At 43.1% G+C, this 144,179-nt stretch overlaps 3 protein-coding genes across 4 annotated transcripts in view; 1 reads left to right on the top strand and 2 right to left on the bottom strand.

Moving 5' to 3' along the window:
• Nucleotides 1–818, bottom strand: part of efhb (EF-hand domain family, member B) — a 4,630-nt gene extending 3,812 nt beyond the window's left edge. The window contains exons 1-3 of the mRNA XM_041942272.1: nt 753–818; nt 469–528; nt 112–255 (exon numbers count right to left, since the gene is read on the bottom strand). Of these exons, the coding sequence (XP_041798206.1) occupies nt 112–255; nt 469–528; nt 753–818 (270 nt within the window). The remainder of the gene's footprint in view (nt 1–111; nt 256–468; nt 529–752) is intronic.
• Nucleotides 819–1,358: 540 nt separating this feature from the next.
• rab5ab (RAB5A, member RAS oncogene family, b) lies at nt 1,359–10,198 on the top strand. The gene is made up of 6 exons (XM_041942833.1): nt 1,359–1,532; nt 3,997–4,223; nt 5,483–5,634; nt 6,537–6,659; nt 6,926–7,019; nt 8,308–10,198. The coding sequence occupies exons 2-6, from the start codon at nt 4,058–4,060 to the stop codon at nt 8,421–8,423; spliced, it is 651 nt and encodes a 216-aa protein (XP_041798767.1). The 5' UTR covers nt 1,359–1,532; nt 3,997–4,057; the 3' UTR covers nt 8,424–10,198.
• Nucleotides 10,199–29,707: 19,509 nt separating this feature from the next.
• Nucleotides 29,708–106,236, bottom strand: znf385d (zinc finger protein 385D). Of its 2 annotated transcripts, none has more exons than XM_041942958.1 (8): nt 106,014–106,236; nt 97,629–97,771; nt 71,192–71,299; nt 53,144–53,312; nt 38,375–38,713; nt 36,909–37,090; nt 33,605–33,641; nt 29,708–30,969 (listed from the first exon to the last, which is right to left on the bottom strand). In XM_041942958.1, exons 1-8 carry the CDS (start codon nt 106,033–106,035, stop codon nt 30,641–30,643), a joined length of 1,329 nt encoding a protein of 442 aa, XP_041798892.1. In that variant the 5' UTR covers nt 106,036–106,236; the 3' UTR covers nt 29,708–30,640. The 2 variants fall into 2 exon arrangements, with proteins under 2 accessions (XP_041798892.1, XP_041798893.1); XM_041942959.1 differs by having other exon boundaries at nt 29,709–30,969; nt 33,540–33,641.
• Nucleotides 106,237–144,179: the final 37,943 nt, after the last annotated feature.

Raw genomic sequence — 144,179 nt, 5'->3', positions numbered from 1 at the left:
CATAAACATCATCACCAGGCAGGGTAATAAATTATTTATTGTTAAAACTCTGGGGTAATAAAAACCTCCTTAAACTCCTTATTGCCTATTTAACCCACAAGTTGTACTCACATTGTGGGAAGATTTGGTGCTGATGCCATGAACAAGAGTGCTGGCAACATCTTGATCATTTGCCTTCCCTTGGTGCACTCTGATAGCTCCTGGCTCTGGTTGGATGCTGCTGCGGAATTTCCTTACCACCGGTGGGGTGGGGGGCTGAAAAGTAAAAATGCTGATAATGGCATATCGCAGAGGGAGAAAACATGCACCTTTTCAAAGGTGCCTCAAATTATATTCACTCTTTCAGTTGTGCCAAAGCACCCAGAGATGGACTGATATAGGAATGTTCTCCATAGATACAGATGCAACACTAAGCACCTAACTTCATCCCACTGTCAAAATGCTCACACATATAAAAACTGAACTTACCCTTGCCACTTCTTGTAAGCAGGTCTTGGCCTTGTCTCCCACAGGTATTAGTTTCCCAGCCTAATGTTAAAAAAATACATTACCCAGATTACAGTATTCTACGGCGACCCCTAGACCCTTAGGAGAGTACGAATTAATAAAATACTGTCCTAAGGGTGCAAGGGGGGTCCGTAGTACCCACCAAAGACAAAAGTTTATTTAGCTAAAAGGCTCCACAGCTTTAGACTCAGTACAGCAGGAGTAAGCTAACGCAACGTTAGCTAGCTATATTAAAGTTGAATTACCGCCGGTACGTTGGGACTTGTTCCATCAGTACATGTCGGTTGGTAAGAAGTATGTCCGTCGGTCATATTCATCTTCAATCCACGTGTAGCAGCTACAAAGGCAGCTCAGGTTTCTTGCTCTGTATGTTTTGTCTCTAGCGTTCGTCTTCTCTACGTGTGGAAACTTTTTAACAACTTTCTAGCTAGCTGCACGTTAGTCTTCCGTCAGATGCTGCTCGTGCACCTGTTTGAGTTTCGTTGCCTAGCAACACATCACTTCAATTCAGAATACTGTTTATGTACAGGCTAAAATACTCTCCAGGGGAATGTAAAATTATGCTAGCTAATGGTCACGCAAATGTGACATTTGTATGGCTGAGTTATGTGAACTGATAACGGTGATCATAAAGTTGTCAAATAATCGTTTTGTTTTCTTAATATCCAACTATAGTTGTTCAAACGAATTCCCTCTTTTCCGTCCAGTATCCTCGCTTGATGTTCTTTAATTGCTGCTTTGTACTTCTTTGGAAAGGCATGTATCAGTAAATTAGGAATAAATCCTAACATATGATTGGTCCGAAGCACCAATACGTAGGCGGATTGTCAATTCCAGTCATACGATCTGTCATCATCGTTCGTACAATGCGAAAAGGGAAGTTGAAAGAAGTGGGAGAGGGACATCGCGGAGCCTTATGAAATCTAGCGTTATAGTTGCTGGCTGGGGACGCGACACACTGTGAAGTGCCACAAATATTGTCCTGGAGACACCATTCACTATAACTAGCTTCCTCTTTCTGCTGGGTGAGTAGCTAATATTAGCGATAGCTCGCTAGCTAATGGCTATCCGGAGGGCTCCTCCCGATGCGGCCACAGCTAAACAACGTTCGCTTACTGTGTTAGCCGTCCCAGTGTCTATTATGTGGCTAGCTAACGCTAGCTAGCCGACACTGGAAGGGCCAAGCTAGTTTACATAGTACGATAACGTCGTTCGGCAGGTGAATCCAGATCAGTCGTCCCGTTTAGACCATTAACACATTAACATAAACCCACGTATGATATAACAAACATCTGTGACTCTGTTTACTCCACTGATTGATAAGGCAGTTCACTAAATTAACGTCATGCAGCTAAGGTTAGCTAGCTGTCACTAGCTGTACACACCCAAAACTGCATCATCTGTGTCTTGGTACTCTCATACGTTAGTTATATAGCGGTAAATGTCAGATCTAGTGTGTATACGCTTGGTGTATAAGATGCTATCCAAATTGAAAGTAACGTTACACAGGCTATATATGCTTTCTTACTGGTAGAGATCGGATTTGGGCTAAACATTTTGAACTTGCCTATGTAAGTTAGCTATGTTGCTAATGCTAGCAGTCGTTACTCTGCTAATTCGAGGCAGTCAACAACAACATAAGAGGTTATTTGTGGTTAACTGTGTGTCGTAACGCGATTTCGACGAAGCTGACAGCAATTATTTTTGGACTGATGCTCTGTGTTTATTTGCTCGGTGGCAATGAGAAATGGCTAAGTTGCAGAGAGAATCTGTTGTTGTGTACAGAGTGTGGTTGGTGTTGTTGTTCACCTTAAAATCTCCAGACTGGCAGACAGGAAACTGGAAGTTAGCTTCACCCAAAAACATTTTCCCACTTATGTGCCCAGACCCGTGTCATGCTAATCCCCGTTTCGACAGTCTGTCTCACATAACTTGAGGCTACAGGCAGGAGTTGCCAGAGGTTTGTCGTTGCATATTTTCATAGCTATACCAGTTGATCAACTTTTTGTTATGTGTTGAAATTTGCCGTTAAATTGGCTCAGGAGAGAAACTTTGGCAAGAGAAGCAGGAGTTCAGGTGCTCTTTAAGTGACATTAGTTGTTGGGGTTTTCTGTCTGACAGAAAACTGATTGTAATTACAGTATCTGCCAAACCCTTGCACGTTTTTGCCATACCTGTTACAGTCAGCTACAGTTTCCTCAGCTAGTTATGGCAAGCAACCAACTATTGTTTGGAAAGGAAAGAGATTGTGGCTGGTGAAGTGAAACTTAACTCGGTATGTAGTGAACTACGGTAAATTTCCCTCCATGGTCATTTATCATCTGTGACACTTTGGCCTCCAGGTTTGGACTGTTTGTATGAAAAAAAAAAATGTTAGAACAACTGCATAAAGCAATAACACTGAAATTCCTGAATATCCCCTTTTAATAAATAAGGCGTAGCATTTTAGTTTCTAACAGCTGACTTGGCTTTTTAATCAATGGTTTCTGAAAGCATGTAGTCCAAAAGTACAAATACGCATTTTATGTCAGAAAGTATTACAAGAAGTATGGTGTAATGTATTTTAGTTCTAAATCACACCATGAAGAGTCGTAACAGCATACATATATAACAACTAACTAATTAATTAGTCAGGTATGCAGCCTTATTAAATTTAATTTGGAAACTTTTTAGAGTTGCTCATAAACATGATTTGGGAAAAGTACTGTAGGTCATTAATGAGCTGCACATATAGACAAGACATTTCTACTTAACCTATTAAATGTACAAACTTAAGTGACTGTATTTCTCCATCGAGTCCTGTGCATATTCTTTCTCAAAAAACCCAACTGTTAATAGGGTTTGCTTGTACAGTCTTTATGATCTGTGTATGGCCACAGTGTTTTAGTCTCACCCTTAATTCCCACCAGACGCGTAACCTCCATGCTCTGTCCACAACGCGTATGATGGAGCTGATTTCTGCCATTCTAGTCAATGAGTGCAATTCCACTGGGCGCATAGCATCTGCGTTTCAGAAGCGTCCCAGAAACGTATTTACGCTCTGCAGAGAATACATGCCAAGTTTATTTTTGATAGACGATGCATTAACCTTCACAGAGCAGATAGAGCCAGAAGGGAAGTCAGACACAGGAACGGTGTACAGAATCCAGTAAATTTTCAGAATAAAACAACCTCTGCAGACTCCGAAAAGAAGCCGTTTAACTACGAAGCCTTCATGGCCATGGTAGAAGCGCAAAATTGAAGGGAAAATGACCAAATGAACATGATCTGAGCAAGTCAATGAAGTTGGGCAGGCAAAACACTTGTGGTCTACTTGTCATAATCCTGGTTCATAGTTGCAGACAACAAAAAGTCAAATTATACACTTGGGTTTCTGATAAATGCTAACCTGTAAATGCCAGTTTTAACCAAAGTGATACCCCAACATTGATGTTTGACACATTTAGATTTTTTTATGTGACACTGCTTTCTTTTCTCTCTCCTGCTCAGGTATTCTCAACATTTTTTCACAGTAAATCAGCGGCCAGAGGAAGAGACCGGGCAGTGTGACATGGCAAGTAGAGGCGGAGCTACACGACCCAATGGGCCAAATGCAGGCAACAAGATCTGCCAATTCAAGCTCGTGCTTTTAGGAGAGTCAGCCGTGGGAAAGTCGAGTCTCGTACTTCGTTTCGTCAAGGGACAGTTTCATGAATTCCAAGAGAGCACAATCGGAGGTATGTGTCCTCACAAGACCATGTCCTGGCTTTGTTTCTCTGAACAGGCCTGCACAACTGTATGCAAGGATTGATATTACAGAAGTACTTTTACCTGCCTTCTTGTTACAGAGAAACTTGTAATGGATCACACATTGGAATAAGCACTGAAAATCTACATCAGTAAAAAGATTACAAAATGTGACAATAAAATCACTCTTTGTGGTGTCAGAGTGTAGGAAATATTACTAAGAGCAGAGGAAATGGGTATAAAATGAGTTTATCACGATAGAAAGATTTTAGTGGCACACAATATTGAGAAGACGGCGAAATGATGAGATGAGTTTGTGGTTTATGACTGAAGATGGAGAATTGTGAGTGTGAAAATGGCTGAAGGGAACACAAAACTGTAGATATAATCAGGGGATCTCTTGAACATCTGCCGTTAGTTCCTGGTATGTCCAGCAGCTTCCCTTGAGGTTAAATAACTCAAACATATTAACTTAATTACAAAATATTACACTTACTGCCCTTTGGCAAAGCGTAATACTGACTGGATATCATATAGTTATATCAGACTCTATCCATTTCATTGCTTTGCTATTTTAAGACTCCCCTTAGATCAAACAAAGACATTGGTGGACTTGTGAAATCCTAGACAGCGCTGATCATAGATCACAGACAGCTTGATCACTTAAAGTAAATATTCTCAGACTGGACGAGTCGACACAAACAAAGCTCTCTGTCCAGTATGAATAGTGAATCAATGTGTGTTAATATGCATAATAAAGTGAAAATCATGAAGAGAGCCTGACTAAATCCATGACTGGAGAGATGCAGTCAGTAGACAGTGACGGCCTAAAGGTTTGTGACCTGTAGGTCACCGGTACGATGTCCAGGGTGACAAAAATGAAGTTGTACTGTGCAGTTTCCAGGTGTGAACGTGTGTACCTGTCTGAATATGAACAGGGCGCTCCTAAAACTGAGAGCGTTGCTGTAAGTAAAGCATCCCAGAGTAAATACAGGTTCAAATGTGCTTGTGTGAATCCCACCGTACTTTAACGCCTCTGCAACCATCCAGATTTTGGATGTTCAGTATAAAATGTGTTTGACATTACTGGGGCCCAATTTTCCAAATGTGGACTAAGTCAACCAGATAATCCTCCTCTGTGCGTCTCCAGCATTGGTCTGAAGTTGTTACTTTCACAGCAGCACATTTTGCGTAGCTCAGTGGCTACAGGCCCAGTCATCACTGGTCCCTCTGCTTTGTGCCCCTGCAGCTGCCTTTCTGACTCAGACAGTATGTTTGGACGACACAACAGTCAAGTTTGAAATCTGGGACACAGCTGGTCAGGAGCGCTACCACAGTCTGGCTCCCATGTACTACAGAGGTGCCCAGGCAGCCATTGTGGTGTATGATATAACAAATGAGGTGAGTCAGGTGCCAGGTTTTCTATCATGTGGTTGCAGTCCCCAACACTGATTTCACTCACCATAGCTGGAACGACATGGTTGTCAGCGATGAGGAGAAACGGTGTCTGTGCAAATTAAGAGTTGAGTCTTAACTCAGCAGGAGTGTTTTGTTGACCGTACACGGGTCACCTGACTCCAAATAGGTAACATTACGACGACACTGGAAAAATATGTAATTATACAGTATGTGCTGAGAGACTTTTAATTACAAAGAGAACATATTCAGCATGGACTCGTTAACTTCCACAAAGTAAATATATAATAATTATATATATATATATATATAATATATATTAATATAGTAATTATATATTAATATTAAACAGCGAGCGTCCACTTTTCACAGTCTTAACATTGAAAATGTCGTGCCATTAAGACGATAGCAGATGTAGTTACATTCTGTTTGTAAATTGTGCCTCAAAGATGGACTGCGGATGCTTGTTTGTGTGAAAAGTCAGTCACAAAAATAGGATGAGGAAATAGAGTTTAATGTCAACATTGCTATCGGCTATGAATGCTCCTCAGTGTTAAAGCCAGCAGCAGTTTCGTTCCATCTTAAGCTATGAAGTCTTCTGACGCTTCACTCATCTTGCTAAAAGAATAGAAGAAGTGTCCTTTCTCTCCAGAGCTCAAAACACTGACATTTAGCCCACATAAGAATAAAATACACACAGACATTTTCGTTTGTTTCGTGTTCTTCAGAGTCTCTATTCTGGGCCTTGATCAAAAGAAGCGCAGAAGCCTTGCCAGACATCCTGGGAAGACTCCTGTTGTCCTCATATTTCCATCACATGGATCTTATTGTTATTTTCACTAACTGAGTCACCCCCCCACCCCACCCCGTCCTGTTTTGTTTGCCAGGAGTCATTTGTACGGGCGAAGAACTGGGTTAAAGAGCTTCAGAGACAAGCCAGTCCAAATATTGTAATAGCTCTGGCTGGGAACAAGGCTGATCTCGCAAACAAGAGAGCACTGGACTTCCAGGTTTGTCTTCTTTAATTCCTTACTAATTAACTGGAGGATGGTGTGTTGCTGTTGAAGGTCACATAAAATTCACAGACTGATTAGACGGAACAGCACAGCCTCTGATTGGTCCTGATCCTGTCTAGTACTTTGGATACACCTGCTTTGCTTCCTCCACATTTAGCTTTGTCTTTTTTGTTTCTTTCTTTGTTTTTTGCTAAAGCAACCTGTGAGGTACTTGAAGTCATTTTAACTAATGATTTCCGTTGTTGGTTTCACTTTCATAGGATGCACAATCATACGCAGATGACAACAGCTTGCTTTTTATGGAAACATCAGCAAAGACTTCTATGAACGTGAATGAGATCTTCATGGCCATTGGTAAGTTTCTCTTTTGTCTTTAATTACCAGATCTTATCTATGTGAAATAGTTAACAATTATCATGAGAAACAAATTGAAGTGGAACTATTTATCACCTGCCCTGCTGTTAGAGCTCTGATGCACCAGGTGGACAGTCACGGATATGTTCTGTCTTACCTATAGCAGCAAAGGTTGAAGTGCCTCTGAGCAACAATAAAGACTCTGCTTGCATTAGTGGTTTCCAGTTTTAATTGATTGCACGGGTTCACAGGTTAATGGAAGCTATGTGAACATACAACATTTACTATTAAGGTGGTATATTGTTTACCAGTTAGTCCATCATGTGTTGAAATTAAATGTTGGAGCCAATGCTTCCCACTTTTCTTTGCTAACCTCCTGCTGGTTGTTTTGAACATAGTGGTGCATTTGATCAGACCTCGTCTGAATGCAGTTTGGGTCTCTGTGTAGTGAGACACTGTGGATTTTGTTGAACGCAGCCACTGAACTGGGGTGCAGCATCTGAAAACTTGAGCTCCGTTTGCATTTGAGCAACATTGTTTTCTACCATAAAATAGTCGCAGAGATTTCTTTGAAAACAAGGCCCGTCAGCTCAGAATGTAAAATGTTGTGCCAGTAGAGAGTTTGTCCACTAGAGAGCGCTAACAAACTTGCTCAGTACACATCATGGGCACAGTTTCATCAATTCAAACCCCTGCACACCCACACTGCACCCACACAGGTGTTTTCATTTATGTTGGCTGATTTCTTATCAAGCGCCGACCGTGCTTAAAAACACTTGTGTGGGTGTGCATGTCGTGTGTTATTCCTCTCTTTTATGATTTTGTTTGTTGTGATAAACTGTGCTAGTATCTTTACAAAATATCTTTAATGAGCAGCTGAATATGACTCCTTCATAAATTCAGAATATGCATTCAAACCCAGACCCTCCTGCCCGACCCCGTTTGAACTGCTAGTTTATCTTAATGAGGCTTCTGCAGGCACAGCAGAGGCAGTGGAGAGTGACAGTCTCAACATGTTTTGGTAAATTACAACTCCAAGCTGTCCACACTGATAACAGGTGAGCCGGCGGCATGGTGTCCCAGAGCACGTCATAGATTTGTCACAGTTTCACAAAGATTTCTTCTTCTGTTGTAGTGAACACTGCAGGTCCAGGGTCAATTAAAAGTGTAATGAAGTGACTGCACATGTGTGACGCTGCTGTTTAGAATGAATTTTGCCGTCGTCATCGGTGATTATCTGATTATTGATGGTGATGTCATCGCTGGTCTTGTTTCTGTGTCATTGCAGCAAAGAAGTTGCCCAAAAATGAGCCTCAGGCGGCCGGAGCCAGCAGCGGGCGGAACCGGGGAGTGGACCTGACAGAGACGGCTCAGCCCACCAGCCGTCCCTGCTGCAGTAACTAACCCAGCTCTTCCTGCTCACCCCCCCAAAACACACACACACATACACACATCCCCTGCCCCCCCTGCCCTCCTCTCAGCTGAACAACATCTGGACATCGGGCTCCTTGGCTTCCTGACCGTCAACCTCACTCCCCTGGAATAGCTAAAAGACTCTGTATAGCTGCATTTCTAATACCTTTTGGGTTTTTTTTGTTGATGTTTTTTTTTTTTAACTTTTTTTAAGAAGTGTATATCAGTATAATGGATGCATGTATCACTACAACGCCTAAAACAACACATTTGTATCTCTTCTTCAGTTGTAAGACTAACCCCGTGTCAGAAAGACGAGCGAGCGAGAAGCCTGTGAACGTGTGATTGTCTCGTGTGTGAAGTGTGATTTGCTGATGAGAAGGCGTAGCCTCATTTGTCGCTTCACAGGGGCCGGCCGGATGTCGCCTGATACTCTTTGTGTGCGGCTAAAATTATGCTCGCAAACCAAATTGTTCCCATCTTAAGACGCCTGGCTTCTCAGACCGTCAGCGTACGGAGAAGGTGCCAGGAAAGGACTGTTGCGTAAAACCAAGAATCCCTCCCTCCACACATCTGTTACACAAGAAGACATCTTCATCCAAGGCTCGAAATGGAAAGTGCGGAAAATAAATTTAGTACTGTCCAGTTTTTGGAAAAGTTGGAAATTGCACACAAGAAAGTCCTTTTTGAGAGTTAAGAAGACAAACTGCATCGGCTTCCCATTACGTGCGACCATCTGTAGAGCGATATGGGCTTGTCACGTTGCCACACATCATATTGAACAGCGAGTCTTGGAAGAGTGGGAACATCAGGAACCGACACCTTCAGGCCCGCATGAGGCCGGTATGACAGGATTTTTAAATTTAGCCTTGCTGTTTATTTGCATTGATGTTTGAAGTCCATCGCAGACGTCCCATGTTAAATTGCGACCCTGATTTGGCTTCACGTGGAAAAGAAAACCCGCAGGAAACTTGAAGACTGTTGAACATCATGCTTTGTGAGATGTCTTGCGAAGACTTGAACATAGTCCTATGTTAAACTCTTGTCTTTGTTGATCTGCTCTGTTTCTGTTCAGGCCAGTAGTCGACCTGCATCAATTTGGAGGATCTCAATCAAAAGGGGGGATTGTTTTTAGAATAGATTTCTGAGAGCACACACAGAAAATTGGACTACTACCCATTATCACAAGTCTGTGGAAAAAATATACTCTAATGTTGTTATAGGGTGCAATGTTGCAATGTTGTCTTCTTCCTCCTTTAGTACAGCTTGCAGAGCTCATGAGCTCACCAGGAAATTATTTAGAGATTCCGAACAATTGTACAGTTCAATATAGCTCTGCTTTTTATTTTATTTTATTTTAATTTTATTTTCATCCTCGGCCTTGTCACAAACAGGTCAAATGTTAAGCAGTGGTGGTCTTTTTAGGTATATGTAGTGTTATTAACAAACTCCCTCTCTGGTGTCTTGTTACTTTTCTCAGAAATGGTCCATGGTCATGTTTGAAAGGAACTTTTATTGCATTGCACAGTGTTGGTCATGTTTTAATTAATGACTGCCCTTCGATTTTATATGACAGACTGTCTTGGACTTGCTAACCTACGGCTACAAGCAGGTAGCATAATTAAGCTTACTGGTGGTCTCTCTTACAGCTCAATGAATTTTAATGATAAAACAGCATTACTAGTGATGGGCTGATCAGTTTTGAGTGTCTGAATACAACTTAATAAATTCAATAAAGAGGTCTCTTGTATGCCTCCTTGCTCTGAATGTCAGTGGCATCACATGTAAGAAGTTTTGAAATTATATGATACAAGATTCTGCTTGTATTGAAACCACATTTCATGTTAGTCATTGAATGAACGAGTCGTATGAGCACACCTGAGATTTTTTTTTCTTTGATTCCAATCTGAGCTTTTTTTCTAACGTTTCTAACTCGAGCTGCAACGATTGGCAGATTGAAATAAGATTAATGAGCAATTTCATCTCAAGACTAAGCGTTTCCACCTCTGTGAGCTTGTATTGAGGCACAGTGCAAGCTTTTAGCTAAATGCTAAGCAACAGGCGAATGTACAGCAGGTTTTTTTTACCATGTCCACATCACATTTTAAGTTTTAAGATTAGTTTTGCAGGTATTTCCGCATAAAAAAAAGTCGAATTTTGACCTGATGATGGTGCTGAAAGAAAAGTTATGTCAATGTGAACGTGTGCAGCAAATTTTGTTGCGACAGTTCACTCAGAACCACCATGTTGACCTCATGGTGGCGCTCATGGAAAAGCTGGTTTGACCAACATCAGTGAGCTTCATCTCCAAATGCAATCATTTTATGCATTTTTTTTTTGTTTTATATCATTGAAAATTTAATATGTATGCATTTTGGACTCTTGATCGGCCAAAACAAGCTACTTGAAGAAGTGAAACTAACTCCAACAACTTATTGTTGAACTTCTGTAAAGATGCAGCTGAGGCCAAGATTTCCTGACTTTCAATCTTTAAATGGCTTTAGCTCCAAGAACACTGGATCCTACAGTACCCATAATGCAACTTGAGAGCTTCATTTCATTACTCCTGGCCTGGGAAGCATCCACATCTTTCAGCCTCTATACCCCCAGTTTGTAGCGCAGACCTGTTAAAAATGTGTCTCCGAGCCCAGATAACCCTGCTGACGTCAGCTGTTGCCAGGCATTATACTATACTATATATTATCTTAAGTTTAGTAGCTCTCCCAACAATGATTGAACTGATCATAAAATGTAAAATCAATGTGTCTGTCAATTAATCGATCATGAAAGTAACGGTTAGTTGCAGCCCTCCTCCTAACCACATCTTCACTCTCTTGGTTGATCTGTGTTGTCAGCTCCAGGTCCCGCGTTTCTCGTATATTTCCACCGTCTGCCTCCTCTCTCAGCTCTTGGCTGCGTTCCATCCCGACACTTCACACACTCCCCATCCTCAAAGACCAGATGAGTCATCTGAACTCTCCACCAGCCCGATCGCATGTTTGGCCAAGAGTCAAATCTCTGTGCAGAAATGATCTCCCGCTCCTGTCAATTACAGCCCTTCCAACCTCATTAACAGGAGGTTCATCCAGCACCACCTACACACCACTGCAGGCGAAAGATAGAAAGAGGAGTCGTGAGAGCATGCGGCTCGGGGATCAATAGCCGATTATACTCACCGTCTTTAAAGTGGCCAAGACCTCTGAGCGGTGATGACAGCGCTGTGTATTAAAGTGTCGGTTCACCAAAATTACAAAACATTTTCTGACCTCTTGCAGCTCCACACTTAGAAAAGTGATTCACATTGAGGTCTGTGTGAATTATCCTGAGCGACAGTCTGACAGCTTTCTGAAAAGAGATGCTTGTCTTGTTCATTTTTTTAAAAATCTAAAACTCTATTCCCGTGAGCACCACAAAGGGAACTTCATCCACCTCAATTGAATTAGCGTGGCGACGTAAATCTGACCTGGAAAAAACAAACCCGAAACTTCTGGAGTTTTTCGTCATATCGCATCTTCATCAGCAGACAGAAAGCGCTCAGAAAAACTGAAACACAGTTCTCCATCTGCTGATGTGATACGATCAAAATCCACAGAGCAGCGACTAAATGGACCTTGTGTATTCTCAACTGCTGCTTCCATGGGAACGAAGGAACTTTGAACCTCAACACCAGAACGATCTGGATGGATAAGCACCACGAGAGAAGCAATGAGTGAGAAAATATTCATCCTGTGTCTGTAATTTGGGTGAACTGACCCTTGACGGTTGATGGAGCCTCCATTTTGGAAATGATTCCAATATTTCTTAAACTTTGTGCGTTACTATTGGAGCTCATTCTGAAAATCTGAGTGCAGCAGTGGCGTGCACGGGGGCCCAGTTTTCGAAAAAACGTGCGCTAAAGTGCCCTCCTGGACTCCAAAACGCGTGCTAAAGTGCCCTCTTGGGAGCCAAAACATGCGCTAAAGTCCCCCCTGGGAGCCAAAACACGCTCCAAAGTGCCCTCTTGGACTCCAAAACTTGTGCTAAAGTGCCCTCTTGGGAGCCAAAACACGTGCTAAAGTGCCCTCTTGGACTCCAAAACGCGCTCTAAAGTGCCCCCTGGGAGCCAAAACGCGTGCTAAAGTGCCCCCTGGGAGCCAAAACGCGTGCTAAAGTGCCCTCTTGGACTCCAAAACGTGCTCTAAAGTGCCCCCTGGGAGCCAAAACGCGTGCTAAAGTGCCCCCTGGGAGCCAAAACGCGTGCTAAAGTGCCCTCTTGGACTCCAAAACGTGCTCTAAAGTGCCCCCTGGGAGCCAAAACGCGTGCTAAAGTGCCCTCTTCAGTGGCGGGGATGCGCTATATGTGCCCTTTTTTTCCTTTTCGCCCTTGCCCTTCAAAAAGTCTGTGCACGCCACTGTGCAGCTGATTGTCTGGAAAGACGACTTTGACACCAGATGCATTTCTGTTTTAATTCTCCAAACTATTTTACAAATCTATAGGATGATAAGTTCAGATATTTATGCGGTTATGTGGAACTCTGCTTTCCCACAGTGTGCCCTCTCTTCATGTTGAGCACCACCACTAACCGCAGAGATGCACCAGACAACTGTTTCCACAAGTCAGATGGCATTTTGCTTTCATCACGTTGAAGCGTGACGCTGCCAGAGAGGCTAAAAACAAATGCTGGACCGTATGAGTCACCGTGTCGCATGCTGCTTTACTGGGAGGACTGCCCATCGACTTTGTCCAGAAAGTTAAATCACAACCCTCTGATGAAAAGTTCAAAGATAAAGTGAAGGCCGACCACAGTTTGCGATTACAATCTTTCCACTGGCAGATTCTAATCCCGGATCTTTCCCTCCGTCGACAAAGGCAGACCACGTTACCGTGCAAGCGCTCAAACAGATCCTGGACATGTAATTCTGCCCAGTGAGAGAATGTGGTTCATCCTGGGGGAGGCAGAAGCAAAGGCTTCTCTCGCTGTGGCGGATTTATCGTGGAGAAGCTGTTGGGTGTCCTCTTCGTCTCAAAGTGACACATCGGTTTGCTGGATGCCATCGTGGCTGAAAAGAAGCTTGGTATCCGAGACAGATCACATGACTACCTCAGCTCCGCTTTGTAGCATCTTTCAGCTCGTTGTTTCGGTTGCACAGCGCCGATCTTTCCTGTTTTGGTTTCACAGAGAAGGTCTCCACCCATCCAGCACCAAACAGCAGACAGACAAATTAGCATCTAGTGAACAAATTGTAGCCAGACGTTTCCTGGCTGGTGGAGATCAAAACAGAGCTAAAAGACGGTGAACGCTGGACACGAATGTTCCTGTTTGCTAACAAGTTCATTTTATAAACAAAAGAGGCGGTGGAAAGTAACTAAGTCCATTCACTCAAACACTGTACTTAAGTACAACTTTGTACTTCGAGTATTTCCATTTCATGCTACTTTATACTTCTACTAGACTACATTTTGGAAGCCAATATTGTACTTTTTACTCTGCTACATTTATCTGGCAACATTAGTTACTAGTTCAGATTATTAATACAAAATATTAATCAGTTAATAAATGGTGATGTAATATTATGCATTAAGCTACCTGCAGTATATAAATAGCTGAAGTAAACCTCATCTCCAGCTGCAGCATTTGTGCTGCATCACTAAGTTTCACTAATTCTGCAAAAATGAGTACTTTTACTTGTGGTACTTTAAGTAAATTTTGATCAAATACACAGATTTTTACTTCAGTGATATTTTGAATGCAGGGCTTTTACTTGTAACAGAGTACTTTTACACTGGTATTACTACTTTAACTTAAGCAAAAGATCTGACTACTTCTTACAACACTTTGTTAAGTCTTTACAGCTTGTTTCTGTTGCCTGGAAGTGGCCAAAATCACATTTCTGCACCTCTATACTGAGAGCATTTTCTGCCACGCAGCAAAGTGAGATTGTCTGTCACTGTTGTCCAGGACTGAGCTGCAGAGTCACAACAATCAAAAACAGACCACATCTGAAGGCTAATCCGTTCATTGCTGTTCCCAGCGGTTGCACTCAAACCACGAGAAGCTGTCGTACAGACAGACGAGACGTTCAAACGGCGTCCACTTTCAGACACGCTCACAGTGGTGCACTTGGTTTGATGGAAGTAATTGTGTGTAAAATGAAAAAAGCGCTTGAGAGAGAAGTCCCTGATAACTTTCTCGCCTCCACACACACCCACTTGCTGCTCGAACTGGACTTGCTTGTTTCGGAAAGTTACAAAAATGGTTGAATTTGTCAAACTCAGATGTCGGAAAGGTGCGGGGGAGGTGGTTTCAGATGCTTTTCAACCATGCAACAAGTTTTTTCATCTAAGGTGTGCTACTGTAACACCTCAGACGGGCCTTTCTGAAAGAACCTCATTGTTAGCTGACTTGAAGCTGACAGGAAAGATGGGTTTTGAATGGATAGATATATGATCCACCTCTCAGACTTTGCACCATAATTCTAGATGTAAAGCAATAATAGTGAAGTCCATCAAAGTCTTTCAAACTGAATTCAGCTGTTTGTCGACCTTTCCACAGTTTCCCTGGCAACAAAATCACTTTTTGAACTGTGCAGGATGTGACTGTCTGCAGCCTGCCAAAGAAGAGCACGGAGTGGGAACAAAGTGTGTAGTGGGTGTCTTCGCATTTTGGTCAAAAGCCTGCAAACAAGGTGTACTAAAGTTTTCACATGTGAAGTGTGAAAACTGCTCCGAAGTTTTGACATTAAAGGATTTCATCGCTCAACCTGGACTCTCTCGGTGGTCAAAGTAGTGCTCAGAGCTGTCTGTCATGTCTAGAACTGATGCTGTTTCTCTTCCAAATCCGGGCCTTCACTCTCCCTGGCAGAGCTCTTGAGGTGGAAGTGGAAGATGCTCGTTCCGTTCAAAAATGTGGATTCTGCTTTTTGAAAAATGGGACCCTGGAGATAATCCTCACTTTGTGCATGCGCGTTCCCTTCAGCAGTATATTAAAGGCTGTCATCAGTGTGTTTTTAAAATGCCAGACACTGATTATCTGCAGGACGACCTTTTCTCAAGACGGGTGCATTTAACACTTTTACTGATTAATCACCACTGCTATAAAAACTTGCTCCTACCTCAGATCTCAGACCAGATCTCTGCTTATTGTCACTGCTTCAGCTCCAGTTCGCAAATGTCACAAATAGCAGAAGAAGCCACTTTCTGGATCATCAGTCATGAACACTGTGAAACTGTGTGTGTGGTCAAAGGAAAAGTCTCATAATCAAGTTAGTATTTGCTTACACGATGTCCACCTACTGTAAATTCGGTGTCAGCTGTGATAAGGATTCCCGAATTAAGTATTTTTAATGTATTTTAAAGGTTTCTTGAATCTAAAATGTCCAATGATTCAGCATGAATCCATGGCAGTTTGTTTGGTGTTTTTTTTTTAATTCATGTGGTCTTCAGAGGCTCTAATAGACATTTTTCAGAACACATTTTCAAATGTTTCAGAGCATTGTGCACGATGGCTCAGGATCACACTGTCATGACTTACTGAGGCATTTGAACAGAACAGAGCCATCGTTAACGTCAGTAACACCTGTGCCTGAGGACAGATCAATATGTCTGAAAAGCCTTGTTTGTATTACACGCCTGGATCAATCAATTTATACACACAGGGAGATATTCTGCATTTCTGTTGTCAAGTGAGTAATTCACAAGGCTTGTGTGGTGTTCTCGCTGCATGTTCTGACTGGATTAATGAGGCCTGGTGCCAAAATATCACCACATGTGACAAGACTCCACCCATGAGGCCGTTCAATCAGGTCAGACACACACTCCCAAAATATAATAAAAAGATTTTTGCAATTGCTCTTTGAGTCACGTCTGCTTCACACCTCGTAACCTGCTTTATAGAGAACCTTGGGTTCAATGCTTTTAACTGCATTTCACCCTGGTTGCCATGTGGGGGCAGCAGTGCACTTTATCTGTATGAGATTCCCATTAGTCCTCCAATCTCTGGAGGAAAAAAGGCCTGTTTTCCAAAATGACCCAGAAAATGGTATCATTCATCCTCTTACAAAACTGATGCATTTGCACTTAAAATGTTGGCCTGTTGGATTGATATCCGCTTTTCACAGCTCATCAGTTTCACCACCAACTTCATAAAATGTCAAATCTTGAGTGAATTGCAAGAAGGGTAATGCAGCAGAGAGTTAACAGATGAATTATACATTTTTCACAGCGTAGTTCTTGCTTACAGTTGCTATACTGTCGTTTACAATCGAAATAGAATGAATTCAGTCATAGATAAATCAAAGAAAGAGCATGTTTATATTGGGGAAATGTGCAAATTAGTCACATGTTTAAGTCTTTGAATGCATTTCCTGCACTGATAAAGCAACACTAGCATGCATTGACAGGGAAACAGGAAAATATGGAGAGCAAGTCCACTTCGTGCCATGCCTGAGGGAAATCAGTCATCAAATGAATCGTTGCTCATGTCCTCACAGGCAATCGAATGATGTGTTTTCAGATAGTTCTGCAACAACTTTGGTTCTAAGTGATCATTGCGTCGGTGTGTTTACATCAGATATCACTTATTCCAGACACAATGCAGCCGGTGCAGGCAGGAATATAAAATGCATGACATCCTGTGCACGAGAGGACTGTTTCTTTTATATTTCCAAGTCTAGCAGTGTAGGAATATAAAAGCTTTCATGAGGTGACAAGCCTGAGTCTATATTTTCATATAATAAGAGCAAAACAGATATGTGAAATGAAAATTAATAGTAATTTAAGACACCATCTTTTCCGCCTTTACCTGCCGACTAACAGAAATCCCAGCAGACAGGTAACATCAAAGGTCTGTGTGCCTGTCTGTGTTTGATATGTCAAGGAAAAACACAAGGTTAGACCTCCTGAAAGTCACGGCTGGTGCCCGCTGTGATCTCCATAGCCGGCGGCATGCGTCACCTGTCCTGGCTGTCACCGGTAACCCTGGGATGTCGCCACGGTGACAGCCTCATTACAGTGATAACTCTGCCGGCTGAAAATATTTCCGTTATGTTCCTCGTGATGTTATGATGTGCAGTGTTCCGGTGATGACTGCAAACTTCACACGCTGTGAGATATTTCATCCACGTGCGACCTGCGGGCTCAAGAAAGGGGCAGAGGAAACGGTTACCACAGCGACAAACCTCAGCAGCCTGGGCTCATAAGCTCCTGTGGTTTATCACTATGTGACTGATGCTTATCTAATCCACCCAGAACCCCAGCCTCTCACACACCTTGAGAACAAACAGGTCGTATGGTGTTATATGTCCATACAAAAATAAAGCTTTGATGTTGCTCTTTAAAAAGACAGCCAGTGCTGCATTCAAAGCCCTACTTAAGTAAAAGTATATATGTATCAGCAGAAAAGTGTACTTGAAGTATAAAAAGTAAAAGCAGCATCTGATGATTCTGGATTAACATTACTGCTGGAGAACTCTATAAGATGATCGTACATTTGTAGTATCACTGTCCTGTGAGAACCACGTATCTCTAAAAAGTCAACTTTTCATCAAGAAAAACAGCTGTTTTCAGCTTCGTGCTGATGCATTTTCAACCCGATCCAAGAGGCTTTTTAGACCTTTTAAAACTAAGAACTTTTTCAGCCATAAAGGAACACTTCATCCTTCAGTTTCTCAAAAAAATTTAGTCAGAATCACCAGATTTGGAGATACATGGTTTTCACTGGACAGGAAGACTATGAAACATTGTAATCTGTAAAGTAACTAGTAACTAAAAAGTAAAGAATACAATATTTGCCACTGGAGTAGAAGTATAAAGTCCCATCGAATGGAAATAATCAAGTGTAAGTACCTCAGATTTGTAAGTATTGTACTCGAGTAAATGTACTTAGATGTACCACTGCCTATAGGCCTGGAAAGATATCACTCATATATACATTATTCTTTGGCTAAAAATGTAGCTACAGATGAATAAATGCACACAGTCAACACCTACGTTTTCCTGTCTGATGGTCAAGTGTCTGAAAAAGCTTTAGATGATCTTTGAAAGAAACAAAACCACAAGCTGGACTGTTTTGTTGTTTTTGATGATCTAATATCCGCTTGAGGTTAACGTGGCACAATATGTTCTGTTCTTATTGTGTGCTTTATTTTTGGAGGATGCACAAATATAAAATGTAAAAACTCACAAGCACAAAGGAGGAAGCAGCCATGAATCGTGTTACCTGCGCCACCTACAGGTTCACCGGTGTAAAACTGAGCTGATGCGACTGAACAGCTCCCCCTTTTGGAGAACCTTGCAGACTGCTAAATGTCACTGAGTGCATGTTTTTCATCAGGTTTTGTCCACCTGTGAATGCAAACACCAACCGTGAGTATGAAAAACTAGCCAGACTTCATTCTACTATGTGGTTTAATCTATTCCATGAGATGTTCCAGCTTCAGCAGCTTCTCCACACTGCTCACAACACGAGCCCTCTGGATATACCTGCAAGACTGTGCATCTTCACAGACAATGTGATGAACTCTTGTGGATGGCAAATACTGACTATTTTATTTCATTTCAGTACATTTTATTTCATACTGTTTCGGTCAAATTTGGAAAAGTAGCCACTGACGGTTTAGCTTTGGGTTTTTAGCAAACTGTCCTCAAACAGGAGTGACTCGAGTATTTGTTAGTGGCTGTTTTTAGCTCTGAAGTAATTCACACTTGGTGCTTCAGTGAGTATTTCTGGCAGCAGGCCTGTGAATGTGGGAGTCAAAATACAGTAAACTGCAGTCACCATGTTCAAATAACAGTGTAACGGTGTGGCTCACTGATGTGTGTTAATAGCTTCTGGACAACAGTGGAGCTCTATGATACATCATAGATACAGTCTGATGCATCAGGCTTTGACACACAGACATTTCTTGTTAGTGGGATCATTTAATTGTTGGATTTTCAACGTAAGATCGATTAATTTAGCACATATACCTTATGTAGCACATGCCATTTAACAGACGCCTTTATCCAAAGCACCACAAGTATGATAAATGAACATACACTGTGAGCGTCGGTGGCCCTCGAGGGAATAAAAGCCTGAACTCTGAGAGCTTTAGTGCAGCTCTCTACCAACTGAACTCACTAAAATAAGCTCAATAAGCCTGAGCAGAAGATAAAATCACTCTCTAAGCTCGGCTTTTTTTCACTCTGCTGGGCTCCAGGAAGGTTATATTAAGAGATTGTGATCTTCCAGCTGCAACCACCTTGCATAGCACCAGTGGATCTTTCATCCAGTATCGCGAGCTCTTTTACACATACTTAAATGTGTTAATGTCGTCTGCTGGGATGCTTATTTGGTTCCTTGAGGTGAAATGGAGCAATGTAAGTATTTATCCCGTCATACGGGCTGATATATGAGCCAATCATTGTCACGGAAGCTCTCCTTTTTACTGGTTCCCTGTCCTTGAAATTTATAACACCTCTCAGATGTGTTCATACATGAGTGCTCATGGCTGAGCGGTCGGACACACTCACCGTGTGCTTATAGCTCGGGCTTATTCGTCAGGGTCAAAGTGTTCGTCTCACTCCACTGACATCTGTTTGAGCCAATAATTAATGGCTGGATAATTGATGTGCCCGTCATATGGGCAAAGAGATTACCGAGAGGTTAGGTCAGTCTGTAACGCATACTGATGAGAGGTCACCGAACAACCTCTGCAGGACTGGATGCTGTACGTGGACTGAGCCATCCATGAGGTGATTTCTGTTACCTTTAATACAGTAAACACTCTCTTTAGTTGTTCTCATCAAAGCACTGAAGGTTTTCAAGGACTGAAAGCTATGAACAAACGCAGATTTAATGAATTTTTAATCGTTCACACAGCTAATGTAATAGCCTCGGTTGGGGTGTGTTTGTTTGGTGTCTGCGAAGAACATTTTAAATAATATTATTTTCTCAAATCAATGATTGCCGCCCAGAAATGACAGGTCATTCCCTAAATTTGCTACAACATTTGTGTTTTCAATACTCATTTGGTTTGTACGCCTTGGAATTACTCGGTTAATTCCTCAGTGAATGGTGTCAAATAGTCATTCCATTTATTTGTTTACTTCTCGTCATATTTAATGGTTTCAGTTTGACCTTTGACTGAGATTTTCAATGTATTTCAGGCTTTCATGGCTAAAAACAATGTTTCTGCATCCCTTTACATTCTTTGCTGCCACCTTCATAAAGAAGAGAGCAAAATGAGTCAGAATTTACTCATGAAATCTATTTTATAATTTATTGTATGTTACACATTTCATACAATGTAGGCTCAAGGAAAACAATGGTTTATTATGTGGCTGCAAGTAATGATTATTTAACGCTTAATCTGCCAATTATCTTCAATATTAGGTGATTAATCTATGAAATAGGTGGCAGGGTTGGTCTGTCAATCAGTCCACCACTTTTGGTCCAGACTGAAAAGTCTCAACAACTCTTTGATGGATCATATTGACCCTTGATGCAGATATTCATGGTGTCCAGAGGATGAACCCTTCTGACTCTGGCGATCCCTTAACTTTGTGAGCATGTTCATATGTTGATATTAGCATGAACTAAAAGCGCCACAGCCTCACAGAGCCACTAGCATGGCTGCAGACTCTCTGTCTCGTTGCTTAAAGGACCTGAATAAAGGATTATTATACAGAGAAAGTACAAATCTGGATGTAAAGACATGTTATGAACTATGTGCCTGATATTCATAACTGCAAACTGCATACATATATTATTAAAAATCAGTAACAAATAGTGACAGGAGATAAAGTAGATTATAACACTTTAAACACAAAATACCACAATTGAGTAATATAAAAATAATAGTACCATTTGTTAAGCTACCTAAAACTGTCAGGCCGGGACTCAGAAGAGGACTCAGACGCAGAGATCAGTACACACAGAAGTTTATTGAACAATCAGGAACCAATTCGCGAAGTGTTAAACAAACCAGCTATGAAATTAATCTAGGCAAAATGCTATATCTATAATAATATCTAAACTAAGAACAATAACAAAGAACAGAAAACACTCACTAAGAGGAATAACTAAGGAACTCTACGACTATGAATACTAGAAACAAAAAACGCTCCCGAAGGAGGAAAACTCAAACAGCTATGACTAAACAAGACTAGGTAAGGAAAACAATGAACTCAAAATCTACTCCGAAATAATGAAGGAACAGGTAACAAAAAGACAAAACTATCACAACAGAAAATCACTCTAAAAAGAGGAAAACAAATTGGCTAAGAAGAATACTGCAAAAACTGAGTTATCAAAATTACAAACAAAAAACATTCACGAAGAGGAAACAAGAGCTTACGACAATAACTGTGGCTGTGGTACGGGCAAGGGAGAAGACAGGCTCGGGTGAATTGCTGACGGACAAAGACACACTGGCACAAGACAAGGGAGACGCAGACTATTTAACACGTGGGGGGTAATCAGGAACAGGTGGAGACAATAGCTAATCAGGGCGGACACACGGGACACATGAGGAAGGGCAAGTGCTTTGAAACGAGAGGAGAGTTAGGCCTTCAAAATAAAACAGGAAATAACAAGACAAAAAACCCATGACAAGACAAACCTCACAAACCTGTGACAAAAACTCCCAGTATCACTGCCATAAAATTAGCTGTTTTATTGGAACCACAGTGTCCACATTGCTTCTTTGACCTCTGCAAAACACTTGCAAACACAACCGTAACAACCAGCTCCTGCAGATGACTGTTCACTGAGAGCCGGCCTGTTCTGGGGCCTTCTCGCAGTATCTGCAGCTGAGAAGGTCTGACTCACTCACAGTCCCCAGCAGGAGTTCTACAGCTGGTTCGGGATTCGCACCAGCAATTCATTCATCAAACAGCAGCTCAGAGACAAAGCTCTCCACGCAGGTTTGGCTCGGTGTTAAACTAGAGGAAAAAATAGGAAATACACAAAACGTAAGATAAAAGAATAAATAATAATAGCTGAAACAAACCAAATAGACCCAACCAACTGAACAAAGCTCTACAAGTTCAGAGAAAAATCTTTCAAAACACCCGAGAAACCAAACAAAACCAGAAAAGGCATCCTAATGTTCATCACCACAAGACCACGAGAATAATTTCAGCCAAAAAGATTGAATATTAAACTCAGAATGAATATGTTGCTCTGTGGATGAACAAACAGATGACTGCTTCCTAACATGTTCACCAGAACTAACAAATAGCTAAATAATATGTGAGGGTCGCGATGTAGCGGGCTTGTTGTGGAGTTTCGCTGCCCCCTGGTGGTAGAAAAGAAGTTAATGCAACATTCAGCATGTTTTTAAATTGCACCGTTGTCACTGCTAGCTGTTAATCCACAGGTATGGATTCGAGTTATGTGAAGGGTCAAGACACTGAAAAGCTGTTTCCCCCTGTTTCCAGTCTTTATGCTAAGCTAAGCTAACCAGCTGCTGGCTGTTGTCTTAGATTTAACACACAGACATGAGAGTGATATTGGTCCTCTCATGTAACTGTGCAACATAACGTGAATAACGTGTAACATAACGTGTTTATACCAAAATCTCAAACTAGGTTTATACTATTGTCTTGTTTTGGGACTTGGTTCTGGACCTCAGTGTTGTGCACATTCATTGAACGTCCTCATGTTGTGGTGAACTGAATGTATCCGTTAGCAACAAATGAACGTGAACATGACCGTAATAGGCATACCGGATGGCAAAGGTATGGCCCACCCTACTCTGCCTCTGACTGGCCTATCCTGACGTTCTTACCCTAACCAATCTCACTCCTCATGCCAAACCTAACAAACCCAACGCACGAAGGCAACCAATCAGAGACGGAGTGAGCCGGCTCTTGTGAAGTGGAAACTTGCACAACAACGAGGACCGGGGATTACTTGTGATTTGCAAAACGCCGTCTTCGCCCCACCTCCGGTTCACGTCCACTGCGGGATAGCTAGTGGACCACAAACACCATCCGAATCCCAATGAGATGAAGAGCTAAATTGCGAGACGATGTTCTGTGTCAGATGCTCTCTATATTCATGAGCGCTGTGATAACACAGCTGTCAGACAAGTCCTTGAAATATTTTGGATTGCACTCACGCTGTTCATGTGCCGGCATTCTTCGTGGACTCCCAGAGTTTTCAAGAGCTAAATGCAAGCCGGTATCTCAGAACGAGACACTTCACGAGCTACTGTTATTAAACTCACTCACACTGAGGTGGAAATCAGTCTGTTTTTCACTTTCTTTTCAAAAAACAAAAAGTTTGGGTACGTGGAGACACGGAGCATCGATTTGGTTTGGATTAAAGTCCACTTTCGGAGAGCAAGCATTCATGACTCACAATCATATTATTTGATTTACACCTAAATGATCAGAAGTGACTCACCAAACGCAGGGAACCTGCAAGGAACTCTGTTTTTTTTCCCCATATTTCTGCAAAATGTCTTTTTTTGATCTTTGCTCTTCATCCTGAAGCCACATGAGCTCAGTGGCTGATTATGTTGACGGTGCACTGTGGGACTGGATGTTCTCAGAGATGATTTGTTGTGGGGCACCTCACATTGTCATTTCCTGGTCCTGAGACCACCTAAGACACCTCTTAACTTTGTTTCCTCTGTTCTCGGTAAACACAACCGCAGTGCAAGGCGCCATTTGCCTTGTAAATTGTTTACTGTATATTGTTGAGATGTTTCGTCTACAATTTTCAGTCCTGCAAACACATGTTAACGGTTGTGTTTTTGTGGCTTTTGAGGCTTAAAAAGATGCAGTTTGGAAAACCCCTGGAGCGAATGATACCTGATCCCTGTCAAACAAATTTAGATTTTACTGCTGAATAAGCTGAACACAAAGCATCTATAAAAAAAGCTATTCACACTATAACAACGTCACTCTGCACCACTGCTGCATCCGCATAGCCCGGGCTAAGCTAACGTTAAGCTAACGATGACGTGGGCCGTGTAGGTGAAAGCGGGTGTCGGCTTGGACTTTGCATGGGTTCAAATGCATCTTTTAAATTTGCGACGGCGGCGGCTTTAAGCTAAAACGAGATGTTAAGTTGCTCTTTAAAGAAAGTAAAGAAAAGAAACAGAGGAAGCAGCGAAGCCCTCTGTGACGCTAACACCTGCTAGCGGTGGCCCAGGAGCAGCGACCTCCTCGTGGATCACCTGACTTTGTGTTTGTGGAACATCGTGAAGATTATTTCTATAAATTCAAATCAATCTTTACTTCTTCACCACAAATCTGCCATTATAGTGCACAGACGCTGATGTTTAATATATCTGTTATTCCAGTGTTTGTGCATGTGGGAGGGGGTGTGGAAAGTAGATTTGTGAGTGTAGGTGTATGCATTATGCATACCTGTGCGTGTGTGTGTGTGTCCTTTAAGCAAGTCAACGTTTGGCTTAAACTATTTTGGGCTTCAGTGAGTCACTTGAAAGAAAAACAAACTGCCAAGCTGTTCTGAGAGCAGCCGATGAGCAAACCTTTCAGCGACTCCTGTGCAAACCTCCCCTCTCGTTAAATCTTTATCTTTCATTACTGGAGCCTAAGAGCACCCTGTTAAAACACGGAGGACACTAAACCCAGGGTGCTTTTAATGCAGGTGTCCTGTCAAATTCACAAGCGGGACAGTGTTTCAGAAAGATGGCTGCCCGCGAGCGAGGCTTTCTCCAAACCGTGAGCGTCCGGGTGAAGTAAAAATGTCAAAGCCTTAATGGACTGGAATGTTAATTGAGGCATTTATCAGCATGTTGAATCAAAGCTTGTACATGGAAGCGGGCCGCGTGGACCTGCCCGGCCCTGCCAGCAGTCCCGAGGGCTTTGTCAGTGTGGTTTATGTCGAGTGTCTGTTACAACATCCTGCCTGAGTGCTGCGGCCTTCAGGGGGGTTTTCTCCTCTCCGCCGGCCGCAAAAGAAAAATGAAAAACAGCTCGATGTAACTAATGAAACGCGATGAACTTCTTTCTTGTCGCAGTGACGGAGAAGCACGAGATGATGAATCGGACAGAGGAATTCAGCCAACACACACACACACACAGTCCAGCTGAGCCAAGCTGGTAGCCCTCATATAAATCACCCCCCTGTTCAGTGAGGTGATGGAGGGGGTTTGCAGACATGACGATCACATGGAGGTTAACGTAAAGCAACTGCTGGGTTTTATGTTAAAGCTCACTGCTATTAAAAGCAAAATCTGCTGTGTTTTATGCGTAAATGTACGACATCCCATTGGAAATTTAAAAAGTTGTCTGTGGCGCCGGCTCTTTAATGTTACTGTGGGCTTTTACTCTGCTAACAGTCACGAATATCTTTTTCAGGTTGCGTGTTGTTAGCATTTTTAATAGGTTGAAGTGTTTGTTGTGATTCAGTCATAACCAAGAAGATAATAAGCTGACGACGTGAAACTTCCATTGTCCCGCTCTCGCTGTTTGTCTCTGTGTAGAAAACAAATGTCAGACGCATCTGAGAGAAAACTTGATCACAGCGGCCTGAAAATGCCACGTAATTACGGCTCGAGATCCGTGACAACAGGCCTGCTGGAAAAGAATCATTTTTACCTTTTAGGTTCGTAATGAGCTACGTTTCATCAGGCCTAATGATAATGACATACAGGCTTTTGCTCGTTAAACACTAATGAAATGATTCTCCTGCACCAGTTCAGTTTTCACAGGTTCTTTAGCTATAAATATGTTCTAATAATGAGACTTTTCTCCTCCTCCTACAGGTTTCTTGACTGGCGAGCACAGACGTTCTGTTAATGCCTGCGCCGCAGCTGTCATGGAAAGTGAGAATTAGATTCTCAGTCTCAGTTACGTTGTTCATCATTTTAGCCGGATAATCAGGCTAAACTGCCTTTTAGTTTCATCATTCAGACTGACATGTTGAGTTGTTAATTTATTATTTCTGTTGGTTGATCTATCTATCTATCTATCTATCTATGCTACACATTCTCACTTCTAACTTCCAACTCAGCATGAGCTCTGTGGTCAAGCTATGAACAAAACCTGGACCCTGGTGTTCTGGCTAACCGTCCTGTGTCTGTCCCATCCAATGACACCTTCCTCCAAAATGTGTACGTATCTCGCTCTTCACGTCCGACATCTGAGGCGTTGGGAGTTAGAAAGAGCTGAGAACGTTGAAAAAATGATGCTAAAGGGGGATCCAGTGCCTTAAATAGTGACTCCAAGGATTCCTGACCAAGCGTCCGTATGTGCTGAGCTGGGAGCGAGAACGGGTTGATCTGTCGTTCCGTCATCGTTCCATCATTTGATCTGTCGTTCTATCGTCATCTCATCTGAACTTGTTGGCATTTTTGTGGCAAATCTGGGAACTTGGAAGCCAGCCGCCGATGAAAACAGCCGTCAGCGAGCACAACAACAGGCCTGTTGGAATCTGTGTAATTACTGGAGATGTGGGCTGCAATCATGTCGCTACAGATGAGGACATGCGGTCACGTCCTCCATGTTTTGTTATTTATTGTGAAGTTGTGGGTTTTAGCAATGTGGGGGGCTTGATTTTCTTACATATGTTGAATATTTTATGAACTGATTTTGCTTTCAGACTCTCTATGTTTACATTTAAATTGATAGTTGGTAGTTCATTTAGACTTTCATGCTAGGAAAATGAAAAATGTGACTTTGTTTGAGCTACTCTCGGTACTTTTATCGTACAAAAACAACTGAAAAAATGTAATTTGGAAAAAGGTCTGGGACCACGCTCCTATCATTCATATATCTGAAGTCCTTAAATCAGATTTCATCAGTTTCTACATGCAGAGCTCAAAGATGAAGGTTTATCTTCATCTACAAAACTTCATTCAGATGTCGAGTCATTTTTTCTTCTTCTCACACCTCATTATTTTTCCCAATAAAGTCAGAAACCTTTCTTGTAGCTTTCCTTTAAACTTTTCATTATTATTATGATTTCTTTTTTGTTTGTTTAAATGCTAAAACACTAGCTGACTGGAACTCGAGCTGTCCATAATATTAATTGTCCGTAATTAATTAATTTAATTAATCATGAGTGTTTCATATTTCTTCTTCTTTCACTAAAATATTCTATTGAGTGACGACTGGATGAGAAACACTTAAGTGTTTTTCTTTTTGAACATCATTCATGGTCTTGAAACATGCTCCAGCTAAGGTTCGCTTGATTTTTGTATTAGTCTGATCATCAGCTAGAGCCAAAAAATGAGATTTTCTCCTCCGTGAGTCACACTCAGGCGTAATCTACATTCCACTGCTCGCTTGGACGGACATCCAGCTGTTCACAGCGCTCTCCCCGCTGATGGACGAGTCCGCCGCTGTTTTTCTGCTGATAGCTCTCCTGAACCGTAGATGGAGAGGCTCCACATCCCACTTACAGATGTTTGTGATCACTGTTCCAGCGAGATTAAATGGATGTGAGGTGGTGGCCAGAGATTCAACCCACAGCGCAGCGGCCTGGTCCTCAGGTGGCCTGCTGTATTGGTTTTGGACGGCGAGCAGGGGCTTCGGTGGAAAGAAGCTCCCTCGTCTGGCTGGACGGCCAGCTTTCATGCGTTGGGGAGTTTGGGGGGGGGGTAAATGTGCAACAAACGAGGGATGGATGAATCAGCTTTAGGGTTCATGGAAAAAGTTAACAGGCTGAACAACTGAGTATAATATGTACAGTATGAGTTATGGTGTTGTTGTGAACTGGGGTCTCTCCAAGATATCAGAGTTAAGGCGCTCAGACCTGCTTTTGTCAACGCTGTTATTTCCTGGATGGGAGAAAGCCATCTGGGCTTTAAGATGTCAGATATCATGGATGTATTTATGGCGTGTGCGTGTGCATCAGCGATTTTTTTTTTTTTTAGCTTTAAAAGTCTTTAGAGTTTATGTACAGGCTGACATTCGTCTGCCACATCTGCATGTATTTACCACGATATGCTCCATCTTTGTCAATTTATTTGAATCTGAGCAGATTCATGGCTGCAGGAAAATACATCTGTGTCGATCGGTTGTAGATGTGTTTGTGTTCGTCGTGGCAGCATCAATGTGCTGCAAAAGTCTGACTGTCCAGGCAAAGACAGACAAAACTCTCCTGAGGAGAGAGAGAGAGGGAACTTTTGTTTGACTTGAACCAGACACACAAACACTATATTGACGTCCGTCTTCGTGTGATGTTGCAGACACTTGGAGTGCAGCCTTATTACCACGTAGCCGTGCCAACAACAGATTCCACAGGCCGCAATCGCTGAAAGATAAGGCTAATGATATTCTCTATTTTTCTTGCTGTCAGCAAATCCTGTGAAATGCCAAAACCAACAAGTGCTGTCTGTGTGTTCAAAGCCTGATCCATCTCTTTCCTCTGTGCCTCAGAACTCCACTGGTGTCCAAAAACTATTAAAAACACAAATGAGTCACATTGTTGCACTGGGCGACGTGTTCCTTCATTACCATGAACACACACACACACACTCTATAGTTTATTTTCACTCAATCACACACACACCACCCTGCTGCTGTAATTACCCAATAGATGTGTATTAATCCAAGGCCGAAAACAACAAATGCACTATTTACTCCTGTTCAAATAGAATTAGCTAGAAACTATAGTGCCCAGCTGTTTTAGGAAATGAATTTTGCTTTAATGACACCATATATTTGTGACTTCTTTTCAGAATTACATCTTCAGTAGGAATGAATAGGCTCTGGGCCACAGACGCCTCCTAAACACATCCATCACTGCACCAATCTGTCTTCGAACACTTGTTTTTAATGCCCTGTGCCGCCTTCAGCGTGCTCTGCCACCTTTGTGTAGTCTTACAAAGCCTCGGTGTTCGGCGTCAGCTTTAAAAAATGACAACGTTCAGGTAACACTCCGCCGCATTGTTATTCCAATAGGTCATCTGTCGTTCGTTACCATAGCAGCCCGTTTGCCAAAACGTGTTGTTGACTTTTCGCAGACATAATAAATTTCACACCACTTGTGGACACATCTGCTCTGCTCGCTCGTTCTAGTTTAACGCAATATGATGCTGTCGGATGATCGAGTGGAATGGGAATATTTGCATTAGGATTTATAGATTAGCCCGCACTGTGACACAAAGAGGGAGAACGTCCTCAGAAACATGTTTTGTTCATAGTGGACTGGACTTCTTATAAATGCATGCATTAATCCAAACGCTTTGTGAACAGTTCAGAGTAATAATGCATATTTTATTGTCTGCATTTTTGGAATTTTTTCCTCCCAGACAGCTCTGAATCTGAATTCTGTGCTCTGCATGTGAAGCTGAATGTTGCTAAAAACGAGTAGGGGGTGATTTTCTTTAAACTCATCTTGCGACTCACCAGTGTTATTAAATCTGACATCCTGCTGGTAGCTTACAACATAATGCACTTACTGTAGTCAATGGCACCCAGTGAACAACAAGGGACCGCCAGCAGTAACAAATTAGGACTCTTTTTATTTGAAATTGTTCACCTTTTACACACTGACAGTTAATATACACAAGCCTTTGTGGTCCCTCTGGCCCGAGACATGGTCAGTGACGATGTGTGCTGAATATCAACTAGGATGGCTTATGGTGGATGGGAAGATCACACACACACACACACATATGCACGCACACACACAACCAACGCACACTCATACATACACGGACAAGCACACGCACACATGCAGATGTACGCACTTGCGCGCACACACACAGATATGCAAGGACGAATACAAAAAACGCACATTACGACACGTACTCTAACGAATCTAACACGGTCTAGCCATCTAATGTAGACGTCAACAAAGGAGGGGCTTTAAAGTGCATACAGGAACAGAGGAGGGCCTCGCTCGCTCGCTCTCATGATCAGTAACAGCCTTTTAAGTGATGAGCGACAGTAATCCTCCACTAAAGCAATGATCTTAGTTCCACGCTGTATCTTTACACAAAGCATATCCCTACTGTATTTTTAGCTCACACTGCGCCTTGCATCATGAGATAATGACACTGCATAGTTCACGGGGTTAGTCTTATACATTATTGCGGTACAATGTAGGTCCGAGTCCGGGGTCCGGGTGTGATCCGCGGGCTGCAGCATGGCACAGAGAGCATGCACGCTGTAGCCCGGGTGTTCAGTGGGAACAGAGAAACAGATCGATTGAGAGAGAGCCCCCAGTGCTTCGCTGCAGTCCGGTTTAGCTTTAGATGTGGGGTAATCCATATGAGGAGCGGTGAGACGTGGTAAAGGTCCGATCACAGTATGAAGATGTTCAGGGTCTCGGATGCATAAGAGGAGCACAGACGACTCCTCGGCCTGGTCTGGGTTGAAGCGCACGGTTCGGTTCTTGACAGGAGGTCAATAAGGGGCAAATAGGACTTGTGGGTGGGAGGTCCTGACAGGCCCAGGGGCCGGGCGGAGCAGTGCAGCGGGGAGGGTCTGTGTCTGGAAGAGGGCGGGGGTCGGGGCGTGGTTGGTGGCGTGGTTCGTGCGGTGTGTGAAAGAGTTGCCGATGGCGGCTGCCACTGCCGCCAGGTGAGCAGGTATGATCTGTGCCGTCAGAGGCTGACACTGACGCTCCTTCCCCAGGGACAACTTGATCTGCCAGAGGGAGACAAAACACAGTCAGGACAGTCCAGGAGTCCACATGTGGGCAAAATGTTAAAAATCAACGCTCCTAAAAGCACTTTTCCTAGTCTTACAGAGTTTTTTATTCCAATAATCTACTGTGAGAAATGTGAACGTGTTTTTTTCACTGAACAAAAGAAGCCAAAGTCCACAAATGTTCAATGTCGTCTCAGCACGAGCTGTCACAAAGAAGCTGAAACAGTCTGAAACTGGCAAAATTTCAATCCATGAATAAATGAATAAAATCCCAAATGTGGCCAGACGTTCAATGCCAACTTTCAGGACTTGACAGCTTTTGATATTTGGTGCTGTTGTCACATTTCAGCACTGAGGCTCGAAACCAAACCCTAATCTTTACCTCTAAATAATAATAATAATAATGATCTAGTAAACAAGCATTTCCTGTTTCCAGCTTCTGAAATGTGAGGATCTGCTGCTTTTCTCCGTCTTACATCACTATATATTAAAACATGTTGGCGTTTTGAACCGCTCGTCGGACGAAACGAGCAGCCCGAGCTCTGGGATTTTACTACTTTCTGGCATTTTCGACTATAGTCTGCTCTTTGTCTCACAGCTTCACTGTTTTGTTGTCACGGTTCTCCAGACTGTTCCTCGTTACAGTCCTGGATCAGCAGAGGCAACACAGTGGTGTCACTGGCAGGATTTAACTTGTCAGTCAGATTCATTCAAAGAAAGGTGAATAAACGGAGGGAGCGTGGCGGCTGACGACGCTGCTGCCGTGGTCCAGCTCTACAGGGAATCGCACAGCTGCCGCGAATCAGATGCTAATTGCTGCAGGTTCTCCAGGTGATCCGCAAGACACCAGAGCTTATGTGGGAAACTCTGTCAGGCCTTTTGCATTTAAAATATCTGTTCAGTGGCCTAACTGGTGTAGCTGCTGGTTGGATGAATCACTGAATCCAGACCTCTTCTGTCAAATGCTGCTAATTTGTGGCACCAACGTTATTAAAGTTAAGTGAGACTTGAATAAAAGCAGGCGTGAAACATTTTACTTCACTGAAATAAATGTAAGAAGTAGACTTTAGAGGAAAATGTACACTAGCTGAAATGATATTGTGCATTAGAACTAATTAGAATAAAATAAGAAAAATAGAGGAAATGTCTTGACTGGGATGTCGACACGACTGTGAGTCAACTGCCTTCGCAAAGGATTCTGGAAATCTAAAATCTTGCTCCCAAAAACCTCAAACTGATGCTGAAACCAATAAAAACCAAACTAAAATTAATCATTCTGAAACAAACATAAACTGAAGCCAAACCGAACTGAAAGCAAAAATTAAAAATGAAATAAAAACCCTCATTTCTCTGGTTTTGTTTTCATGTTAAACAATCCGAAGAATTGCTTTAGTAGTTTCAGATGTCGCTTTTATTGCGATAGAAAGAGAGAGCAGAAATGAAAGAAAGCAACAACAGACGGACAAATGGAAAGAAGCGGAAATAAGAGCCTAATAGGGTGAAAAGGTCACCAAAGTTATCTGGCTTAATCTTCTGTATCAGTAATGGAAAAGCTACGGTCTCGCAGCACCAGGATGGCAGCCGTTGTCATGGGTTATCAATCACTGACTCAGGCGTCGTAACCCTATGGGAAGCATTCTTTACTCTCCGCTCATCAAAGAAGCTCCTCTCCGTTAACTCAGTCAATGATGGGTTTCAGGAAAAGTCATTTCCCCCACACTGGTAACCCCCGCGCTTCGTCTCGGCAAACAGTGGGTGTGATGAATGCCATTTTCTGCGATGGAAAGTCAGGCTCTCCTTTATCTTCCCCACTCTGAATCCACGCGGCTCCTTCGTGCATCCCGCCGATCCCGCGTCGCGTGGCGGCACTCGAAAACATTTCACATTTGTCGCAGCGCTCCCGTCGCGCAAGAAGGCGTCGGCCGGCCGGCGCCGGAGAGTTAAACAACCACCTCGGGAAAGTGCCTGAAAGTTATTTATTTCTTGACACTAATCTGAGTCGTCTTGATGCAGAAGACCACACGCTGAGCTACTCCAGATAGGCTAAAACTGACATTTACAATTACCTATAAATAGTGTTCGATCCCAGCCCGCGTTCCGCCTCCAGCTTTCTGGCCTTGATGCATGACATTTTTGTCTATAAAATATCAAGTTTTCAAATTAAATCATGCTGTTCGCTGCCACGGATTTTTAATAAAAGCCAGGCAACAGGTGAACCAGTGATGAAAGTTGACATTTTATTGAATGAGGTGTCGTGAAGTGGATTGAAGGTGCCGTATCAAAGCACGGACCGCAGCGCCTTCGCAGAGGTAGGTGGGATTTTTCTGCTTATAAGCAAAGAAACTGGCAAATTTCTGCATGAAGTTTTCTCTCTCATGCACAGATCTAAAGGTTTGACTTGCTTCTTTCCGGGAAGTGGCTGGAGTAGGAGAACGACAACGAACACAGACTCAGATATCAAACAATAACTGTCTGTCTCCTGCGAGCCTATTAGAGCTGAGTCAAGGCGATTGTTGTCTTGACACCCGGACAGGCTGATAAGACGACTGAGGCATGCGGTGACTCACCGGCTGCTTGCTCTGGCCTTTCTGCGGTTTGCTGTAGGGGCTGTATTTAGGTTTGGCTGGTTTACCTGCTGCTCGGTCTTTATGGCGCCGGCTGCTGATGTGCTGAAAAGGAGGCAGAAAACAGGCTTCAGAGAGAGTCACGCTGTGGGCCTCGGCGTGTCGCTCCGCTGTGGTTAAAGCTGCAGATATGCAAATGTACTTTTTCACATTAAAATAATCAGGAATAAATGGAGAAAGAGGAAAAGGCATTCAACATTTTTCATTTGTGTCTCTGAAATCCAGCTCCAGTTTTCACTGATCTTAATATTTTCAAACCAATCTTTCAGTTTTCTGTCACTGAGTTTTTTCAAATAGACATGGCTTGCTGTGTAACCATGGCAACCACACAAAAGGAAAACAACGCAAAAGCTAATTTTACCGTGAACTGTCAGTTTCCAGCCCCGCCTCCCAGAAATGACATTTATGTAGAACTAATTTGCACCACCAAACACGTTTAGAAGGAAACGTAAAAGGCTGCTTTCTGTTCACATACTGAGAAAACGTATTTCTTTTGTTTTCTTGCACCATCCATTTAAGCAGAATCCCGATTTTCCACTAACCAAACTGCTTTTGCTGCCTGAACTTACCCACAGACAGGAATCTGTACGTGAACTCTGCACTGAACGTCATCGTGAATGCAAATTAGTTGCATTGCTAAACGCAATTTCTCGGAGACGAGGTTGTAAATTTCGCACGTCCTCACCAGCAGCGAACAAACCAAAACGAACAAAAACGAAAATCTCAGAAAATCCTGCCGATTTGGATACTCCTTGTTTGCGAGTGGCCTGATAGCGGGGCTGCAGGAAAGATCAGAGGGTCACCAGGATTCATCCCCTGGGGATCATGAACGTCCACAGCAGTTTTTGTCACATTAGCTGGTCAAGAGGAAGGTTTGACCACTTTCAGATGAAATATTGCTGGTTTAGATGCAACAACTGGAAAAAACTGCCACTGTTTTTTTAAATTACAGATTGTCTGTGCTGCTTTATGGATGTCTGGTACCATTTTAGGAGAAATATCTTACAATGAATTACAATAGAAGGAAGGGGAAGGACTGAAAATGCACCTCCTGTCTGAAGGTGGAAAGTATTATAGCTTTAAAGGCTTCATTGTGACGGGAGCCTCCCATGGTGAACATTACTGCAGTTATGGCCCTGCAAGGTGCAGCTCAGGAGGCATTTACCAAATAGCACATTATGTCCCCATGTGAAACACAGAACGATGATTTAGTGATATTAAAGTAAGAAAAACAAGCGGCGGCTTTGAATTAACAAGCAGAACACAAGAATCTGGAATGACATATACAGAAATACTCAACAGCCAATAAATAATTCAGCGTGGGTACACATCGACAACAAAAGGCAGATTTCTGGCTGCGTCCAAACTTCACAAGTGCCTGCAGTGGCTTTAACAATCACACTTTTCCTCTGGTTTCGAGCCGTAGCCGAAATTTGTCACGCTGGATTCTCTTCGCGGGGAATCGCCGCCGTTCAGAAGTGCTCGGTAAAAGTCCCCGCATGAAAAATTCACACAGAGCCTGTACTATTTTCAGCGAGAGAGCTCAAGGTTAGCTCAGACAAAACCGAGCGGTTTTCAAGTGTTGTAGATGAAATTCCCCCCATGACAGAAAGATCAGCAGCTACAAGAAAAGAAGATTTGTGGAGTGGCCCAAAGCAACGAGCGAGACACACGGCCGAGCCCCACCGAGGGAAATATCACGCAGAGATCAGATTATTGTCAGCGGTCCTTAGCAACATGATCTCCTTAACATATAAACTATTTTCCTTATTTGCGTGGGGGGATTAAGAGGAACTCGGTTGACTTCATATCTGCTGCAGCAGCCTAAATTTCTCAGCCATGTACCGCATGAGCTTAACCAGATTTCTTTTTTGCATGAGTGCATGTGCAGGACAAAGGTTTCATCTCTGCTGTGACAGCAGCACGGCAGCATGACAGGAAGTATCAGCAGCAGTGCATCTTTGTGTCCAAAAAAATAAAAAATAATCATAAATCCACCAAACGATGAGATCTGACAGTGAAGGGAATCTAAATACGTACGTATGTTTTCGCAGATGAGCAGCAGGCTGCCTGAAACAGTCGAGCACATGCACACATTTGCTTTCCGACTACAAAGCCTGAAAGTTTCATTAATTGAAAAGCATCAAAAAGAGAGTGAATTTAGGCTGCAGCATCAAACATTCTACTGGTGCTTCTGAGATATGGCAGGTATGACTCTGATTACTGAGCAGCTGCAGGTGAATCCATGTTTTCATGGTAACCAGGTCGATACAGTGGATGTCAATGTGTTTTCCAGTCTGAAGCTCGTGTCTGGTGAGCATGTCGACGAGCTGTATAACCAGTGTCACATGTTCTGTTTTAGCACGTCTTTCATGCCTCATCTGCATTTACTCAGTCAGATGCGATTTGGGGCAACTAGCTGGTCGATGGCAGAGCAGCTTGATCGTAGGTGGCGTGCGTTTGGATGTCGAAAAACTTCACTTACATTTCCAAAAAAAAAAAAAAAGCGTGTTCGTGCTCTGCTGCATGAATTTGCTGCAGAGGGGAGCAGCGCTCTGCAGCACCTTTTTCACACAGGACATGCTGACGTGTCGCAGCGGGAGGAGCGCAGGTGTGAATCATCAAATTAATGATGAGTGAATTCCACTCAGCTGCTCCGGTTTCGGGTCCTGCTTACCCAGACACTGCCATCGCTTTCCTACCCCGACAGCTCAAAGTGCTCACTGTGAAACAGGCCTGTTCGCTTCTAAAGCCACATATTCTGCTTCACTGTGACTTTAAAGGCGCAGTTTGAACTCCAGCAGGGCTTTTGTGCTGGAACACAGTGAATTTAGATCAGACTGGTATCTCTCTTCTCATCTAACTCGGTGGTGATGATGTGAATAAGCTTATTTCCCAAACGTTCACTTTTCCTTCAAAGAAAAAATGAAGCGATCATTAGCAGAACCAGATATTTCCATTTTGATTTATGCTCCTACATCAAGCAAACAAACTAGTTATTGGGTTATCTCGAGATATCTCAACATTTTTTACATTTTCCTAAATCATGTTTTTTTTATTGTGCACTTGAGGGAACATCAATCAAACTGGTGTTTGTTTATTCATTGTTAGAAATTTCTTTATTCAGTTTGACTTCTATGTTTTCTAAAGTGAATTCTTCAAGTGATACATAAAATATGTCAACTATAAATATGCAACATAGTGATTCTCTGTAACCCAGTGAAATCCAGACAATGCTTATTGATGGATCTGTTTCTTTCCTTTATCGCTTCACTTTGAAAGTGCAGGAAAGTCTCTGCGCCCCCCTCTCACCTGTTTTAGCTGAGTCTCTGAGTTGACGTGCACATCACACGTCTCACAGTAAAACGTTTTGTTCTGCAGGCCCGTCGCTGATTTGGCGGATGTGGCCAGTTTGCTTTTGACTCCCGGCCGGGGGAAAGACTTGATGGAGCCCACGCCGGTCCTGGCCTCGAGCATCGTCTTGTGCTTCGTACCTGCAGGTCCAAACAGGAAGCAGCGTGGTCAGTACGCGAACGCCTGGAGGATCGGCGAGATCAGAGGGCCTGTTATCTGCTCTCTGGTCTGGGAAATATGAGGGCCGGTGTGAAAAGGTCAACTTGTAAATTTTCCCTCATCAAAGAGGAGAACTCTGCTAAAGTCAGTTGCATATTTGACCTCAGTTGTGTTTGTCTCAACTGAAGGGATGAACTGGGACTTAAAAATAGTTCCAACTTAGACCATCAAAACCAGTTCCTAACCCTGCTAACAAATTCGTTTTTTCCTTATTTTTTGATGAATGGGAACTGCTCTCTTCTAAACGCTTTACTTTACTTTCGCCATATCCAGAACTTTAGGATTCAGTCACATCCAACTGCTTATTTCTACACGTATAGATGAAATGCCAATGAAGCAATTCCAAGTCTCTGCAAACCTGCAAATTCTTGGACTCACGCACCGAAGCCAAGCACTGACTTTTCCTTCTGCGAAAGGAAATGGAATATTTTGGCTGTTACGAAAGGGTCCTGCCGAGACGCTGGAAGAAGAAAAGGTTTCCAAACACTGATACTGATCAAGAATGTTTTGGCTATGAAAGGCTCACGCACTCTCTGTTGAACAAGCATGATGAGTGTGAGTTCACATGGGACGCTTTCGGTGCCCGGCTATCTGTGATCCAGTGATGGCTGCAGCTCTGGAAGACTTCAGTGGGGTTTTTTTTTCTAGTATGGGTACGTCTGTCATGCCCCTTTCGACAGATTTTTATATCACTTTAGATGTTAGAAATTAGTGATTGAGAATAAAACCTTTGTTTTTACAAAAGCAGGGATGTCACACAATACCTGATCAAACCTGGATACAAGGTTGCTATAGAAACCACAGACAAACTTCAAAAAATTTGAGTATTTCTTCTTCTTCTTCTTCTTTTTTTTTTTTTAAGCCTGACAATTATTGTTGAAGACAGCCCATACAACTCAACAAAGATGACAAAGAACACTTCAGCGCCGGGGATGGGTGATTGTGTGGAAGCCCAGCGGATAACAACCTTCTTCACAAAAAGTATCGACTGAACAAAAACAGGATTTGAACACTGATGCCGCTGCGTATTTTTCATGGGACTCGCACGACTTGAAGTGGAATAATCACGCTAAAGCCGCTGCGTTTGACGAGAAAGACACACGCTGGAACATCTTTTGTCTTCTGTTCAAATACCTCTGTCATAATCACTACAAACACTGCAGTGATGTCAACCTTTGCAGAAAATGTCAGCACACGTCTCTTACCGCTGTTGTGGGCCTCCAGCTGCGACGCAGAGTTCACCGCCACTTTGCACAGCGAGCAGTATAGAAGACGGCGAGCTTTTTCCTCCTCCGTTTCAGCGTCGTTTTCCGTCTCGGGTTCGGCCTCGGGCTCCAGGTCTGGGGTCTGCGTGGGTGAGCTGAGCTCTGACGGCCTCTCGTCCCCTCCGGCAGCTGAGGTAGTCTCTGGGGCTGTGGCCGCCGTGGTGCTCGGCGAGGCCACAGGTGGCGGCGTTGGCGGCGTGAGGGTCATCAAAGATGCCAGGGGTTGTGCCAGTCTGAGCACAGGGGACAGCGGTAGGGGGGACGCTCCAGGAACGACATCTGCAGACAGAAAATAGATGATTCGTTTGGCATCATGTGGCTCCATCCATCATTTAGAGACAAAGATGTTTTATTCATGTAATTCAACCAACAGGTGGCTGAACAGGCTCAGACTTCATTCCTGGTTTGTTAGTTTTATTTAAAGATGTACGATTAAATATTAACAGTCAAATATTAATATACAAAATATGAAGTAGTGCATATACAAGTACCACCATGTCTGAATCCGAGCGCAGTAACAAAAGGGGCGAAAAGTGAACATTTTACTTTAATCCACCAGTTAAAAGAGCTTCAGAACAGGTGAAGAAGATCAGAACATAGAAATGAGTTACCACTGATCACGGATTAAACGTTTCATCAATAAGAAACGCCCCCGCAGAACACAACGTATTAATATCTGCTCTTTTCTTTTGATAGACACATAAAACACGCTGCTGCCTTTTTCCTGATGAAAAACAAGGTGATGATATGCAGGCTTGGAAATTTGGAATTTGATATGATCTTTGGGGGATTTAAAAAGATTTAGACTGACAAAATTTGATAGTTTTTGATAATTTTTTCTGTAGTTTATTGATCATCAACAGATTTTGTGTTTAGATAAATGACATTAATAGGAGATATTACACGTATATGAATATTTATGCTCAACAGAAATTTGGACTTTTTCCCATATCACAAAGACCTCACAAAACCTCCCAAAAATCTAATTCTACTCAGAATAAAGAGTAATGATGACACCATTGTATACACAGGCTTATGACTTGACTCTCTGGAACAGAGACAAGTACTCCTGATTTATATTTATGATGATAAAAATGCTAAAATGCTAAAAAATGCTAAAAAAAAATATATATATATAAAAACTCTGAAATCCCAAGCAAGAGATGAGTTATTCAAGAGACAATTGATTATATGCCATGTATGCATGTATGCACATATCAAACAAATGCAATCTATATTACTGGGATACACAGCTCTGCAAAATAATCACACCCCTGATCAACTGTCAGAGCGTCAGATCCCATTAACATTTACACAAATAGCTGCTGTGTTCTGAAAGAAATGTCTAATATTTTTAGGAATAAAGACAGCAGCGGATCAATACATCTGACTCATAAAACAACAGCACACGTCAGAGTATGGAACAAAGACGGCCGCTGCCACGTTCACGAAAATGAAATTTTGCCTTAGCAGCGCCACCTGATCGATGCCAATGCCTCGGAGTTCTCCGCACTCCAGTGTCACCAAATGAAGATCAGCCAGCCAGGAGAGCAAATCAATAGTGAATTATGTCATGCTATTTTTGTGAGACATTATATATGGTTCTTATTTATCCCAGCAGAGGTGTCGGCGGTCGGTGCCGCAAAACTGCTCCAAGTTACATCATCACTGCGTTCACTTCTGCCAAAAGTAAAAAAAAAATGCATCAGAGGTTGGAGCAGCAGGTTTGTGTCCTGTGGTTAAAGAAGTACAGACCTCCTTTAAATAAGCCGAAACAGGGAGAGCTTCTGGTGAACGCTGTCTATTAATTCAAGTGGCGGTGCAGAATGACATCCAGAGTCGCTGTACCGACTCTCTGCATGAAAGCTTCAGCTAAATGCTTCAAATGTATGTAAATGTATGCAACGTGGGTCTTTCTTTCAGTATTTCAGTGTTTGTGAGCGTCCAATCCATTAACCTTTGAAATGGGTTTCAGACATTTATACGTGTTTTAATACTCTCCTCTTACAGTTGACTGACTCCAGCTATGATTTTTGCTGCACTTTCATGAAACTCGGTGCATGCTCTGAATGCAGAGCTTTGTAGTAAAATGCCTTATTTTTGCAGGTTTTATGAGCAGCGCAGTAGAGCCTTATCGTCTTGCAACTATAAGCCTGAGAGCGTTGATGGTATTTGAGAGTAAAATTAAAAACTGCTAATCGAGTATCAGCCGGCGTTCTTTGTTTCCTCGAGCACAAGCAGCCGGGTTTAATCACTCTATCAGTGTATTGATCCACCCTCATTTTACAGGTGTCTTCACTTTGTTTATTCAGCCCGTATGTCTGCTCTGAGTCAGCAACAAAAACACAACCAACAGCCAAAACAGACACCACCCTATGACTCCACCTCTCACAGCTGCACAGGCTTTAATCTACGCTTTGTTGAAATCTCCATCCAACCATTCTCTGCTGCTTTATCAGGTTCGGGCTTCAGTGGCAGCCAGCTAAGCTAAGCTAAAATGTCGTTTCCACACCCTCCAGCTCTTCCTGGGAGATCCTGAGGCAGCCCCCAGTCCAGTAGGGTTAAATAATCTCTCGAGTGGTCGTCCCAGGGGTCTTGTGTGTCTGGAGGACCTCCATGGGGAGCCATCCAGGAGGTATCCTAATCAGATGCCTGAACCATCTCAGCCCTTTCAACAATTGTACTCCCAGTTCCCTCTGGACGTCTGAGCTCCTCAGCTTATCTCGAACAGGACTTTGACAACAGCGAGGCCGTTATTTCCAACAGAGAGAGGCGAAAAACTCTGACCTCTACAACATGTGTCCAATGAGATTTTGGCGTTGCCAGGAGGAGGATGTTATAAGCAGCAGGTTTTTACGACCCATATTTAGGCTTGTTAGGCGTCGAGGGATGTAGTAATTTTGACGGGAGCAAAGGAGAACGTCAGATGACGTAGCATAAAGAGCAAGAAAGTCTGCATATGGAGAAGGTGGGGTTTAAACGCTGACGTATTTAAACGATGATCTTTACAGAAACCTAGCCAAGTAGTTCTGATGTCTAAACCTAAACAAACTGTTTCATGTTAACCACGTGATGACGACGGTCCAGTACTCCCATCGCTGCTACTCTCCAATGGTGTTATGAGACATTTTGGGGAAGGGAGTCACTGGCAGTTGACCTTTTCGGTTGTTTAGGTACGAGGACATGTGTGTGCATGATGAAAGCCATGGCAAAATTCAAGACTAATACATTAATCAGATGCACAAAGTAAATTCTATTTATATTTGAGATCATAAACTGGATTAGATGATTATAAAATGACATTCAGGTGCTGTGATGTTTGTCTTTTCACTGTGTTGGTGCTGCTGCTGCAATTCTTTTATGCCATTTACAGACCACCTGACAGGACCTGTCCATCACATGATCGGGTGACCTTAAGCAAGGGTGTCTATTGATTGCTCTCACCAGAAGAGGATTGAGCATTCATGTGTGATACACGTCCGACTGACTGACCTCTACCTGTAAATCTGTGTGTGTGTTGTTCAGCAGACGCTGCAGATGCCTGTGGTCTGATGTAAAGAAGAACATCTGGCAGGGAAAGGCCATTATTCCAGGCTGTTACGCTCAAACCATGACTGGAACATTTATTTAAAGTCTGCGGACTCAGCTCTGAAATGGGGACCGGTGACTTCACTTATTAGTTGTGTGTAATTTATGTTCTGTTTAATTTTAACTGAGGCTGAATGAGCTTCAGACAAGAGCCAGAAAATCTACCCGGTTCTCCGAATCCACGCACTCACTGCACGCTGCCATGCTTTAACAAAGATTTAACAAGATCACAGTAATCTGAATTTAAACAAAGAAGACATGAGCTCTTACTTCTGAACCTTAAGGCAAAAATATGTCGGCTTGAAATATTTAGTTTTTTTGATTCATATTCACATTCCAGATGTTTGCTAAAGCAGTGAACTCTTTGTATTTTGACAGTCGTCATTTTTGACCCTAATGGTTTTACGGCCATGAATGACCTGAGTGCAACTTCACATTACCAACTCCAATTGAGCCCGAGCTATTGCCACAAAAACAATAATTAATATGTGAACTACTTATGAAGTGTCCGACCTTGTCACTCCTGATGAATAATGTTCACGCCACAAGCAGAGCGGCTGCGACCTCTTTGCTCCCTGCAATTAACGACCACCTACTCCCAGTCCGCCCCGGTGTGCCAGGCATCAAAACAACCTGAAATCACAGCGATTAACTCACTCGGTCTCGCTGTGCTCACCAGCGACCAAAAAGCTGCCATCACACCTGCTTCTCTGGGCAGCTTTTCAATGGCACGGTCACCAGACCGAGCGTGGATCCAGGAAAAGTGCGAGTAAAGGTCTGGTGTTTGTGTGAGCCGCCGAGATTCACCTGCGAGTCCACATTTTGCTTCTTTTTGTAAACGCTTCTCATTCTTCCTCTTTCATTTACAGCTTGGAAGCATAATCAACATCATTTTCTCGCCAAGAGAATATTTCTCTGGCAAAGACTGACTCTGCCTTGACCCGGTGCCTTGAACAGCAAACACAACAGCCTTCATGAACTGCTATATATTCAGTCAACAGTCGGTGGAGTAAAATGCTTGGGTGCTATTATTAAGTGATGCCTCAACATTTTGGCAGTCCGCTTGTTTGTTGTGATACCTGGAGTGAGAAGATCAATATCAATTTCATCTTTATGAATTCAGTAGAGAGATGGTGCCATGATTACAAAAGCAGCATCTCATATCTTCAATATATCACTTTTTACCGGGACTATTCCGAATGTTTGGAAAGCTGCACATGTTCCACCGCTATTTAAAGATGCTGAAGTAAATAATTATTGACCGATCTCCAAACTTTCCTGTTTGGCAAAGGTGCTATTATGCAGCTATTATGCGCTTTCCTATTGATTACCCACATCAATCTGGGTTCAAATCTGGCCATAGTACAAACTCTGCAGGCTCTCTAGTAATAAATGACATTGTAAGCAGTACCAGCAAAATGTGCAGCCCTCTTCATTGACCTCTCCAGGCCTTTGATATTGTCGACCGCTCAGTTTTACTTAGCAGATCACCAGCTGGTCTAGATCAGACTGCTTTCAACTGGTTCAAAAATTGTTTAATAGAACTCAAGCAATAGCAGTTGATGAGGTGAGATCACCCTTCCTGGTGGCCGACAAGGGAGCACCGCAGGGATCTATTCTTGGTCCTCTACTGTCATGCTAACCTTATGCTGATGATATCTGGTTATATTCCTCAGAGTTCTCAAACAGATAGCGGAGTTTCAACTCAATCCAATGCACTCTGGCTGGTCTTGAATGCTGCACCTGTCCACCTTAAACAGCGTCAATATGGAGCATGTCCAACAGGGCCAGAAATTTTCTGTTTCTACATGTGTTGAAGAAATAAAAAGAATATTTTTTTTTTAAATTATTCTTATTCTCTCAAGAGTTGAGATGAGAAGATTGATACCACTGCCATGCCTGTGAGCAAAGAATGATGCTGGATTATCTTAGCATAAAGACTGCTAGAAGGTGTAAACAGCAAGTTTAAAAAATACACTCAAATGCATATAACAGTTGACATTTGTTTGTTTATAGATCAAACACATAAGATGACTGGTCAGCTATAACCTTTGGACAGAGCCGCTTAAGCTGTTTAACTCTGCTTTCAGTCTTTATGCTAAGCTAGGCTAATCACCTCCTTGCTCCAACACCACAGTTAATGCACAGACATGAGAGTCATATCAATGTTGTCATCTAACTCTTTGCAATTTATTTCCCACAATGTCGAGCTATTCCTTTGAATGACATGTAAACGAAACTTTGGAGTTGTTATACGACACTGAAGACACAACTAAACATGTCAAGAAGCTAAAAAAGATAAAACTGACACTCAAAGCACCTTCAAGAGTCCAGTTGAATGAAAGTGGAAATTTTCCGAAAGTTCACATGTATTTTAGTTTACCCTGCACATTTGCTATCTACCATTTTTGTTATATTTTGCGTATGAAAATGCAAGAAACAGAAAACTGATTTGAAGGCACTGAAATGCTTGATTACTTTAAGCAGACAAACAAGCATATTTTTCCCAAAATGAGTATTCCTTTAATTCAGTAAAGACTGCACAAATCAGAGCTGACACCTGCTAATATACAGCATGATGTGACAGAAGTGTGCAGAAACTGAGCAATAATCAACAAGAACAAGAAAGGTTCTGCTTTTATCTGTCTACGTATTACAAAGCCCGGTTGGCGAGGCCATCCCATGCTAAGTCATGCATGTATTTGCCCTTGTGTTTGGGTGAACCCATCTACAACGGTGCCATTAAAGACCCATTTACTGTTGGAAGGGCAGGTGATTAAAGTGTACTTTGGCTGGCCTAGGACGCCATGCACTCCGGGAAGCCTCTGGTAATCCATATCCCCAGTCAGTGTGACCTAACTGGCTCTGCGAGGCCCAGTTAAGAACTCAATCCCCTCTCATTAATGGAGGTAATGACTGTGATCAATCTAAAGTTGGTATGGGTGAGCGGGGCAAGACAGCAAAGTAGGAGGAGGGAGAGGAAGAAAGAGATAGAGAGATTGAGGCCAGGTGAAAGAAAGGGGAGGATAAAAAAAAACAGGAACAAAAGGGGATAGATTTGGAAGACAGAGAAAGATGGAGGTGTGAAGAAGAGAAAAGTTAAATGAAAGTTAAACTGGAAACGTAAGCAAACTTTAAGGCAAAAACAACAGCGGAAAATCAAGTGTGTGAAACAAGGAGAAAGAAAGAGGAGGGGAGGCGAGGAGGGGAGGGAGGTAAGGGACGTGAGAAGGTGAGAGGAAAGAGATAACATTAAAAGAGAGTAATCGAGTAGGGGACACAATTAAAGAGAGAGAAACTGAGAGGGTGGGAGTGATGAAGGCAACAAAGACGAGGAGGATCAAGAGAAAGGAAGATCGGGACAGGCGGCGCGACCCTTCGAGACAGGACACCACCTCTTTTCTTTCCTCCATTTGTACCTCAGCCTCTCCTGACTCCCCCCTGAGATTTGCTTTGGCGATAGAGGAGAAATGCCGCTCTGAAATCCTTCCACTCTACTTAGGCTTTCAGGCAATCACAGGACTCCCCAGAGATCTGATTACCTTTCTCAATGAAGCTGGATTAAGCTCTTTAATTAAAATGATTGGCCCTTATTATATGTTGTCACAACTTAAAGGACAGAAATCCCTCGTGGCTCTTGAGTTCTGTCAAATTTCATTCTACGTCTCAGGTTTTTTTTTACTCCCGTCTTGTCAGCAGTCAAAGTGAGTAAATGAGAAAAGAGTCACGGTTGAATATTCCCACAATAAAAGATTGATAAGGTGAAAAATTTGCATTCATAAATAAGTGTGCATTGACGCCTGCAATCATCTTCTGTCTCTTTTTTTTTTTTAGATTTTGTTGAGAGAGAAAAAAGCGATCTGAGATATTTAACAGCAGCAGGAGCCATTGATTTGAACTCACGCTGATTTATCTCTTTCCAATTTCGTTCGAAGGCAAATGATCCGCTCCTAATTTCTGTTGGGGAAGTTTCTGCGGTTTCACGTCGCCGTCCAGAATCCCCACAAATGAGAACATTTGCGGCACGGTGCAGGTACGGAGCCAATCTAATCACACACTCATCAGGTTTGCTGCTGCCTCCGACGTCTGCGTGTAAGGGCTTTTTCCAACCCGCCGCATGTACAGACACTTGAGCACAAAGGCAGTTTTTCTGGGTGGAGGAGGGTGGTGCAGCAGGGGGGCGTCTGCAGCTGATGGGGACCTGAGGAAGAAGGCTGTTGGGGGGGGGGGGGGCTTAGCTAGCCTCCTGCCTGCTCCATTGTACAGCTGCTGTCAGTGCTGGCATGGCTCCCCTGACAATCTGCTCTTTAATAGCTAATATCAGGGTACATTTCCTCAGGCGCTGGACTGGAACTGAGAGATGGCGGGCTGTGCTGTGGGCATTTCTCTCCCTCCTTCTTTGCCTTTTTCGCTCTCGCTCTACTCTCTGGCGCTGCTGTAACAACACACAACACACACACACACACACACACAAACTTGACAGGCGGCCGCTGAGTCATCCGGCTAATCTATACTACCTCACTGCGTCCAGCTGTCCGTGAATCTCAGAACACACACGAGTTCAGCAGCGAAGTGAAAACACGGCGGCTCGATGCATCGCGTGAAAACTACCCTGCTATTACACGCTTTCAGACAGACTCATTACTCCTCCACGACGCACTTAATGTTCGGTCCACATCAACTTAAACCACCCTGAGCTATGAGTAATGACATCTAAAAGAACTGATTCATTGCACTAAGAATTTCTGTGTAAGACATTGTTTCAGCTAAGCAGCTTGTTTTTTGCTGGAATTTGTTGTTATGGTGATTTGTCGTAATATAGGTTAAGATAAGAAATGATAAGATGAACTTTATTAATCCCCAGCGGGGGGAATTTGGGTGTTACAGGCAGCAAGGAGTAGAATTGGCAATAGCAAAAGCAACAGAAATACAAAATACAAATAAAAAGTTAACTATATTTATGTACATGTTATACAAAAGACTATAAAAAAAATATGTTGCCAATGGAAAATACTGAAAACTTGCACAAGGATTTTGAAAAAAAGTGCACATGGAAAATCGAGAATTGCACATGGTTGGTGTGGATGAATTGAGTGTTTGCTGTATTGCACAGTAGATAAAAATATATGTGTCATGTCACAGTAGAAATAAAATATATATATATGTATAGCATATACAATAGTAGTACAAAAAACAGTATGTGTGTGAATATACTAAAAAAAAACAAACAAACTGGAAAACATTAACTAATTAATTCTAAATTAAAGTGTATAGTTTTCATTTTCAGACCATTTCAGAATGTATAGAAGTGAGTTAAAGTGTTTTGACAAGTTGAATGAATGTAAGTGCCCTAGACAGTAAATTAAAGGGGAGTTCCAGCGATTTTACACATCAGTGTCCGTTTAAAGGTCCTGAGAATCACTATGTGACAAAAGCCGCATCCAAAACCTTTTGTGGCTCCAGAGGGAGCTGCTCAAGTACCTCGCTCCTCATCTCTCCTTGAGATTAGCTGTCAGTGTCTCTCTGTGTTCAGATATATAAAAACAAGCCACTTTAACTGCCAGCATCCCGGGTTAACAGTATCAGCACATTTCTGACCTGCTGAAAGTCCATCTGCAGCTTTGCTTCCTTCGCTTTAATGAAGTTAAAAAAGATTAGCTGTCATTCCTGTGCATGTGTGTGTGTGCAGCCCAAGACGTAATTGTTGGAGCAATCTCAAACCGAACTGTTGGCAGTCAGGTTGCATTGTGGGTAATATAGGCACCAGGTTTTAACAAGCCAGAAGAACGCATGGAATAAACAAGACTATATCTCTGGTTCTGCTGCATCGATTTTAATCCCTTTTTTGAAAACCGTCCATCATGAGTGTGACAGTGCTGCAGGAGTGCAATGCTGAATCAATGGTGCGCTGTTTAAAGTTTCTAAAGAAAGATGTCAAGCATAATAGACAAAAAAGACACTGTTTAAACGTTAAATCTCTCCACACACCCTTCTTTTACGACTGACATGATGGAAACTTGCTGTGAGTGGTTTCATACATATTACGCTGAGTCATGTTTTCTGCGATCATAATGAAAACAGCGCTAACCATGATGAATGTATCGGGTTCGGCCGTGCCCCCACGCACGTCCAATTTAACAAGGTCACAGAGCGGCCTGACGTGTCGCCTTTGTGCAAACTCTCCCACAAAGTGGCCTCAACTCTCAGGTCTTTGCTGCAGCTGCGATGACGCCTCAGCGTAAACGGAAAAATAAATCTGTCACATGTGTCAGTGCAGCTCAGCAGCTGTTGATTAAACTTAATATCTTTCTTCTCCGAGTCGGTTCCTCGTTCCGCTCACAGTTAATTAGCTCGGTTGACTCGCACGTTTAAGGCAGCAGGGAAACTCACATTTTTAAGGTGAACCAGCTCAAAAATATTTGACAGAGAATTCCTACAGAATAACAAACGCTCATTATTAATGAAGTAATTAGACCTGTTGTTAGAAAACGGCTCTTAAATGACCAATCAGGTGCATTTCTGAAACAAAAAATAAGCACCTGACGTTGGGTGTGTTGTGCTTTGGAATAAATTTATTACACGCTGTATTTTTTTTTCTTTCTGCTGGTAATTTTGAAGAAAAACAAAGCCATTGAAAGCCCACTCTGCAAAAGCAAACAGAGCTCTGCCTCCCTGTTGTTTCTGCCTACTCTCACTACGGCCATTACTCTTCCCTGAACTCAGCTTTTCATTAGAGTGAGCTCGGTGCCACTGATATACCGTCAAATACTTCAGCCTTGCAGATAATGCAGCATTTACCCGCCTCGACAATTAATTCTTCTGACATCTGAGCACATTAATATTCATTACCCAGTGCCACTTTTGACAAAGTGCCGCCCCCGCTCACCGTAGATATGATAGAGAGATGGTGTAGAAATGTGCTGCTGTTTTTCTTTTTTTTTTTAAAGGCGCTGAAATGATTAATAGCCATTTGTCTGTTTGGTTATGATGGCTTGTTATTGAAGGTCTCTGAGGTCTTTGCCTGTGTATAATGTGTTTACGGTTTTGCATGTTTGTATGTTTTGTAAATGTCAGGCAGGCATTGTGTCCATTACAGATGGATGCCTCAGTGTAGGCAGAGTGGGAGGAAGCCAGTGTCTGAACCCATCTTTACTGTTTAGTCCTCATCTTATAAATGAGTATTGGAAGGGAGTATGTATAACAATATGAATGCAAACACCAAAATTCATTCATTCTTTGAATCCTGAATACCAGCTGTCCTTTATTTTTCCCTTTAAGTAGCTTTAATATTACAAAATAAACAGTGGATATGGAAAGTTTTGTGTTGAAATAATAACAGCCAGAGGAGCAAAAATGGCTCCAAATGCAATGAAAAGAAGCAGGATGAAGTAAGATTTTATTATTATTATTTTACATTTATTTGATTATTTCATTATTTTATGATTATGTTGTCTGTATCATCATGTATTTTATTCTGGTTTATTTGTTGTATTTGTTGTAACCGAACATAATTTCATTGCACTTGGAAACTTGTGCAATGACAATAAATGATTCCTGATTCCTGATGTAATCTTCTAATACTGAACACTTTGGGTCTCCATACATGCTTGGAAGCAAGAAATCTTATTGAGAAACTATTTGCTTCTAGTAAATCTATTAATTATTAATGTGCAATTGAGATGTTGCCCCTTAAACTGCGAGGAAAACAGAACAATGTCAGTCAGATATATTCATCACATTTCCTCATTATGTTGATAGAACAACTAGTCATGGGCTGCATTATATCTCTTTCTAAAGTATTAATTAATAGAATATTAGGAAACATGATCGTCAACAAAAGGATACTGTGAAGCTTCCTTCATTAAAAAGCTGTTGGGTAAATTAATGAGTCTTAGATGTTCAAGGTTCCCACAGCACATGAACGCCCCACAGTTCACATCTTTTATGTAAAGGTGAGTAAAGAAGAGTGAAAAATGAAGTTTGCAGCAGCAGAGAGAGTGAACGCAGGCTCGGTGCATTAAATATCTACATATACTTGCTCCTGCCCAAGATATAAAATATTTCTCCAACTGCAGATATTAGTCCACAGCAGAGGAATCCATTAATAACAGAAATCTTCCAGATACGTCAATTTTCAGCTCAAATCTGTGGTGGCAACCTCCCAATTGAAGACTGATCTGAGTGTTACGCTTTCAGAAATCCGTCCAAGATTTCACCGCCGCTGTTGCTCCAGATCGCCGAGGTGGCGGCCGGAGGGCGCCTTACGTACGTCACCTGGAAGCTCTCTTACGGTAAATGTCGGCAAACTGCGGCGTGGATTCGCTCAGGGGCAGTTTGAGTGCAAATTGCTCCACTTAATGGTTTGACATTTGTGTTGCAGCTTAGCAGCTCTGTGGGATGCGAGACAGGCTGCTGCCAGGTGAAAAGCTCTTAAAGCAACATAAAGACCAGCATGTGGTGAGGATAAATATATAGAAGTACTTATTTATACTGTTTTCTCACCTATTTCTGAACTCAACATCAGAAAATTATTAATATTTGTAGCATTTATGAGCCAAAACCATCAAACCTGCACACTTCTTAGACATGACACCTGGTTGCGGATCTCCGCCATGTTTTCACTTCAAGCTACCTTTAACCTTCGAGCGTGAATAGGTCAGACTCAACAAATACGTCATGGTATATGATGAGCTCCAGAAATGCGCTCCTCATTTAAACACTTGTGGAACATTGGAAGAAGACACGGGCAGAGGTGAAATGAATCCCAGAGCGCGACGGCTCAATGTGTTTCCAATTCCTTTAAAAAACTTCTTTTGTTACAGTTAAAGGGGAAGACTTTCATTGGGCCAATTTCATGACATAATAACAGGCAGCTTAAAGGATATTAGAGTGGAGGAGACGCAGAGGGCAGGGCTCCTCGCCGCTGCCAAAGACGTTATCCTCCACTGAGCCAAAATGAGACAGAGCAGATAGAATCATTTAAAATAATCTGCATCTGGTTCCTGTCAGGCGCCGAAAGTTGCAGTTGCTTTTTGTTTACTTTTTCAGCATGTTTTAAAGGAGGGCTTCCATCGAGAATAAGAAGCTTGTTCGGCAGACACCTGGCAGAGATAACCGGATTTAAACAGCCACCTGGCTGCAGCGTGATGAATATTAAGTCAGCACACGACAATGAGCAGCAGAAGAAATGTAATTAAAAACGGGATAACTGGCAAATGCAAAGTACAAATTCAATATAGGAGGCATGCGGTCGGGAGCACATGGTTATATAAGTTGCAACGCTTTCGCAAACTGCCATCAAATTGAGGAATTTAGCATGATTTGAACTAATTCGTACAACATGTCTTCCGAAGGCAGAAGAGGTTCTGACTGTTCTAAACGGCCAAACTTAGAGGCCTGCCGTCAAAGCCTCCGCCTGGCTGCGTCTAACTGCCTCCCTGATCGCTCTCCAAGAGCTCCGCGGCTTGTGCGTGGCTTTGTCATTTGTACAATGAATTGTATGAATGCAGATCGTTGTATCCACTTTCACAAATGTTAACAGGCGAAAGCAGCAGCAGTGCAAAGAATGAAAAATTTAACTTCTCTCTCAGTGCAGAGTCGGACTTTCAAGGTGCATTGAGAGGTAAAGTACAAAGAACTCTGTTGTGAAAAAGAGCTTCCAGTTGTGGTCTCGGTTATCATGATGCATTGTGTGTTGACCCCGATGAAGGCCACAGTGCATGGTATTCTCACAAGAAAGTTGTTCTTTATGCTACAAGTGTTGCTGGAGTTTCTACCTCTTTGTGAAACTTAAATCCCCCTAAATGCCCCCGTCAGAAAGGGAGTTTAAGACGCTTTAGTGGCATTCAGACTGGAAACAGCTGTGCATTAAAAGAAAGTGCATGTGTGGATGTGTTGTGGTTGCTTCAGGTCCTGGCGAGACAACGAAATATGATCCAGGAGTAACAGCTTAATGGCTTCGAAGGCTCACAATTAGAATACTTTGAGACAGGATTTTATGACCCTGTAACGTTATCGCGCTGAATTATTTCATCTGTTGTTGTGAAGATCGTGATGTAAACAGCAGAAATACGCTGTTCACCAGGACTGTGTGCTCGTACATACAACCCTGGTTATAAAAAGCTGTGAAATGCTGTGTAAAGCAAAAACACAACAGAATGTGATCATTTGCTGAGCCTTTCTGACATATACTCAATAGAAAACCGTGCAGACTCAATATATTTAATGTTTTGCCTCAGCTTCATTGATTTTTGTAAATATCTGCTTATTCTGAATTTAATGCAGCAACATGTTTCAAACAAGTTGGGACAGGAGCAACGAAAGACTGGGAAAGTTGTGGAACGCTCCAAAAACACCTGTTTGGATCATTCCACAGGTAAACAGGTTGATTGGTAACAGGTGATAGTATCATGATTGGGTATGAAAGGCTCCTGGAAAGGCTCAGTCACTCACAAGCGAGCATGGAGCGAGGTTCACCACTCTGTGAACACATGATTGGATAAAGAAGATTAATACATGGACTCAGGGACACTTCCTGAAACTGTTGTCAGTAAACACAGTTTGTTTAGAAGAGGTCGATTCTGTTTTTATTGAAGTTTCACAGCGTCCCAGCTTCTTGCTGGTTGCACTGCGTTGTGCGTTGTGGTTGAACTTTTCTGCAGGACAACCCTTCATTGTTTCGCAGGAGCTCTCCGCACTGGCAAAGTATTCCCATTCAAATGAATGAAGGAGCCATGATTTTCCAACCAGCGCCGCTGCCTGCACGAACGTGACCTTGATGATCCAATGAGCACTTTGTTTGAAGCACACTGAGGCCCTACTTCATCCCTCTTATGTCTGACTGGGCTGTGTGTCCTGCAGAGATCTCCCACCTCTACAAATTCAATATATGAGCGCTGAGCCGGCACCCGGCCATTGGCAGAGCAGCCGACACAGGGTTGATATAATCAACAGTGAGTGCTTCCAACACATAGAGCGATTGCATGTTGTGTGCAGCAATATTTCCAAAAATGTGCGTTTGCTGGGTCCAACATTGGTTCTCCCTATAAGAGCAGCGGCTCCAGAAAGAAAACAACACAGCACATGTGTTTGGGAATGTGCAGCAGGCAGGAAAACACAAACCTTTCCTGTCGGCGCCGTTGGGAACCTGCGACGTGTTGATGCCCTTGGCGATATCTTGGTTGGCGGTTTCCTTGGTGACCGCTGAGCCTTTGAGCTTACTCTTCGGAGCGTCCAGGGCTTTTAGCTTCTTGGCATGTTTGGTCCCCTTGTAGTGGGCCATGGCCTGGCTCTGTGAGGAGAACAAAATAACAGGCTCGATTTAACGCTGGGAAAGCAGCAAAACACAGAGCCAGGATGAAATGAAATATGAAAACTAGAGGAACACAGTCAGAGTCAACGGAGCAGCAGGGGACGCTTGATGCACCGCAAAAAAAGCTAACATTTGATGGTGTGTTTGCTGGTTTTAGAAAAAAAAAAAAGCTTTCCTCTCTTACAAGATGATTAACACACACAGGTAATTGGTAAGTTATTTAAGCTATGTCCCTTTTTAAAAAAAAAAAATCTCTTGAGTGAATAGAGCTGTTTTGCCATAATAAATGCATCATCAGGTACTTCAGAGTGCCTTCATGTCGGCTATTTTTTTCTTGTAAAAACAGAGACGTTTTGCAAAAACCATCCCTTTATTTTCATTTCATTTCCCCTGGTTCCAGCCTCTGAATAGCTGTCGAGATTTCAAATTTGTCTGGCTATTCAAACTATGGCAGGGCGGTAATGAAATGACCATTCAGAGCGAATATGAACCCTGTTTCTTTATTAATGAAAATAATGCCTGGATGTCAATGATTGAGAAATTTGTGTCACCTGCGATGCAGGATTCATGGAGTGGCTGTTTGGTTTAAAGTCCGAACACGTAGCACCAGCAAGCGTCACCTTCACAACAGATTCACCCGGGCACACAGAAGTGGGACATATGCAAAGACTTTGAGCTGTCCTTGTTTACCTCCGCACACTTCCCTGCATACTTTGCCGGTGGCAGTAAGGGAGGTATCAGGAGAGATGCAATTGCCTCTTGGAATAAATAAGTGCGCCAACCACACATCCCCAGAAGACATTTGTAAGCATCTTTATTTATGGGCCGCTGTGGGGATATTCATTAAAGACTGCTGGGACAAAGAGACCATTCCTGGTAGTATTCTCAGCATTACCACACAAACCGAGCTCTGTTCCTGCTTCCCTTTGTTCCTTCTCATGTAATTAGTTCCCCTTGTTCTATCAGTGATTGTATTAATTGTAGGAAAATAAGCTAATGGTATCATGGCAAAGCTCTCATAGCTCTCCTGGATAGCATTTAAATTGGCCAGATTCGCTACATATAATAATAAACGTAACAGAATGAGACATGTAAGGTGCCATTATACGAAGGGAATAAAGTTCCCGGAAATTCATTGTTCAGTAATTTTGTTGGCAAAGGCTGTGAAGTAGCTGAGGTGCCTTAAAGGTTTTCCCTTCGTTAGAGAAGCCGTTTTTTTGGACGAGGCATCACTTTTTCTAACAGAGTGCACATCTTGTTCTGGCACCAAACGATTCATTCTGACCCACATTCATCACTCTCCAGGTACCAAAGACATCAGGTTTTTTTTTTTGTCACGAGACTCAGGTGATATGGATGGCTGTTTAAAGCGGCTACGCCGATAATTCATCTTTCATTAGAGCAATGAAGTGGAAGGATCGCCTGAACTCCGAGTCTGACACATGCATGATTAAAACAGGGAAGGAAATCATTTGTTTTCCGACCAGGTGCTCTGCGAGGGGCGAAAAGACATCAAACAAACCGGAGTCGGAGGGTTGTTTTAGGATTTAAAGCGGCCGTGTGGGAAGCAAAAAGGTCACGTTTAAATGAGTATCCATGATGCGTGAGTGTAAGCTAAGATGTAGCTTTGCTAAGTCCTCCCATTAAAGACCCTGAGAGCACATTATCTCAACTGACTTCTAACTGTGAGCGATGGGGTCCGACATGAACACAAACTTCCTGTATTTGTGTGATGCTGTAGCTGGTTTGAACTGGGCTTACAAATTTTAGTTTGCACTGAAAAGATTTCTTGCTTGCACATCTGTTTTTTTGGACTTCACTGTAAATGTGTTGCCGATTTTACATGTTGGTTTCATGTCTGAAAAGGCTGCAAAGTCACTTGTCCGTAAAAGCCGTAACAGCAATCCGACCTGAAAACATTTCAGCAGCATGGCTTTGATAAGTGTTGTCATATTTGCAGGAAGTGTTACGGCACAAAGTGGACATGCAGAGAGACATATTGAATATGCTTCTTGTTCTCCTCCTCTAAAGCTGCAACAAACAATATTTCAGTGTTAACAGTTGTGATGAAGAGCCCACAGAACATCATCACAAATGCTGCAGTTCCTCTCAGCTCTAGTTCAAGTTCAAGTTCTTTATTTGTCAAATTCTCAAGTTCTTTATTTGTCAAATTCTCAAGTTCTTTATTTGTCAAATTCTCAACAGCTACAGCGAAGCAGTCGCTCATGAAAGCATACATGAAAATCCCACAAGCAAATGAGTAACGAGAAACAGAGAATCTAAGAAATAAGACATAGAATAGCGCAGACGTTACAAAATAGGAATAAAATACAAATATTCAAGATTCAAGAGTCTTTATTGTCATTGCACATGTCAATGAAATTTTCATTGCAACCCCCATGTTAGATGGTAAGAAAGATAAGGCTAGAAAGAGTGAATAAAATTAAGATAACTACAATAAAATAAAATAAACCAACATGCAATAAAAAAAAAATATTCGTGAAGCAATTAAAAATATAACAGAATGAAAATATACTTAGGCAATAAAATATACTAAACAATAAACAATAAAATATGGAAGTGAAATGTGCAAACAGAATAAAATATACAAGCAGAATAAAATATAAAATATACACAGTGAAATGTTCCGACAGAATAAAATATGCCAATGAAACTGAAATGTGCTGATATACTAAAATGTATATAATTATAGTATATGTGTGTACATAAAAGTCAAGTACACAGAAGGTGCAGGTGGAGGTAGAGGTGTAGGTGTAGGTGTAAAGTGCGGTGTGCAGTGTTCACAGTTCACACAGTCTCTCACTGCAGTGAGGGGCTGCTGGGGGTGACAGCTCTAACAGCTCTGGGGAAGAAGCTGTCCCTCAGTCTGTTAGTGGTGGTGCGGATGTTCCTGTACCGCTTTCCTGATGGAAGCGGTACAAACAGTCTGTGGCCCGGGTGGCTGGGGTCCGTGGCGATGGATCTCGCCCTCTTTCTGACCCGACCTTCATATATAGAGTCTAGGTCAGGGAGGGGGCAGCCCACGATGCCCTGTGCAGTTTTAACCACCCGTGCCAGTTGTTTCCTCTCCTGTGCCGTGCAGCTGCCATACCACACTGTCACACTGAGGCAGAGGATGCTTTCAATTGTGGCCCTGTAGAAGTTAACGAGCAACCGAGAGGAGAGTCCAGCCCGTTTCAGCTTCCTGAGGAAGAAGAGCCTTTGTTGTGCCTTCTTCACCAGGCGGGAGGTGTTCATGGACCAGGAGAGGTCAGATGTGATGTGGAGGCCCAGGAACCTGATGTTGTCCACACGCTCCACCACTTCTCCGTCCATGAGGAGGGGGTCGTGATCTGTCTTCCTGGACCTCCTGAAGTCCACAATGACCTCCTTGGTTTTCCCTGTGTTCAGCACCAGGTTGTTGGCTGAACACCACTGGGTGAGCTGGTGTATCTCCTCTCTGTAGTGGGTCTCGTTGTTATCTGAGATGAGACCTACTACTGTAGTGTCGTCCGCAAACTTCACGACTGTGTTGGTGGGGTGGATGGCAGCACAGTCGTGAGTAAACAGGGTGAAGAGGGCTGGGCTGAGCACACAACCCTGTGGCGTGCCCGTGCTGAGGACCAGAGGGGATGATGTGATGTTCCCTATTCTCACCACCTGAGGCCTGTTGGTGAGAAAGTCTCTGATCCAGTGGCACAGAGACGCAGGCAGACCCACCGTGTGTAGCTTCAGCGCCAGCTTGTCTGGGATGACGGTGTTAAAAGCTGAGCTAAAGTCTACAAATAGCATCCTGACGTAGGTGTTGGGCTGCTGCAGGTGGGTCAGGGCTGTGTGCAGGGTGATGGAGACAGCATCCTCTGTGGACCGATTCCCTCTGTAAGCAAACTGAAGGCTGTCTAGGTCCGAGGGGATGAAGTCTCTGATGTACCTGAGAATAATCCGCTCAAAGCACTTCATGATTACCGGGGTCAGTGCAACAGGCCGGTAGTCATTCAGGCAGGTGATGGATGTCTTCTTCGGTACCGGAATGATGGTGGAGGACTTGAGGCACTCAGGAACCGTGGACAGCTGCAGGGACAGGTTGAAAATGTCCAGGAACACTCCTGCTAGCTGGTCAGCGCATGTCCTCAAAGTCTTGCCTGACACCTTATCCGGTCCTGCAGCTCTGCGGGTGTTGATCCTCCTCAGGGTGGATGACACCTGGTGCTGCTGCAGGACGAGGGGCTGGTGCTGCTCCTCCAGCCGGGGTAGGTGTGTGACTTCTCTGCTGCCTGATGTGTCGAAGCGGGCAAAGAAGCTGTTCAAGGTGTCAGGCAGGGTGGGGTCGTGGCTGGTGAGCTGTGTGTTCGGCTTGTAGTCCGTTATGGTTCTGATGCCTCTCCACATGCTCTGTGGGTTGTTGTTCTTGAAGTGATCTTCAATTTTGTTTTTGTACTGGAGCTTGGCCTGCTTGATTCCTTTCTTCAGCTCTGCTCGAGCCCTGCTATAAGCCAGCCTGTCTCCAGATCTGTAGGCAGTATCCCGGGCTTTCAGCAGGGACCGCACTGTGCTGTCCAGCCATGGTTTCTGGTTGGGAAACACTGTGATGGTCTTAACAGGGAGGACAGCATCAGTGCAGAACTGAACATAAGACAATACAGATGATGTGTACTCCTCAAGGTCTGCCTCTTCTCTGAACACAGTCCAGTCTGTCAGTTCGAAGCAGTCCTGAAGTGCAGAGGAGGCCTCCTCAGTCCATATCTGTACTGTCCTGGTGGTCGGCTTTGTTCTGCAGGCCAGAGGCTTGTAGGCAGGAATGAGTTTCACGGAGATGTGGTCTGACATGCCCAGGTGAGGAGCTGCTACAGCCTTGTAAGCAGCAGGGATGTTGCAGTAAACTTGATCCAAAATGTTACTGTCTCTGGTAGGAAACTTTATGTACTTATGAAATTTGGGAAACACCGCCTTCAGTTCAACGTGATTAAAGTCCCCCGCCACAATCACGGCCGCCTCCGGGTTGTCGTTCATCTGCCTGCTGATCAGGCAGTACAGCTCCTCTAATGCTAACTTAGCATTAGCCCGCGGTGGGATGTAAGCGGCCACAATAACAATAGACGAGAGTTCTCTAACCAGCTTGAACGGTCGGCATTTCACCACCAGGTATTCCAAATCAGGAGAGCAGAACGTGCTGACGGTGCGTGTGGCTGTACACCAGGCATTGTGTACATACAGCGCCAAGCCTCCGCCTCTGCTCTTACCTGAAGCTGCAGTCCTGTCCGCCCGGAACAGAGAGCGGCCCGCTATCTCCACCGCTGCGTCCGGGATGTTGTCGTCCAGCCAGGTCTCTGTGACAACGGTAACACAGCTGTCCATCCGGCGAGAGACTATCCTTAGACGGACCTCGTCGATTTTGTTGGTGAGAGACCTGGCGTTGGTGAGGAAGAGACTGGGGAGAGCCGGTCTGTGAGGGTTAGCTTGTAGCCTAGCACGCACGCCGGCTCTCTTGCCCCGCTTTTGTTTACGGTGCCTCCTCCGTCTCCTTGGCAGCAGTGGGGGGATGGTGGTGGGCTCTGGGGTCCGTAGCAGCTCCGGTGGAATAAAGTCCAGTTTAGGGCGTGTGTGAAGTCCGAACTGTACTCCAAAGTTCCACAGTTCAGACCTGCTGTACTGTGTCAGAGCTTCCAGAAGAGAAGTAAAAGTGGAAACGAGTAAAAACAAACAAACAAAAACGTAAACACGGGAGCTACGAGCCGCTGCGTCTGCACGCGCCGCCATCTTGGTTTAAAAGCGTTTAAAATATGTATGTAAAATACAATGCTGTGGTAGACTGGTGTCAAAATGAATAAACTGGAATGTAGACAGTTTGTGCTGTAATGTAGTAAATGTATGCTTTTAATGAGAAGCAGTCATAATAGCAGTCATAATAATAATAATAGTATATTTTATTTGTCTAGCACCATTCAAAGCATAGCTAGAAAGTGCTTCACAACAGCAAACTAAAAACAGAACCCATTAGAATAACAATTCTAAACCTTACATAAAAACAGGAACATAAAAGTAAGAATACACTAAAAGTATAGAAGATATTAGAAGAATACAATAATAGAGTTTATTATTTCTTGCTGTGTGCATGTAATTAAGTAAAAGCACATTTTTTTTAAAAGTGTGTTTGAGAGAGATTCAGGCAGATTCAGAGATTTAAAAGAAGACAAAGATGTGGCCCCGATAGCAAAGACCAGCTCCTGGTTTTCAATCCAGATCTTGAAATCTCTGAAACGGACCCACCGGAGGATCTCAGGCTGCACTCGGGCTCATGTGTGATTAAACATTCATTGATGTACTCGGGAACCGGTCCCATCCAGGCCTTAAAGTGATCATTAAAATCCTTAAACCGATTCTAAAACACACAGGTAGCCAGCGTAATGAAGCTAAAATTGGGGTTATATTTACTGTCGTGTTAGACTGAGCGAGGAGTGTGGCAGCAGCATTTTGAATTAACTGGAGTCTGGAAAGATTGTGTTTGGTAAAGCGAGTGAGGGAGGGAGTTACAGTAGTCCAGACGAGATGTGATGAAGGCATGAATGACAATTTCCTGAAAGGAACGGATCTTAGAGATCCTGCATAACTGGATAAAACAAGACTGGACAATTATTTTAACCTGCTGATTACAATTAAAATTATTATCAAATGATGCCCAGATTTCTGCAGCTAGTTATGCACAGATAAGAACAGGATGCAGACTGGGAATGCACATAAATACAGTATACACACTGTGATGAGTTAGCTTGTAATCAGTGGTAAAATAATTATATATGTAGCTATAGAGGAATGTGTGCAGGTGTAAACAGGTGACGTGTACCACTGCGGTGTGGACTGTGGCAGCTAGCTCATTATTTTTGCTTTAACAGCCCTCTGCTGTGTTGTTTTGGTTCATTCTCATCTGATTCGTTTAAAGCTGCAGCACTATAGCTGCATAAGCACTATCAAAAAAAAGCTGGTGAACATAGCGCAGCATTTAGCAGCTACAGTAGAAGCCCAAAAGAATGCTAACGCTAATGTGTCTGCTGGACATGTACATAAGCTAAATAAGCGGTTTGCTAACACGAAGGTGATAATATATCAGCGTTGTGTACACAGCCCAGCAAAATTATTCTTTATTAACATTTTTTGCAGAAGAACTAAATCAGTTGAATATTCACTGCCAGTGTACCAATGATGTTCCTTATGCATCATTTAAGACTGTAAAAATAGTGAAATATTTTTGCTTTTGGTGCAAAAAATTCCTTAGAAATCAACCTCCATTACGTCTCATTCAAGCTTTAACAGATGCTTGAAACCAGAGGTAGAAGCTCAGAGGAGCACGTCCAACCCAGCCACTCAAAATAAGGAAATGAATGTCTAAGCACTGACACTGTATATCAGTATCATCAGATCATTACAACAGCGTAGTTTATAGTTTATGGAAATGTGAGCTACGTGTCATGATCATCTGCATGTGTGCAAAAGCTGCTTTTCCTTTCTTTAGACTCGTGCGGTTTATCAAACATCCTCCCTTTCCGTTGAAGTGATGATTTTCTCATTCCCTTCCTCGTCTTCAAAATAACGAGCATGTGGATAACGTCTATTAAAAAAACACATTCAATTAAAAAGGACGTGAGTGGGCAGGAGAGGAGGCGGCACGGCAGAGACAAGAAAAGCTGGAAACGTTCGGTCCACATGAATGAAAGCTTTGTCCGCAAATGGAAATAAATCCCAGAAAAATCATGTTTGAAAATTGAGTTACAGCATCAAACCGGCCATTTGTTGCGCTGAGAGAGGAGGGGGGGGGTTCATTGTTCTGGCTCCATAATTCAGTTAGCTCAATGTGATTCAAATAAGACGATGAGCAATTTCTTCCATAAACAGCAGACTGTTGCTGGTGGTCAGAGTGATTCAACACGGAGGAAAGTTTACAAGTGCTACAGCTGTTTGTGTTTTCAGTTGCTCAGATTTATTGAATCCTGCTCTCACAAAGTGTCCCAACAACTAAATTATGAATTTAACACTCAAATAAAATTATCTCTAAAGTGCAGCAGTGATGGAACGGGCGGTAAACCGGCTTAAATCATTTTTATTTGTGGAACAGTTTACTCAGTTGTTCTTTTTAATCTGTGGATTTTGCTCACTTTTATTTGTAGCACTGAGTTTCTGCACCATTTTTAGCCAGTCATAAATCTATATGACCCAGATTCACAGAGTATGTACCAAGTTGTAGACAGTTGCATCATAAGGCTGCAAGTTATGGAAGGGAAGTGTCTTCACGGGCAGCAGAGGATGTAAATTAAAGCCCACAGTGATGCCGATTGTGGAAGAGGCTCACCTGATCAGGCCTACACACATGCAGAAACCCCCTCACCCACATTCCTGTGGATTAACCCACAACACCAGAGCTTCAGTGCCTGTGGGGGAGCAAGCAGGTATCACGGGAGGCAGCCACGCCTGATTCATTCTGTGAGTCACATGTGGCGTGACGGACGTCTATGCCAAACGGACATAAACACATTTTTGAAATATGTTTTCCTCTGGAACCGGCCGCGGCCAGCGCCTGGTTTTTGCTGAGTGTGTTTACGCTTTCCCTCAACGAAGTCAATCAAAATCGAATGATGCGCGGATTGATCGTCGCTGTCGTCTCAGAACTGAGAGGATGTTTATGCGGGAATAAATAAAAAGAATAAATGTTTGAAAGCAGAAACAGCGTGATGTTTTTCAGCAGGCGTCTGCCATTAAATCAACAGTCGCAGAAATTCTTCCAGTTAAAGTCAGAGTTCACAATCCTGCTGAAGTAAAACACTGATCAGCAAAATGTACTTCAAGTCGGAAAAGTATAAGTACCTGTGCAGAATATTCTTATGTATCACAGTTGTTAGATGTTAATTCTGATGCATCAGTATTTAAGCAGCATTTCAATGTTGTAGCTTTTCGTGGTAGTTCAGTTCAGTGGTGCCCAACCTCTGGATCGGATCCCTCCAAAGGGTAACAAGATAAAATCTGAGGGGTCATGAGATGATTTTTGGGGTTCTGCTACACAAATTTATATCAATCAATCCACTTTTTTTCTATTTTCTTTGTGCTTTTTTGTGAGATATTGGATAAATTTACCTATCTGGCTCTTGATCAGGTATTTATGTAAAACCATTTCAGAGGGGAAATCTCTCTTTGGTGGCTAACAACTCACTCACATCTGAAATGTGATAAGACATACTAGACTGGACTAGATGCTGATTTTTGTGACTATTTTAGAAGATTATCATGTTTTTTAATGTTAATTCTTAATCTGTGAAGTAACTACAGCTGTTAAGTGAATGTAGTCGAGTAAAAAGTAAAATATTTCCGTCTGTATTGCAGTGAATTAGAAGTGAAAAGTGGCATAAAACGGAAATACCTGAGCAAAGTAGGTACAGCACTGGCCAGTGGTCACACATATTCCATCAAATAAATCCCAAAATCTATTATTTTCTTTTCTATACAAATACAACAGATGGCATCTTTTCATTGTCACAAATTGTGTAATTCATGGTTACAAACCAAAACAAAGAAACAAACACAGGTACAAAAGAATAGAAACGTTTCAAGATGTTTGAGACGAAGCTCCGAGAAGATGAAGTTAAGACTAACATGACAGCAGCTGTGAAGCTCAGGCCTTCTGAGAGACCTCTTAAATGATGCTGATCTTTCCAAACCCAATCTGACAGAGCAGGACTAATGAGAAAATCATTCCCAGAATCATCAACAGGCCAAATGCAAACGCAGTCCCCATGAGAGAGTCCGACACTCTGTCCAACCAAGTCATAATGTACGTCATGCACGGTGTGGAGTACACCTCGCGTCCGGCCAAATCCGTGCAGTTTCTGGAAACGTCTGTGCGGTTGCAGGAGTTGGGCACCGCTGTTGAATTGCCCCAATCAAGATGTCCGCCAAAGACCCCGCAGCAGAACCCGGACCTTTCCACGTTCTGGAGAGACTCCTGAACGTCCTTCGGCTGTTCGCTCAGAGGAAGCAGCTGCCGCGTGTGCTTCTTCACCAGCTCCTGGGCAGCTGCGGTTCTTGATACGGCTCCCATTCAACGCTCCCGCAGCCAACAGCATGAGGAACATCGCGAGCAGGCCCGGGAAGAACAGGGCCAGCAGGCAGCGGTTCTCTCGGATCGCTCCACAGCAGCCCAGGAAGCCAAAAATGAGAGTCACGGCACCGATGAATACCAGCAGGTCTACAGCTGGGAGGAGCTGGTCAGCGATCTGGTGGTCCGCTCGGTTGCTCCGGATGTGTATGGATAAACTGAGAATAATGACTCCACCCACAAAAAACAAGAAGTTGAAGGTGAAAAGCAGGTAAATGGCGCTTAAAATGGAAGGAGGCCGCCGTCAGGGTGGGCGGGAACTTTTAAACCCTCGATTTTCTTGTGGCTCTGTTGGTCACATTGTTAAAAGCACAACAAAAAACAGCCCTGAGGGGGTTGAGAAAGGTCACTTCTCAAATGGCAACACCTCTGGACGCCCCTCAGCTATTGTTATTCAAATAAAGGGATGGGGGTGGGGGAGGTTAAAGAAACCAGAGTCACTGGGATAAAACAAATGATGCATCTTTTTAACTAAACACACATACTGAGGAGCCGCAAGGGGCAAAACAAACCACAAGTCGCTTTAGCACATTCCCGTGTCATCACACATGATCCGTCAACATTGAGCAACAGATTTCGCTTGTGTTTTAACCTCGTTGTTTGGGTTCCCACAGATCCTGCGGCTGTGTCTGTAAAAATAATAATAATTGCAAAATCAATCAGTTCTTTTCCTTCAAATATCTGTTTGTTTTCTTGTGGTCTTGTCGAACTCCTGTGAGAATTGGAGTGGTAACCCGTCTACACATACCGGCTTTGTAGCACAGCACAGAGAAATGACCATAAATCATTGTTATTAAATTTGGAAATGATTCATGTTTTATATGTTTACTTTGTTTGTCGGGAAGTCTTTCGCAGACCAAGTATGTGAGTGACAACTGGACCCCAGAGAGGTGCAGCGCCCTGTGAGACGCCTTCAACAAACTGAAGACACAAATTTGGGAGTCGGGAGAGTTAATGACGCATAAAAACTACTGTCAACACCTATCAGAGATACAAAGCAGATTAAAAAAAACCCCATCCCATCGCACCATGTTTCACAGCTGGAGTCTGCAACAGATGCTTTAGTGCATAACTGCCAACAGTGTCTGCTTTGTATGCATTTATTTTAAAGCATTCAATCATCTTTTAAATCCTTTGTTGTAGATTCCTGGCTGCTGTTGCATTGATTTTATTCTTCTGCTCATATCTTGACCAGGACTCAAAGAGATGTTTAATCTTAGTGAAGCTTTTTCCTTCTTACAGGTTTAAATTAAGGTTTGTTTCTCCAGTTTACTCTCATATCTCATTTATTCATGTCACTTTTTTTAGACTTTTCGTGAAGTCAAACTACATTTAACTTCTGATGTCAGTGAACTTCAGAAGAACTGTCCACCCCTGCTCAGCTGGTGGCATTAGTGGCACCCACCGCTTAAGGTGCCAATACGCTTCTTCAGAGCTGCTTCAGATAGCTTTGGATGCCTCCTCCCCTGACACCTTTCCAAGAGTTGAAATCCTAATGCCAGGTTAGGTAATTGATTACATTCCTAATACGGTTCCTGGCCTCTTGGAAAAATCCCTGCAGTCCATTAGATTGAAATGGGAAGAGGTGTGTGTATTAGTGTTGAGACGTACACGAACGAACTGGTTCTTTTGAACGGCTCGTTAACATGAACGATGGGAACTGAGTCGCAGCTGGGAACCGTTCTTTTTTTCCGAGTTACATGGGGAGGAGCGCTGCCCAGCTGCACGCTGCTTATTAGATATGCAAATAGCATCACGCCACCTTGTGCACGCTGCCTTCACGTGAGTGCGCCAGTAACAAAAAAAAGCAAAGCACTGTCAAAGCAGAGTGATATGCCCTGTGGAATATTTACAATTAATCCAGATCAGACTTTAAAATCTACTTCACACATGTCAAATAACGTTATAATCCATATTTCAGAATAATTTAAACTCATATTGGTGGGATATCTGAATTCATTCCTCCCAGTGGTTATATCCAAGATAAAACGAGTTAAAGCCAGACTGCCTTCTTAAAACTTAATAAATATAAAAATGAGCCAAATGAGCCAGGTTTTTGAACGGCTCTTTGAAACGAACGGCTCACCAAGATCCGGCTCCCCTCAAAGAGCCATAAATCCCATCTCTAGTGTGCATTTCTTCATTTACAGACAGAAATCCCCTTCAGATTATCAGCCTTGAAACCAAAAGGTCTGCAAAGTAAACAAGCTACATTTACAAAAACATGAGTCAAGGTGAAGAGGCAAAGGAAGAGTTGTACATGCTTTAAGTGTAAGCAGGCAATAAAGCGTATCCTGTTAAGGGAATGAATGAGACTATCTGGTGACTCACTGTCAACAAATTAGAGTTGAGTCGAGTTTATGATCTTGACTCATAAACATGAGCGGGTCTAGTAAAGCAGAAACATCTTAAAATGTGTGAAAACAGAGAAGCTCTTTTCGCTTTATGATTGCAGGCCATTAAGCGGTTCACAAGCAGACTCTGCTGGGTTGAGGTTCGAGCAGGAGACCGCCGGCAGGACCAGCTTCCTGCTCTGCATCACCTGTCAGTCCAAGCTGCAGGTTCGCATTATGACAGACCGTCAGCAGAGCGAATTAAATCTACTCTGCTGGAGCTGCAGCTTAAATAAAACATCCTCTGGGTATTTCAGCTCAACAATGCACCTGCTGATTGACAGGTAAGCACCGGGTCTATCTCTCTAACGAAGCGTTCAAATTAACAGCTGATGGACAGTAAACGTAAACTGAGATAGAGTTCCCCGTGTGAAACATAATAACCTCATCCTGAGTAATCACCGACACGTTCAGTGTTAAAAATGGATTGATTACACCTTTAATGAAGGAGTGATGACACTGCTATTTATGGATGCTACTGATTGAACAACATGCAGCGGTTGCAGTGATTTTCTTTTAGCATGTTTTGATTACTTTCAAAATGGTATTCAAATTAGGAGGAAGGGGAATCGAAACCCATCTCCTGGTCCATTGGTTATATTAAGCAGGGTAATATTAACGCAATGCATTTCATTAGATTCTATTGTTGAGTGCATATTTGAACTAGTGAATGTAGAAATACCTTGTGGCGACCTCAGCGTCAGTAATTCAGTCTCCTTCCTGTAATCTGTTTTGCCCATAAGACTCATTGTGGTGAAACCAAAGACATCAATAATTACAAGAAATCCAATTATCATCAATCTATCATCAGCGAAGAACACATGAACACAGTGGAAGATCTTTACTTAACTTAAGTGAAAGTATTACGACCACACTGTGGAAATACTCCACTGCAGGTAAAAGTCCCGCATTCACAAGCAAAATGCACTTAAAGTAAAAGTACTCATTCCGCAGTAAAATGTGTTTTTCTATTATATCTGATGTTTGTGATCTGTTGCATTTTCCTGCTGTGGATGTTTCAGGTTGAGCTCATTTCAACTACTTTATATACTGTTGGCTGGTTTAATCTACAGCAGTGCGTCATATTCTAGAAGATCGTCATATATCTGGAGCCTCGCTGTCCTGTGACAACCACGTATCTCCGAAAACTATTCCCTTTTCGGCTTTCAGACGATGCATTTTCCATCTGATCCAAGAGTTTTTTAAAAGAGTTTATTTAGCTGAAGAAGGAGGAGAATTTTTTCAAGTCATAGAGGAACATTCATCCTTCAGCTGAAAGAAGTGTATGAAAAACTGTAATCTGTAAAGTAACTACTAACTAAGGCTCAAAGTTAAAGTTAAAAGTATAATATTTGGTGGAGATGTAATGGAGTTGCATAAAATGGAAATACTCAACTAATGTACAAGAACCTTGAATTTTACTTGCAGTACTTGAGTAAATGCACTTAGTTACAATCCACCAATTTGCTAAGAAGAGGCCTTGACATTAACTTGAGTCAAAACACCCAGACGACTTGCCCCAGGCCCTCCTGTTGTTGTACCATCATAAAGCCGACGGGCCATCATCTCAATCTGGATGGACTCTACAGGCAGGTCACAGATCTGTCCCTTTGACATAAAACGATGTTTTTTGTTTTGCAAACAGAGCAACTGGTAATTTAAGACATCATTACGACCAGTTTAGCCACTCAAAGCTACCAGAAACCGGGGAACTTGTTAGACTGTGGGAACTAACAGTCACTGTGACAGCTCGTCCACCAAACAGCAGTGGAAGAACAAAACTTGGTCACAGCAACATTAAAAGGACAGATTTAAAGGAACCTTATATATAGGCTGATTATTATCAGAGTCTTTAAATTCTCCAATATTGATACTGATGTCGGACTAAACAATCCAGTATCTAGTAACCACTGCACAGTGTTTAGACTGTCATCAAACACTCCTCCTCAGTATCAGTGAACTTTTTAAAAACACATTTGAAGGAGTGTTTTTATATCTATTCAAAGACAAATAATGAATTAGGAAAGAAGAGCATCATTGATGGGTTGTGGGAGCTCATGGCTGTCGTGTGTTGTATAGTTATCCACTTAGTGCTCGTTGAATACTAACATGGAAGTCTGCTTCTTTAGGTTCTGTTTTGGCAGGAAGTGAATAAGTAACCTCTGAACATTAAAATAATAAGTAACAACAATACATTTAAAATAATTACAGCTTATAAGACATTTGGAAGAGGAGGCTTATAAAGGAAGGATGTTTTTCAAATATAATTAATTCGTTTTTTTTTTAATGGAGTCATTTTAATGAAGATGAGATAATGATGATGATGTTGATGATGAGGATAATGATGACGATGATGACAATGATAATGATGATGATGATTATGACAATGATAAGGATGAGGATGATAAGGATAAAGATGATGTGATGAGGATGATAATAAAGATAACAAGAATAAGGAAAATGATGATGACGATGACAATGATAATGAAGCTAATAAGGATGATAATGATGAGCATGAGGTTAATGATGACGATGAGAATGATGATGATGACGATGATAATGTAGCTAATAAGGATGATAATGATAATGCTGAGCATGAGGATGAGGATAATGATGACAATGTTAAAGGTGAGGATGAGGATAAAGGTAAGGATGATGATGATGACAATTGTAATAAATATAATAAGGATAAGGATGATGATGATGATCATGTTGATGAGGATGATGATGATGATGTATCATGTAGCTTCTGTAGTGGGTGGGATGAGCTATTCGCTCTTTTTACATCAACAACAATAAAAACAAGCATTGATCTGATGTCCTCCTTCTTATAATATCAGCTAAGCTAAATAAAAACAGAACACCTGGACCACTAAAAAACATACAGGTAAAAGCACAGAATAGTATGTGATGTAATGTCACAGTTATGTAGTCAATTTCCTTAACGTCGCTTGAAGAAAGTGAGTGGGCGAGTGAGAGGCCAGACATGAGCAGTGAATCTGCAAGAAGATGATTATGTGTCGAAGAAGAAAAGCAAACAGGAAAAATAAATAAATAAAAAACACTCGGCAGCCTTTGCTGAATTTCATATCTGCACATATCACCTCTGCACCCGTCTTTTACAAATCAAACATCACAGTAAAAAAATGTCACAATGATTCAGACAAGCGAAATTACATCTCAAACAAAACCGTCTCCTCGTCCTGCTTGCGTAAGTCTTGTATAAATTCTTGCTGCGACATGGTGTAATGGACGAGGCTCCGCTGGAACATCGTATTATGTCTCCATGATGGATCTGACTTTACAGAGCTAATAAAACACTCAGTCTAACTGCAGCCTCTCTATCACCTGCTGTACTGTCACACAACCTCGCAGACGAATCAAAAGCTCGCAGCCGGCAACGTGTCGTTTCCATCAACCTTTTGTCTGATTCACATGTACCACCGACACCTGCAGAGGACTGAACACATGTGCTGCACTGGTTCATCTTCCAGTGACTCACCTATTCTCTGCTCCCTCTCAACGGCAGACACATTCAATACTCAACAGCCTGTTCATAATGAAGAAAATAATTCTCCTCTCTTAAACCTCGATATTAACACTTACACATTGTATGTCAATTACTGCAGTACTGAACTGTTTTATTATACTGTGGTAATTTGCATACTCGTTGCATATAAAAGCGTATTCTTTATGTGCAGTATGTTAACGACTGTATTACAATTGGTGCGTAACAAAAGTTGGGATTGCAGGTTTGGTGCTGATGTTTCCTTTTTTATTCGTGCCTCGCTACGATTCATCTGACCTCACCTGTTTAAGTCGGACTTAAAGGTTATTCAGATGCTGTTCAACACTATTCAAATTCAGACGAGCTGAATTCTGCAGAGTCTGTACAAACCAGAAGATTTCCCCCAATGTGCACATATTTTTAGTCTTTGACAGTCAGGAAGGAGCATAAATCTTCTGACTGAGTAAACGCACCAGACAACGCTGGTGATGCAGCAGCGAATCCCACGAGGACACCAACTGTTGCATGTTCTTGTACCAAAACAAACATGGACAGCGACCAGCAGCCTGCATGGTTTATATACAGTGCAAATTGAGCAAAAACTGGTGATAAAATGGAGGAATAAAGTGCAGAGTTTGGATGAGACAAAGGGGACGTGGACTCTAAAGCCAACAGAGAAACCTGGAGGTGAGTGAGCTTTGGAAAACGAAGCCAACTTCAGGTAACGCAGCTTATTTGCTGGTATGTCTGGCATCATCTGTAATGCCACAACTTTCAGCGATTGGCTCTGAAGACCTCAGATTAGGATCTTTACATATGTATATACTGTATATGATTCTACCTGCCGGCCATCAGCAGCAACCGACCCAGACCGCAACAGACCCGATCCAACCTGGTCCAACCTGTCATTACGCCTAAATCATATTCATAACGAGTTCAACAGTCCTAATCTGTGTCCCCACCTTTAAACAACTGAACAGCTGTTCACTCTCTGCAAAGACAAGCTTCTACTTTGTCGTTTTACTGTTCGTTAGCTGCTCCACAGTGCAGAAGCTCCGCTAAAACATTACTGATATAACACTGATGAAGAATTTTCATTTCAGGATTCAGTCTTCAGCACTTACCCGTTGTTTTCCAGCAGATAATAAGATCAAATCTAATGTGACATAAGTTCGGCTTCAGTGACAGAATAAGAATATTCAGTATGATCGAATGACTACAAAAGATAAAAATGCCAACAGCCTTCATTGACGAAAGATAGACTGAAATATTTACTTTTTTTTTTTGACTAAGATAAGACAAAAATCTGACACAAGACTAAATAAAACCTAGCTGATAAAATTAATCCTAATGTATACCAGGCTCACCTTTAGTTTAGCCTGTTAGCATGCTAATTAGTGACGCTAATTAGCATTAAAATAACAAAACGTTGATGAAAAGTCGTGGATTCACGAAAATCATTAGAATTTATAATTTATTTAGCACACTGAATATCTGTTGCTAATTTCACAAAAATCTATCAAATAATAAGTCAAGATATTTCACCTAAAACCCAAAATGTCACTAGAGGAAAAGTGGGAGGCTCAGCAAAGTTAGGAGGGTTCATCCTCTGGGGGCCACGAAATTCTGGACAGAAATTTAGCGCAATCTAACCAACCGGTCCGTCCAACAGACGGTCTTTATTATTTTATTGTTGTTTTTTACCTTTACTGTTTAATAAAATATGCTCAGCCACTCTTGCAGGTTACTTCCTGTGTATTTTCTGACAGGAGCGCTGACTCTGGAACTTTCGCTTCTCTTCAAAAGCAAACTTGCTCACCTGTGAGTTGAACCTCAGCTGGCAAACGCTGCAGGAGACGTGCTTCCTCTTTGCAGTGGGCGGGAGGCCGAGGGTGTGATGGAGGACAGCTTTCTGAACCGGGTCCATCTGGAGGATGGAGAGAGACACCGAGAGAGGCTAATTAAAACAGTGCTGAAGCTGACCTGTAAATCAGCTCCGCTCCTCCATCGCTCACTGGCCTGTAAAGACAAAACAGGTTGCCTGGAGCTTTTCAGAGAAGCAGCCATTCATGATTCGCTTCAGCAACTCCTTTCTGGCTCCGACACTAACACAGACATATTTAGAATGAATTCCCCGTTTGCTTATTAGAGGCACAAGCTATTAGTTTTTTAACGTAAGTAACTTACTGTCATGGCCGTAGGCAGAATCCCTTAAGCAAACACTTTAAGGGAACCACTGCCATTAGTGTATCTTTTTATCATGGTCAATAATTCCCCAGAAGAGACTGAAACCGAGATTGAAACCTTCTAACAAGTTTTGTCTGAAGCCTGAATGGTGTATTCCTTACAGCTCATTTATCTACAACGCTGATTCCCAAAAGAGTTGGGACGCTGTGAAAGAAAGAAATAAAGCAGAATACTCAAGAATAGTTTAAAGACATTATATTTAAAGTTTGACCTCATTAACGTCATTGAATTTCATAAATATCTGCTTATTCTGAATTTGATGCCGCAACATGTTTCAAACAAGTTGGGACAGGAGCAAAAAAAGACTGGGAAAGATGTGGAATGCTCCAAAAACACCTGTTTGGATCATTCCACAGGTAAACAGGCTGATTGGTAACAGGTGATAGCATCATGATTGGGTATGAAAGGCATCCTGGAAAGGCTCAGTGGTTCACAGCGAGGATGGAGCGAGGTTCAACACTCTGTGACTGCATAAAGGAGATTAATACATAACAATTTGTAAAACCGTTGTCGGGTAATCAAATGATTGCGTTCTGTTTTATTTACACAGTGTCCCAACTTTTTTGGAATCAGGGCTGCACCAAAGCTGTGTGTGAAAACAATCACAGGAACAAGACGCTTTCCTGTTTTCATTCTCATTTGTTCTTTTTTGCAGACTCTTCTGTCCAAAGCAGCGAACAAATGAGGGACAATCCAAGCTGCTGGTGATCAAGGAGACGCCTTGTAGAATAAGTGCCTCAACACTCATTTCCGCCTGTCACAAGTGCCACAAGGCTTGCAGGTGCATGAAGTAACGTATAAGTACCTCGCTAATGAGCTCGGGAAGGACGGGGAGAGCAGATGATGCGATGTGGACGACTCTCTGGCAATCAGAAATGTAGTCGCAGAGTGGCTTCAGAATAAAATGAATTCATTGTTTGGATAGCAGTGAGGAGATATATCACCGAATGCTGTGTTTTTTTTTTGTAGAAGCACAGTTATATGTCAGGGAGACATAAGGAATATCAGGCTGTGGCTTCACAGATAATACCTGCTGGCGAGATGAATTCCTCGGGGCCTCATGTGAGAACCACTGTCTTCAAGTGATTTAAGACGTGGAGCATTTTTCCTGTGTTTTCTCTGCGTCTGAAATGTGAACAACGTGGTTATGGGTCAGGAACACTCTGCTGTTGTCCACAGATGGAAGAAACCTGCTGGGAACGATTCCGCCTTAATGTGAGTGAACCTGGAGAATAAACGTTATCGAAACAAACCGAAGTAGCATACTGTCTAATATCCTCTTGACTGGTCTCCGTGACATCACATCTCTGCGACCGCCTCCCAGTTTAGTCGTGGGCCACGTCCTTTTTTTATTTCTGTCACAGTCCACCGACGCTGCTGGATTTGTGCTGTTTTTGTCTGCTGATTTGCAGCAGCAGGACAGGAAGCTCTGCGGTGTGAAAGTCTTCTTTGTTCTCTTTGGTGGTTTGAGAGTTTTGCTGAATCCAACTCGGAACAACTACATCAACAACACTTGGATCTGGCACAGGCGAGCCTCACAGAAAGAAGTAAGAGGGGAGGGGGCCCATGATGCCGTAATTATTGTAGATGTACCTGGAGATGACTCACAAAGAGCACACACATGAATAAAAATAAAGCCACCGCACACACAAGTGCCTCCATTTTCATCTTAAGGACTAGCTCGGAGTGGTCATGCCCGCTCTGCTGCACGCTGCTTGTCTGTTTGGTACGTGCCTCCCCCCGAGTGGTGACAGGGCTTTGGGGAATGAACAAACACATCTGCCTCGCCGAGAAAGTGTCTCAATAGGCACCACTTGGCTGCAGAAGGAGAAAAGGTGCCGGCTCTGTGTGGGAGGATTAATCCACCTTGACAATTGTGCTGCAGAAGGTAGGCACAATGATGCTGCACTGTCGCTTTCTGTGGATGTTGTTTGGCTGAACTGAGGCCGTTTTTGTTATTTGGGATTTTAAAAGTGTTTGTGTGCGGCGGTGGAAAGATTTTCCTGAGATGTTCACCACTGGAACAACAGTGGAAAGCAGAACCACACAGTAATGATCTGTTTCATATACATGAATGTCTTTTCGCAGTCTCTATTGATGCACGTGATGCATCAGTCTTGGTGCTACAACCCTGATTTCAAAACAAGGTAAATAAACCAGAATCATCAACAGTTTTTGAAAGTGTCCCTGAGTCCACGTATTAATCTCCTTTATCCTAACCTCGCTCCATCCTCGCTGTGAACCACTGAGCCTTTCCAGGATGCTCCTTTCATACCTGATCATGATGCTATCACCTGTTACCAATCAACCTGTTTACCTGTGGAATGATCCAAACAGGTGTTTTTGGAGCGTTCCACATCTTTCCCAGTCTTTTTTTGCTCCTGTCCCAACTTGTTTGAAACGTTTTGCATCAAATCCAGAATAAGCAGATAAATCAATGAAGCTGATGAGGTCAAACATTAAATATATTGTCTTTGTGCTCTTTTCAGTTGAGTTTATGTCACATACGGATTAGAAAATGATCACATTCTGTTTTAATTATGTTTTACACAGCGTACCGACTTTTTTGGATTCAGTGTTGTTATCTGTGATCTGTATCCTGACACATTTTCCAGAAAAGGAAGAACGATCCGGATCTGCCTGACCACATCTAGAGGCACCCTGGCTAGTCTGGATCTTTAGGCCTGGCATCCACACACAGCAGGACACTGATTCAGATATTTGTTTTAAGCGAGCATAAAAAAATATGTTGTTCAAATTTAGAGGGCGAGCAAGAGAGAAGGCTAAATGAGACTCGCCTGTTATTCAGCAAAAGTGCATGAAAGATGAACGTAACGGGAAACGAATGACGTCCAGTCAGAAATAACCTGTGATGGTGTGCGTTGCATTCATCTGTGCTGCTGATCTGCAGATCATTTATCTAGTCAGAGTAGCCTCCACGCCAGCTCTGCAACACACCAGGATTAACTGACACCATATGTTTTTTACAAAGAAAGGAACTTAATGTATTACATTTACTGAATTTAGAGGAGGGACAATTAATTATGAATTTGCCGTAGTCAGCGTTTAGGAAAGTCTGTGAAGTTTCCTCTAACGTGCAGGTTTTGCTCTGGAGGACAGAAATCTGATCTCAATGAAGAACATGTTAAAATCTTATTGAAATGATAACTTGACATGATAATCATGATCTCATCCATCTTTTAAAAATCTGAATTGCCTCTAAACTCTAAACAAACGTTTTCCTTTCTTCACATGAACTAATCAGAGTTTATTAGGCACACCTGTACAGTCCAGTGCAATAAAATCTAGTAGACCGACAACAAATCCATTTTTTATCAAGCTAATAGTTTGTCAGAGGGAATCAGATTCAACTCTTTTGTGTTTTTGAGGTTGTGGTCTGTTTTGGTGCTGAAGGGTGTTTCTGATGCTTTGATTGTCACCCACATTGGCGTCAGACAGGCAGTAAACGGTTTCAACCGGACTGACGCAGGAAGGCGACTAATCAGGTGCAGGTGACAGTAATGGCTGGAATGTTTCAACAGCTTGGCTGAGAACTGGTCCCAGTATTTACTCTGTGACCGAACGAATGAGGAGCAGCTGAGTAGGCAGATGACGAGGTCAGGTGATCTCCAGAGGAGGTCAACCCACTGAGGGCGAGGAAAGGGCACGTGACACAAAACATGGCGTGGAAAATTCCAGAAGAGACACAGTTTGAAGGAGAGAAGAAAGAGGCTGAGGGGAGGGAAGAGGAAGGCGGTGCAGTCGTGGCAGAACTTGGACATGAGTTGGCTTGGCTCAGAGGGACTGGGTGGTGGAGGACTGGTTCCAGAGGAGGATCAAGACTAAGTGACTGAGGCAGGGAGCTGGGGGAAACAGACTTGAGCCTGATGGAGACTAACTGGAACTAAAGCCCAGAAAAGGCAGACCCAGCAGATAGCGACTCTTAAAGAGAAACAGAAGCAGGTTCTGGTAATGAAACATGACACAGGTCTGAAGGGGAGACCATGGTGCACTGAAAGAGGGACACATATAGAACTGGACTGACTCTGGCACATATACACAGGCTGAGAGGGCTTAAGGGCACTGGAGAAAACTGGTTCTAACTTAAGTTCAGGCTCAGTTTTAGACAGAGAAGCAGTCTGTCAGAGAACAAAGCAGAAACCAGTTCAGGCTCAGACAGAGAGACGAGTCCAGGCTTAGAGCAGAGACCAGAATAACATGTCAGCATTGTTCGTTTCTGCAAACCGTGCATACGTTAAATTTGTTTCATGCTGTATCGTATTGATGTTGCTGCAGCAGGTCTCAAAGTGATGTGGTTCAGATTACTGGAACATGTATATGAGCTGAGTTTCTCGTCGCAGCATTGTCACAACGTGAAGTTGAACATTGAAATGCAAAGAAGTGGAAAATTTGAACATGAAGAAACGTGAACTTTGAATGTAAAGAAACGTAAAGTTTCGACTTGTCCATGGCAGCGTTTATTCCGGTGACTGGGTTGAACAGGGACAGACTCAGGCTCAACCTGAGAGACAGATGTCACAGGGGTGAAGAGGAGGTGAGATAATTGTTTAAATATGAGGATAGTCTCTCAAGGAACGCATTCAGAGTGTCGCACTCAGCGGCAGGCACATATTTCTGATTTATTCCAGGGCAGTTGTACAGGGCTGCTGGAGTTATGAGCTCTCAATATGGCTCTGACATCAGATTTAATACCAAAATAAAACACAACAGAAAGATAAATAATTTAAGAAAGGAAGGCACACAAGTCTTCCTCTGAGTTCCACTTAAGTAAAGATGCTCTTGAATAAGCAGTAAAATCTCAATCTGTAAGTATTTATTCCTCTGTGTTCCATGTGTGTTGTATAAAGTGAAATAAAGTCCTAACTGTAATTTTAAATGGTGAAATTTTCATAGATTGGATCCAATCAATAGTTTCTGCCAAAATGAATACACTTGGCTTTATAATCAAAATCTTGCTAAAATAAAATGTTCCTCTCACAGCAAAACAATGACGCCAATTGAGCTGTCAGCGAAGTGAGGGAGTCTCGTATGAATCACTCACAGTGCTTATGTTCACAGACAATACCCGCTTCCACAAAGTAGTCCTTGGTGGGTGTTTTCACACCCTTATGATCCACTGTGGCACTCAGCGTGAAAGGTTTTGGAGGAATGGCTTTGTGTTTCAGCACGGCAGTAAATGCAGGGGAATATTTCTGATAGGAAACGTCTGCACAGAGTGAGCTGACACAGAATACGTGCGACCCCGACATGGGGCTGGTCTGCAGGGAGGCTACGTGTGGTTTTCAGGACCGAGGTGTGGCCCGGGATCAAACTCATAAACTGTGAAGGCAGGACACATCACCAGGGCGTCAAATAGCATCTCTCATACAGATGCACAATGTACCCTTTAGCGCCTGTATGATATTCAATCATAGCTGTAACTGCTCCATCGGAGAGGCCGGACAGCTTGTTCCTCTGACCCTCAGCGATGCAGCTTTAAAGCTAGAAACATTTGCTCGAGAGTCACTTTTGCTGTTGAGGTGCATTCAGATATAATGGAAAATTAAATTCAGAGACAGCTTGAATGCATTTGAAGTGAGAAAGTGAGAAAGAGAAAACCAGCACAGATCCGCTTCCGGCGGAGCAAACCGGCAAATTCATGCCCTCCCAGGTTAAAACTTTTTAAACTTAGGTGAAAACTTGCAGTTATTCTGAAGTGTACAGCTCATAAATGCACGGAGAGAGCAGCAGAGACCAGGCTAATAAAAGCTTTTACAGCTTTAGCGGTGTTCAAAGGTAGAATGACCTAACACACCCACTCAGCAGTTGGATACATTATCGGCTTTTAATGGAGAATACATTTACCAAAAGTGTTTCAGAAAAACAAAATGTTTAAATATACAACAGGCCATTTTAAAGTAGCTAATGTCAGGGAGGAAGTTCTGGAACACCAGAGGTGGCAGGTTGCCGTTGGATACATGCACCACAGTTCTTTTCACTTTCATGTCAGCTACATCTGTTCTTTTGGTGATTGCTGTGCTATAAACTGCATCAGCATTAGAAAACACGCTTCACTTCACACGGAGGGAATGTGAAAGAGGCAAATGACGCCCGCTTCTTCAGACGAAATGCATGCGATGACAACCAGCGAAACAGTGAAATCATCTTTTCGCGCCGAAATACTGAAAGCGCCTCATTACGTTAGCAGAGCAGGGGCCTCTCCTTCGCCCTGACACACTTTGCTGGTGCAGCGGAGGGAAAGAAAGTGTTATGCAACAGTCTACCTTTGTACTGTAAATCTCGCCCAAGTTTTTGGGAGAGAGAGGAGGATGACACATGGAGTTGGCGAGCCTCGTTGGCACGGGGAGCACTACAGCGGAGAAGCAGGCGCGCTGCAGCCTGCTGGGAAACTGCGGCCTGAGCTCTGGAAAGCCAGCGGCAGTTAAAAACATCTGGGCCACAAGAGAGTGGATGACCTCTTACTAGAAACACGCACTGGGCTACAACCATGTTATTTCTCCTTCACTGTGGTGCAGATGCTGTGAAATGAATCTGTAGTGATGAGGCCACAAGAAATGACACAATCCGTATTTGTATTCTTACTCGTGGCAATATCATCAATCACTGGGATAAAGTGCTGAAAAAGGGACTGAAAGTTCCCCGTACGAATTTATTCCACTGTGCTATTATTGGCGGCGCTGCTAATTTCCACGCAGAAATTCCACCACCTCTTGTGCATCTTTCCACGCGTCCTTTTAAGAAATCCCCCTGTCATGTAGCATTTAATTCCCTCCCTGCGCCGAAACATGATGTGTTCAGGGCTCATCTGCAGAGAGCAGCTGCAGTGCCAGGGACATGTTATTCCCTGAGCTGCGCTCCCATCAGCCACCCACTGAGCCACACACTCCACATGAGCCACGCCTGCCAGGGACGGAAATGTTGCCGGAGCAAATGTACCGCGACACACATATAATCCACGTGCAAACACACAGTGCTAACACCCACGCACGCCAGAGCATATCACATATGCCCATTTTGCAAGCCTGCAGCAGTGTACAGTGCAGCGAATTCAGTGTCATCTTTCAAATCGCTTCCTAAAGCACTAATATGCAGTTTTTTTCCTCAGATGGTTGAGTTCCAGCACCAGCACTTGTCAATCATCCTGATGAGCTGTCTGCCTCTAGCCTGAGGCGGAGGTAAGCGTTAAGCCACCCCAGACGACCAGAGAGCAGATGGCAAACACGACCAATCAACAATTAAAGAAAAGGAAATGTTTGCAGTGTTTTCAAATCTTCTCCTCACATAAACATCCCTAACATAACTGGAAAAAGCTATTTCAGGTAAACATGAAGCGGTTCAGGATATTACACACAGAGTCGGCCGGTAATGTGAGGTGTAGCTTATTGGTTATTTTAATGCTGCATGAAGCAGCTTTACTAGCTCTCTCTTTCTAATTCTTATTCATCTTTTCCTCTCAATGTTCTTCTTACAGTAGGTCCAGTTTACTAAAATTAAAATGACCTCCCTGTATGTTTTCTCCATTTTCATTCACAAAGTGGAATCTAAAAGCAGAATTTAAAGCTTGCAGATCAGTGAAAAATCACATTTCAGTCAAATTTCCTTTGTTCGCTTTATGGGTAAAAGTACCCAGGTTGAGGCATCCCAACAATAGATGTAAACCTGTTTAACCCCGCTCTCTGTCTGTCTGTCTCCTTTCATCTGTCTGTCTGTCTGTGATTCGCACTGATGTGTCTGTGTCAGGGGAGACGTCTGCAGCATGTCGACAGCGAGGGAGAATAAGCAGGTCATTTTCCGGATACTATCTGACAGCCCACAGAAGGCCTGTCCGTCTCAAAGTTCAGCACAGCAGCCGCCGCCACCGCCCCCCCCCACCCGGCGCTGCCGGATAATGTGACAGGACACGACAGTGACGAGCTGAGGCGGCGGCAGAGACCGGCTGACTTTTACGTCGGATGGCTGATAAAATGGACAAAAACACACACTGAGCGCTATCTGTTTTGGTTGCACAAGGCTTCGTGTGCCAGCCGTCTCTGATATGGGTCTGCGTGTGACAGGGGGAGTCAGTGTTAAACAAACAGGCTGGCATTAAAATACACAACAGAGCTTCAAATAATCAATTATGTGACATTTTGGTTTAATTCAGCTGTCTGAGCTGTTTCTGAGGAGATTGCGATCGCGTTGAAGGGGCAAAAGTCACATTTTAACTGGCCTGAAGCTTAAAAACACCATAACTGCAGCGGGATGACTGATTATTGATAATAACCTGATGACCACCTGGCTAGATGGTGTAATATTTGGCTTTCAAGGCAAAATTTCTTTGAACCATCTTTCTTTTTTGGAGCAAAACCAGTTATTTATTTACCTGTAAGTTTGGTGCGAATGCTCAAACCTGGCATGATGATGTGTGTTCGTTATCCTGCATCATTTGTTTTCTCAACGTGATGAAAGTTCGTAATTTTGTCTTCACACAAAGTCACAATCCAATGTATGAATATAAGCAAATTACCAAAAGCACACAACCGATCAAAATAAACAATACCCATCTCCAAGTTATTTATGCTTATTGATGCTGTTTGCTTAAATCTGTCAAGCTTTAAAACACGTGTGTATTTGGTTAATTGCCTTGCAACAGACAAAATAGTGGTTTTCTAACTACAGCAGGCATCTCAAACCGGTTCCATAAAGGGCCGCGTGGCTGCAAGTTTTCATTCCAACCAAGGAGGAGCACACCTGGCTGGAATCAATTAATCAGCTGATCTCAGTCTTCAGCTGATAACTAAGTGATCCCTTGATGTTGATTGGTTGGCCTGATGTGCTCCTCCTGGGTTGGAATGAAAACCTGCAGCCACGCGGCCCTTTATGGAACCGGTTTGAGATGCCTGAACTACAGTGTAAGTAGAACCTTTTCATTATGCATGAATGTGTGTGCATAATTTATGTGGTCAAACAAATTACAAGTTGGGGCTCATAAGATCTCGGAGGTGTAAATCTGCTCTCTATGAACAAAGCTTTTTAAACCCAGCCAACAGGTCCTCACACTCAGGAGCTCCATATTGACAATGGTTGTGCATCCATCGCCGCTGTGGTTAAGATTGAAGCGCTTTGGTTCCTCCTGCCTGGTTACTCTGAAAGCAAGGTGACCAACCACAGATGGTAGATGTCTGATTTTAGCAGGACTTCAATAACTAAAATGAATCTGCTGCTCAGGAACAGCTCTTATCATCAATCTGTATAAGCCACGTATTTATTTATGTAACTCATTTGGTAACCATAGTAATACGTATCGTGCATCAACACACGAGTGGTGGGATTTTCCCCGATCAGTCAGTCAACAGCAATTGAAACTGCTGTCGGAACATTTTCGGCCTCGTAATACGAAAAATGCTGATAATCAGCGAGCAGCGAGGGAGCAGACGGCATGAAAATACACATGAGAGGAATTAAAGTGCAGCATGACCTGCTGTCAGTCATCACACTCTCCTGAAGCTGCAGGATAACAATCGCTGTCCAATCAGCGAGCTACGTCTCGCCTGGTATGACTTCATCTTTACTCCTCTTGGTTGGTTTGTGAAAGTCAGTGTGACATTCAGCGAACCAGAACTAACAGGCGCGATGGTTTCATTTTTTCCATTGGGTCAGACCAAATGAACCAGACTGCAGGTGTGAAAGCCTAAAGCTACATTCAGGAAAGACTGCCGTCAAAAAACACACACACACAAAAAAAACAGCAATGTTGACTGTTGGAAGGAGAAAAGAAGTGAACCACATCCTCTGGTGTCAAAGTCTCAGTTTGTAGCCCAACCAACCTCCTGACCGCCTCGCAAAAGAGGTGATAGAGACGTGGAGGTGCTTCAACAAGTGGGCGACAGTGTCTTTTTTGTGGTGAGCCATGCATTCAGCATCCCACCCACATCTACAAACGCACCAGAAATATCACACAGGTGTCCTACACCAGAAGATTGCACTGATTCTCCATCAGCTGTGGAGACATCACACAGACTTACATTCATTTCCTGGTTTCCACCCTAAAATTTAATGACTGGCACTGTGGGGACTTGTGTTTTGTCCCATAAGGAAGTCATGTCCCCACAACATGAGTGATGCACACATGCACACACGCTTTCTGATCAGGTTTGTTGACATTTGAGATTAATGGACATGTTACCAAACCATGCTGTGATGCCATATTGGATAATAGATTCAATGGCTGCTCTGTGAAACAATAACATAACGCTGTTCACCTCTCATAGACCCCGAGCAGTCGAAGAAAATGCAGACGCTGACTAATTCATGGACATACTCCACTTAATGAGCCCATTGTAAGTGAGAATCAGAATGAATGCCTGAGTACTTGTGTGCTGTTACCTGCTCAACTCTCCCCATTGATTAAAACTGGACTGTGATCATCGTTTCTTTAGTTCTTTGGACGTTAAACATCGGGTTGTGCCCCTCACACCACAGCACAGCCTCTTCTATCTACGACTTATACAAAGCAATGTGAGCTTATGCAGCCTTGAGGAGCTCCAGTACTTTTAACCTGTTTGTCAAGCAGCAGCTCGAGTAGCGACAACTGTGACGAGACAAAATATAAGGCGCAATAAAGGTGCACTTGAGTTTAACATGAATTTAATCCAGATTTTGTGTCCACACAAAAGACACTTTGCGTTTCCTCAACAGCCCAGTTTAGAGATGACATTGCGATCTTGCTGCAGCCACAGCTCATAGTGTGCTTCAGGTTATAGAAAACGGAAGAGAAAATTGGAAGGGGAGTGCAAATCAGCTGCTGATTTTTTCAGATGCTTTATAATGATGTCTTGCAAAGAGCCGCTAGATAGCACATACCTGTCTAACACGCATGCATTACAGTCTGTTATATACAATGTGAGCTGCATGTGAAGTATGTATATGACTGAGGCATGTAGTGTTTATACTGGCTGTTCCCTTCACATGCTCCAGAGGTACTGAGGAACCTATTCTGTAATGGAAACAAGGTATTTAAAATACACACTCATATCTATCAAGCCACATATAGGAAAGACAGAATGACTGGTCAGCGCTGGCTCCACTGGTGAGGTCTAAATGCTCTATTCACGGCCGCCAGCCTCGCTTACTATTAACTAAAGTGGGATGAATGACCTGTCAAATGTAATCCTCCTCCCTATGTGTCTCCCAATTACCTCCGCCGCCTGACCCAGTCCGTTAGTTCATCATCAGCCGATGTTGTGGATTGTTGCCACCAGGGAAGGACTTCAGGAATTAGCAAGTCAAATCCAAAAGGGGAGTTTTCATTGGCTTATAATGAGCAAGAACGGGCTTCCAGGTGTTCTTGCAAAAACACAGAATCTTATGATACAGGAGGAAGGTGAGCGGAGAAGTCAGGTATCACGGCAACAGATAATAATAGATGTCATGCTTTGCGTCAAAGCTTGCTGGGAAACATTTTAGGTGACAGGAAGTAAAGCATCCATCCAGCCCGACCTCCTCCCTACATGGACTTTATTGCTCTTTATACTGTGTTTGTCCTTTGCACCTTCATAAGCACGTGTAATTTTGACACCTCGGTGAGGCAAAACACAAGACTGTCACACTATCCTTTGATGGATAGAAGGATCTATTACAGGCTTTGGCATGATACTGGAATAATAGACTATGGAACCCCAGCACTGCCAAAGTGTAGTAAAAGATCATCAAAGTCAAAAATATAACCAAACACATCAATAAACAATACTGTTAATTTGTTAATTAGTGTAAAAACAAATATAAAGGTACAACTTTCTTCTCACATCCAATCACCGCTCTAAACATCTATAGACACGCCCATCTCGTTGTACATATAATGATTAAATATAATGCAGAGAGAAAATTGTGCTGAGGGAAAAAGAAAACAAATATTATCATATATTGCAAATATTTTGCAATTATGTGCAGTATAATGGGTGAAATGAATGGACACACACACATTAGGAAAGCAAAGACTGATAGATTGTGAGGAAAACTCACGCTGTGCTTTGAATCAGATTCACAAATCTGCTTTCAGTCGTCAGACCCTTCTTTCATATTCGGTTGGTTTTAACTGAGTTACTAAAGATCCATTTGATCTTCCTCAAACTTTGGAGAAGTCTGTTTCCGCTTGATGATAATTCTTGTTTATCTGCTCTCTCTTTGTGTGCAGGCGTCTCAGTCTGAAACACCAGTGTGTTGTGCTAAAAATGTCGTTTTTCTGTCCAGTTAGTTCACACAGAATAATTGGGAGCTGAGAACTGTTTATTTCACGTATTCCTGTGAAGACGTCTCACTTTTCTTAAAAGCCAGGTTGCATGCTGTTAGTAATAAATGAATAAAATTGCAAAACGAAGGTGAAGAGACACAGAAGTAAAAGAGAAAGGTGCTGATTGTTCCAAATGGATGCGAGGAAGGTCAAACATTGCACTCTGTTTTCTTTCTTTGTCTTTATGTCTTATGAATATGTTCTCAACCTTTCTGCCGCTCCAGACATCACTTTTTGTTTGTCTCCTTTCGATTTCTTTCTCCATCTTTCTGTAACCCTGACCCCTTTTTTCTGCGCCTCCTTCCTTCCTCCCTCTGCTCTCTTTGCACTTGTCTCTCGCAGACACGGTGTTTTTCACCAGGTATGAATGTTCCCTCCGGATTTTCCCATTGCTCTTCACCGCTGACCCCTTTCACACCACTGGACCCCATCAGGATGAAATATTGAAGTGGGGAAGCTCCCTCAAGGCGTTTGGCAGGCTCACAGTCTGTCCCCGATCCAGCTGAGATGAAAGATAGAAATGTAACACCGTACCCCCCCTTCACACCAGGTCCTCCGATAACCTTAAAGCATTACACTCATTTCAGCACCAGCACAGTTTTCCTGTCAGCTGTTATGGTGCTGTGCTTCCACGTAAACTATTTAAAGTTTAGTGGGCTTCTCTCCGTGGACAGTTGATGCAAAATAACCTAATCTATCCGTCTGGCCCGTCCAGTGAATCAACTTTGTACCACTTTAAAGGGTCCAGGGTCAGGTAGGACTTAATCGAGCAGATGACTGGATATGAAAACAGGATCTGTGTGATTTTGGCATCAGAAGCTTTCTGGTTTCCATTTGTAGTCTTAGAGAGTATTTAGTGTAATAAGAGCGATTGATCAATCGCGTTTGAGTGGCTGTTGCTTGCGTGCAAGTAAACAGTCTGTGTGGAGAGCAGACTTTGAGCCCATCATATATCTTCCGATGGCGAATGAGCTTTTTATTGGCTTTTTAAAAATGTGTCTTCATTCATATGCAGACATCTGTTTATAGAGATTAGCTGAAATGTAGAGTTGTTAATCAGACTGTGGACGGGCTGACACAGGAGGAAGTCTTGGTCTGGATATCTGCTGGGCACAATGGAAACCCCAGAACATTGTCCATTGCCCCAGAGGCCACCCTTTACTCTTTACTCTTTACTCTTTACCTTTTTAAGTATTTCATCCCTCTTTCTAACTATGTGTTGAGCAACTTGTACTGCAACAAAGCAATTTCCATGTTAGGATCAATAAAGTTTTTCTGAATCTGAAATGATAGCCAAAGATTGGAGAGAACCATGTACAATACAGGAAGTGATACCTACAAGCGAGGATTTAGTGTGATTGCATACAATTTTATTCAACAAGTCGAAGAAAGTTCTCCATTAATCAAAAGCCAGTTTTTTCTTTTTCTTTTTTTTGTTTTTGACCGACAAATAAAAATTTAAAACCTGGTGTTTTTTTTATGTGTTTGGGCATGTCTTTGCTAATTTTGATTCTTCAATCAATAAAAATGCTGCTTTCATCGTGGCATACGGTTTGAATTTTGTGTTTTTTAAGGCTGCATTGGTAAGGCTATGAATAATATGTTTTAAATGTATTACAGTTTATAAATTTTTAAAATGAAATATTACATGCACCCACACACTTCGCATCAATGCTCTAGAGATGCCATTTTCAGTCAGTCTGCCAATTTGAGCCAGACCTCCTAACCCTGACCCCTCTCTCAACAGCTATTGAATGGATTTCCATGAAATTTGGTGCAGACATTCACAGATCAGACGAATCATGATGCTACTGGTGCTTTTGGCTCTCATCTTATTTCTACTTTTTTTTTTTTTTTTAACAAACTTTGAATCAAGCCGTGACCTTCACAAAGACCAGTCAGTAAGCTAAGTAAGTAAGTACTAAGACCTGCAAATCCTGAATGCATCAAAATGCTTAATGGCTTCATTGCAGATGGGGCTTTTAAATATATTTTTCCCACTCCCACGAACTATCGCTGTCTGCCGATCGCAAACAAACACAGCTGTGTCATCTGTAAAGGTGTAGAACCAGTAGTGTTGACCTGCACAGACAACAGGAAGAACTGTTTTGATTGACAGGCCTTCTCTCGCACGGGCTGTGAAATCGCACAACAGTAGCAAAGTAATGCTAAAGTTGTCATCGAAAAACAAAGAGCCTTGAAAAAACACCTTTATGGAGCTAAATCACTGTCATTTTGAGAGCGGAAGGCTTTGTTTTCGATAAGGTACATGCTTTTAGCGTATACCGTAACAAGCTCTGGAGAAGTGCAATGTCAGGACACTGAAAGTCTTTTTGCATGTAAATCACCACCCGTGTAGAGAAACTCAAGCGGATGGAGTTCGATCGTGTATTTGCTAAATTCCCTCACAGGCTAATTTCTAATCCATCATTCTATCAAACTGCTTCAGCTACACCCTCAGGCTGGAGGGGAGTGTCTCACTCATGACACGGTTCAATAAAAACTAAGATTAAACGATTTATCTTCACATAATATTCCACCATGAATATCAAGCAAGGCCGATACCCTGGTAATGAGAGAGGAGCCCGAGGAGTGTGGCCATCTATTGGATTTCCAAAATCAATGCCCTCAGATGGGAAAATGCATGAGCCACCTGAAACACTGAATCTTAACAATGCAACATACGCGCCGCACTCGCTGCAACTTCCCTCCCAGGCCCTGCGGGGCATCAAGTTCCTAATCCTGCTTTCACTGATGTTGGTACTCTTTAGCTTCACTTAATGCAGGAAAACTTTGCTGAGCAAGCACGCTCTTTATCAACGCTCCCTGCTTCTCATTTATTCAGTTCTACATATTTACGCACATTATCTCCCGCGGCGAAGCCTCGTACTGTTGAGTGCTGAGGACTTGTGCTCATGAGCTGCATTTTGGGGGGCTTCCCTTGTGGTTTCGTGTTCAAATTGCAACACAGCAACACACAGATTTGACTTTCAGCCCAGTTTCTTCAACTCCAAGGCCACTGCCCCCTTTCCTATCGGGGCTTTGAGGCATTAGTGATTTATGGTTGACCCTTGCCTGAGTTCTCTGGGCACACAGGGGACACATTAATGTCCGCTCACGAAGAGAAAAACACTGCTCATGAGAACAACGCACATGAGAAAGCTTCGCCGAGGGGAAGTATCGCTGCAGACAAACAGGGTGTGTCTGAAGACCTCGTACCATTGGCATGCAGCTGTGCCAGCCCCAGGCCGCCTCATCAAAATGATGATTTAGTCCTGGGAGTCTGTCGCTCTCGTAAATCCACAGGTCAACCTTGTCTCCGTGCAGAAAGACACTGAATTCTCCCTCTTGGACTGGTGTGCTTTCCTGTATGGGAACAATGGTGTTGCAGGTGCAAACTGCTTGCGCTTACGTCCCAGCTGTTTCTGCTTTGACGGTGAAACATGGTACAGCACGAGGCCAACGCTGACGCACGCACACACAGCCGAGGCGATTACTGAGGGATGGATGTTCAGCTCTGGGAAACTCAAAAACAGCTGTCTTTAAAGGTAATAGTACTTGGTTTACCAGTTATCTTATGCTTGCATTGTGCAGATTGTTATAGTTTCATTGACATAAACATTTCTTCGAGGCAGAGACGGTCTCCGGTGGACTTAATCCTCAATGGGAAAAGACAAACCACAACTTTTCTGGCTAAGTAACATCAGATGCAGGCCTCGTGTGAGACAGGCTGTTAACGTGAGAGAGAAGGAAGATAAAACTCTGAAGCCAGTGCTCCTCTTATAAACTTCTAAATTGAATCTGGCTGCGGAGCGTCATCTAATGAACATCCAAATTTAACCCAGCCATACTATCCCATAGTCATCCATGACAATAGCTCCCATTTAGTGGCTCATGATGCATTTAAGTACAACAATGCTGACTCTTTACTCACAGGCTTTAAATGACGTATGAAGCCTGAGGAGGTAGAACTACCCAATGTTTCACATTCAAAAACAAGCCTGTTTGGGTTTGTTTTTGGATAAATCTGATAGTAAAGTGTAACCTGCTGCAGACTGGACTGGACTGGAAATAATCCAATCTATCTTCTATTTTAATTTGCATCTTCACAGCTGGGGGCTGACCACACTGATGTGCAACAATGGGCCCAAACTGTGAGCAGCAACACCTCAACTGAGCTTTGTTAGCATCATGACAACATGTTCAGCATTTGTAGTTATGCATGTAACAACTGACAAGACAGCATTTTTAACAGAATCTGGCTTTTTCCAGAGCTTGTTTGCCAGCAGATCAAATTTAAATGAACTTGTTAGACAATGAGGTGACAGTTTTCGAGGAATCTCACACTTTGTACGTCTTCCAGGTCCAGTGCTCCGACTGTCGTTCACAGAAATCTACTGGAGCCGCTTTCTGAAGCTACAATTCTTCACAACATTTCAATCTTAAGCGCACTCACACTGTTTTACTGCTACATACCTTCTTAAATTATCAAACTGAGTAGTATGCCTTGTTTTCAGATGACCAGATGGGCAGTTAATACTGACATATTTTTGTTATCGCCTCAAAGAACCCCAAGCACATGGCAACGCAAATAAGCAAAAACAGATGCTTCTGTCTTTCATTTCTCTCCTCCATCCAAGCCTCTGATGTGCAGAGAGCGTGCACTGAAGCACTGGAGGGAAACAAATACACATCACCGTCCTTCCATTCAGATCCACGTGTTCGTCAATTATCGCACCGCGGCTGACTTTTCGCCCAATTTTAACACCCAGAGTAGCTTTGAGAGTTGTTAACCTGACTACTGTGGACGCGGAGGAGACGCCGGACGACAGCATTAGCTCGGATTCGCCTGGGAAGTTGGCACTAAGCACCTCCATAAAAAATCATCTTGAGCTCCCCGCTATTATCTATGCATTCCACCGGAGAGAGCAGTGAGCTGGCAGACATCCAGAGAGAGTGAAATATTATCGTGGGAGAACACATCAAGACGAGCTCCGCCAACATAAAGCTTCCACTCAGTTCAGGGGGTTAAAAAGCCCCAGAGCACGAGCTAAATGATAAGGGCCGCTGCACCACACATTAGACAGATATGCACTCCACTCCACTCCAGCAGGTGTGACTCGCTGGAAGGAAGGCGGCTGGCACCGTGGTGGTCCCGCTCGCTCTCCGGCTTTGATCATTCCTCGCCTTTTGCGGGCTCGCACGCTTCCCCCGGGAATACAATTTATAGAGTCCATTAGATGTTTATAGGACATGTGTAAATCAAATGAGAGTCTGCAAAGCAGCCCTGACTCACCCTTTGTTCTTTTCATTATATGACAAACAGAGCGTGCTTCGAGCAATCATTTGTCATCTCAAAGTCAACAATAAAAAACAAAGCAAAAAGGATGAGGCTAAAGAGTGGGTGGAGCTGCTGGTTCTGGAAGAATTCATCACCACAAATCCCCTGTTTGAAGACGTTCTTTAAATGATATCCTGAATGTTTCAGAACAGAAGAGGCACCGCCCAAGTAATCGAACAACATGTGGGCTCAGATTAGATTAGATGTCAGTGTCAGAAATGTGTCTAATTTATAACTATCTTATTGCAATGGCATTTAAATATCTCTGGAATTATTTTATTAGCACCACTTTAAATTTATTCCGCCTTAAGCTGATTCTTTGGTCACTTTCAGGCAACATAACAAGCTGTAAATGAAACACTAACGTGTCAATACTTTATAAAGTTGTTATGACTAACATGTTAGCAAGCAGCCTATTTAGACATTCAGCAACATTAGCATTCATCAGTTGGTTGTGTAGCTGCTAAATGCTCCACCGTGTTCACGCTAACTTTGCCCATGTGATGTTTGGTGCTGGGTAGTTAGCGTACAGTTTGTTTATCAGAGCTTCTCCTTCCTTGAAAACTGCCTCCTGCGACGACAGCTGGAGTGAACCAAAAAACTGTAAAACTGTAAAACCAAAAGAATCAGCTGAAAGACGCTAAAATGCTTCATATGGCTGAGAGCTGCAGAGTGGAGGGATGATTGTCTGTGGGTTCATCGCCGCAAGCGACACCTCTCAGCCTTTTGCTCTATTGTTAATATGTATTTATTAGCATTATTATTTCAGTTAAGTTTTTGGAAATGGTTTTTGTTGAATGTCAGTTTGGCTTCGTGGCATTCTGTTTCTATGGAGGGAATCTGGTCTGTGGTTCAAATTAGAGGTTTAGCAAATCCAGATCACTTTGTCATTACAATTGGAGGCAAAACATGGCGCCAAAGTTGCTCCATTCATGTCAGACGTGTACACGGTTTGTGTCTGTTTTGTCTCATAGTGGCTAGAAGTCATTTGTTTATACTTAAATTAACCTGTAAACGGTTTGAGTGAAACAACGACAACCCAGAAACCATCTTTGTACCATAATAGTTTACAGCTTTACATGAAAATGAAAGAAGGCAGTGGTTCACTTTTTAAACGGTAACATCAGTTGAGGAAAAGTCCTAAGATTTCATGCTGAAAACATTTTATCAAGCGCTTGTTTCTGCCACCGACAGATCATTTTTAACCCTTCAGACGACAGGAGGGTTCATCTCAGCCACAGAGCTCGACAGGCAGCGGGGGCAGCCGTCAACGAGCGACAACAACACTAGACCGACATGAATCAGACACAAATCAGAGATGCGAGCCGGTGATTCAGAGGTCGGGCTAGCTCAGAAGCGCTCCGACTGTCAGTCATGTAACAATGTGCAAAAACGAAATGGGATTTTTCTACATCCAGAACCCCGAACGCACAAAGGGACTCCTCCGACTGCATTATGTGCTTTGTCAAAGAGCACATTTCCATTACAGCCCCTGATGCTAACATTGACTTAGCGAGGGTGGGTACACATTGAAATGGACTGTGGTGCTGTCGTGAGTGCGGGCCGAGGCCGCCGTGTCACCGCTGCTGCGGGACTACAAAGCAATTTCCCGGCGTGCAGATCCGCGCACAGAATCGATAAATCACATTCCTGATTACTCTGCAGGGGGAAATGGAGTTTGTATTGTTTCTCAAAGACAAATGTAGGCTCCAGGCAAGACAGATCTTATTTTTAGGGCCAAAGAAAGACAACCCACACACACACACCTCCTCCACACGGCCTCACACTCTGTTAAACTGAAAACTACGTTTCCCTGCTTTCACTTTTCTCTTTCATTACACTCCAAAACTGACTCGTTCCTGTTCAGCTCTCCCTCCCTTTTCTCCCCTTTTCTACTCTGGTTTGCTCCATTTCTTTCAAGGTGGCAATTTCAATAGCTCCTCCGCGATTTAATCAATTGAAAGTTGCAGAGCTGTCCCAGAAAGTTCTGCACAGCTCCCGTTTTGTTTCTTTCACCGTGAGCTGGCCTCCTCGCCGCTCAACACACCCTTTACATCACAGTTTTAAACACATCCTGACGCGAGCGGTTCAGTATGTTCACGTAATTCAAGTGTGAGATGGTTTCATATGCGTTAAAGGATTCATTTGCTCCTAAAACGGTTGGGAAAGTCTTTCAGCCAACAGCTGTAAGAGGATGCAAACGTGACACATTCGCATTCATTTTAGCGGCTCTGAATCCAAATCCTGTCCCTGGAGTGAAACAATCCAAACACTGAATCTCTTCTTTGATGATGATGATGATGATGAGAATGTTATTTTGGACAAAAGTCTGAGACATTTTCATTAATTTCATCCAGATGTGTGAGTGACAGGAGGAGAATTTTGCACTCACTGGAAACAGAGCCGTGACTCCGACGCTCTAACAAGGTTTGACATTAAATTCTCCATACTGGAATTTTACGTTGCAGATTTCATCTATACGTCATAATAAAGTGAATCGTCCAGAAATTCAATTGAATAGATTCAATTACAAGATGTGAATGTTTGTCAGAGAGCCTGGAAGGTGTCATGGAGGGAAAAAAAACAAATTAGTGCTTGTGAGTAAAAAGACAGTTAAAATAAATGTGAATTCATACATGTGGAGCTGCTTGGATTCAGTTTATGTTGTTTGGATTTTTTTGTAGAGATATCTTTGATAATGAACATATGTCAGCATCTTAACAATATGAAATTCTGCACATTAATTCATAATTTAAGGCCACAATCAGTCAAGTTTTGGCTAATTCAGTTAATTAAATACAGGAAAATGGAAAGTCAAGATGATTTTTTGCATTCACGTTAATGCAAAAACTCTCGTAAATCCATTATAACCATAGAGTTGTTCTGTTTATTGATGTGCAGCATTGCCTGAGATACTGGGATAGCGTTCAATAGAAATAGCGTAGCAAAATTTCCAGCCCTGCACTCAGAAATAACGTTGGAACAAAATGCGTTTTTCGTTGTTAATTAATGAACCTGGCAAGTCATATATATGTTATTACTGAACGTATGTATGTGTCTATCAGATAGATAGATAGATAGATAGATAGATTGCAGCATAAACCAACACCACTAAAAAAATGTGAACCCAATAAAACAACATCTGTATAGAAACATGAAGCTAGAATAACACGTCAATAAAACCAGACTCAAATCAATCAGCCTGAAGAAACAGAAGAAGCTCATAAACCGCTCCACACCTGGTGCTGAAAACATTACCACAACAACACAACATGTTCCTGATCCCGTTCTCCACCCCGCTCTGAACTACGTCAGCTTGTTTGTCTGAAGGCTCCTCTCGCACTGGAGCCTCCTGAAAGACCTTTTTACCCCCCCGTGTCCCTGAGCACATGTAGTGACATGCGTGAAGTCTTTTTTCTTATGTCTTCAGGCCACATTTTTCTGTTAGATGTCCTCGTGTGAAGGGGGGCCCACCAGGGAAAAAAGAAACAAAGAAGGAGACAGAGAGAGAGAAATGTAGCCGGATAACAGCCATGTTTTCTTCCCCTCCGGCGAAGGACTTCCTGATTGTGTCAGTCACTCAGCGCAGAACAAGATTGTGCAAAGACACTTTGGAATTAGTCCCATTTCATGCAGGTGTGGACACGCTTTCACCGTTTTTTTATTTTCTTTTGCACCGCGTATTAAAAATACCTCCAATACTGCGAATGTTCCCCGGATGAAGTGTGTCCTTACTGCTGCGGCGCGTTAATGGAAGAACTGTCATCATCATCTATAGGATCATTTGGCATTTTTCTGAACAAGGCAGCGTAAATGTTTATTGAGCCCCGGGGGCACGTAAGCAAATCTGACCTCATCTCAGCAGACAGAAAGTTTGTGCTTTCAGTGGGAGTTCAGATGGAAAGTAGCTCCAGTTTGATCTGTAAATCACAGAATCTGCTGCACTCGGTCGGACAGCTGTTTGCTTTCTGTGCACGATTGTGATCAGAGATCTGCATCTTCTAATCAAATGCTTGACTGAAGCCATATCGGCCATATGTTGATATGTTGTAGGTGGAAAGTTACTTTTTAGTCAAAGATAAGAAAGTTACTGTGTACTTTACTTATGAATATGTTTTAGACTTTCTATTTGTGCAGCTTTATCATGCTTTTTACTCTATATTTTACATTTAATATGACACAAACCCTTAAAACATCATGGATATCTTTATTTTTCAGTTTCATTTTATCTGTCTTAGTTTCCTTTTCACTCTCTTTAACTTGTCCTTCATGTTACCCCTTTAACCCCAGGTTAAAAAAAATTATACTACATTATTCTTTTTGAAAGCTGTGCTAAGCACACTGTGTGCTATTGTTGTCGCCTTCAAGTATACTTCAGTGTTCTTAAGCAGTCTTTGAGTACCACTTGAGTAATACTTGAAGTGTAAATATGTTAAATAGGCAGAACTTTCATACAAACTTTAAGTCCACAAGTGAAAATCTGGATTCATCAACATTTAAAACACACTTGCAGTACAATTATACTATATCGCCAATGTGTTAGAAATGCACTTAAATATACTTCACTACAAATGAAGTAAAAGTACACTTTAATTAAGTTGCTAATAGTGTTTTACAAAAGACTTTTCATAAGTGCACTTCATTACTATTAAAAGTATTTGTAATTTAGTACATTTTTAAAAGTACACTTTACTTACAGCTATTGTAGAATTAGTATATTCATTTTTAATCCACTTCAATAGAACTTAATGACATCTGTTTAGAGGTACACTTATATAAGTTTATGTCAAAGCTTTTCTATACTTAAAGTATAATTCTAGTACATTCACGTATACTTCTGTTTGACCTGTGACCTTGTTTTATTTCTCTCCTTCTTTCCTTTTCTTCTGTTTGTCCTCATTTCTTCAGATAATTTGAAAGCAACAAAAAAAACCTTTCACTTCAGATGATCCTGTATGATTTTCTGCCAGTTTTTGTTTAGTTTTACTCAATTAACGATCTGAATGAGGTCTTTTCTTCTGCGGCACTGATCTCAGATCTTCCGGCGCTCTTTATGCGATTTGTAAAACATCTTTTCCCACCCAGGAAGACAGCGGCCGTGTGACACAAAGACACCTGATCAGACCTACGAGCTGGCGAACAGGCTCCTTTGTTGCACCCATGAAACCAAACTTGCACCGGTGCTGAAAGTGCTGAAAAAGGGGGCTTGTGTGGGCAGAAAAACACTCAGCAACTTGTGTTTGAACTCAGCTCGAAAGCTTCTGGTGTCAACTCCTGATTTTTACTCCACATTCTGCTGCTGGCTGGGGGCTCGGAGCGACAAAAAGGGGAAAAGAAAGAGGCCGAGAGAGAAAAGGAAGGGTTGAAAGAGGGAGAACGGTGTGGCGTTGTGTGTCTGTGCGACAGAGAGCGAGAGGTGATTACTTTGTGTTAATCTAGTATCAGCTTTCCACCACTTGGAGGCTTCCCAGTGTATTACTCATTATCTGGAGACAAGTCTGTTAAATACAGATTAGACGGGGCGAGAAAAGAGGCGCAGTATTCCTGAACTTTCTCATGAAACTCTCCTTGCAGAAACAATCTGTCTCCTCATGGGTTATCTGGACTTTTCCCCCCTGATGTCCCCATTCTCTTTTTTCTTAATTTCAGTTTTTTCTCACTCTTGTCCAGCTGTGCTCCACATTTCAACCTCCCTTTCCAGCCGATTTGAAATTGATCTGTCCCCGTGATCCAAAAGAAGAAGCAAAAGCTTTAAGCCTGTTATCTGTCAGGGGTTTTTCTTCTTTCCAGGAGTCATCGTATTTTTTTGATGACCTTGATGATTCTGAGCCGAGCGAGGCCGCATATTTCCCCATAATTACTTTCTACTTTCAAAAAGAAAATCAATAGATCCATACGAGCGTGCGCGAGTCCCGGTACAGTAAGTGCACATGGAGTGAGTGCTCCATTTAAAAGGCAGCGCCTCGCCGATCGCAAATCCAATAAGGTCTTTGTAGCCACACGCGACCGTTGCATTTCAGAAAGCTGTTTACTCCAGTTATCAATACTGGAGAAATGGTCAGCTAACGAAAAACAATAAGCTCTGAAGGAATGATGAAGTTTAAAATGTGAGGAGGCTCTTTCCACATCGAAATGACAACAGATTAACAGCATTCCCATCGTGAAACACGCTAAAGTCAGCGACCAGGAGTCAGAGAAAGACCACAGAGCACATTCACGCCTCAATACAAAACTAATTTGTCTTCCCAATTACGCTGGGAGGGGAAACTTAATTGCTGCCCACATTATGTTCACAGGTAATTTGTTTTTGAGCGTGAGAAATGCTGCACTCTGTATCTGAACCAAACGCAGGGAGGTGGTGGTCCAGGGGGGGTCTGGTGGAGACCAGAGACCAGGAGGTCCGCGTGAGGTTAGCTTCAGGCAGCAGAAGCACTGTGGTTGAGGTTAAAAAAAGATTTTGGTTTTGGTTAAATGTTAACAAAGCAACAATCTTTCCCCAACCTGAACCAAGTGTCAAGTCAGTGTTTGGTTTGTCCATTCTGGGCTACAGTAGAAACATGGATACAATACGGTGCAATACGGTGAACTTCCAGGTCAACTTTCCCCCTAAATCCTGCACACTGGACCTTTAAGTATGAACGTTTTGCAGATAAATTAGTGTTGTTTTGTTATTAAGTGATGTCGTCTGTGATGCATTATGTTTCCTCAAAAAGTCACCCCCCTTCCCTGTGGCATTGGTTTCTTCCAAAAGCTGCAGGATGAAATCGGTTCAGAGCAAGGCTGCAGCTCCTGTTTGTTCCAGCCATGTATCACCATTTGTGATTTTAATGCATAATTAAAACACATTTTCATTACCACCAACGATTTGCCAGAAACTATTCTCTGTTCATCATCGATCACCTTTGAGGTAAATATTACTGATCCAGAAACTGGAGTGTTTCCTCCTGCTGCCCTCTTCTCTCCTGCAGCTTTATTTCCTCTCACTCCTGTTTTTTTGTAATGTGCTCCAGCAAATTTCTGGCGTTACTAAAGAAGCAAACTGCTTTCATACATCAGTTTGCACCATTTTTATTCACAACTCGGTCGTCAGTGTGGCCAACTACTGTGTGCGTGCAGTCGTTGTGTGATAGCTTTCATTGACGCTGGGGTCATTTCGGAGAGTTGTTGCAAGCGTGTCCAACAACGGCAATGATGGAGAGCTGTGACAGGCATCGGAAAACACACAAACACGAAGAAAAGCCCCGTTTTCTTGTGGACAAGCTGACTTGCTGTGAACTGAATTTTTAGGTTGCATTATCTCTCAATTGGAGACAGTTGATTAAACTGTAAAAAACAGACTGACGCCTCTATTTTCTCAATAATTTGCACCAAATTCAATCGTCCTCCAGAGGAAACGTCCTGATTATTGGTAAATCACTTCAGAAATGACAGACCAGTAAAATAAGCATTACTGAATTATTTGCGCTGCTTTGCAACATGTCTGCAGTTGAACTCTTGCTTCCTCCAGATGGTGCACACCATACTGCACTCAGGAAGAGGTGACATACATTGACACTATTATATCCCAAACTGCCATTAGTGCAACATGAAGCATCTTTTGCAAACTTTTCACAAAAAGATGCACTCAGAGGCATCTTCCAGAGCTGCTGTTACGGCGAGGCGTTTAGGATGCCGACATTTTCTGTGATAAACGATGTTTCTGCGTTTGAGTTGAGAATGAAAATAGATGTGAATGTGAACAAGGAGACATGACCTGCTCTCACTTCGAGACTTTTGGTTTTAGAGCCCAAAGCCAGAGCTGTCATTAAATCAGTGAGACGGAGCTGAATATCCAAACAACCTGGAGAATAAGTGCTCTTTGACAATAACCACATGTTCTCCCTGAATGCCTCGCTGCATTTATGCATTACTAAAAGAGAAATTCTAAAGCTTCAACAATAGAAATACGCCCAAATGGTCCGAAATGAATGCACAGTTTCTATTTCGTAGCCGCTGAATAAATGTTTGCATAATAAAACATACATTTCTCCCACAGAAAGATGTGCTGCTCTTAAGTGGAGCGTCGGCATCGTTGAATTTATCCCTTCTTGCTGTAAAGCTTTAAAAGCATCACTTTAATTAGATGTTTCATGGGCAACAACGAGAGAGCACTTCAGAAAAAACACCAAGTGAGGTTGAGGAAGGTCGGACCTCACCGCCTCAAGGCTAATAACTGCTTAGTGTGCGTTGTTTTGAGTTGTTAATAACAGCTTTCAATGAAGACGTTTCCAAGTGTGAATATTCGGGGAATAGAGAGAAAACGAAATGTGGAAAAACCATCCATCAGAATGACCTCAGTGAGGGTCGTCCGAAAGGTCACATGACACACAGGAGACTCACCGTGTTGAATCCTGGGAAGAGGCGGACCGCTGAGGCTGTATCCAATGGAAACGGGAGAAACTGCTTCATGCCCAGCGAGGTCTGGACGGCAGGCAGGGTGGGACGCACCAGGGCGGGCATGAGGCCATTCTGACATGTGTTACCTGCGGGAGGGAGAGCAAAGGCAACATGTTGAAGACGGCGACAGAGACACGAGCCCGAGGCGAGACGAGAAGCTGCAGTTTGTTTAGTCCGCCTCGGCTGGATCAGTGTCTCTTTGCACTGTGTAACATCTTATTCGTCTTACTGCGTGAGCTCCAGCGCTTACAGTTCCAGTCGATGTGATTTAAACCACTGCCAGGAATAAAAACAACTTCTCTAATTTTTTGGAGTGTGTCGTAACTTGTATGATTGCATGGAAATCCCCAAAATCTCCAATCTGGATGCTTTTAATGCTTCAGCCCTGGAAAAACCTTGAATCTCATACCTTTTGGGAGATTTCCATCATGTCAAAGTAAAATCCTTCATCACTTTATTTTGGTCTTTTATTATTTCATTACAAACTTCTCGTAACTGCATTTTCTACCTTTAATTTTGGGTATTTCCAGGCTTTTGCAGCCAAAGTATCACATTTGTGACAACACAGTCCCAACTTAATGTCCACTGACAAGCTTCTTATGAGCTCTCAAAAGCTGCAAAAGAAAAGTTTGTCAAACATACTGAACTTTCAAGCACAAATAAGTGAACAATATTTCAATTTTAGCATCATTTGATTAGAAAACTGTCAGTATTTCATTAGATTAGATTTTACCACAACTTTATTTTCTGTCTCCAGTTTTGTAGATTTGTATGATTTCACTCTGAAAGTCTTGTGACTAAAACTCGTGGTCCATTTTTAAGCTTTTTCTCATGATGCTATCACCTTTTATCAATCAACCTGTTTACCTGTGGAATGATCCAAACAGGTGTTTTTGGAGCGTTCCACAACTTTCCCAGTCTGTTGTTGCTCCTGTCCCAACTTGTTTGAAACATGTTGCTGCATCAAATTCAGAATAAGCAGAAATTTACAAAAATCTATGAAGCTGATGAGGCAAACAGTAAATATATTGTCTTTGTACTGAGTAAATGTAAGAAAGGAACACTCCAACTTCTTTTTACAAAATCGAATCTCACACTCTCACATGTCCTGTTACATCTCACACAGTTTTGTTGTCCATGAAGTCCATTCTTCACAATGCGTAGTTTTACTCTGTACGTGCACACTAACGTGTGTATTTGCTGTATCTGGTAATACTTAAACTAATAAATCTTGCAGGACTTTCACTTGAGAGGCTGTTTTTATTTTTTTACGTTCTGAGGTTACCACTTAACAAAAGTATTTCAACACTTCAACCAACACTGCTGTGAACTGACTCAAAGATCATGTCTGCAATAAATTAGCTGTTCGCTGGTGAATTAGAGCCTCTTCTTTTAATCACAGTCAGACCCGAATGATGGACCGAGGACCAGTTCTACATGTGGATGACCACCGCATGAAGCTGCGACGATGTTTATCTCTCCGAAACAGATGTTCTCATTCTGAAATTGTCCCGACAAATGGCCGATGTGGAACGACTGCAGCAGGCACAGCGCGTCTTATGAGATGATTCAATGGCAAGAGAGGCCTGGCCCACACATCTCTAGGAAAAACAAAAGTAAATACTTCACTTTTATTGTCATGTGAGTGCGCCACGCCAGCACAGCGCTTTACAAACCACCAATTGGAAACAGCACAGGGCCGATTTCAACACGGCTGGATGAAAAAAAAAAGCTGTCACAGCCTTCCAAAACATTAGGAATTAAAGAAGCCATTTCACAAAGCTGTAATGAGAAACAGAGGGATGATTTTTTTTATCGCTGCACATTTAACAACAGTGGAACTCTGGGCCAGCAGGGCTCTAAAGAGCTGGCAGATACAGTATCAAACCACCGTCTTGAGACAAATAAAGGTTTGCCACGTTTCAGTCCCCGGGCAGCGGAGAGGGGTAAATAAAAAGCAAAATCATAAAGACGAGAAGAGGGAAAAAACCACAGACTGTCTCCTCTTCTTTCACTCTGTCTTCTGCCTCCAGTCGCCGGAGCGCTGCCATCTGTTGGAAAAAGAACACATGCCGTCTCTCATGTGGAGGCACGTCCTCGTCCCAACTTCAGCAAAGCATGTCCTTCTGCAGGGATCATCGAACCGTGCCATCTCCCGACATGCCGGCCTGACGTCAGCCCGCAGGCACGCCTCACCCAGCGCCCGGCCAAATCCACCATTCCCAGCTCCGACGTGCGCAGTCAAAACAGATCCCGCTCAAAACGCACCGGGCCTGATGTGTGGGATCCGTCCGCAGCGAGATGAAGGCTGACAAACTGAAATGGGAATTTATTTGGAAGGGTCGTGTGCGCTGAGTGGTCGGAGATTGAATCTGAAATGTCACCACGGCTGAAGCCTGTGAGTTTCCCTCACCACACAGAGGTGATTAGTTCCACCACAGAACGAGAAATCAAAGGTTTTCTATTGACACAGTCACAGCTGGAAGAAGCATCATTTACTTAAGTGAGAGCAGCAACACAGTAATTTAAACACACTCCATCATATCCAGTGTCCTGAATTCCAGCTTTTACTTTACTTTTCTTGAAAATGACACGATTATTATTGCAAAGAGGGGCTCATTTTAACCACATTTCTTATTGTGGATAGTTTAATACATCAAGTTTTACATTCTGATCACATGTTTTGAATAAACAGCCTCTGCGCTGCACTAAAATGCTAACGTCAACATGCTAACCTGCCCGCGACGACAATGCCAACATGTACAGTGTATGATGTTTCCCATGTCCACCATCTTCACTCCTGCACAGAAGGCTCTTTATCTGTGGCTTTCATTCGTCCGTCTCTCTTCAGTTTTAATCAAGCCGCCTGCACAGCTGCACACGTGAACACGACTCAGACTGAATGTGTGGCGCTCTGATTGCTGCCACAGTGAGGATGAGGAGTTAGTTCTGTACCTGAACACCTCCTGTGGGAAGCAGACGGAGCACTGAAGCTGCCGTGTGTTAGCATTTGCTAATTAGCACTAAACACAGTGATGGAATGATGGGAAAGTCAGTTTTCTTTAGTTTTGATCCGAGTTCTTGCAGTTCATCTTGAGCAGGGCATGAAACCCAGTTCAAACAGTAGTATACGTTAGTGTATCAGAACTAGAATTTAAGCACATAAAAGTCCTTAAAAGTACACTTTTACTTTTTGTGCTTAATTTAATGTATGTTTGACATAAAAAGTGTACTTCTAACTAGAGTGATTTTTCAAGGTGCTTATACAATGTGTACTTTATTATAAGTATCTCAAAAATTGTACTTACATGTACTTTTAAAAAGTGTACTAAATTCCAAATACTTTCAATAGTAATAAAATGTACTTGTGAAAAGTACACTTATGTTCAAGTCCTTTGTAAAACACTATTAGCAGCTTAATTAAAGTGTACTTTAACTTCACTTCACTTGAAGTATATCTAAGTGTATTTGAACACTGAATGTTCATGAATCCTGATTTCACTGGTGGTCTTCAGTACACGTAAGCTTTGTAAAATGTTGTGCCAATTTAGCATATTTGAACTTCAAGTGTACTCAAGTATTACTCAAGTGGTACTCAAGGACTACTTATGTACACTTAAGTGGACTGGAAAGTGACAACAATAGCTCAAAGTGTTCTTCAAAACGAATAATTCAGTGCAATATTTTTTTATGTGGGAAGTCTGAATCAAATTTAATGACAATCCATCCAATAGTTGTGGAGATATTGACCCGATACTGACCTGAGACCAGCAGTGTTTAAAAAAACAGTCTGGCCAGAGGAGAACCTGTTTGAGTAAATGTACTTACTTTCCCTCACTGGCCACCTCACACTCCCTCCTAAACCTCACACTGTTTGAGGTACAACAGGACAAATTGTTTTTCTTGTATCCTGTTGTGAAAGGTAACGCAGCAATCGAAGTCCGGCAAACATGCCCCAACACAAAAGCACATTCCCGCCTGCAGCGGGGGTTAGTGTTTCAACTCTCTTAAGCCTGATCATCTGTCACCGGCAGAATATGAGAGCAGAGCAGCAAAATGAGCCTGTGGTTGCTAATCTGAACTTTAACCCAGACCTTTGAGCAGCATACTGATGTCAGGAGACAGAACGAGCCTGTTACTGCAGGCTCTGGCAGGGACGCACAGATGGCATCCATAATTATCAGTTCGTTAGAAGTGTCAATATTTGACTTGAGTTTGGCTAAAAATGTTAATATTTGAGTTCTGTCGACAACTTCTAAATTCAGAGTGCAGGGCCCAGGTGGGCCGAGTCTCAGCAGCTGACGCCGTCATCGACTTTGCATCGCAAGGGTCGCTCCTCGCTGAAAGATCGGCGGGTGACGGTCATTAAAATAACTGGTCGGAGAGTGAGAGCGGCCTGGGAGTTAGGCAGCATGAAACCGTGGGGAACAAAAAGAGGAAATGACTGTTTTGTCTCAGGCTCGGGCTTACATTTAGTTTTCTGCCGGGAGCTTTCATTGACTTGTTTCACTTACATTCATTTCAACCATCTCAAAGCCAAACAAAGAGAACAGGAAAGAATGAAAAAGTCCGGTTTTATGTCAGCGTTGCCCTCTGCATGCAGTCTCCTCATGCCAATCCGTTTGCACAGCGAGCGAAATCCTGCGGCTGAGTGAAGACTTCTCACTGTGAGCTTCTCCTGACAGCAAGTATGTGATGGTTAAATGTGAGATTTATAAGTGTTTGAGGTTATGAAATGTTTGTCCATGTAAATTATAGCCACAGATTTGTATTTCGGGCCACACAGGGAGCTGCAAAGAGTGGCTACTTTCTGTCTGCAGCTGTCAAACAAAAAACCTGAAGCCAACTTACACCAGATATGCAAATAAAATGCACGTATATATATAAAATGGCATGTGATCGTGGCCTGATTTACCTTTGCCATCCGTCTCCTTCCAACTTCCTCTGCTGGAAGCCCAATTTGATTATTAATTTCAGAATATGCAACAAATAATGCAACAAATAATTATTGAGATAATTAAAGTCTTGAAACTGGATTTTGACAGATGCAGAATGACGCCTCAAAATCATCCTATAGAGCAGGACCTTAAAGCACCAATCAGTGTTTTTACATGAACAACTCCTCCAATGACTACCTGTTGTGTGAAAGGTGTCGCTTGTTGTGGCAGAATTTTTTTTCAACTCTGCATATCTCACTAAACTGAGCGTTTAAGCATCTTTCAGCTTGTTTTGTTTCACTCTCTCTGCTCTCACAGGCAGCTGATTTCAGCGAAAAAGCCCTAAAAAGCCACCTGATCAGCACCATATATCAGACAGACAAAAGGTGGCGACAAGCGAGAGAACATTTAGCAGCTAAACAGCCGAGAAAGGACAAATTAGAGCAAGTCACGTTACCAGAAACATGACTGAATGAACGCTAATGTTGTGTCTCTCGATTAAACTGTTTTTAACATCGCATTTATGAGCCTCAATATGTTAAACATGTGTGATTTTCAGCTTCTTTCACAGGCCAAACGAAGCTAATTCATGCAGCTTTGAAGACCTCATCATGTCGGCTGATATAATGCTTCAGGGGTGCATATTCCAAAACATAATTTTAATTAATCAAATTACCACAAACCAGTTGACACACTGAACCTGGGGCTTTTGGAGATGCCTTTTTGCCCGCTTTGCCCAGAAGTGTAACGATGTAGAACCGAGATGAGATCTGACTTCTGGAAATATTTGGAACGGATCGGAATTGATGAACGTTTTTACCCACTGGCCTTTGTTTATCCGTTCCCTCTGAGGCCGCGGTTAATGATGCAGCGCATACAGTGCGAGACATTAAGAGCAGCTCATTGGACAGGATGCGTGTTGCTACTGTATCACGACGCGCTTCAGACTGTGACCGTCCTCTGCATTGCCCTTCCTGAAAGATTCACTTGTCTGGGCTCAAGCGTTTTTACTCCTGCGGCACTACGTCGAGAGTAAAAATGATGTCTGGAGGACGCCGACTGGCATTAATTATTAATCATCTTGTGCAGCTCTCCTCCACCTTCCGCCTGCTCTTAGTGTCCTGAGCCCGGCTGCGCCTCCGATAAGATCCGTCCAGAGAGTCCACGCAGCCGGAGAGCCTCAAAATAAAAAGACCCTTCATTTTCCCTCAGCAAACATAAATCCAATTATTAGATAAATCTGAATTCCACTGAAAGTCATTCGTATGCTGATGACGTTCCGGATGTGATTAACACCTTTGTGTTTCCGTCGAGTTTGCTGATTGTATTCTGTGACCCTTAACATGCTCTGAGATCAGTACTTCCCTTCAAGCGAGGTGGATAAAATCATTTCACCCCTATTAAACCGAACAAAGTGACTACAAAGGCTAGATTTAAGACATTCTTCTTCTTTTTTTTCTTTTGAAAGCTACACTTTCACTGATTTTCCAATTAACCTTTGCAGGATAAGCTCTGTATTCGTATGAAACTCACATAAGCCTCAGCAGCGTGTGGCGTGCGGCATGCGTTTGGCTCGGAGCTACATAACACACGCCACCTCCATCCCCTCCAGATTAGCATACTGTAGCTCTTGCTGCTGTCATGAGTGTAGCTCACTAATAAACACAGCTGTCTCTGAATCAGATCCAACAATCACCTCCCGTGCACTCTGTAATCTGAGGTTAACCAGGAAGACGTTTACGTGCGGCTAAACGCCGACCGCAAAGCCAGACACACCGGATAGATTTCCTCCGGGCCTTCGGCTCAACGGCACTAATAGCCTGTATGATTGCAGCACACACTCAAGACCTATTAGCCTGCTGGGTTGTGCTTCTTTGACTGCCTGCTTTTGATGTACAGCGTTTAATGCAGGGGGGGCATTTCCTTTTGATCCGTTTGTTTTTCTCCGTTTGGGTTTCTTGTTTCAAACAGGTCAGGAGCGACGCGGCCTCTTCGCATGACGCCGATATTAATCATTTTAACTGGAAACACGTTCCAGTCAAATGGCAGCAATGCAGAGCTGGGAAACAAACAGCGTTATTAATCTTTTAAGAGATAGCATCTATTTTACTCTGTGCAGTGCACTCAGGATTGCATTCATAAATGTTAAAACGATGCACATCCCGTACGCAAACAGTGACCTTTACTCCTCCTGCTTTACGCTGAGCGGCGGAGCTAAGACGGTTCGTAGCGCTCCGTCTGACAAAACAAGCAGCGGCAGCCCCAGAAACCTGCCTGAGCTGCGCTGTGGTCGAAGGCCAGGAAGCTTCTCCTTATTCTCTCGTCGTGATTTCGGGTTAAACGGGGGCCAAATTCCGAACTCACCCATCCAACCAGACCTGCATCGCCTTTGTTTTCCCGTAGTTTTCCACAAGCTGCACACCTGACCGACATCGGCGGTGGCCCTCAAAGAGCTGAAGCTGTCTCTGCACCTGACAGCTTATTCATTTATAAGCTCCCAGCACTCTCCCCCCCTCCCTCCCCTCCTCATCCTTCTCCTCTGTGTATGGCATAACAAGAGAAAATCCTTCTCGCGCTTACAAGCCACGGTCTGTAACTTCAGATCGCTCTAATCCCCGGGATAAAAAAAAAAGAGTCTTTCATTTAACAAATCACCCCCTCAGAACTCGGGATCCCTGTGTAATTATTCCTCCTATGTGACTGTAAGCCAGCCGTGAGAAGAGCACTTGACGAGAAGCCACTCGCGCATTAAGTCTTCCTAAGCCTCCTCCAGTCTCTTCCATAAAAACTAATGGAGGGGGGTCTTTCTCTAAATTTCTCTAAATATCCCACACAGAATATCAAGTGGTTCTCAAGGCTGGCATCTTATTGGGATTCCTGCAGACCGTCAGCTGGTCAAACAGCCACAGTGAGATCCGAAGCTCGCATCCCGGAAGCCCAACATCTGGGATATAGCCCAATAACCCAGAGCGTGAGGAAGGGGGTCACCTGGTGAGCAGGTTCATTCAACATTTTTAAGGAGCCTTCAGAGTGCAACTTCACGCCTTCTTTCTCTTCCTTCTTTTATTTTGTGCTGCTACAGCAACCAGCCCTCCGATCCATCTTTTTTAGTTTCCTGTACAAGTAACAGGCAGCCTGGAACACATTTACATTTAAGGAGAGCGAGAGTGTGCACTTATATTCTGCATTTGACTGTGATAAAGCACGAGCTGCATACACACACACACACACACACGAAAAACAGGTCTCCTAGGTGTGTAACTTCACGCTCTTTTCCTTTAATGGAGACCAGCACTTGTTCTTTTTTGTGCTTTCAGTGAGAACACACAGGTTCAGACACATGAGATCATGCATTTAAACACTACACAAACACACACACACACAAACTCACCAAAGAACATGCTGCTCTCCATAGCTCCTCAGGCTCGGGGGTCTGCTGTATTTCCTCTCTGGTGCCCTGCCAGTGTGTGTGTGTCCATGGGCAGCAGCCTGGGCATGTCTCATACACTCCTCAGGGGTGTGTGTGCATGTGTGTTCAATCCAACGGCAGCGTCAGTGGCCAGTCTGCACGCTGCACTCTGCACGCCGCCGCTGTCTGTGGACCTCCGGATCTGCCTCTCTCTCCTCGCACTGGTCCTCCCTGTCTCGTCCCCTCCCCTCCTCTTTAGCTCTTCCCCTCCCTCCTCCTCCTCCTCTCTCTTCCTCCTCCTCCTCCTCCTCCTCTCTGGCCCCTCCACACACTGGATCCTTTCGCTTCTTTCCTTTCTCTCTCTCCGAGGTGTCTATCTACATTTTCCAGCAACAGCCTCCCCTCTCTCTCTTTCTCTCTCTCTCTCTCTCCCTCTCTCTCTCTCTCTCTCTGTAGGTGTCTCATCTTTGTTTTATGTGTCAACCATGCCTCGCTCTCTCGTTCCCGCTCACCCCTTGCTTTCCCCCTCTGTCTCTCCTTTATTTGATCTTATTCCCCTCTCCCTGCTTGCATCTCCAGCTCGCTCCTTTTCTTTTTTTTATTTATTCTGTCTGTTCCCTCGCTCTCCTCTGGTTCCTTCTCTTCGTTATCTCTCTCTCTCTCTCTCTGTTTCCACCTCAGTAAATATCTTTGCAGTGTGTTTCTCTCTCTCTCTCTCTTTCTGCCTTTCTTCACTTTGCCTTTCTGTCTCTTATCATTTTTCTTCCTTTCACTCAGCACGTTTATAGACGTACGAAAAAATGGTTGCTGTAGAAATCTGGTTATTTCGGAAACTGGGCAACACACAGGAAGTAGACCGTCACACTAAGTGTTCAAGTCCTGAATCTGAGCGTGTCAGTCTGTCAGTATTGAACAGACAAACTAAATGGGTGGCAGGCAGTCCTCTTAGTGACTTCTAAGGCTGCACTAATCAATATTTTTGTGTAATAGTTAAAATATTCCCGGCATTTCCATTTTGGCATCTTTCAGCTCATTGTTGTGGTTTTTACAGAGCTGTTCACCAGCAGTTCAGCACCAAACAGCAGGAAGACAAAGTGTGCAACACGCGAATGAACATAGTGAAGCATTTAGCTGCTATAGAGTCAGATATTTCCCCTCAGGAGATGGTGGAGACCAAAACAGAGCTAAATGAAGAGTGAATATGTGAGTCGCATTTGCCTGAAACGTGTCAGCTAAAAGCGTGACTACGCAGACGTGTGCTTACAAATGAGGTGACACATGTTGAACACGGTGCAGAATTTCTTTCTCGCTCAGCGACTGGAGTACAGCTGAGCAGGGGAGCGCTCAGTGCTGCCACCGGTGGTCAGATTGTTTTAATCAGTAGCAGTAACGAAGGTGCTGCACCGAGGATGCTGCTGCATCGAGGCACTGCAGTCAGAAATCCACGAAGAAGTCCAACGCCATCTTTGGTTTGCTTTGCCAAACACGCGGCAAGTTTGTGCTTTTGTAATAGTTTTAATTTTCAGCTTTGTCGCACATTTTAAAGACGCCTGAGAATTCAGTGAGACGGCTTCGTCAAACTGTAAAAACAACTGTCATCAGATCAGTAATTTCTCAGATTTCTTCCCTGTCCTCGACTTTATTTTGGAGCCATGATCACAACATGTTGCTTCGTGGAGTTTATTTATTTGCCTGTGTGTTGTGGCACTGATGGCTCTGCAGTTTTTCTTGCAGTATTTTTCTGCTTGAATGTAATTATTTTGACACGTGGACGCATCACCACATGTAATGATCTTTCCTTTCATCCCGCCGCTGCGCTGTCACAGCGATACTTTCCTGTCTGTGCTCCAGCTGAAATATAGCAGCTTAATCAGGTTTCTCCGAACGCCTACCCCAATTATAGAAACCAGGTTTCTTGTTTACACGACGTTAGAGAAATCCGATTACTGCAGAAAGCTGACAGTAACAAAGTTACTTAAGTGCATGAAAGTGCACTGATTGATTCTGCCTTTTCGTCTTTCTCTTCGTCCTCTGTTACGCTTCCATTTCACCCTTTGTTGATGACACTCGCTCTTTTGTTTTCTCTCTGATGCTCACGCACACTTTCCCAGACTGCCTTTTTGTTGCATTTTGCTCCCTTCTGTCTTGTTTTGCTCTCACTAAATCACTCTCTCTTTCTTTTCACGATTCGTTTTTTCTTTCCTCTCTGGCTGGTTGTAATCAGACCGACCAGGAGCTGATATCAGGCTGCTGCTGCTGCTGCTCTGCTTCTGCAGCCATGAGACACTGCTGCTGCTCCCCTCTATCTGTAGCCTTCACACACACACACACACACAGAGACATGCACACACACATTCTGGAATTTTAGAAACCTAAAACAGCCATAAAACATGCACAAACTGTGCATCTACCAGACACACTGACAGATATAGATGCACACATGAAGCAGGTATGTGTGCAGGCTGCGCTAAAGCACACACACACACACACACACACACACACACACACACACACACACAAACACAGATCAACAACCAAAACACACATGTACATTGAATAAAACACACAACCAAAAGATGCAAAAGACACAAATTGACCCAAAAACATAGATAATATGCAAGCAAACTCATACACCCAGACAGCCCCTGACACACACACACTCACACACACACACATAGAAAGACATATACACAGACTCTGCTAAACGTGAACTGCTGCAAAGCACACACACACACACACACACACACACACAATGATACAGCAGCATTCACACACGCCCCCTCAGCTTGTGCAATGCAAGAAAAAATGAATTGAACATTGAAATTATATATAACTTCCAAATAAATGAACCCAATAAGAAAACTGTCAGTTCTGACGATGATTCGCAGCTACAGGATGAGCAAGGAAATCCAGTTTGAATTACACATCCAGCTGTTATGTTTGCTCGAAGGAAAAGAGGTGAACCGGGTGAACCTGCACAAAAACCTCCCTTACCGAGATATTTTTCTTACCGGCAGCACAAAGGAATGTTTTCAGCTGGTGAGAAATGTCTGCTAACAACAGAAAGTGTAGCTTGGCCTCGTATTTACCTTGTGGTGTATGTTGTGACTCAAATGTAATCATCAATGCAAAATGATGATTACATAACAGGCACAAACTGAGAGGTGGGTAAATCGTGGCATGTCAGCACTGCCTCCCACCTGGTGTGATATTTACTGTGTGTTAGTGTAAAGAATGGATTCGTCTGCTTTATCCACACAAACTGTGTGGGCTTTTTGTGAGCAGCCCTTCATATTATTATTAATTTTTTTATTTTTTGGGTCTTTCCGGTGCAGCTGAGCCGTGTATCAGGGGAGGCAGCAACACTGGATCTCCCCGTTACAGACTTCTGCAGATATTCACAGCTGCATTTGTGGTCAGATCTCAATGTGGATCAATAGGCAGCAAACATGCTGCATCCCAGATCAAGGGCAGCAATGCCACGGACGGATGTCATTCAGTCTTTGTGCTCACGTGCTAGCTACTGCTGCTACTTGCAGCATTTGCCAGCTAGCAGGAAGAAGCAAAGCGAGGTGACCTTTCAACTTTCTTTTTTGGAGAAATGTGGTCGGATCAGATCACAATGCGAGCCAGATCTCCTCCAGATGTGGTCAGTCCCATCCCATTCCAACCACAACGCAGGTATTTATACCTTTCATTCACATGTATCCTGTCCCAGATAGACAATCCAGGTACTGATCGCACGTTAATGCCAGGTCAGACCTGCTGGTGTGTTTAAGGTTGAACCAGTAAAACACATACAGATATTTTTTCCTGTTACAAAGACACACGTAAGTCATTAATCCTCCAGCACGTTGTAAATTTCCTTGTATATATTGTTTATTGTTTATTTGATATTTTTGCGCTACTTAACTTATTTTTATTTGTTTTGTTAGTCTTTTTGTCCTCATTGAGCTGTATGTCCTTTTTATGAAAGTACATTGAATGCAGTGTTTAAGTCAAATGTGCACACATAAAGCCAATTCAGATCGTAATTCTGATTTCCCAAACAATGTGTTTCCATGCATTGTTTTTTTTTAATCCATCTATTCAAGTTATATCATAGAGAATCAGGAAACCACTGAGAGTGACCATTGTCTTCATCTCAGTTTTTTTAAAATGGGTACGATTACTAAGTTTAGTTTGAGTAGAAAACAGCTGATTCCATCAAATCAGACAGAATCAAGAGTCACACCAATGACAAACCTGTAAGTCCTGAGTTATTTCAAGGCTCAGTTCACATAAATGGCATCCAGAGGTTCACCGGTTTGAATGTGATGCTGAAAGAAGAAGAAGGAGCGGAAGCAGAATCTACAACATCATTATATATTTTTTAAAATCAGTGTGCACCCAACCTCGTTGCATCATCTCCTAATTGACATGTAAACATTTTTTCAGATGTTTGTCTGCTGTAAACACCCGCTGACAGAGTGTATATGCATGTGTAATTGTGTTCACATGTATGTGTGTGTTGAGACAAGGAGCATGTATACAAGAAGCGTAACAATGTGGATATTTGCACCTGTGTCTCCGTACAGATGTGCTGTGTTTGCGCAGCGTTCAGACCATCCTGAGGGTCTCTGCAGGCCCGGCGTGCATCATGTCTGTTCGGGTGTGTTTTGGATTGTATTCCCGCACGCACACACACACACTCTGTCTGATTGGTCCACTGTAACGCCGCTGCTGAAGGTCAGACAGAATTGACCGCTCCTGAGCCCGCCGGTATCGACTGCGAATGAGGCGCTTTCTTGATCAAAGCGATGTCTGCCTGTGCACACACACACACTCTCTCACACACACACACACACACACACACATTGAGATACCCAGCCAGACAGTTGGTGACATCATCAGCTGTCTCCTCACGGGTGAAAAAAATAAATATAAAATACAGAATCAAATGTAAAGAGCATTCTCAAGTGTGTGATTCCTCTCGTCTATCGTCCCATTCAGGCTCCTCTGCTGCGACCATTTTGCGCAGCACAGATGTTTTCAATTAATCCTGAATTCCCATTCTCCCTGTCCACCCCTCACCATCCCCCCAAACAGAGTCCAGCTCCAGTAAATAAGTTCTATTATATTCTATATCTGCAGTGGCAGCTCTCCCTTTCTCCTCTCCTTCCTCTTTGTCCTCCCTCCTCCTTTCCATCCTCCATTCCTTTATCCCCGTTCCCCCATCCTGACGTCCTCCGCCGTGCACCGGCTGTGGCAAATATGTTTTTTAACCTTGACTCGCAGGTGTCGCTGGCAGAATGGGGCATTATTTGTCACCATAAATAGCGGTTAAGCAGCGGCGGCAGCCCTGCAGGAAAAGCCCCAGTGTGCCGCATGCGAGTGCAGCCGAGGATACTTCATTAATCTTGCTGTCACTTCCATGACGCTTTTCATTAGTTATAGGGCTATCTGATCAACAGGCAGACTCTCGACTTTTCAAAGCCGTCCGCCAGCAGCTGGAGAGGAGAGCGAGAGGAGGGGAGGATTGTAAAGGGACGGAGAAAGCAGAGAAAAGAGAGAAATGAGACTCTAACAGCATCAAAGAGGGACTTCCGTTTGTCTCGGCCTGTATCAAATCAAAGTCTTGTGGGAGGTTGACCCATGTGGCGCCGCCGAGAAACCAGTTGACCCGTTGGCAGAAACAGTATGTGATACATAAAATTTCAAAGTGAATATTTCTATCTGAGGACTGTCCACACGCCATTTAGTTCTTATAATTTGTTTGTTTGGAATCTAGTTTAAATTATAATCTGTGAGATTTCCATTAAATCAAACCTTGTTCTTGTTTCTTTCAACATTTTTTCAGCAATGCTGTGATAGCATTTCTGACTTGTTAGTGGCGGAGTCCGCCACTCCTGCCATGGATTCAAATTGCCTTCACACACACATGTAATTGGCAGGAAACAATACATGCATTTAATCCATGTTCATAATTCTGTCTCATTGATATCAGCACACATCACTTGTTCATGTTCGCTCGCCTGCAGCCGGATCAGAGCTGCAGCGGCTTACTGCCTCTGTGAAGACGTTTCACATTAAAAGCATTCGACCGGCTAAACAGGAGGAGGCTTTTATTGCGAAGCAGCCACAGGCAGCTCGGGCCCTGATAGCGATCATTCATTAAAAACATGCACAAAACATAAACAGGTTTTTCTGTGTTTACCATCAGTTTGAAACATTGCAGGGAGTGATGGAAGAAGAAGGAGCAGCCAATGAGCTGCTAGACGAAGACACAACCCGTTTGTTTGGCTGCACTGTAAACAGACACCGTCGCTCTTCTGTCACGTCTCTGAAGAAGTAGCTGCTCGTCGAGCGTTTGCTGTAGTTTTAAACTGCATGTGCCGTTACCGTGGTAACCACGGGTGTCGCCAAGGACTGAAATCTTAAGACTTAAGGGTAATTCACTTATTTAGCTTGATCCTTTTTCCAAAAAAAGGAAAGAAGCACAAGAAGAACAAGAGGAGCACCGGCAGCAAAACATCTGTAAAGATTTCTGCATTTGTTGCGGTGTGTATTCGTGTCCAGGTCGATGATTTGAGTCAGCTTGTCCTCATGACATGTCGGTGTAATGCAAGATGTTGTAATACTCTGTAACATCTCTTACCGCCACACCTCTCTGGGGCGCCGAACTCAGGGAAGAAAAAAAACGAAAATTAATAAGCTGAAGCGTTTCATTTTTATTTGCTTGGGACCGAGGAGCAATTATGAGTCATTCGCAAAGAGAAATATCATAACTGCACAAGTGGAAACTCGACACCGGATGAAAAAGCTCTCAACCGCAAGTCTTTTCCAAGCGGGCCGAGTGTTACGTCGACGACGGCGATCGAGGTTTTATGAACTGCGCCGCTCCATAAAGCTGCACCATGTCGAATGTGGCTTGTGTGTAACCCACCTACATGTGCGCAGACGGCGCTGTGGCCTGCATCCCTCCCACTAAGCCTTCTGGGATTGAATCTGGTTTCCCACCATTTCCTCACCATGTGTTTTACATCACTGGTCGAACAGCGAACAGGCGGGAGATAACCGCTCGTACCTGTAGGGGAGAACACGAAGTAGTCGGAGGAGGTTTTAGTCTGAAACTTGATACACCGCGACAGAAACAAGTGGCAGCGTTCTGAATCGAAGCTGGCGTGCGAGTAGAGCTCATAACTGTTTCCAGCAACAGCGATGAGTCATCCAAAGACCTCTGCGTGGAGAACGGCTTTATTTTTTAAGGGATATCATCAATGTTACTGAGATACTGAGTGATAGTAAGAGCCTTTTTCCTGGCTGTGAGTCTCAGGCCGGCCTGCAGCAGTTAAGAAATAAAATGACACGTAAAACCACTGCAGCTCCACTTCCAGTTGAAAATGGTCTCAGGTAATCAGCCTGAAAATGCTGCAGATGCAAACTCTGCGAGGCTCGACCGCTCGCCAAACTCGTTGAGTCTCCCTTAGAGTTTCTCTGCAGGGAGGATCAAAGCGTCTTTTCAACATCCACCAGCGCAACCCCCCGTTTTTTACCCAATGAGGTAATTGGAAACAGATAATGTACAGCACGGAGAAGTGTGCACTGTGATTGTTAGCAGGGAGGCTTCAGAGCAGGAGCAGGAAAGCAACAGAACAATGACTACTGAGCCTTTTAAAGAGTTTGACTCCTGAATAGTTTGTCTTGATTTGCACATCCTGAACATCCCGGTCAGGGAGGAAAGGAGGGGAACGGTACAACCGGTGCTTTACTCTCTGAACTTAAGCAGGAGACCTGGACTTTAAGGTAACGCTGGAAAACCCACAGTGACTTTCTTCTCTTCCTTCACTTCCTCCTTTCCTCCCTTTATTCCTTCTTCCTTCTTTGCATCCTTTGCTGAGTCACCTGATCTTAACCCATGAAGAAAAAAACAAACCAAAGGGCTTTGACACCTGAGAGCAGGGCTGCGCATCCCACATGTGGTTGACTTTAGGCAAAGATGCATTTTAAGCTGCATCGATGATATGAAGTGATGTACACTTCCTGTCTCCTCAGTGAGCCCCGTCTCCCCTCCCCCCACCCCCACTGAGCACTGAATATTGCTCATCCACGTCACAACATTACAACACCAGACAGAGTACAGATTTTAGCACATTATTATCAGTTAGTTTAATATGCTCGCTCTAGATTTCCAGATCTTGCAACAATGTGTTGCTGAGCTCGAACGCAGTTTCAGTGTCAGAATGCTTGTTAGATATGTGGCTTTGAAAAATATGTCTAATATCTACTTTTGTGACTGTGGCGTGAAAGAGTCATGGCGGCGGCGAGACGAGTTCGCCGCTTTCTGGTTTGCTTAATCTTACAGAAAGATGGTGGTTTTGATTAAAGTGAACACGACCTCTGGCTTTCGCAGGATTTTATGATCTTTTCCTGGCTTTAACCAAGTGCTTTGAGAAAAATAACCATAAAATGAGATATTTTAGTAAAACAAATGAAACATGTTGTCAGTCAGCGTTTTGCAGATATACTCTTTATTATGTCGATAGAAGCCTGATCTAGGAGGCTTTACATTCGTCTAAAAAAGGATTAAATACTGCAAATTAGTAGAGAAATATGATTTTAGAAGACACAGTTGAATCTGGAGATATAAGATTTTTAAAAAAGTAGTTTAACTGGATACTACAGAACACGTTTCCATTTGTTCAATGCAGGACTTGTACTTGTAACGGAGTATTTTTTCACTTTGTTTTATAGTTTTACTACAGTATGAAAAGCCTTTTTCTTCTAAAAACTAAAATGGAGAAATGGATTGAATGTCTTGAAATGTATTATTTCCCAGACTCGTCATTGTAGCTGTCTACACACTTTGTCCAAAAGTGTGCAAAAGAGTTTCTGTGGATTATTCCTTGAATTAATGTGACTACCGTTTCCTCCTCAGTGTACGGGACTTGGACCAGGACCAAGACCAGGAGCATCTCCTTCTGGCTCTGTTCATCATTTTTCAACACCACGTCCATGTACGTTTGCAGTTCACAACTTTGTACGATGTCAGTCCGCCCAGTTTATGTCACTAACAGCACATTAGACGAGTATTAAGTGTCAGCATCCAACACGCTCTCAGCCCAGGTCGTCAAGTAATGACGCCGCTTTGTCGCGCTCTTCGGCGTCACATGCACAATCTACACATGACGCACAAAACCTTCCTGCCAGAAAGCCTTTCTGACACGTGGTTAATGTCAAACAGCCGCTGCTGTGAAAAGCTCACAGTTTGTTTAGGTTTAGGGAAAAAAATCACTGACATTTGGTTTCACACCAGACACAAACCCCGGTCTCCTGGGTGAAAAGTCCTGCTCGTGACCTCCACCCCTCTAACTTTGTGGGTGGCCCGGTTGCCCTGAGCGTCAAACACCGGCGTGGACGGGTTTAGTTTACCCAGTGCGTCTCATGCAGACGCTGAGGGGCGTGACAGAACGCCGGGATTTGACCCCCTGGGAGCGAGACCGGGCCCCGGTATCAGCCTTTTCAGCCTGTCATGTCATCAGCTTGAAGGATGGAGGTTCCGCCCTGTGACTCTGTAATGAAATCTCATTTTTCTGCACACATTCCATTTGTTCATTTAATTGTTCAATTATATTAGGAAGAATGACGCAGTGTTCACAGGGATGAAACAGAGCTTAAACAGGGGGAAAATAGTCGAGAAGATGCTCTGAATACATAAACGAAGACTGAAGCTGAAGCTGTTTTTATCAAAATGAATGTTCTGAAAAGTGAATCCGTCTTTTAAAGGCCTAATCTCTTCCAGAGACGCTTTACCGTACAATATGTTGGTCGCTCTGCTTTGACAAGCCGCTAATCTTTTAAAAAATTAGATTACTCTGACTTTCAAAGGAGAGCTGTCGAGTCACATGAGTCTCAGTGACGTTTCAGAGGGTTTTTTAACCCAAAACTCTGAACATTTCTCATGTTTCAGTAAGAAAGCGGTTCATTGCAAAGATAAAAGCTGCTATTAAGCTTCAGAAATGCTCATTACTCAGAAACATCAACAGCATTTATTTTAGGGAATCACAACAGTGCAAAAACCTCAGTAACCTTGATCTGAAACCATCACAGTGGCCAAGCAGAAAACATCAGGCGAGTCATGCTCTAGCAATAAAACCAATTCCAGATTTACTCTGCAGCTTGGCTGTTGTGATTCCCTCCACCTCTATTTCCCTCTCTCCTTTCAATCTGCCTCTCCCTCTTTCTTTCCACTTTATCTGTCTTTACAGCTTGTAAAGCCTGAAACATCCTGAAAGAGACGAGCCGAGGTATTGATCTCAGGGGGAGGGAGGATTGCTGCAGTCTAACAAACACAAATTGGTGTCAAAAGCTCATCACTCGACTAAAAGACAAGTTTGCCTCAGATAAATGTTTACCGCCGCTCAAAGAGATCTGACGGAACAGACGAGATTAACCGAAGTGCTTAGACAAAGGAGGCATCAAAGTTTGGAGATTATTAAAAGGGAAGAGCTTTCTGAGCTCGGCGCAGACGAGATCTAAATGTCAGCTCCGGCGTTTTCATCTTATCTTGGTTTATTTTACTCCTTCCCACTGCGTTTGGACACGATGTGGACACGCAAGGTCGTAATGAAGAGCCGGCTCAGTGCAATTCCTGCAAAAACATGTACGCCGGAGTGATGTGATCTAAGACAACAGGCGTCCAAAATGAATTTTCTTCGTCTGCACTTCGACCGCCAGCGCCCGTCACTCTCCAAACTACAGCGAGGTTTATTCGCCCTCCACTCCCCTTTCCACGCGAGAGCCGAGAAGAACCGACGACTGAACTTCTGCCTCCGCCAAACTCCGCGCGCGAGGTTCCCAGTTTTAACAGCGTCTAATTGGATACTGGTGTGCTCCTGACGACCTTTAAAAGCCATCACTGGCACTAAATCAGGAAAGGAGCAACGTGTGCAGGAGATGGCGACTGTCTAAACATCTGTTTTTACAAGGAGCAGGCAGAGTAAAGTGTGGTTTCTGCAGCACGGTCTGCTGATCGCAGCCTGATGCAAAGAGAAAATGATTACAAACAAGGAGGAGACACACGCCGTTACATTAATTAAGACGAGTGCCGGCGTGGAGACTTATTGAAATGAATGAGGTCTCTGCGGGGGCTGTATATGATGAAATATTACTGGCCGACCCCGCGGCCAATCATCTGACTCTTGTTACTTTGAAAGCTGAGGAGGCATTAGCGGTGGAATGACATTAGCTCCACGCCGGAGACGGCTTTATGGGCGCTCGTGACAAACTGTTTGTCGTGTCAAGTCAAGCCTGATGACGAAAACTTCAAGGCGTCGTCCAAGAGGCTGCACTTTATCCTGCTTGATCTCTGACCGGGACTCTTTCCCCTGTTGTTGTTGGCCTTCTCGGAGCTTAATTAAACCTGCCAGGAACGGGGCGTTTCTCTGGGAATAAATCAGAGGGCTCGCTGAGTAACACACACAGGCCCGTGGCACCGAAGCCGATCTGGTGCGGTCGTATCGATTGCAGCCTGCGCGGCTCGACCGAGCCTTCGGGACGTCGGGTCAATGCGGGTCTGATATGCATCACCGTCTCAGAAAACTGAGTTGGAAGTTTCCCCGTGAAATCTCCAGATGCACGCTCGGGGTGGCTGCTGAGTGTATCTTGAGGTTATTATGGAGGCTAGAGGACATGACAGCTGAGTCAAACCAAGACTTATTTTTACTGCACTGACTGTTTGATTGTGTTTCCATCCGGATCAGCCGAGGCAGCATCTTGAAATTCAGCATGTTTGTTCGGTTGCTTGGTTGGTTGCTTGTTTGTATTGTCAGCAAACGTCTCGCCAAACGACAGTTTATCCATTTTTATGTTTTCTTGGGAAAAGTTGCTCAGAACGATCTGCCCAGCGAACTGGTGATAATCTTTCACACCCCTGTGGACTTGACATTGTTATGTAAATATTTCCCTCTAATTTCTGTGTTTCTTTTTATTCTCTATTTTCACTCATCTATTTCAATGTTCTCTTCCAGTCATTTAGATATAAAAATAATCACTGATTTTACATAATGTGTGTGGCAAGACATAGCTGCTTATTATTATTAGCAGGAGTAGTATTAGAAACTAATTAAAAGTAGCACCAGAAACACAGTGTGAACATCCTCCGTGCTATTAATAATGAGTGAGTAAAGGTCTTAGGCTGCCTATAAATTAACGTTGGGCACAGACTTGTTTTCTCTGACTAAGTGTCCCATTTTTCAAACTGTGGAAATCTCATTGCGGAACAAAATCCAGAGGATATTTTCCTCGCGAGTAGTGCAGATCCAGGGCTTAAAAAGATCAATTTTCCTCTCAAATCTGTCTTCATTAGTTTCTCAAGAACCAAGAATTTCCCTGACATCGGGAATGCACAGGCCTGAGTAAGCACTTCACTGCCTATACAAGCATGTCATACATCCACTTGCCGTGCTTAAAATGCATTTGTGAGCCCATCCAAAATTTTCTTGGCTGGTCAACAAAGGCTGCCTTTGTAAACCATCTGAGAAAATGTTTGCTGTATTTTCCAGCATCCCTGGATTAGTGAGCCGAGAGCAGAGAAGAGGAGCCGCAGAAAATGTATTTCGCACGTCGGCACCGCGGCGTGCTGAGCTGACACATCGACGAGGCCGCCGCTCGGTGGCTCATTTATTTCATGATCTGTGTGACAGATCTTTATTTTAATCAGCGCGTCGTGCTGAACGGCCTCAGATCTCACTGTCGAGTGTGTTATTTTATTTACAACCAGCGGGAATCTGGATTAATTAACATGCAGAAAGCTTGTGTGATCTCAACTTTTCCAGGATATGTCACGAGTAATTGTTTGACATGTTCATGCACAGAAATGGGTGGTTGAAGTGCAATTAATCCCTCATATTACAAGTTACTTGAGTTCTTCAATGAACAGTGTCAGGTTACTGCAGCAGTGATGCTCTGTCAACTCTGGTCAGTTAAAAATTGAATGTTAATGGCAGCTCTGTTTTAAACTCTTTATAGTGGACTTAAATGATCCCACGATGGAAAATAAAGAGTTAATAATTGATCATCACAAAGGAGTTTGATATCAGAGAGTCCTGTGTGTGATTTAGCTCACTGGTTAAAGTCAGGGAGAGACGGCGGTTTGGGTTAGATGTTAATAATGTAGACATGTTGCGTTCTGCTTCAAGTCACTGTTGACTCTTTCAGCATTAAACCAAGACCACGATGTTTCCCCCGACCTTTACGTCCTCCTCCAATCAAAAACGACGCGCTTCTTACTGTTCCTTGACGGTGATGTTTGACCTTCGCTGATCAGGATGATGCATGTGCAGAGACCCTGGAAGGCCGTTTGCACCTTCACCTGCTAAAAGGGAAAAGTTTCTCTGTGCCTTAAATCTGAGTGGATTTTGTCACATCACGACTCCTTCGGAAGCCAGTTGTTGACCAAGTGTGATGTTACGGACAAATACGCTGCAACAGCCAAAACATTTCCATTAGCATTTCCATTAGGAGAAACGTGATGCTTCAGCTTCAGAAACGAAGCCAATTCAAAAACATGACGGAGACATGGTGCAGATAAAAAAAATCGTGCTGCAGAATGTCGCACAGGAAACACTCTGCAAATACAAAAACAATGCAAAGTCTAAAACACAAACTTCAAAAACAAATGCAACAGAAAAGCTCTGCATATCCAGTGAACACAACGGAAGGTCCCCAGGCCTCCAGGGGCAGCGCCGAGTAGAACAGCCTGATTTTCAGTGTTTGTTTTTGATGCAGGAAGAAAAGTGGAGAAAAGAGGTGACATGAGTGTCTTTTTCTTTAAAAAAAAACACATTAAAAACAAATTATAATATGTTTCAAACACCTCAGGAGGAGATCTGAGTGCCTAAACACAGCCACAAGAAAGATGCTTCAGTTACTGCTGATATTGTGCAAATGAAATACATACATATATACACTTCTTTTCCTCTTCATGTTTATAAAACATGTCATCAGCGTGGTGTCACATGTCCGTCAACATGCAGTCACTCTTGCAAGTTAGTTGTATATACAATTTCTACAACAGACAGAGTCATCAAGAGCTAACGAGCAGCACTGTGCAGGCAGGTGATAGAACACAGCTTACAGTCGTCTGCATACAGTTTGATTTCCTATAACTCTGTGTGACACTTTCTCGTATAGTTACTTTGGACTCCTTGTTTAATTTTTGTGCTGATGTGACCACGTAATTAAGTTCAAATTAACCCTAAAAGTTACCAAGTCAATGACAATCTAAACGAGCCGCTTGCAATCGATAGATGATCTGAGATCAGTGGATTTACTCTTGGTTTTGGTCATATTTCCACAACAGGAGACGTTCTGTTGTGCTGATGTGTGATTTGTTCACAAATTAAGAACAAATTAGGTAGTTTTGTATGTGAAGTCATTATGAAAAGACCCCTGACTTCCACCACGCTTCGCTCTTGTCTTTTCGTTGTTGTTAGTGTCGAACACTTGCTTCGACATCCTTGTTTTCACATTATCTCCCATAAAGCAGGCCGAATGTATTTCCTCCACCTCAGTTCATGCTTCACTGGGAATTCTACTTGTATATTCTTTTATATTTTCTTCCATAGGGCTTCAGTCATAAATTTAACACAATGTATAACTCAATAAAAGACATAACCTCGAGGTTATTTACAGGGAGCTCCCAACTGCTATCATCTGGGCCCATAATGCACGGAAAGAATGTGCACCTTGTCACAGGATGACACCCAAAGCCCAATAAATCCTGCAGCCGCCACTGCACCACAAGATAAATGGAAGCCTCCTCCACCCGAACTACCTGCAGCCCCCCACCCTCGGTCCACCAGCAGTCACTGTCAAGGTTACCCAGAGCAAAGCACTTGGCAAGGGATCAGCACTCTTTATTTTCCATCATCGCAGTCCTGAGCCTCATACAGCTGGAGCTCAAGATGTCCCATCTGAAGGAGATCAGTGCACGATGTCTGGGTGTCAGCTGAGCGAGCCCACTGAAAAGCATTTATTTATTCAGGATCGAGCTTATTAATATCATTCCAGAGGTTAAAAATAGGCAGTTTCAAATCATGCAGCCAAATCCTCGCTCATGCCACGACGTGACCAAAACCCCCCCGGTCGTCTCATCTCTGCTCTTTTCCATTGTTTCATTTTATTGTAAACATTTAAAACCAGGGAGATGACAATAAATCAGCCGTCTTCATTTCATTCATTTGTTTTTCATTCCCTCGTCACGCACAATATCTCAGACACAGATTGGAGTTTTTGTTATACAAACACAGCTGCATTGGGAGCACAAATAATCATATTGGTTGGTTAAACCTCAACAGACAGAGTAAACAAACACATTTTTTTTCAGAGCCCACGAAGGCTAAATCGCCAACTGATGGAAAAGGAACATTGATTAAAATTCAAATAAATATATGAATAGTGAACACTCGGTTCAGGAGACATGACAATATGAGATGATTTGATGAATCATCAATTTGTCAGCAGTCTGATTTTGCCGTAGTTTTTGAGGTGGTTATATCATCTTACGTCTTCACTGTGTGTGTGTGTGTGTGTGTGTGTGTGTGTGTGTGTCTCCCGCCTCATGCACCAGTCCCATTGGTTTATGTTATGACCTCCACTTTCAATTATTTCAGCTTAATTTCTAGTAAATCATGTTTTGTTAATTATTCTGGGATGGTGGACAGGTCTAAATACCCATGAACCTCAGCTGCTGTTGCCACGGTGAAGAAGCCAGTCAGAGGTGCAAATCAGATCAACTGAATTTCCAGAAAATGTATAATGTGATGATATATATTAATATCCAGAGGTAGAAGTACTCACATCCGTTACTTAAAGGATAACTTTCGTTTTTTACAACCTGGACTTTATTTGTAGCATTAAATACGACCATTTACTCACCCAGACAACTTTGGTGGCATTTGGAGTCGTTTTGAAGAAATTAGCCCCAGAAGAGCGGCGCGTATATCCGTATAATGCGAGTACTCGGGGCATCCATGCACAGCCTCTATATAAAAACAAAAAAAAATATATAAAATATAAAATATAAGTATAAATAAAATTTTTAAAAATGAAACTCGTTCATATTCCAATATTTTATTATGATATGCTGGTGCTATTCCCCTCTGAGCCGGCGGTCGGCTAGTTTAGCTGTAGTTTGGCACAGCTATGGTTCATTATTGCGTATTCGCAGCCGGCCGCCGCAGAGTTAGCCGTGTTGTGACTGGCTGCTCGCAGCGCCCGGCGTTCGGTAATGACATCATCAACGTCAGAGGTAGTTGTCTAGAGACGCCGGATGTTGATAACATGCCACCACGGGCTCAGAGGGGAATAGCACCAGCATATCATAACAAAATATTTGAATATGAACGAGTTTCGCCGCAGATTATGCGTTTATAGAGGCTGCGCATGGATGCCCTGAGTACTCGCATTATACGGATATACGCGCCGCTCTTCTGGGGCTAATTTCTTCAAAACGACTCCAAATGCCACCAAAGTTGTCTGGGTGAGTAAATGGTCGTATTTAATGCTACAAATAAGGTCCAGGCTGTAAAAAACTAAAGTTATCCTTTAAGTAGAAGTAGCAATGCTATAATAAAAAATGCTGCTTTCAAATTCTTACTTCATTAGTAGTGGAGTAAAAAGTAAAATATTTCCCTCTGAGATCTGGTCGAGTAGACGTCTGAAGTAGCAAGAAATGTAAACACTAAGTACAAGTACCTCACATTTGTACTTAACTTCATTACTTAAATAAATATGCTTAATTAGTCCAGCAATCAACACCTTTAGGAAACGTTTGCAAGTATTAAAAAAAGTAAGTATCAAAAGTAAAAGTACTCATGTTGCAGTAAAATGTTTCAGTCAGTCAGTGTTTTTCTATTATATCTGACGTCTGTGCATTAATATTACTGCTGCATTCATGTTGCATTTTACTGCTGTAGATGTTTCAGCTTTATTTTGCAGCGATGCATCATATTCTATAAGATCATCATATGTTTGCAGCATGGCTGTCCTGTGAGAACCACGCATCTCCAAAAAGTTCCATGAGCTCAGAAAAGCAGCCTGTTTTCAGCTTTGTGACGATGCATTTTCCAGCTAATCCAAGAGGCTTTTTAAAGAGTTTATTTATCTTAAGAGTTTTTTCAACCCATAAAGGAAGACTTAATCCTCCAGTTTGGCAGAAAAAAAATGTTATTTAAAATCACCACATTTGGAGATACAAGGTTTCTACTGAGTAAATGTACCTCTGCTTTGAAAAAAACACAAAGTGGTTAAAAATAGCAGGTAATCATTCATCGTGTGTGTTTTTTTTGCTGCTAACCTGCATCCTCATGGAGTAAAAAGCGAGTTTTTACAGCTGTGACTGTGAACCTGAAGCTGGACTGCAGGTAAGTTTTCATCATCTTCGCCCACAAACCCAAAAGCTGGTGTTGCTTTGCTGCAAAGCTTCCATCAATCTGAATGTTTGTGGTCATTCACGGCCGTCTGCACTTTAATGTTTATTATCATTGCGATTAAAACATTAAAGCAGAGCAAATTAAAACAAACACACGAGAGCCAGAGGACAGCGCTGCCACGCCAGTGTAGCTTTCGCCCCTTGTTGGGTATGATGCATAATGTCAGGCTTTACATAACAGCTCAAGAAGAAGAAGAGGGCTTAGGTAAGACCGATGCCATATGGATCCTGTTAAGCGAACAAAATCGACCTTGTTTATTCTGCAGGGATTTTAAGGTCTGAATAATATGATGGGAGACTGAAGAGCGGCTGAAGATTTTAATACCAACATAATAATGACCGGATCAACAAAATGGCAACTCGTTGCTAACTAAGAGGAACACCGCAAAGCTTTGTTGCTCGCCGCTGGCTCCGTCGACGCCGCGACCTGCCAAGGCTGACTCAGCACAATCCAGAAACCACACCGGACCCACCAGGCGAGTTACCAACAACATAATGAAGGTGGAAACAAATTAGCAGCAAGTTCATTAAAATTTGCAGTTGTTCAATAGGCCCTAAAGTTTGCGGTGAGCGCCGGTCTGCCCCACAGAGCAGCTACATAAAATCCACACCATGCTGAGCAGCAGAAGAAGAAGAAGCATTCAGCGCCTCAGCTGAAGCTAAAGTACACGACACAACAATATAAAAAGTCCTGCATTCAGGGATCATCAACAAAATACAGCTAATCATGACCAATGCATTGATGTTAAGTAAGTTTACATACTTTGACTGGCTTGACCTTTGACCCCAAGGATGCCAACCTCCACTGCTCGTGTCCAATAAAATTCTCTCTTTACAGTCGCTCTCTTATCCACCAGAACTTCATCTCAAGCAGAAAAAGATATCAAAGAGGACGAGGATACAAGAATAAAGACTTAACTCTGGCAGCGAGTGACGTTGTAGATGAGAAGACTGATGGCTGGTTAGCTTAGCTTAGCATAAAGACTGGAAACAACTGAACTGACAATCATAATAAAAGTACCAACCAGCACCTCTAAGCCTCACTAAGCAACACATTACAGACTGAGCAACCGGCTGCTGGCTCTATTGAACACACAGACAAGAGTGGTATTGATCGTCTCAATGACTATAGCTGTCAGAGAAATTAATATCTTCTGTACTTGTGATTATTTTCACACTCCAGGATTCATTTTTTTGATGGTGGAAGCTGTAAATTGTAATTTGCTTTCTTGAAAAATAAAGCTGCTGCAACAACAACGGCTTCAAACATGTAAAACTTTCCGCTCTTTGTGGCGGAAAAATAAACTGAACTTTTCTGTAACCCTTTCAGAGATGTTCTGGCTTCGTCATATTTCATTAGCATTTAAATTTCAACCATTTCTGAGTAAATAGCAGGTAGAAAGTGAAAATGCATTATGAGGTTTTGGTAATCGTTTCACTGAATGACACCAGCACCAGGGGAGAATATTGCAGCTGTACTGGAAATACCTAAATGTGTCCTGATCTTTGCCAGTTGATCCACAGCATTAAGAAAAATACACTTTAAAGCAACTGAACAGACCCAGAAATACAAAGTGCATTTACTCCAGCAGCTGTTTGACGTCGTGCTTCAGGGTATTTTAAAGGGGATTCTTCCATGAACGTGATTATCTGTCTATCACGTATGCATTCATGTGGTTCCCTGTGAACGCGGTTGAAGTGATTTGCAGGTCTTTGTTTTAAAAAAAAAAAAACAGAATTAAAAAAGCTTTTCAACCAAACACCGAGTTCAGCCGTGAGGCAAAACATCAAAACAGTTTTCAGCTGCAGGCAAGAGTCCAGCAGAGCAAGAAAACAAGGAGGAGAAGAGGGCCGATTCAATCGAATTAAATAGAAGAAAATATGATGAAGACTCCATACAGCCGGCGAACAAGGACGCTAAAGGAGGCTCTGTACGGAAAAGACAAAGAGTTTTTGTTGTGGTCCTTGGGGAGGCTGAAGTCTGACGTATCATCGAGGCCTCAAGTCTGCGGAGTATCGTTACTACAAGGCCCTGCTGCTTCATGCTATCACATCATCAGAACAGGCGAGGAGAAAAGGGAAGTAAGAGTAAGACGAGAGAAGTAAATCTCCCAAATGGGCAAAACGCCACGGACGTGAAGTGAACGTCCACGCCGAGGTGAGACAAAAAGACACAGCGAGACCTGCAAAGCGCCGACACTTCTTCTCCTTCTTTAAGATCCTTTTTCCAGATGGCCCCGATTTCGCTTTGATGAGATCTGCGCTTGCCGGCAGGGCGACGACGAGACACCGTCTCATTTCACCCTCCTGTAAAGTGATGAACGCAGCGTTTCCCCGAAGCCTTATCTGCAGCAACACGGCAACACGCAGAGCGCCGCTCCACTTCCATATCTGCGAACACATAACCTGAGAAATGTGACAGCGCTCGTAGAGCCGACGGCGCCTCAGCCGTTATCGCACAAACAGGAGGCAATGCCTTTAAACGCCGCCGACGCCGCTTTTTGTGTTGAATCCTTCCCGCTCCGTCAGATGAACATGTCATCAGAAACCTGATAGATGAGTTAGACACTCGTATGAATCACACAACGTGCGGCGTTTTAACATACAGGAGGCCTGCTAACCCCTCACCTGACAAATAGGAGCTGACAACAGAGAGGCTCGTTCATTTATCAGCTGAGGGGAAATGGGAAAAAAAAATCCTTTTGCATACAGATTGCAAAGCCTTATGGGAAAGTCACTCAGCAAACAGGCACATCTGTGATAATCTAAATCAAATCTTAGTGGTTTAGTCAACAAGTTTCAAGCTTGGTTTGTTTTTACGGCACATCGAGCAGATGAATGAACTTTCAACTCTCAACAGATTTTTAAATTATTTAGATCTTTAAAAGACGATCTGACAAACGGCTGAGAGGAGGAAACAGAGGAAGGAAACACAGATCTGGTCTGTTTCACATCGCTGTTTTCTGCAGACGCGTTGTCCTGATAGGTGCAACGTGATCTCTCCGAGTTTGTTTCGAGAGTTTATTTACCCGGAGAACGTCAGCCGAGCGCAGCGTCCCCCTTCCTCGCTCATTTGGCCTCTTCCGTTGCTTCCCAGCTCAGCCACGCTCGGCTTTCTGCTGCTCGCTGATGGAGCTCTTACGAGGACGCTGCTTGTTGAGGGAGCGGGAAGCATTATTAATTTATTTCCCTCTAACCACATTTTCCCAGTCTGTCCGGGAACCGGTGACTCTCCGATCACAACCCTGATCTCTAACCCCTGCAGACGGCCGCCCGCTCCCTACGTGCACTGAATCGAATTTAGCATAAAATATCTCATAAATATTTTTAGCTCGCCGTGCATTTGTGAAAAATGACTCTCGCTGTGCGGCATCCTCTCCCTCGGCGCAACGACTTCCATACAGTAACATTTTCAAAGTTGCAGTAACATTTCCAAAAGCTGGGAAGCCTCCATTTGCTGATACAATATATTTTGAGGTTAGAAATTAAACATTAAATTGATTAATTCATTATTATTAATATGTGATGATGGTGGTTTAATTATGAATTAGAACTGCTGTGTTAACGCAGGGTGTTGTGTAATATCGGCAGCACTGCAGAGATAAAGTTTTGATTAACAAAAAGGAGCTTTTTTATGTGTGTGTGCAGCTTCAGAGCAGAGTGTGCAGCCCGCCTGGCCCAGATTTTAGTGAGGACAAAAGGCGGCAACAACAGGCTCATTTCACCGCATTGCTTCAGCGCCGGCACGTGGTGCAGGCAAGCGGTATTGCCCGCTGAGGTGGATATTGAGAAGACAATACAAAAAAGTAGACAGCCCAATCCATTACAAGGCCTCTAGAATTACATTTTCCTCAGATACAGCGGAGCCCTGCGAGGCCCAATACACCATGTTCCTGGAGATGGAAACAATTTGGCCCGCGTTGGCTAATTCTCTGGGACGATGTACTCACTGACAGCAAAGATGGCGCAACACACACACACACACACACACACAAAAAAGAAGAGGCTCACTGAGGGATTTTTGCAACTGAAATTTATTGGACATAACTCAAGAGCGCCGCGCTCGCCGTAACGACGCCGACTTGAAAACATCTGGCCACGTAACCTCTCGCGCGGCTGATGACTGAGCTCTAACCTGCAGCTGTTTTGTTTTGATGACATCACTATAACGGAGTCGTGGTCCCTAATCGTGACATAATCCATCCAAACATGCTCAGGACGACCTGCACGCTGCACCTCTGCAGGCAATCCAGACGCTTTGCTTTTATTATCTGCAACAACAGAATCAATCAATGATCTGCAGGGAGGCATCATGCTGCATGTGTACAAGCTGATCAAATTTCCTCATTCCTTTCCCGTCGCAGGATTTGATTATGTGTTTACGCTTTAAAGTCCCACAGGCACCATATGAAAATCTATTAACCCAGCAGAGCCATTTTATCAGGGTGGAAAAACAACACACTTATTGCGTTGTCACGCAAAGGGACAAGACGAGGTGTCCGCAGCCGTGCTAGCTGCAGGTAAATGCAAGCATATGCTAATTAGCGCTTACATACTGTTCATATTCCATACCTTCGCAGTATGGTCAATTTCAAACTAGTCTTTGCATGCAGAGCAGTGGCAGGAAAATGCACAAACGTGGTGGGAAGGCATGTAACGGTGTCAAGGTCCCCCATAAAGAAATATACACAGATGTGGCATGTGCAGTTTCACAGTTTTTAAGTTTCCATAAAACCTCAATTTTCCCTTCCCGGTGGATCTGAACTCCATTTCTGTTGAAATGTACAAACAAATTGTGGCGCCTATTAAAAAGTATGAAATTTTTAAATATTTGGGTTTTTGTATATTTGGGGTCACATTAGGAAAAGCCAAAAACCAAAAGTTTTGCACAAATGATACACTTGAGCTGATGATGGTGTGAGAGCGATAAAGTAATTACTGTTCACCCTGTAGGGGGCGCTGCCTGTGACTAATGTCAAACTGAGCCTTTATATGACGAGAATCTCCATTTCTTCCCCTTTTTCATTGTTTTTTATTTACATGCTAACGCCTCAATTTCCTGCCAATCCAATGAATTTAAAGGATTAGCGAGCTTGTTACAGCTCTTCAGCACATTTATGACCACAGTCTCTAAACCCACGAATCCCCTCAGCAGCCCTCTGTCGTCCGTCGTCCCAGCCTTCGCTCGTTGGCGCTGTTTTACGGCTTTTAATTGGTCGCTGCTGTTTCTGGTTTTTCTAAACGGTTCCAGTAACAAAAGTTGTCATGGCCTGTTTAATGGTCAAACAACAAGAAGCGACAGCAATTATTTACAGATTTGGAGCATAACGAATGAACATGATGGCTAAAAATATAAACTCCCTCCACAACAATGAGGTTTTGCCACCAAGGGAGGATTATGCGGCAGAGACAAAAAGCAGAGCAGGGCTTTCCCATTCCTACAATAATACGTTCTGCTGGCAGCTGGCGGGTTTTAAGTGTTAGGCTGGGTCCATGTTTGGTTCCATATTGATTTCTGGCCACTAGAGGACAGAAAGCGGCCTCCAGAACAAACGTACTGAATTTTTGCGGCCAAACCATTTTAAACGTACTCCACCAGCACACACAGAGCATCCCACCGGACTCCTGTTTCTCCCCACCTGTTGAATGTTAGTGCAGTGTTCACTGGTGTTGACGTAGCTGTGGTTCAGTCCACCAGCTTCACAGGAAAAACAACTGGGCTGAGGTTTCCACCACTTTCACATCATGCTGGGAAAACATCTGCGGTCCTGCAAAAAGAAAAAAAAACAATCAGCGGTTTTGAAACAGAGGGGCTCAACCACAGGGAACAATGAGCTGAAAGCTAAAAGTTGCAAAAAGCTGCACGCTGGGGTGTTGACTCTAGCGCCCTTTTCATTTTTCAGTGTCATTTTCAAACATTACACAATGTGGAGCTTTCACTCCTCTTACCGAATTCTTCCAGGAGCTTGAATGGTTTGTTTTCATTGCCTAAAATTAGCTGTTAGCTAATAAACACATAATAAACACGAGAAAACTGCAGGTCAATTCATGCAATTATCACATCCAGTCAAGCTCATAGAGGAATGAGTGTTTGTATTAGTCCATCTGCACGGATACTTAATATTAATTGCACTTTCATTTTATAAGGATGTGTCACAGACTTGCAGACAAGAGAAGAACCTCATTATCACCAAACCTACTGCTTAAACCTGCACATGCTAATGTTTTCATGCTAATATCACTCACTTCTGAATCTGCCCCACAAGCCCCATGACATCCGAGAAGGAAAAAAAGTGACAGACGGATGCAATTTCCTGTCAACCCTTGTGAAAGCAGCGTGACTCCAGTTTAGCATTCCTCTAAAATTGGAGATTCCAGCTACTTAGCCCAGTCAGACAAGGCCACTCAGCAAGACAAATATACAGTTCGATCCCAATAATTCGATCATCTCATAATCTCTCGTGAAGTATGTCGAAGTGAGTGGCGTGAGCAGGTAAAAATGAAGCCGGAATTCAATCTTGTATGTTTTTTGGGGGGCTTTAAAAGACACCGTGACTAACAGGATGAGAGATTTCCATCGGCTGTCACAGCGCTGGCAGATTTGCTTTGATTTTTGTTTTCTGAACAGTCGGCACATGAAGACGCTTTGTTCCCAATCTGAGATATCGGTGTGTCGAAAGGTAACACAGAAACCGCTCGCAGGGCTCTTCAAAGGATAGAAATGTAATCTCTTTCAAAATTATGACACTTTTACACTTCATACCACTGGAATTAACCTAAAAACTGAAACTGTGCATGTGGTTAAATGTGTGTAAACGGTCCCCAAGGCCAGCGGAGATCACATGTTCAGAATTGACGTCGGTGGCTGTGGCGAGGCGGGAGGGAATATGGGAGACACTGCTTCCTGTGTTTTCTAACCAGCGCTCCATTCAGCAAAGCCCCGAGCTTGTCAGAGTGACAGCTCCATTGACAGCACACTGGTGACACACTGAACCGGGCCGGATAATAGCAGAGACTCAGACTGAAAAATAGGCTGCCCCAGTTGTCCTTTGTCAGCGATGCCATTAAAATTCAGAGGAAAATAGCTGGTGAGAGACTTGCGAGCAATCGCTTGTGTGGCTGCTGTAGCTGCAAGAGAAATAAAAGCGCTAAGCTAATCCCAATCGCTGCACTTCAACAGCTCCATTCATTTCTTGTGATCTTTTTAATTAAAAGCCTGTTTAATTTGTCTCTTAATGTCGGGGCGCAGCTGATACCTGATCGAATAAATGAAATCGATTTAACTGTGTCCACTCTACAAAGCTCTGTGGCCATTTGTCTTCGCACTGCGTGTTACGTTATACTTTCCTCCCTTGCTCACCGGCCTCGAATCATCGCGCTACTTGAATTCGAGCAGACTCGGGCCGCAGGTTATTTGTCATCCCTCATTTCTTCTTTGATCCCGCTGCTTTCCGAGGCTCATGCGATTCAAGCTACCTCCATCACCCTTCTGTAATTAATAACAGGCTTCTTTCTTCTGGGGAATTCGACTCATTTGTTTTCTTTTTTCCCCCTGTAACCATCCAGCTGTGTCTGTGCTAGTCCCACAATAATCGTTTTTTGGCCTTTGTTGGTGCAGACCAGCAAGGAAATACACTTAAATTCAGTTTGAGAGAGGCGGAGGGGGCTGGAGGGGGCTGGAGGGGGCTGGAGGGGGATGGAGTGGATGTTGTGTGTGCATGCCAGTGGGCAGTGGAGGATTGTTCTGCTGCTTTACTGGCCCACCTTGGACCGCAGATGATGTCACTTTCTATTAAAATAATTGGTCTTGATAGGAAACAGGAGAGCTTTGATATTCTCTTCATCCAAAAATATGAAACTAATTATTATTTGGGATCAAGAAGTTGCTTGTTGGAAAATGCGAAGGGGATATTGCTTTCTTCAGGGATAAATTCTCCTGTTATTGTTCACTTATTTCCTCTGCTTATTAAGCAGAAACAAGGTTTTAATCAGGAAGGAGGCATTAATCACAAACGAAATAGAGCTCAAAGAGCACCGGGAGCAAGAAAACATAGCAGCAAAGAGTGTGTTTTGCCTGGGAAGCGTGCCAGCGCGTGTAAAGTAGGACTTTAGTTCTCTGCACAGCATGTGTTGTTTAGTTCCAAGCCTCCGACCAGCTTTTGCTTCACATGAGGAAAAAAAAAAAAAGGAAGGCAGGAAAATTACAAGTAAATTGCAGCATACTCGAGTTAATCACTTAAGGCTATCAGACAGCGTCACAGTAAATGATTTATGAACCAATTTTCAGCTGACCTGCGCTGCATCAAGATGATCTCAAGGTGTGAACGGACCGGAGGCCGCAAATCACCCGGGACTGACAGTGTCTTTGGGTTTGGGTCTGAATCTGCAGGCTACATACTGTATGTCCCTGTATGAAACCATGTTTCACACATTTCAGGAATATTAACAGTATTTAACCACAGATCTGATCAGGTTCTGGAGTTATTCTGAGGAGGTAACTGTTGAAGTCTCTTGTTGCTGGAGCTGTGTGACAGGACGACCAATAAGTGAGCAAAGATTGGGCGGCATGAGGAGCAGTAAAGATGGATTTGTAGTTACGTCCATAGCTTTGGAGCATGTCGCACATGTAGCTACACCATGGGCCACGTCGAAACCTTTAAGTTCAAAAAGTTTCCGACATTGAGCAAATTGAAGAAAAGCTCAGTGGTTGCGAGGCCTCCTCCTCTGCGAACCTTCCTGCTCCTCCTGAACGTCACTCTCTGACCTACTGAGCGATGAGATACGGTGAAGTCAGACTCACCTGGATGTAACTCCAGGCCTGCAGTACGTGCATCGCCCACCATCGCTCCAGAATATAAAAGCAATGAATGTGTAAAATATGATTAAAGCAGGATATGTCCAGATCACGTAGCATGTAGCATTGCGATGCTATGCTACATCATTTAATCTTTTTCCAGGGTTACAGGCTGGGGGAAGCCTTAAAACGACCACGTATAAAACAAAAAAAAACTGTTCCTAATGGGCACACTCAAAGGCAGCACGAAAAGCCCGCCGTCACGGAGAAGACCGAATCGAACAAAATGTACAAATGCAGTCAACAGCGCTCACTTTGGGGGAAATTTCATTACAAAGATGTCTGATGTGACCTCTGCACCTTGAGCAGGACAGAGCAGCACATGCCTGCCCTGCAGCTCATATTTGAGCGCCTATGTTGGTGAAAGCAGGAGTGCAAAGGGGTGTGGGGCAGGCATGTGCTGCAGGAGAGGACTGATAAGCTTTGCTTGATGTTTTGATATTTTTAATCTGATAAAACTGGTTGCTGTTGCAATCCAGCAGAGCTGAAGCTCTCCTCTCCACAGCTAATAAAACTCACTCTAAGTGCCGGTCACTGAACAACATCGCATTTACAAGCTATGATATAAAATCAAGCCCAGAAGTCAAACGATAACTAAACAACATGAAAGGGATTACATGAATCAGGCCTGTCTTCCAATAAAAAGGCTGCTGATCGTCAGTGTCAAGAGGTTGGAGGTTCCCACAGCCCTGAACGCACCGCAGCACAAAAACAAATGTCAGCAGCTACACAAATCCCAGAGCAGCCTGCAGCAAATCAAATAACGAGCGAAAGCGTGGAAAAAAAACCCTGTTAGGGTTCTTGAACATCATTTATAAAAGATGCATAAACGAAGCAATGAATTCTTCATTCTTCAGCCGAGATGATGAGCAGTTCTGAGGGAGGGGGAGTCAAATACAAAAATAAGACAAATGTGAGGTGTCGAATATTAGCCGAGTGTTTCTCAGACTGCAAACTGGCCTCGTGTTCGGACTATAGCTATGTAGTGGGAGGGGGCTACATCCTGTGAAGTGTTCCACAAAGCTTGAGGTGGATCAAAAGGCAGATTCCCACCTTTTCTCGCTTTATGTTTGGACACGTTTGCCAAATAACTGCAGCAAGACTCTGTTTTCAGTAAATGTGACCTCGATCTTTCCTCTAACCCCGACCGGCTGTTTTGATTGCCCAACCCTCAGCGTGCCGTCAGCATCTTTTATTTGCCATAATCTTTCCATTACGTCAACTAGATGTAAAGCACAACACAAAGCAGCCTTCACGCCTCCTTCATAACTCATTCCTCCTCCTCCCTGTTATAAAAACTCTCTGGCCAGAAAAAATATGTTACAGGCTCGCAAAGAAACACCAAGTCCAGATCAGTGCAACACGTGTAATTACAGGAGTTACCTGTGAAAAGCAGATTTCATATGATCGTCTGGCACTAAGGTGAGCTCTGCTATCGCTCGTCACTGCGAACTCAATAACCTCAGCTGACTCGCTTTAATCACTGAGTGCATCATAACAGAAAACACGCTGCAATAAACTGTTTCCCTCCACGAAAGTGCAAAAACACATTGAACATATATAACAAGAAACATGTTTTCACACCTCTTTATTGGCTGTTTTACAAGTTGAAATCCTCATACAGGATCTGGAACTCCTGACCTGAGGCAGCACATCACCTGGTTTTAAATCAGTAATTTAAACGCATTTTTATCAGAAAGCCTTTTTTTGATTCCCTGACTTGTAACTGATGTGTTGTTTTCTAGTTTTCTTTTGTTCTGTTACCTTTCTTTAATTCATATATTATTATTTATTAGTTTTTAGTTTTAAGCTACCGTTCTTTATGGTTTTATTTTGGTAGAACTTTTTAACCCCATTTAGATACAAATAAAGTTATTTTGTTCATTATTATTATTATTATTATTATTATTATTATATTAAATGGCATGCTTTCACAGATCCCTTCACTTCTTCTGAGTGAGTGAGTGTGTGTGTGTGTGTGTGTGTGTGTGTGTGTGTGTGTGTGTGTGTGTGCGGGCCTTTGGTCTTTGTACACACCTGTCTGCAATCAGCCCATCGCTCCTCCCACTCTACACACCTGCCTCTCATCAGCCTGCTGCATATCAAACCACTGTTCACCTGATTGTTGTCTCACCTCTGCGGATCAACGCTCATCAGCTGCCTACCTGCCTACAACCCTCCCACATCCGGACACCCTCCATCATCATCCCACTTCACCCGCTACCTCATTTTAACACCAAGCCCACGTGTTGTCTCTATCCTGCACTTGGATCCCACTCTTGACCACAACACCTGTACGGGTTCAGATCAAATCAGGTCCAGGTCCAGTTTTTACCTTTTAGCCACTTCTATTTCTTTATAATGGAAAACAAATTATTCTTTTATCAAGCAAAATAGCAAACCTTTGACCCAAATGTGAGGATTGTCTGCCTTTATTCCTTTTATATTTGGATTTTGGACTGTTGTTCAGGCATAATGATGATGGGCATTTTCACTATTATGTGGTATTTTATGAGTTCATTAAAAACAAGTAATTCTTAGTTGCATCATAAGTCACACACAGTAAAAGATATTTTAATATATTTAATATTTTGGCGTTGTGGTTTTTATTAAGTATTAATTCAAACGCATCTGTCCTTCTAATATTGCTTCTTAAAACTACCTTTGTACCACAGTAAATGTTGTAATCTGTAACCAGAGCAGGAAATGATGGTGTTTATGGATGGAGCCACATCTATTTGTATACAGTGAACAAACAGACAAACACATGAGAAATGTGCTGCTGGACAGACAGCAGTCTGAGTGAAGCAGCGTGGTGGAAAACCAGGGTGTGGATGTGTTTTTGGGTGGTGGCTGGGTGGATGTACAGCTCATGTTGCTCCTGCTGCAACTGAAGTCGTTCTCATTCAGCTTCCATAACCTTTAGATTAGTTTTCGGAGACTATGCGCCGCCAGATTTGTGCAGTGTCACCTTGTCTTGAAGTGAAGTGCTTGTTGAGGGGACATGATGAAGTACATGGCAGCGAATCAGAAACCTCCGCCGTGATGTGCTATTATCACTCTCCCCGGTGTCGCCCTATTTCATTTCCACCTTACCACTGACCTTCATTGAACAATGGATCCTGCTGACTTAAAGGTTCCTCTGTCCTTTCTGGATGGATGATGGACGCCCCACCTGTCCTCTTTCACCCAGCACGAGCCCTGAAACAAGGCAGATGTCTGCCTCTGGGGTGGAGAGCCACGCCGCCGCCGATAAGGATAGCCACCGCTGCGGTCTTCCTCTTCTTTTCCGGAAATTGACGGCAGGTTCTTCAATTATTCACACGAGTGAATAATGTCGTTCTCCATCTTTATCTGGGCTTATCCTGACCGCTGATCCTTATCTGAAGGTTGAGTAATGCCAGAGTCGATGGGGGGTGGCAGGGTTTCAATAGATGGTCTTCGTTGTCATCGGATGTTAAACCTGAATCACGCCGCAATTCAGGACAAGAATGACGATGAGAAGTTGACAAGGTTTTTTCTTGTATGTGCTGGACAGCTCAAAGCTCCACTAATCACATTTCTATGAACGATGTGAACGCTGTGGCTCACAGTGACAGCAGCTTGTAGCTTTGCTAAGCTCTGTTAGCTGCTGTTACTTTATGGTTCGCTCACACCGCTCAGATCAACCCGGTTTCAATCAGCAGGCTGCAGCTAAAAAGCTCAATCAAACTGCTGCACACTGCTCCATGACAGGTGGATCAAGCTAGCAAGTTGGTGGAGACCAAAGCGTTGCTAAAAGTGAGTGAACGTTGGTTTGACCTCCATCAGGTGGACAGAAACACCTCTCCACCTGAATGTATAATACTGAATATTTAGGCACCAGAAAAACGTAATGAGGTGGAGTTTAATTAGATCCAGTTGACAGTACGTTGATTTAATCGATCGTTTTCCTGCTGCCGTCCCTCCTCCCCAACCCCATTAGCGTCTTCCTGAGGTGTTCGGGGCCAGATCGAGCATCACCCCTCCAGTGTGCTCTGGGTCTACCCCGGGGTCATGCCCAGAACACCTCCAGAGAAATGCGCCCTAATCACACGCCCGGAGTACCTCAACTGACCGCCTTCGACGTGCAGGAGCAGGGATCCTGCTCCAAGCTCATTTCGGCAACTTGCATCTGTAATTTAATTCAATTGATCATTACCTTAAGCTCATAATGAGAGCTGAGGGATGGAGCATCGACGGTAAACTGAGAGCTTCGCCTGCTCCCGACCCTGAGAGTTAGATGCCCGTAACCCTTGTCGACCCCTCTAATATCCTTGCAAGAGTAAAGAGACTTGTGAAAGCATTCATTAAGACAAACTAGGCTAACAAGAATTTATCCTTCAGCATTAGAGAAGCACTGGAGTGTCTCTCTTTGAGTGATGCTGCTACTTGATACTGTAGATGTCCAGTAATTCAGTTAAAATGGGCTGATGTCGATATTCAGAGTACATCAAACCTGCCCTACCAGTCCCTAAAGGCCAAACTTAAACAGGAGCATTAAAGCTTATTTGCTTCTGCAGGAAGTTTCAAAGAAACTGAACACAGTAAATTCATCAGCAGTGTTTTAATTCATATATATAATGAATAAATAGGAGATCATTTTCTTGTAATTGCAGGGTAATGATCTCTTCTCGGAGAAACAGTCTCATAATAACTGATATTCTGAGATGTTAATGCATGTTTTGATTATGAAACATGAAGACACAAAATGTTCATGTGTTTTTTTTTTTTATTATTCATTTACTGTTTAATAAAATGAGCTTCCATAATAAGTCTCCAGGTCTGCTGAAACTCTGTACGAGCCAGTGGCGTGCATGGGGGGGGGGGGGGCAAGGGGGGCGACCGCCCCCCCTCGTGGCCCAGTTTTTGAAAAACGCGTGCTAAAGTGCCCTCCTGGACTCCAAAACGCGCGCTAAAGTGCCCCTTTGGACTCCAAAACGCATGCTAAAGTGCCCCCTGGGAGCCAAAACGCGCGCTAAAGTGCCCCCTTGGACGTCAAAACGCGCTCTAAAGTGCCCCCTGGGAGCCAAAACGTGTGCTAAAGTGCCCTCTTCGACACCAAAACGCGTGCTAAAGTGCCCTCTTGGACGCCAAAACGCATGCTAAAGTGCCCTCTTCAGTGGCGAGGACACGCTATATGTGCCCTTTTTTTCCTTTCCGCCCCTGCCCTTCAAAAAGTCTGTGCATGCCACTGGTACGAGCCTTTTTAAATACAACACTGGGGTTTAGTTTGTCCAGTTGGCGCAAAACACCCGTGATCTCTGAACACGAGATTAATCACTGAGGTAACCAGGAAAAGGCGATTGTCTTTGGTGTTGGAAAATTGCTTTAATGGGGCTAACATTATTTCTGGTGGAAAAAGAAGGGCCGAAAATCATTTTTATTAGTGTATCTGCTCAGGTCGGCAGCGTGGAACTCAGTTTCACATAAAACACACCTACTTGTCTCCACTGAAAGGTGAAAACTCAGTGATTTATAAAGATTTTGAAGGTGCATTATCAGGCAAAAATGAGAGCCATTCTTCAATATGACAAGACAAGAAAGTACTCGCTCTCCTTTTCGCCCTGTTCAGAGGGAATGTTGACAAGAAAGAGCAATGCCTGTGTCTCATAACAGACAGCACATTCCAGAGCTGTCAGCACACCACAAGCACTGACACACACATAAACAAATCATTATGCTGCAGGGACGGATGCACGGGTACACACACTCGAATATTTTATCCCGACAAAACTTTCATCGTCTGTTCGTACATATTTTCCAACAAGTCTGTCATGGAAACTTTCATTTCTCAGTCCGAGAAGATTAAAATCACAGCTACAATTAAAATGTAAACGCATTTAATTAAACTACAGCCATAATAAATAAATCTTGACTCGCACAAAGGAGAGGGGGGTAGCAATCAGGCAACAGTAACTCGCCCCAAATGGGTGACATGACTCACAGCACAATGATTTAATTTTGAACGGGCATTTATGAGGACAAAAACAATCAAGGGCTCGCAGACTTCCCAGAAGCTTGAGCAAGTATCCATTAGATTCAGTAGATTCTGCTCTTTGATACTGGCAACGCCGCGAGGCAGAGACCCAGCGATTCCACCCGAGCCTCATGACTAATCTCTGACAATGATCTGGTCTTCATAAGGATTACATAATGTGCCATCATTAGTCATGTTCCATGAGCCATATGTTGAGCTAACTGACAATAATGGCAACAATCAGGACGGAGTGGAAAAGCTGTGGAAAGCAGCGCACCGACCGTAGCAGATGGTTTTGTTTTGCCTCTGTTGTTGGTGCTTTTTTATCGCTCCTTTAAAAACAAAAGCTCAACCTGGCTTTTTTCACCCGAGACAGACAGTTTTGGCACCTCTGAGCTCATCCAGGGTTTGAATCCAGCTCCGGGTCTTTCCATCATATCGCACTCAGCTGCTTTTCCCCTCATTCGCCGCTGTGTGCAATCTAAAGAAGCAGAAATGTCTGAGGGTCAGTTAATGCAGGGAAACATTCTCCAGCAAAGAAAAAGACCCCAGCAGAAAGTGCACACAGTCAGGTCTGTGGGTAGTTTTCTGTAAAGAGATACCTGCCACGGGGAGTTCAAGAACTCAACTTTGTAAGCAGGTTATTACGACCCATGTTAAAGTTGATTAGGCAGCGACCTCTAGTGGCTGCAGGAATTGTGGCAAGAAGCAAAGGAGGAAGTCAGGTGACGTAGCATAAAAAGCAAGAAAGTCTGTATCTGGAGGAAGGGGAGGACACCAACCACACATCTAGCTAGCCGCTCAACTCGGTGTAAGTTAAACTTCAGATTCAACATGGTCGCACAGTGGGCTGTGCCAATCACACGCCCAGAGAAATGAACAAACATTAGATCAGAGTGAATGTGTGATGACTGTTTTGCCATTTTCTCACTTTTGGAAAGATGGGAAGGTTTGTTAGGTCGTTAAAATTAGACATTTATTAGTTATGTAGGTTATAACACAGTGAGAGGCTACGCAGAATTAAAAAAACTAAGGATCTTTTACATCTGTGAGGGTAACAGTGCCATCTGCTGGCTGTTTCCTGTAGGCGTCACAGGGAATTGCTGAACTAACACAAAACACATTTAATACGGTTCAAAGCACGAAATGTCACAGGATGCAGGAAGGCTAACGTTGTTTCATCCTGCCAGGTACCAGTAGATTAATTATGCAAGATTAGCCAACGTTTTGCTAGCATTCAGTTAGCATAACATTACCTAGCCCTTTCATTAGCTAACTTCAGTTTTGTAATAAAAGCTTCTCTTTGTATGGACTTTTGTCTTTTGTGGGTGCTTCATACATTTCTGATGATGACAGGTGACAAACTAGAAAATTCCCTCTGGGAAATTTTGAAAGGGACACGGGGTGTGTTGGAGCCGACAAAATTATCTACGTTTTAAAGTTTGAATGAAGTCTCTAGGACAAAGTATGGCCGAGCAGCGGACAATTGAAAAAGGCTGAAATTTGAGAAAACTGCAGATATCAGAGGCAGTCAGTCCCTGATTAATGAATTGCTCTCAGCTGTGTTTCTGTGGCTTTCTCCTTGTCTGTCTCTGTTGATCACCTCAGCTGTCTGTGTCTGCTTCTCTCCTCTGCTTCATGTCTCTGTTAACATGAATTAATGAACTGAATCAATAAACATGAATGGAGCTAATGCTAACAGAGCTAACAGAGCTAACACTAACTGAGCTAACAGCTAACGGTGCGAATATCGCTAACGGCGGTAGCGCTAACAGAGCTAACTGTGCTAGCAGAGCTAATAGAGCTAACAGCGTTAACAAGGGGGCGGGGGGATGGGGTTTTCATTATGCATTTGTCTGTGTGTGTGTGTTTATGTATCTGTCGTTGTGTGTGACTGCGTATGTGTGTGTCTTCGTCTGTTTCTGTGGCTTTCTACTTGTCTGTCTCTGTTGATCACCTCAGCTGTCTGTGTCTGCTTCTCTCCTCTGCTTCATGTCTCTGTTAACATGAATTAATGAACTGAATCAATAAACATGAATGGAGCTAATGCTGACGGAGCTAACAGAGCTAACACTAACGGAGCTAACAGCTAGCGGTGCGAATAGAGCTAACGGCGCTAATGCTAACAGAGCTAACTGTGCTAACAGAGCTAATAACGGCGTTAACAAGGGGGCGGGGGGATGGGGTTTTCATTATGCATTTGTCTGTGTGTGTGTGTTTATGTATCTGTCATTGTGTGTGACTGCGTATGTGTGTGTCTTCGTCTGTTTGTGTGTGTGTGTCTGCTTGAACTACACAAGCAGCCCAACCTGCTCCTACATGGAGATGTGTCTGGTATATGTGTGTCTGAATGTGTGTGTGTGTGTGTGTTTGTTTGTGTGCGTGTGTAACTTCTGCCCCACCTGCTGATAATTACCTCTCTACCTCTCCCACTTTTTACCTGTTCCTGTTCAGTTTTGACGTGCTTGTTTTTAATCACTTTTTAGCTGTTGGTTAGCCCTGCTTGTGTGTGTGTTTGTGTGACTACTGTCTCAACCTTTTTGGCAAAGCGCTTGGTGAAGCTGAGTTTAACTGTTTGTTGGATGGAGATTGTTTTCAAACAATGCCCTTGTTTTGACTGAGCTCGTTAAGATAATCATTCTCAGGCTTGTTGTCCTGCAGATGTGTGTGCGTGGGTTATTGACCGGTGTGTGTGTAAATGACAGTTGCACCTGTTAAACTCTTCCCTTGAAAAGCGGCTTTTTCGCTGTCGGTTTCTTCCGAACAACTTGCGATTGTGTCAAAACCGTAGCTGCTATCAAAAAACCGATTACACTGTGAGATGCGGACAAGTCTGGGCCAGATGTACGTGTGTTTTATGTCCAGATATTCTTTAGAAAAATGACAAAATGGTCGACTTAAAAAGACTCTGCGACTCAGAGAACAGGAGTTTGTATTGTATGCAGTGAGATTTGGGTTCGGCGAACCTCCTGAACTAAATCCTCTGGTGAGAGAACCGTACCTCGTATCAGAGTGTACTATAGATCATCGGACTCCCGAGAACTTCCTGAGTCCGGCCATCTCCTCGTTTTATTCCTGAGACAACAACTTTTCGTTTTATGGCGATCTAAAGACAGGAGGCATTTCTGCTTTGCTCACAAAACAGCTCTGAATTTTAACATGGGACTTAATGGGAGAACAGGAGGGCGCTGGCTGCACAAAACGTCTCACTATTTAAATTCAGTAAGTCTCTCGGCTTTTTCGAGGACATCACACGAAAGAGGACAAGTTTGTCTACAAACTGATCCCAAAATTATGCGTGTAGAGTGTAATTTGTGGCCGTAGCGACGAGAAAAAGAGAAGATTTTCAGATCCTTTTTAGACTCTGTGCCACTCTAGCACGCACTCTAGCACGAACATTCCGCGCAATACACACCCATTATAATCTCAAAATTTCCCGCCAAACGATCACTGTCATTGAACAGTGACTGATCAAAAACTATAGGACCAATCAAAATGTGGATGAACACACCAATAGACCAGACTTGGGTCTACATTTTAAAGTTGAAATGAAGTCTCTCGGTGAATGTATGCCTGAGCTACAGATGTTTGAAAAACTCCAATTTCAATCTTGTTTTTTTCGGCCGTCCCATTCATTTCTTATGGGAAATTTATCGCAGTTTTTCGCGTCTTACGACGCGAAAAACTGCGATAAATTTGAGAAAAGTAATAGCACACCGATCCCGAACAATACGCACGTTTTGATATATAATTTGCGAGGGTTTTCTCAAAGCTGCGGGGCGAGTTTGAGGACGAAAACTTGGAGGAAGATGAAAAATAACTAGAAAATTCCCCCTGGGAAATTTTGAAAGGGACACGGGGTGTGTTGGAGCCGACAAAATTATCTACGTTTTAAAGTTTGAATGAAGTCTCTAGGACAAAGTATGGCCGAGCAGCGGACAATTGAAAAAGGCTGAAATTTGAGGAAACTTCCCCATTCATTTCTTATGGGAAATTTATCGCAGTTGTTTGCGTCTTACGTCGGCCTTCGATGGTCATAGCTCGAAAACCGTAAGAGATATCAAAATGTGCCGAGGGTCATTTTGAGCCAACAAAATTATCTACGTTTTAAAGTTTGAATGAAGTCTCTAGGAGAAACTATGGCGAAGCAGCGGACAATTGAAAAAGGCTGCAATGTGAGAAAACTGCAGATATCAGAGGTAGTCAGTCCCTGATTAATGAATTGCTCTCAGCTGTGTTTCTGTGGCTTTCTCCTTGTCTGTCTCTGTTGATCACCTCAGCTGTCTGTGTCTGCTTCTCTCCTCTGCTTCATGTCTCTGTTAACATGAATTAATGAACTGAATCAATAAACATGAATGGAGCTAATGCTGACGGAGCTAACAGAGCTAACACTAACGGAGCTAACAGCTAGCGGTGCGAATAGAGCTAACGGCGCTAACGCTAACAGAGCTAACTGTGCTAACAGAGCTAATAACGGCGTTAACAAGGGGGCGGGGGGATGGGGTTTTCATTATGCATTTGTCTGTGTGTGTGTGTTTATGTATCTGTCATTGTGTGTGACTGCGTATGTGTGTGTCTTCGTCTGTTTGTGTGTGTGTGTCTGCTTGAACTACACAAGCAGCCCAACCAGCTCCTACATGGAGATGTGTCTGGTATATGTGTGTCTGAATGTGTGTGTGTGTGTGTGTTTGTTTGTGTGCGTGTGTAACTTCTGCCCCACCTGCTGATAATTACCTCTCTACCTCTCCCACTTTTTACCTGTTCCTGTTCAGTTTTGACGTGCTTGTTTTTAATCACTTTTTAGCTGTTGGTTAGCCCTGCTTGTGTGTGTGTTTGTGTGACTACTTTCTCAACCTTTTTGGCAAAGCGCTTGGTGAAGCTGAGTTTAACTGTTTGTTGGATGGAGATTGTTTTCAAACAATGCCCTTGTTTTGACTGAGCTCGTTAAGATAATCATTCTCAGGCTTGTTGTCCTGCAGATGTGGGTTATTGACCGGTGTGTGTGTAAATGACAGTTGCACCTGTTAAACTCTTCCCTTGAAAAGCGGCTTTTTCGCTGTCGGTTTCTTCCGAACAACTTGCGATTGTGTCAAAACCGTAGCTGCTATCAAAAAACCGATTACACTGTGAGATGCGGACAAGTCTGGGCCAGATGTACGTGTGTTTTATGTCCAGATATTCTTTAGAAAAATGACAAAATGGTCGACTTAAAAAGACTCTGCGACTCAGAGAACAGGAGTTTGTATTGTATGCAGTGAGATTTGGGTTCGGCGAACCTCCTGAACTAAATCCTCTGGTGAGAGAACCGTACCTCGTATCAGAGTGTACTATAGATCATCGGACTCCCGAGAACTTCCTGAGTCCGGCCATCTCCTCGTTTTATTCCTGACACAACAACTTTTCGTTTTATGGCGATCTAAAGACAGGAGGCATTTCTGCTTTGCTCACAAAACAGCTCTGAATTTTAACATGGGACTTAATGGGAGAACAGGAGGGCGCTGGCTGCACAAAACGTCTCACTATTTAAATTCAGTAAGTCTCTCGGCTTTTTCGAGGACATCACACGAAAGAGGACAAGTTTGTCTACAAAATGAGCCCAAAATTATGCGTGTAGAGTGTAATTTGTGGCCGTAGCGACGAGAAAAAGAGAAGATTTTCAGATCGTTTTTAGACTCTGTGCCACTCTAGCACGCACTCTAGCACGAACATTCCGCGCAATACACACCCATTATAATCTCAAAATTTCCCGCCAAACGATCACTGTCATTGAACAGTGACTGATCAAAAACTATAGGACCAATCAAAATGTGGATGAACACACCA

Source organism: Chelmon rostratus, chromosome 8 (genome assembly GCF_017976325.1).
Source record: "Chelmon rostratus isolate fCheRos1 chromosome 8, fCheRos1.pri, whole genome shotgun sequence".
Classification (NCBI taxonomy): Eukaryota; Metazoa; Chordata; class Actinopteri; order Chaetodontiformes; family Chaetodontidae; genus Chelmon; species Chelmon rostratus.
The sequence above is the reverse complement of the archived record's forward strand: the minus strand, read 5'-3'. Positions and strand labels throughout refer to the sequence as shown.

Bases quoted from the DNA above. Each gene is read 5' to 3' on its own strand.
- rab5ab (XM_041942833.1), top strand. From the start codon at position 4,058: ATGGCAAGTAGAGGCGGAGCTACACGACCCAATGGGCCAAATGCAGGC. The intron at 5,635-6,536 runs GTGAGTCAGGTG...TTTGTTTGCCAG, and splicing joins TGTATGATATAACAAATGAG to GAGTCATTTGTACGGGCGAA. The intron at 6,660-6,925 runs GTTTGTCTTCTT...TCACTTTCATAG, and splicing joins AGAGAGCACTGGACTTCCAG to GATGCACAATCATACGCAGA.
- znf385d (XM_041942958.1), bottom strand. From the start codon at position 106,035: ATGGAGAGCAGCATGTTCTTTG. The intron at 97,772-106,013 runs GTGAGTTTGTGT...TCCCTCCCGCAG, and splicing joins GGAGAGCAGCATGTTCTTTG to GTAACACATGTCAGAATGGC. The intron at 38,714-53,143 runs GTTTGTGTTTTC...TTCTGTCTGCAG, and splicing joins CAACGGCGCCGACAGGAAAG to ATGTCGTTCCTGGAGCGTCC.